Genomic DNA, 144,179 nt, shown 5'->3' with positions numbered 1-144,179 from the left:
GGTCTGAGTGGGACATTTCTCCTGCTCCAACTGGTGTTGACTGGAGTCACTAATGCTCCGAAGTCTTTTCACCTGCCCTTCCAGGCCTAGTCTCTATTTTGCCCTCTCCATGGTAGTTATCTTTGTATGCTTGCTCACCAAATTTTTATAGAATGTCCACTGTGTGCCAGACAGTGCTAAGCATCAGGGAAACCACTGAAAAGTATTTAGTTTTAGACAAAGTGAAATGGTTTTCTAGTTAGAAGGTTATAGGCTTTTATTTTGGGAAGAACCTATCTGGTACCCTCTGAATGTTTTGGAGGCATATTCTTACCTGTCTCATGCATGTCTTTTTTAGGATTTGATCTGATTTAAAAAAAAAAAAAAATTCCTGAAATGTACAAAGAACTGGATCTGCAGAATAAAATAATTTCCTTCTTTTTCCCCTAAAATAAAGTGATGCAGATTATTCAGCATGGAGGTATATTGGGTTGAGTTATTATAGTAAAAATATAAGAAGAATAATTTAGGCAACAAGCCTAAAAAAATATGTCACCCCCAGGGGAAAACTTATGTTGGCCTCAGACTTTCCCATAATTGCACTCTCAGGAGACAGGGAAGCAATGTCTACAAAATTCTGAGAAAAAATTATCTATGGACCCAAGAATCATACATTTAGCCAAGTGTCTGCTGTATGCAGAGACATCAGGCAGAAATTCCTAAGCACACAAGAATTTGGAGAATTCAGCTTTACTGAGTCCTTCTTGAAAAACCTACTTGACAGTAGATTCCAACCAACCAAGACATGGCTCAGAACAGAAGTACTCAGGAATGGAAAAGCTACATGGCAAAAAGAAAAGTGAACAATAAATCTACTTGAACTTAGAATCCAAACTGCAAATCCTGGAGTTACAGAGTTATTCTGAAATCCCAGGGATTGTGAATAAGAATAGAATGGGAAGGTTAAAAATCTTGATGGTGCTTAAAAAAAAGACAAGAACAAATGAAAATTAGAATATGGGAATAAGTGCTACTTTCCTCACCTTTCGTGGCAGACAACTGTCTGAAACTGGACTCTGAAGTAAGCATGTGTAGATGAAAATCATCTCTCACTGTCTTTCACAATATTTCTTTTTTTCTAAAGAGGCTGGGTATAGTGCATAAACAATGAATTTTGGAATGCTGAAAAAAAATTAAATAAGATTTAAAAAAATGAAGAGACTCTTACTAAGTTTCTTTAGAAAATAATATCTCTGGCAGAAGACATACTTAAAGACCAGTAGTTTTTTTGGTTTCATTTTTTTCATTATTAGAATCAAATAAAATATAATGTAATATATTTTACTTCATACATATAATTTATAATTATACATATCATACATATAATTACATATAATTATACATATCATATTATACATATCATATTATACATATTGATGTATAATATTGATCATATTATACATATTATACATATCATATTATAATTATACATATCATACATATAATTACATATATAATACATATAATTACATATATAATTACATATAATGTAATATATATAAATAATATACTTTACTTCAGCACTGTGTTTTCTGTCTTTTGTCTATCCAGCTCCATGTAGGTTCATATGTATACTGGGAGGCATCTGGAATAATGTTCATCTGATATTAATAATTTTTATAAGGTAAAGATTACTTTTGTTTTATTATTTGTGCTTTTCTGTACTGATTGATTTTAAAATAATAAGGAACTTTTTTCATAAAAATAATATTTGATTCCATGGTTGTAGTTTGTTAACTTTATCTCTCTAGGCCTCAGTGTCCTCATCGGTAAATGGGGTGAATAATGAATGTGATGGATAATAGTCCCTGTTTCTAAAGGCTGTTGGGAGGAACAAACAAGAGAATGCCTATGAGGCAGATGGGACAGCATCCAAACCATCATGAACTTAATACACATTAACTTTAAAAAAAGGCCTGAAATCATGTAATGTTAGAACTAGAAGGAACTTCAGTGATTCACTTTTTAAATTTAACTCATGAAAAAACTGAAGCCCCAAGAGGTGTGCCCAAGATCACATGGCTAGTTATGGCAGAAACTTAGTCTTCTGAAGGCCAGCTCTTTGCACATCCCACGCTCTTTATATATCCTATGGGAATGAGAACAGAGATATATATATATATAATATACAGCCACCAGATTCTTGGACCAATATTCACATTACTCTTCAGCATTCTTAGAGCCCACAGCAATAAATATATCATAGGAAGGAGCGCCTATATGCCCATTTGGCTAGCAAGAACATGGTTTGCAATTAAAAATTTGCCCCAGGAAATTCCACAGAGTGTATCATACATGTACGGCTAATTAAGAGGTAACTGCAATGGGGGGTCTTTTATCTCCGTCTGGCAAGAGTTATTCTTGTTTTCTTATTTATCTTCTGCCTTGAGATGAATAGCTATCTTCCAGTTGTTCAATTAATTAAGCTTCTTTTCTGTTGTCACTGTGCGGCAATAAACATGGCTGTCTAGATAAAACCTGTCCCTCAAGTTTTTCCCGAGTTGTTGGGAAACGCCTGTTCCACCATCAACATTCATAACAGGGTAGGCAAAGAAGACCTCCTTGCAGCAATTTCACATGCTGTTATACAAATTAATGAAAATTCGTGATTCTTAGCATGGAGGGGTTTTGCAAATGGTGGGAAAGGAGAGATGGAAAAAATGGAAGAGTGTTCATGAGTAATTTTAATTCAAAAGACGACATCAAGAAGCAGACTCCCAGGGAGAGATATGATTGAGTGTTATTGTGAAATTTGTTGGAAAAAAGAAGAATTCTTGAGTTGCCAGCTTCAAAGCCAGAGTAGCGATGTTATCATTTCCTGGTACATTCTCTATACAATGGAGCAATTAGATGAGTATAAACTGGGCTGGCTAACACAGTATTCAAAGTAATAGGTCCAGACTGTCCAGCTGCCTAAATTGATTAATGATATGCAAATGGAATTTACAGACTAGAGTCATCATTTCCCCTCTTCCATGCTGTCTGTCTTTTCTTAAGTCTACTCCTTGCTTGAGCTAAAAGGAGGAGAAACTATTATGAACATGGGTTAGGCAGTAAATTACTTTCTCTTATTCAGTCTCAGCTTTCTGAGCTATGATTCAAACCATCAAAAGTCTATCTCCAGCCTATAGAGAACTGACATATTCACTGTGGTGTGTCACTCCTCCCAATTCTGCTGCCGTCATTTCAGCTACCCTTAATTTAAAATACTGTCTGCATCAGCTAGAATCCTGAACAAATGGAGCGCCTCATCACCATACTAATTGAAAGAAAAATGTTCCATGATTTAAATACCTATTGCTTCATCATTTCCCAGTCTCTGGCTTCCATTTTGTCAGGCATGAAGTTGATGATTAAACCCAAGGCATAATTATTAGCAACAGAGGAACCGTTGTCTCATCTTGCAGTTTCCTGACCAGGTGCAAGCTCTCCGCTCCTTACTGAGCATGTCTGTCAGTCTTATGAACAATCCCAGCAGAATAAGTGACTGATTTTCTCTTTATAATCACGGAGGCGCTTTACAGCAAATTGTCACACTAGACCTCTACTTCTGAATGGCATAATGAACGTTTCAGTGTGGTGAGAAGTTTATCCATTGAAAAGAGGTGTCACAGTTGGAGCTAGGATGCTGACATCTTTTATCAATATACCTACCATGGCTGCCTCCTACCACATTGGCCTCTGTCACTCTGAAAGTTGTATAAAATGAGGAAGGGATTACAAACCAGGGTGCGGGAGACCTGTTTATCAGTTCTGGCTTTGAGTGAAAGTTAAAAAAAAAAAAACGAAGAAGAAGCTTGCATGGGCCTGAAGGTCTGTGTAAAGGAGTTGTAGTGCAGAGTGATTTATGAGGGAGAAGGAGTACAGGGTGCATTCGGGAGTTGGAAAAAGAATAATTGTTAAAAGCACATTTCAGGGACTAGCAAAATGGGCCTGATTTAGTTCAGTTTTAAGTTATTTGAATTGGCTGCGTCCAAATGGGTGAACCTGTCTATGAAGCTATCAAAGAGAGAAGATTACCTTGTTTGAGTTTGATGAAAGGTTCACTCAAAGTACATGTCTTTCTCTATTTACCAGGAACATTTGAACTTGTTCCTCTAACTTGGCCAGAAATAGAAGCCTTGGGTTTTGAAAGTCTCATGTTTGGAACTAAACCCAGATAACAGCAGACTTATTACAGGATCTGCTTATACATTCTAAATTCTGGTCTTTTGCCCATGACTGGGACGACGTATCTCTTGAAGAGTACTTTCCGTTACATCTTCTTTACTCAGAAGCTTTAGCTTTACTAATATCCACTTATGTTGGAGTTAAACTTAAATTTAGAAGTCTTTTAAAACTCTAATTCGACTAGGCAGACTTTTCCTCTGTGTTTATGTTCCTTTCTTGGACCCATATGGATATCTGTAGATTTTGAGGCTACATTCATGATCCATATCTAAGACATACTATTTTCCTTCTTCTCAGCTGTAAGATTCACAGATAACTCTAGAGTATTTGCAGAAATGGATATAGCGGATATGTATTTATAAATAATAAAACCACATAAAAAGTATTTTGTCTTTTTAACTTACATTTTAGAAATTTAAGTCCTTGGCAGCTTTAATGTGAATAAGTAGCTCTATTCTCTGGTAACTAATTTTTTGTTATTTTAACTATAAACAATTTGTGTCACCCAGAGAAGGGTAGAATGCCCTTAGAAGAATGGATTATCGTTGAGTGGTTTTGAATAAAACCTCCTCCTAAATGAGAATGCGTTGAACTATGGATCTCCACCCCCACCCCCATCCCCCACCAAACATTTAAGATAGTATTTTTAATGTCACATTTATATCCATCCAGACTTTTAAAAACTATTCCTTATGTGTCAAATTCAAAGGCAATGGGTATAAAATGCCAGAAAACTGGGTGGAAAGATAAAAAAGTCCTAATTTAACCACTCACTGGCTGGTGACCTTGAAGAAGTCACTTAACACTTATCAATCATCTGTAGAATGGCGGGGGGGGGGGGGGGTCATGCCTCCAGGGTTCCTTTTGGCTTTGAAAATTCTGTGAACTGACTCTTAGTGCTTTATAGAATGGAGGATATAAGATGCTTGACCTGGATATGCTTAGACTCTGTTTGCTAATCACATGCTGGGAAATATCACCAGGATGAAGAATTACATTAGCACACAAATATTAATTTTGACCTGGAAGTAGCAAGACAATGGCTGATGAATATCCCTCGATACAGAGCAAGTATTTACTATAAGGCAGACTTAAACCAAGGAGAATATTTTGTTCTTAGGTAACAGCGTATGACTTGTATGACTGAGAATAGAGAATCTTCTTTTATTCTAAATGACTGTACTCCTTGTTATGGGAAAAGTGACATTTTCAAAGCTAATCTTAAATTCAGCAGAGTCAGGATGCATTGGACTTCACTGCAAGTTCTCAGAAATTGTTGAAGACAGTGGTCAGTGAATATTAAAGAAAGAAGAAAAGAAGGGAAGGAGGGAGGAAAGAAAACAGTGGCTTACTGAGTGTATTGTAAATAGAGTACATTGTGAATATTTGTGCCTTAAAATGCGCCTAAATAAACTGAGTCACAAGTCTATGACTTTAGAGGTTTTCAAGTCATTTTGAACATGATAACAAATCTTACAAGTTTTGCTGATCTCTGTCCCACTTGTGGTTAAAAAGTCATCCTGTGACATTACATCATGACAGATAATTTGACCCCTGTTTACACTTTGAAAAGGAGATATACTGTCCAGTTGCTGAGGGTGAGGGCTCTCCAAGGAACCATCTCCCCTAATCCATCCATCGACCATCAATAGTATGAGCCAGATATATGGAGAATTTGCCACCTGCCCTTTTGATCTGAGTCAATTCTTTTTTTTTTTTTTTTAACATTTTATTTCTTTATTTGACACAGAGAGAGAGAGAGACAGTGAGAGAAGGAACACTAGCAAGAGGAGTGGGAGAGGGAGAAGCAGGCCTCCTGAAAAGCATGGAGCCTGATGCGGGGCTTGATTCCAGGACTCCGGGATCATGACCTGAGCTGAAGACCGATGCTTAAGGACTGAGCCAACCAGGTACCCCAATTTGAGTCAGTTCTAACTGTTCACTCATGGTAGCATTGGTTTTCAGAGGTTTGCCACAAGAGGAGCCAGGGCAGTGCCTTGGTTCCCCTAAATGAGCAGTTCCCTTTCTCTTCTGCAACTTGAACCTCAGTGTTCCTGTGGGATTCAAGCTTTGTTTACTGTACTATCCTTAGTAGGGCAGACTGGCCAAGCCATCTCTTGCTCCGGTCCTGCCCCCCTCAGGGCAGGTGACATTCAGACACAGGCCCCTGAAATCTCTCCCTCTTCAGTTATCTCCAGAGGTCCTATGGTCTGGACTTGCTGCATTTCGGTGGTTTTCCTGCTCTAAGATTCACAGCAGGGTGGTGTATAGATAAGTCAGAAAATTCAGGTGCAGCTAATACGTAGGATATAAAAACAGGGAGAGACTGCAAAATAGTCCAAGATACAAAACAGCAACAGAAGTTCCAATGTGAAAGAATGAGCGACTGTGCCCAGTGTTTATAGTCTATCATGGCTCTGATTGTTTATATTGAAAGGTAAATGAAAGGTTCTCTGAAAGAGCAAGGATTCATTACCTTGCTTCCATTCCATGTAATAAATCTTTGTGAAACTGACAAGCCTCAAAAGAATGAGGGAGAGAGAGAGAGAGAAAGAGCAGAGGGAAGCCAAGTTCTTAGGCCTAGGAAGTGTGTATAAAAACAGCAAGGAACCTCTCCCCCGCCCCAGCCCAGTCTCTGAATGGGTGAGGGTCCTTTTGTAAAGATTCCTCAGGAACACAGAATTGAGGAATACTAGAACCACCCTAGACAGCAACAACTCCCCACCCTTTGGTTTTCAGATGATGGAACTGAGACCCTGAGAAATTGATTGACATCCTCAGGGTTACCCAGAGAAAAATGGGAACAAGATAAGGCTCTAGACTCTCAAATGATAGTAAGTGATAGTGTCCTTGTGAAACCAGTAAGAACAAGTTTTTGGAATAGAAATAAACTGGTCATGATAGGAATTTACTCATTCATTTATCAAACATTAGCCCCACTCAGTGCCAAGACTCACTTCCGGGTTCTGAGGATATAGCAAAGAAAGAAAAAGTCCTTGTCTCATATTCTACCTTCAACTAAGCAAGTAAAGATAAATGATACTGTTAGGTACTAACATGTGCCAAGACCAAAAATACAGCAGGTCAGGAGGAGAAGGGTCTGTTTTATATGACAGGAGAGCTCTCTCTGAGGAGGTGACATTTGATCAGACACCAGAACAAAGTGAGGAAGCAAGCCACACGAAGATCTGGGAGTGGGATGTGTCAAGCAGAGGCCTCGAGGTAGGACTATTTATGTGTTGAAAACAGCAGGGAAGCCAGCGTGACTGGTAAGAATGGATCAAGGAGAGGGAGGAAGAAGACTGGAGAGTATCCAGGGCCAGATCCTGAAACAGTTTGGAGTTTAAGTGTATTGGGAACTATTGGAAGTTTTTGAGTAAAGCAGTGGTGTTATGTGATTTATTTTTGGAAAGAAAAGCCCTGGTTTTAGTGTTAATAGCTTGTAAAGGGGTAAGGGTGTAAAAAGGAGACTTGGTTAGTAATCCAGGAAAGAAACAACAATGGTTTCATATGACACCCAAAACTTATTTTCATTCTTCTTCCTTTCCTTTGTCCACTAGAGGAGCTAGAAAGCCCAGTGGTTTATTTCCTAGCTGCCTGTGCAGCACAAGGTGACGTAACATGGTTCTGGCCAATGAAATAGAAATGAGGAGCCTTCTCTACTTCTCTACTGAGAAGGGTTTGGGGAAATCACTGCTTTCTTGATAAGAAGGGTGACTCATATTGTTGATCTTAATTCTCCCCACCCCTTTTCTCTTTATGCTCTTCCCTTCTTCCTACGTGGAATGTGATTATGATGCTGGAGATGCAGTAGTCATTTTGTGACCATGAGGCAATACACCAAGAAAGATAAAACAGAAAACTAGACAGAGCCTATATCCATCATGACTTCATGGGGTCACTGCACCAATTGTCCTCTTGTATAAAGGTCTTTATACAAGCCTAATAATAACCCCCTAAGGAAAGGGGTCAACCTATTTTTCTGTAAAGGGCAAGATAATAAATATTTTAGGCTTGATGGACTACATAGTTTCTATCACAACTATTCAATTCTGTTGTTATAGCACAAAAATAGCCATAGACAATATGTAAAAGAATGAGAATGGCTATGCTCCAATAAACCTTTATTTACCAAAATAGGTGGCAGGCTAGATTTGATCCTGGGGGTCTCCTTTGCTGATTGATGATTTAAGCCACTACAGTTGAGTTTTTTTCTTACCTGCAACTCTAGCTATTCTTAATTATCACACATAGATCAAAGTGGTATCTTTGGAGGTGGCAAGAGGTGATTAAATTCAGAATATATTTGTTGTCAAAGATGATACCAAGGTCTGGAGAGTGAAAAATTGGTTGAATGATTGTGCCTTTTACTGAGATGGGAAACACTAGAGAGGATTGGGCTGGGAGAAGAGGGTGGAAAGCAACAATTTTGTTTTAGACATGTTTTAGACAATTTAGACATGTTTTAGACAATTTTGTTTAGACATGTCGGTCCATTTATCTATCTATCTATGAGCCATTATGGAGTAGTTGGAATTAAAGCCAGGGGACAGAATGAGATCACCTAGGGATTGAGCGCAGATAGAAAAGTTCAAGTATTGAGCTCTAATGTAACCTAACATTTAGTGGTTAGGACAAGAAAATGATTCAGCCAAGAGGACTCAGAAGAAATGGTCATATATTTAAGAGGAGAACCAAAGGTCTTCCTAGAATCCAAGTGAAGAAAAGTGTGTGTAGTGTGTTACATGCTTTAGAGAGATTGAGTGAGATGAGGATGAAGAAAGAGCCATACGAGTTGGCAACATGGAAACATTAGGGCTTTGACCAGAGATGTTTTTGGTAGAGTGTTGATAGATTTTTTTGGTAGTTTGTGTGGGTTCAAGACAAATGGGATGTAAGGAATTAGAAGTATCAAGATACAAACTCTTTAGAAGAGTTTTCATGTAAAGAACAGAAAAATATCCAATAGAAGGAATAGCTAAAGACGTTATAAGAGGTTTTCTTTAAGTTGGAGATATTATGGCCTCTTTCTATGCTGATGGAAACAGTTTATTAGAGTTCCAGTCATGATGAACTAGATAACTTGGACCTAATATCCCACTGAGGACAACTAGAAGAACTGGAAAAAAATGTTTTAAGTCAGTTTAAAAGCATCAGAGAGCTAGAATCACCGGACTAATATCCAGGAAAAGACAGAAATCCACGGAAGTTAGTCTGGCATTTGGGGCTGCTTTGACCCTGCTAACATGTGCTGATCTAAGATGTCTGAGTTGAGCAGTGCTTTTGAAAGCCAAATGGTTCTAGAAAACAAGTGGGAGGTCAGCTTGACATCTCCCTTCTCCCACCCTGCAACTTTTGGATTGAGTCTCATGATCTATATCCTACAAGTGAGGGGGGAGTGGAAACAAATCAGCCCTCATATGAATTGTAGTCTGTCTTTGAGACATTTGTGTGACTTAGAAAATATTAATCCCTGGAATGGATGAAGATGACGGGTTACTAATACCTATGGAAGACTGACAGAAGGGAATGAAAATCTTCATTAAAAGAAGATACAATTATCCTAGGATTCAAATAATTTCTCAAACAATTTTTCAAATGGAATGTATGAAACACCATCAGAGAAAACCAAACACGTGAGCAGGCAAAACAACATAGAATGAAAATGAGCACAAGCAACAGATAATGGAAACAGAACAACAGCTCCAGATATCGAAATTATCAAACACAAACTTTAAAAATAATGTACTTACCATGTTTAAGGAGATTAAGTCAAGTCAGAGACGTGGGAACTATTAAAAAAGTAACATAGATTAAAAAAACTAAATAGAAATTCTAAAACTCAAAGCATAATTAAAATGAAAAACTCGGTGAACAAGCTTAGCAGGTTATACATAACTGAAGAGAAAACTGTTACAATAGAATATAGTCAGAAGAAAATATCCAGAGTGAAGCACAGGAGGGCAAAACAATGAAAAAAGCAAGAGAAATTAGCAGCATAGGAATTATGATGAGAATAGCTAACATATATGTAACTGGCATCTCAGAGGAGAGGGTAGAAAGAATTGAGCATAAGCAATCTCTAAAGAGGTACCAAGTAAGAGTTTTCTATAAATCAAGAAATACATTGTGGTGCCTGGGCACCTGCGTGGCTCAGTGGGTTAAAGCCTCTGCCTTCGGCTTAGGTCATGATCCCACGGTCCTGGGATTGAGCCCCGCATCGGGCTTTCTGCTCACTGGGGAGCCTGCTTCCTTTCCTCTCTCTCTGCCCACCTCTCTGCCTACTTGTGATCTCTGCCTGTCAAATAAATAAATAAGATCTTTAAAAAAAAAATCAAGAAATACATCAATACACAATGAACTTTGATCAAGATCTTGATCCTGTATTGATGTATTTCTTTGATATGCATATATGTCATAAAATGTATAATACATATTTTAATGCACATGTAGATAACATAGTGAAATAAAAGAAAACCAAAGAGGGTTCCCCTTTCTCCACATCCCCTCCAACACATGTTGTTTCCTGTCTTGCTAATTTTGGCCATTCTAACTGGTGTAAGGTGATATCTCAATGTGGTTTTAATTTTAATCTTCCTGAGGGCTAGCGATGATGAACATTTTTTCATGCGTCTGATAGCCATTTGTATGTCTTTATTGGAGAAGTGTCTGTCCATATCTTCTGCCCATTTTTTGATGATTGTCTGTTTTGTGTGTGCTAAGTTTAAATGCAAGTTGGTGCAGCCTCTTTGGAAAACAGTGTGGAGATTCCTCAAGAAATTAAAAATAGAGCTTCCCTATGATCCTGCAATTGCACTCCTGGGTATTTACCCCAAAGATACAGATGTCGTGAAAAGAAGAGCCATCTGTACCCCAATGTTTATAGCAACAATGGCCACGGTAGCCAAACTATGGAAAGAACCAAGATGCCCTTCAACGGATAAATGGATAAGGAAAATGTGGTCCATATACACTATGGAGTATTATGCCTCCATCAGAAAGGACGAATATCCAACTTTTGTAGCAACATGGACAGGACTGGAAGAGATTATGCTGAGTGAAATAAGTCAAGCAGAGAGAGTCAATTATCATATGGTTTCACTTATTTGTGGAGCATAACAAATAGCATGGAGGACAAGGGGTGATAGAGAGGAGAAGGGAGTTGGGGTAAATTGGAAGGGGAGGTGAATCATAAGAGACTATGGACTCTGAAAAACAATCTGAGGGGTTTGAAGTGGCGGGGGTGTGGGAGGTTGAGATACCAGGTGGTGGGTATTATAGAGGGCATGGATTGCATGGAGCACTGGGTGTGGTGAAAAAGTAATGAATACTGTTATGCTGAAAATAAATAAATTAATTTAAAAAAAAAAGAAAGAAAACCAAAGACAAAGTCTTAAATCCAACCAGGAAAAAAAAAGACATTATCTGCAAAGGAGCAACAATTATACAGCTGACATCAGAGTGGAAGGAATAGAATCAAGAAAATATTGAAGTGGTATTTTCATTGTGATGACAATCTTAGCAAAATATACCCAGGAAAAAATAACTGTTAAGGATTAAGGTCAAAGATGATACATTCACCCAAAACTCGAGATACATCACCAGCAGACATGTAACAAAGGAAATAATTGAGCATATTTTTCAGGAACACCTGTGTGGCTCAGTGGGTTAATCATCTGCCTTCGGTTAAGGTCATGATCCCAGGGTGCTGGGATAGTCCTGCATCAGGCTCCCTGCTCAGTGGGGAGTCTGCCTCTTCCTCTCCCTCTCCCTCTCCCTCTGCCTCTGCCTGCTGCTCCCGGATTGTGCTCTCTCTCTCTCTGACAAACAAACAAATAAATAAAATCTTTGAAAAACATTTTTTAAAATTAAGCATTTTTTCAGACATAAGGAAAATGATTTCAGACCAAAGTTAGAGATGCAATAAGGAATGGAGTGCAATAAAAGTGATGTTTTGTGGAACTTGACAAACTAATAAAATTTTACATAAATATGCAAAGTGTCAATGAGATAGCTAAGACACTCTTAAATAAGAACAAGATATAAAGCCTGGCTCTAACTGAAAAACTACACATAATTATAGGGTGACAAGAGTTGTCAATTTGGAGTGAGGCACCTCCCAAAGAAGGTGATTTCTAGAGAAGGTGTACTTCTGATAGCTGAGGAAATGAGTTCCTTTGTCCTGAGGAAGGAATCTGGATGACATCACAGTGTTCACTGTATCAGGATAGTGGTTACCTTCAGTGGGCAGGATGAATTAATTCAGCCTCTTAATAGTCTCTTGAAGAATTTGGTTTCTTTCCTTCCTTCTGCTCTGCCACCTCAGTGTGTTAGCTTTTCCTCAGAGGCTGGTTGCTCTTGTGGCCCCAAGATGGCTGCTACCATCCTTGCTTCTGGAAAAGATGATAGGTCGCTGTCTTGTGAACTTTTGTAAAGTGAGAGAAATAGTCTCAGGATCCCCCAAGGCTTCACCTCATATTTCACTGACCAGAATTGTGTCACATGCCATTTCTAAACCAACTCAAGTGAAAGAGAATGGAACTACCCATGCTGGGCTTAGATTAATCAGGATTCTTCCTCTGGGTAAGAGGAGTAGGTGAGTGGTGGGTTAAACCAAGGTTCCTCTGAATTTCTTTAGCAAGGTAGAATGACCCTTGGGTAGACAACCATGGCGTCCACAAAATGATAAAACTAAAGACATTAGACTCGTGTCAGTTGTGTGCAAGATGCAAAAAGAGCAGAAAAGTAGGGCCAGCAGACAAGGCAAGACAATCATGAATGGCTTGTATCTATGTCCTGGACTTTCCAAAGCCTTTGGCTGGGTAATGTTAGGGTGATCAAACTGTCTCTTGACGTTGTGTCTCACCAAAATAGGAGAAGTTTGACTTCAAAAATATGTTTACAGAAACAGATTACTCCTACTGTCTTCAGCATAACATCTTTTCCTGTACTGCTTATTCAACACAATTTTGTACTGGATTTTGCCAGATCAATCTACATTTTAATGCAGAATAAACATCCAATCTAGAAATCAAGTCTGTTCAGAGACCAGGGAAACATGTCCACAGTGTCCTGTTAATGTACCATGCCGTCAGATTTGAAAATATCCTGCTGGAGAACATAATCTATAAATCATGTTTCCCTGTTTTATTTTATTGTATTGGTAAAACTCCATTGGCTATTATTTTCCTGTGTCTGTTTCTAAAACCTGATTTACTGATGTGGAACTGGACTAATCAGTGACCTTTCAAGTACATCCTACATCCCTTCTGAAATAGCAAAGCAATTCAAGGACACACTTATGGTCATTACGTCCAGATCTTTTATTCTCCCTCAGCTTCTTTCAAAACACATATTCTGTTATATCAAACATGCTGGTAAGTACACTCTAAATAGGTTTGAAAATAAGTTAAAATGTACCGCTCTAATGTCACATAATGCATGTGCAATGGGAAAGCCATGCCATTTTGATCATTCTGCACAAATGCTACAGAAATTGACTGATGAGGATTAACTGAGCTCCCACTACATCTGAAGGACCACTTCAGAGCATAGAATTGAGTAGCAGCCCTTACCAACAGGGTGCAATTCTCAGTAAGGGCCAAACAGTAGTATGAACCTCTCAGTCATATAGGGTCTTCTGAGGGATGCAAATATTGTTTCAAGGGAAATCAGGTCAGAAATATGAAGGAAAAAGAAATAAGAGTACCGAATTATTAAGGAGCCATTAAAGCTCCATAAATTCTGATCTTTTCTGTACTAAGCAGACTTTTAAGAATTGCTTAGCAGAAGTTGTATTTTTATGTGTGAGTTTTTTGTTGTTGTTATAGTTGTTGTTTTTTGTGATTGCCAAGATTTCATTTTCAGATTGACCAATATGCTTCCAATTTAGAGGACTATATAATTGAATTAGCATAATGAGCCTCTTTAAGATTAGGAAGTCTTTTGGAAGTCACAGCTGCCCCTGAAAATGATGAACAAATGTACAAGTGATCAGTGAAAGCACGTAAAGAAAGCTTGACATACATCTCATCAGCTTTCTCTGGGCGGGCAAGAAAACCTGTCTTGGGAATCTCTTTGGCAATTTCAGAAAACGTCCACACGTGTCACAGTGGGAATACTTTTCAGTTCCGTTATTCCTTCCTCCGTTCACCAAGCTCTCCTCAGAACCAGTATCTCTGTGGTCAGCCTATGTATGGACAGGGTTATAGAGAGGAAGAATCATCTGAAACCATTTCTCCTTCCAGATCTAGAGAAGATTTTACTAATGATTGATTATGTCATGTCACTCCCCCAACCCCTTATGTTAAGATGAGACCTCAGAATCCTTCTTTGTGATGGGCTCCAAGGGACTGGAGAGTGACTCAAAGACTGCCTGATGATTCTTATTTTTGTCATCCTTATCATTATGAATATTGATATTCATATTGTATAATAATAAGCAAGATGTTTGGGCCTACCTTTTATGCTCTCTTTCCCACCCACTGTTTCATTATACAGTGGTTGTTGCAAAACTTCGTAAAATTCCCACCCTATAATTTTGAATTTGCTGTTGATTTTACATTAAATCATTAACTTTGTTCAGTTAAAAAAAAATCTCTCGTTTTCCCCTTTTGCATCTCTCTGCCCTGCTATCAAATTATCATGGCTTCTTACTGAAATATTTTCATTTGTCCACAAGGAAGCATGTCCACATCCCTGAGCACTGTTCCTCTGCAGAGAGCTCATTTCTCTTCCTTTGGGGTCCCTTTATGGATCTGAGGTTCTCCTTGTCCAAAGACTGAAGCTTCTGGTCCAGAGGAAACTGCACTGCCTGGGAACAGCATGAAAGACTCCACAGAAGAGTTTAATTTGGGTAGAAAGTGACTGGGTAGAGTTTTGCTGGGAATTAAGAGAGGCTAGTGCAAGAGGCATCATGAAAAGGGAAAAGCTTCTCTGTGGCCAACCTGCTATGTGCCCATACAATATTCATTAGGACCCTGCTTTCTTACTGGCAAGCTTAATTTGCTTTTGGGCAGTAATGAGCCCAGCTAAAGCGACATCTTCTACAATCACCTCTGGGGGTCCTGGGATCTTGATGACGTCGCAGAGCGGCAACACAAGCCCCTGGTTGGCATCCTCTATACTACGTACTGTGTGAGACAAAGAAATATCTTAATTATTTAAGTCACTGCAGCACAATTTCTGTTGCTCAGGGTTGAACGCGGTCCTAATGGAGCAGGGTTTCTGATGACCTCAGCATGACTGATACTTTGAATCGAATCTTTGTCCCACAGGGGTTGGGGTTTGTACTGTACACTGTAGGACACTTAGCAGCATCTCTAACCTCTGTCCACTCAATGCCTAGTCATGACAATCAAAGATGTTTCCCAACATTGCTAGATATCCCCAGGCAAGAGAAGGAGCAAAATCACTGTGGTTCCTGGAGAAGAACCTCCAATGGCATGAATGGATGTATGAATCTATGTACCCAAGTGGTTTGAGTTTATGATGCTTTTATTCAAATGTATTGGAGTCTTTTTAGTGCAGGTTCTAGTTTCCTTTTTATAGCATTTTCTCCTTGAATGTATTTGGTTCTTCTGTGGCATTGACAAGCTAAGTACCATCTTTCGAATCTCTGCATTTTCCCTTGTCAATTACTGTTGCCTCTCTTAAATTTAACATAACTTTTTAATGTAACTAAAAAGATTCTGCTTTTCCCTTCCCCTGAGATACTGCTCCATTCATTTTTTATATTTAGTTTGTTAGAGGTTTGGAACTCAATATTTACATCATGAAGAATTATTTCTATTTTGTAAAGAATATTTAATATTTACTTGTGAATGTCCAAAATATCAACTACATAAATTAAAACTGAATAATATCATCTACTAGAAGCTAGCTCCGCCTGGTCCATGCCTTGATTAATTTCCTGACACATTTCCTGTTCCTAATTCTCTCTTTCTATTGTTAGTAATAACAGACACATTTATTATGTGGTGTAAGCAGAAAAAAGGGAAAAGATAAACCTGAGGTTACCTGGATTCTACCTGGGTGGTGGAGTGTTCAGGTGTGTGCCTTGGCAGCAGACGGCACCTTTGGGCATGGGAAGCCGCATACTAGAACACCAGTGAGGTGAGCAGAGTAGAGGCTCAGCCCTACTCTGAGACTGCTCAGCCCCCTCCGCCCACACTGGTACATTAAATGTCCAGCTCAGTCACGTATCAGCTTAGGGAAATAGCACATGATTTGTTGCAAAGGATATTAGAAGCCATTCTGGCTTTTATTAATGCTGAGAAAGAAGTTCCAGAACAACACTCCGCCTGTTGCCCAACAAAATGAGCACATCTGATTAAGATGAGCTCCTATAAGCTGGTTTCCAGAGTTCAGGGGATTAGGCATCAACTGCATCCCAAATTAATATTTTTTAAATTATGGACACAACCTCTAGATATGGGAAGGAATAACCCATCACTTACACATGTCATCATTAGGTTCCTGAGTTTTACTAGATAAAACATCTGAAGTTTCTTTTAATTGCTCCCCAAAGTTATCCTTACCCTCTCCCTGGTCTTTGTAATTGAAAACAGAAATTCCTTCTCAGAGCTGAGAGGTCTCCTTGTTAAATTATACCAAATGGATATACATTTTTGTGGTGAGTGAAGTTAACGAGGGATTTTTCTGTCTTTGGGCTCAGTTCTGATACCCGAAGCCCATGCTAACTAGAATAACTGATAAAATAATACATAATTTTTTTGGAGTGCCATCTGAAACCATTATGATAATACCCTTGGGAAATGGTAACAATCAAAATGTAGTGTGTGAGCCTCTGGTTACTTGTTTCTTATTAAATAGAAAAACAATAGAAATGTCAGAATAATAATAAAGCCAAACCCTTCAAAGTCTCATATCCACAGACTAAGATGAAAAAGCATATTGACAGGATTTGACTGTTCTGGAAAGAGAGAAAGAAAATCTGGTGGATTACAGAAGTCATGGTCTATGGTGTCTTGATTTCAGAAACAAGAGATAAGTAGAAGGAACGGCAACTTTGCAGTAACTCTTTCACTGCAGGGTGTTAAGAACACTGGGGAAGTGGAACTTTCATGACTAGTCATGGTTTTTTTTTACAAGGCAAAGTGGGACCTTTGGGGCCTGGGTTCCTCAGAAGGTGGGTTAGAAACTGCTGTTTAAGTTTTTGTGATTTGTTTCATAAAAGAAGGTTAGAACCATGAACTTGATCAGTCCAAGTCCGAAACAAACTCAGCTCTGTTTGTGCGGAGGTCTAGGGAGTCCGTCAGAAGTATGTAAGCATGAGAGCCAGTGACCCAAGGCAAGGGGGGCCTGTGGCACAGAGTTTCGGGGACCTGTGACACAGAGCCTGGTGACTTGAGTCAGGTTGTTCAACCTCTCCAAATGTCAATTTCCTAACCGTATGGAGGTATTGGTGATGCCTGCCACGTAGGACTGAGGGTGAACAAGAGTGGATCATGTATGTGAAGCACTTAGCAGTGGGACTTGGCACAGAGTAGCCAACACATAGTCAATAAGCTGAAAAACTCATTCTTTCTTTTAGGTTACTGAGACATCTACTGAATCAGAACAACTAGGCAAAGGGTCTAGGAATCTGCATTTTTAAAAAAGGTTTATTTATTTATCTTTGAGACAGAGCCGTACATGTGAGGGCAGGGTGGCGGGGGAGCAGTAAAGGGAGAGGGAGAGAAGCAGACTCCCTGCTGAGCTTGGAGCCCACCCAAGGGCTTCATCTCATGACTCTGAGATCATGATCTGAGCAGAAACCAAGAGTTGGATAGATGCTTGATCCACTGAGCCACCCAGGTGCCCCAAGGAATCTGCATTTTAGTAAGCCCACCGGGCAAGGCTAATGCACTTGAGGTTTTTTTTGTTGTTGTTGTTGTTTTAAGATTTTATTTATTTATTTGACAGACAGAGATCACAAGTAGGCAGAGAGGCAGGCAGAAAGAGAGGTGGAAGCAGGCTCCCTGCTGAGCAGATAGCCCGATTCGGGGCTGGATCCCAGGACCCTGTGATCATGACCTGAGCTGAAGGCAGAGGCTTTATTTAACCCATTGAGCCACCCAGGCACCCCTGCACTTGAGTTTTGAGAGGCATCCATTCCTAGCTACAGCAGCTTAGAACCCTCCTTTGGAATCCATTGACTGTGAGGATTCTCAGTTTGCTCGGACGAATCTGAAAACCTGGAATCTGGAATCTGAAAACAAATCTAGACATGAGATTTTCAAGTAGCTGTGGATGAGGTGGTTTGGGGTAGCAGGTTGCTTCTCACTCATCCTTTGGGGCCCTGGGATGAGGACAAGGAAGGTGAACTTGGCAGCTCACCACCCTGCCTCAGACTTGAAGGTGAGGTCAGGACAGGAAACGGCCAGATCTTCTCTGAGATGTTCTAGAGCTGGATCTGTATTCCAGGGGGACACAGATGATATGGCTTCTCTGACAAGGGATGTCCAGGGAGTGACCTGGAGCCACTCCAGTGCCCAGTCTATCCACTCCTGAGCAGTTAGCTTCTATGTCTATGGAGGCTGGAATGTAGGTTTGTTTGGTCTAATACAAGCCCCGGAGAAGGAAGAAGTTCCTTCCCTGACTCTGCTCTCTCAAGGGAGGCAGGAAAGAATGCAACACATTCTCCTTCCTTACTCAACTTTTCCCTCCCAGCACCTTCCAGAAAGTCTTGTTTTAACTGCAGCAGCTATATTATCCTTTAAAAGACTAATAAGACTATGCCTTCTTAAAAAAAGCAATTCTATCTGCTAGGCGCTGTGCTAGGGACTTCATAAATCTCAGCTCGTTTCATCTAACAACTACCCTGTCAGGCAAATGTCATATTGTCCTTTCAGATACGGCAGCTGAGGCTCAGGCATGTGAGGTGGGAGCTTGCTCCTAAGTGACAGACAGGATACCATCCCAGGTGTGTTTGGTTCCAAAGCTTGTACTTTTTTTTTTTAATTTGACCATTGGTCTAATTATACTTATTTATTGGCCTGCTTATTATTTGCCTCTACCGTGCAAAGAAATGATGTTCTTGTGTGTGCATGTGCAGACATATGCATGTAAAAAATTTAATGTTAGATTGACTCTCTGTGTTATTTAATTATAATATTAACCTTTATTCATACACATTCAGATGATCATCTTGTTTATATATTTTGACATTAAAAATCAGGTTATATTCATCAGCAAAGGAGGTGGTTTTTTTGCCCTTTCTCATTTGTGAACACTTGTATCTGAGGAGACAGCAACAGGGAAGACAATTTGAAACTGAGGCTGCCTCATAAGATCTGGGACAAATAAATAGTTGCTGTCAACTGTCAATATACAAAATATTAAAAGCTTGGTTGTCGGTCATCATGGCTAGTTGCTTCAAAACTACACAAAACACACTTTCTCTCTTCCTTTTGGTCATTTATCTATATATTTTTCCCCTAAAGGAAAGCGTGTATGTGTTTTCTTCCTTAGAAATAAAAGTCAGGAGATGGGGCACCTGGGTGGCTCAGTGGGTTAAAGCCTCTGCCTTCAGCTCAGGTCATGATCCCAGGGTCCTGGGATCAAGCCCCGCATCGGGCTCTTTGCTCAGCAGGGAGCCTGCTTCCTCCTCTCTCTCTGCCTGTCTCTCTGCCTACTTCTCATCTCTCTCTCTGTTAAATAAATAAAATCTTAAAAAAAAAAGAAAAGAAATAAAAGTCAGGAGAAAAAGGACAATGAAACACCATGAGTCAGGGTTGATAAAGACACAAAGAAGCCAAGGACGGCGGGGTGGGGTGGGGGGGGTGCATTTCTCCCAGAACTCTCATCAGAAGGGCAATGCGTCTGCAGAAGCACCAGGATGCTTGGAGGTGACGAATGGCAGGCACCAGGCTAGGAGAACTGCAGACGCAGAAATCAAATGGTTTCCTTATAAAGCAAAAGAGCGAGGAAATTAATGGCTTATGGAAAAACAAAGGCACAATCTGGTGACTGCTTTTAGGAAGGCCTCTCCCCTCAGCCGTGGGCAATCCAGAAAATCCAATAGGAAGTTTTTATCATTTAATAGCAGGAAGGGGCCATTAGCATTCCTTGCGCCCAGAGGTACACCAAACAGAAATATTCCTTGGATTTGTAATTAACTCTTCAAAGTGCTAAGTCTGCTTAAAAAAAGAAAAAGAAATGCGACGGGACAGTTTCAGGGTGGGAGCAGTGCAAGCAGGCGGCTGAGAAATTCTCCAGCCAATTAACATCCTTGGAAACTGCTTTGGTAAAGGAAGGCGAAATGGGCAGTTTAATTACATAGGCGTCTGTGCCCTTATTTCTCTAATTTCTCAATTAATGGGTCTACAAATAGCTTGGAGGAAAATAATTCAGTAACCTAACATCCCAGCAGGAGACTCCAAACCTGTTAGTGCTGACATTTTTTTTCTTCTCTTAAAATAAATGGAAGTTGTGTCTATTGCTTTCCAAGTAGAAAATTATTCCCCCGATACAAATGCGCCTTGAATAGAAAGCTACTGGGAATAGCGCGTTATTTAAAGTGATCTCCATAGGAGGCCGTTTTGGGACTTTACTGAAATTTCAGGGGGGAATATGTGGTCACAGGGGACATTGATGAGTCAGGACCTATGGAATGACAGATTGTGCACACTTTACTAGTGAAGAAGCAGACAAGATCGATCACTTATTTCACTACACAATATGAAGAATATGAGAAATACTGAAGACATATTCTCGTCTTCTCAAGACTGAACGGTTACTTCTTTGGCATGCAGGCATTTACTTGATGATAAGAGATGGCCTTCAAGCGGGGACTCTGCTAGAGATTTTCATAATGCTCTGTTTTTCCTTATAACCCTAAGCTCAAGATCCTGTGCGATCTTGGAAAAATAAACCCTATGATTTCATGCTTTTGTTTCATTGGCAAATTGGAGATCATTTTGTGTGTGAGTGGCAATATGCCATTCTCAATTGTTTTCTTTTTCTTTAATTTCACAATAATTGTGTCACATTTGTCACAACATGCAATCCTGTCAGAGTGTGTTAGGTTCCCCCAATAATGGGTCTGTGATTAAAAGAGTGAGACTGATATAAAGCAAAGATCAAGCAAAGCTTTATTCCACGCCAAGCATAGAGAATCAGACTGAATGTTCGGGGCTGTGCCTCTTACAGAGAGGGTGACCTCTCTCTGCTTCACAGACTAGCTTTTAAGGGCAAAGGCTGTGTGGCACAGGTGGCCAATGAAATTGTAACACACAGAGAAAGCTGCACAGTCATGCTAGGTCACACATAAGTGACCACTTGAATTATAATTTACCCTATAGTAGATATTTGAACTAGCCTATCACCTTGGTCAGAGTTGGCGCCCAAAAGACATCCAGAGGGCGGGGCTCATTCTCCTTGGTAACTAGGGAGACAGTATGCATCCCCACACTGATCAGATATCTCTGCCTGGCCTGACCCTCCCTTGTATTTGGGCTTTGTTACCTGGGGCTGCTTTCTGGGACTTGTTTTTAAGTCAGTCCCCTGGGGGAAGGGGAGCTGGACAGTTTAAGGGTTAAACAACAAGGTTATTGTTTAACGGATGGAAGCGCTCTGGCTAAAATAGGTCCTTACAAGTGTTACAGTTGCCTTTAGGTTGGGTCCAATAACCAGAAGGTTTAGCTTAGTAAGTACTTGCAAAATCCTATCATGGTGTAGAGGAAAGAGAACCCTAGTGCATTATTGGTAGAATGTAAATTGGTGCAACCACTCTGGAAAATAGTATGGCTGTTCCTCAAAAACTTAAAAGTAGAACTACCCTATGATCCTGCAATCCCACTTCTGGGTATGTATCTGAAAGGAATAAAGTCACTATATTGAAGAGACCTTTGCACCCTCAGGTTCACTGCAGCATTATTCACAATAGCCAAGACATGGAAGCAACCCAAGTGTCCATTGATGGGGTGAGTGGATAAAGAAAATGTGAGATGGATATATGTACCCCCTCACTGTGTAATATTATTTGGCCATGAAAAAGAAGGAAATCCTGACACCTGTGACAACATGGGTAGACCTTGAGCACATGATGCTAGACAGAGAAACACAAATATTGTGTGTCTCACTTTCATGTATAATCTTAAAAAAGAAAAAGCCAGGCTCATGAAAAAAGAGAGTGAAGTGGGCTTGCCAGGGGTTGGGGGAGAGATGGAAATCGGGGAGATGCTGGTCAAAGAGTACAAACTTCCAGTTATAAGATGAATAAGTTCTAGGTGTCTAATATACAGCGTGGTGACTACAGTTAACATAACTGTAATATACACTTGAATGTTGTTAAGAGAGTAAATCTTAAATGATCTTACCACACATACACACACACACACACACACACACACAAAATTATGGGAGGTGATGGATGTGTTAACTGACATTATTGTGTAATCATTTTGTAATATATGCATATATCAAATAATCACATTATTCACCTTATACTTCATACAGTGATATTATGTTACATATCAGTTTTTTCTCAATAAAGCTAGAGGGAAAAAAAAGTCCGATCGTGGGATTTATCCCACACTTTATTTTTTTTTTTTTAAGATTTATTTATTTATTTATTTGACACTCAGAGATCACAAGTAGGCAGCGAGGCAGGTAGAGAGAGAGAAGGAAGCAGGCTCCCCGCTGAGCAGAGAGCCGGATGTAGGGCTCGATCCCAGGACCCTGGGATCATGACCTGAGTCGAAGGCAGAGGCTTTAACCTACTGAGCCACTCAGGTGCCCCTATCCCACACTTTAAACTTCCTCCAAATCAATCATTCCCCCGAGTCTAGGTGAACCCTGGTTGAGGTACAGAGCTTCATGTAGGTTTAGTAATAGAGGTCTATCCCTTTTAGCCTCTATTTGGAACACACACTCACAGAAATCTAATGGGGTTTGCAGTTTATTTCAAAAAGGGCCTTGAAAAGTAAAATGTGATTAGTCCAGGGCCACTGGGATATCTGTCTGTTCAGCTTTTCCTGCAGACCTCGGTCATGAAGCTGTAAGTGGAAGCCAACGGGCGAGGCTGAGAGCTAGTGGGCAGCTCAGAGACTTTGGCCACAAGGCACTTCGCAGAGTGTGGCTGTCTCCTTCCAAGTCAAGATTTCCTCCTTTGGCCTAGAGTCCAGGTATCCAGGTACCTAACTAAGCAAGTGGTCAATCGCTAAAGCAGGGGCCTTAGGAGCATCGCGTAAACCACCAGCTTACGAGGATTGGGGGTTTTTAAGCTCACTTGTCAGTCACTAGTAGTCACTTGGCAAACTCACTACACCCCCAGGCCAAACCATGAAAGCTTATTTAAGCTGTGATATAACTAAAGAGCAATATGACAAAACAGAGTTTTTGATTTATCTTAAATCCTTGTGCTTGAGAAATAGTAGCCTACCTAGAAAAGCTAAGAGAGATTCTAAAAAAGGCCTCCTGAGCCCTGCTCCTCCTTATATCTAAGAACATGTCAAAGCATCCAGCTTCCTTTTACTCCAGATTTGTATCTTTTCTCCCAGCAGCTTGTTTGGTATCATTCATTCTAAGAGTTGAGAGTTTCTCCCCCAACGATAAATGGAACAAAGAAAGGGAGAGGAAAGAGAGGAAGAAAGAAGGAAATCAGAAAGGAGATGAAAGAGTGGGTATCTTGAGGTGGAAATAGCTGTGACAGTAGAAAAAAGAAAACTAACTTGCACACCACTGCTGTCTATTATGAGCAGGGCAGGGAGCCAAGTGGTTCCAGAAGGTTGGGAGGAGGGAAAAGTAGAATTCGGGGAGAAGTAAGGGGCTTCTTGGTGGTATTATAGATTTTAACAGTGTAGCAGGTCACAGCCTCTGGAGGTGGCTGGGCAAACACCTTCCAATCCACATGCTCTTTTCCAGCATGGCCTTGCCACTCACCCATTGAGCAGAAGACGTTTAAGCCTCCTCCACTGGAATGCGGCTGGATCTATGCCTCGCTCATCACCCAACAGAGCACAGCTGAAACAAGGCTATTAGTGACTTTGGAGACTAGATCGTAAAAGGTAACGCAGCTTCTGCCTCATCTGCTGGGATGCTCTCTTTTGGAGCCCAGCTGTGATGAGGGTACCACACAGTGAGGAAGCCCAGGCCACCAGGAGAAGACACATAGAGGCACTCTTGTCCACACTATCTTCCAAGGATGGGACATGTGAGCGAAGAAGCCCCGAGATGAGCCCGGCCCTCCATCACTGAGTCACCCCCAGTAGTCAGGTGTACAGCTGAGACCCCAGACATCATGGACCAAACAGAATTGTGGCTGTCTTTCTATCCCATCAAGTTTGGGGTTGTTCACAGCAAAAATAACTGCAACAAAATTCTCCCCGGAAATAATTGCCCTTCCTGCTATCTGAAGTGGTGGTTTCACACCTAGGCTTCTAACCCTCTTGCATCAGAGGAGAATCCAAGTGGGCTCAAGAAAACCCTTCTGAGCCCGGGGAAATGTGACTCACAACCATCTAATGGCAAAGCCCTCTGCGTATCTAAGCTTCTCCATTCCTTAATGAGATCATCTATGCAAGGAAGGCATTTGTGGGTAAGATGAAAGGCCTGGACAGTTCACCAATGGGAAGGACTGTAAGTCAGAGCTGGGGTTCGTAAAGCCTTTGAATCACTCCTGCAGGCCTGCTTGTCAACCACTTCTCAGCTCCAAGTGCATTTACAGCGCATAACCATGTTTGCTGTGGCAGGTGAGCGCTCCCTGCCCTACCGAGAGAGCCGCCTTTAACCTCAGACATTGCAGACTGGGAAAACAAAAGTGGTCCCTGCATGGACCCCAAGCTGTTCACTTATGGTTTTCACACTTTGGGCCTCATATTACTCTAGAAGCCCAACTCTAATCTCTTTATCAAAAAATTTAGTGCAGAACGAATAGAGAACGTTAGAATCCAATTGTTTTGTGCAGACAGCGTTTAACTGTTACAGCAGACTCCCCGATCTCCCCACCATATTTAACCATTATAAAATGGACAATCCAACGGCATCTAGCACATTCACAGTGTTGTGCAATCATCACCTCTATCTGGTTTCAAAACTTGGACTTTTAGACTTACTCTTTCTCTACAGCTTTCTCCATGAAGCTCTTATCTTTTAGAGTTCCCCTTTTCTCCCCAGAGTATGCATTGAGCTCCCACTTCTGGACTCCTCACTTTTTCAAGTTGTGAATTGAGAAGGAACCAGAAGGGCCAGAAGTGCCTGCCCCAGGTGACTGAGTTTGAGCCTTCTAGTCAGAGCCATTTCTTCTCTCCATTCAAAGGGTCAAGTGGGGATGATTACCTTCTTTTTAAAGACTACATACAGGTTATTTTGCATATGTAATAATTTTAGTATCTGAGGTCTATTAAGGTTTGAAGCGGCAAAGAAGTCAAGAAGTTGGGCCAAGATTGGCTCGTGGAATAGCTACAGGTACCTGAGGTAAGATACAAGTTTCTTATCACTCTGTAGCAATGCTGGGAAAACTTTCTGAAGGCCAGAAGGGAGCCCCTGTGGTCCCAAGGAATGATTCAGGAGCAGTGACAATTAAATTTGCCCTAATACAACTTGAAATATTAGAGGAAGAAAAGAACTCAAAAATCCCTTATCCAACCTACTTGTTTTACAAATGAAGAAACTGAGACCCAGAAAAGCAAATTATTCCTAATCCTACCACTAGTTAGTGACAGAGCAAGGACCAGAGATCAAACTAATCTGGAGGTCATGGGGCTTTGGAAGCAGACAGATCTAGAGTCAGTTCTGGTTTTACCACTTATCGGTATAATATCTCTATAGCCCAGTAATCAAATTCTGGCTTTTTAACCAAAACAAATGAAAAAGGCCTGTGCAAAAATGTTTATGGTAACATTATTCAAAGTGCTCCCCAAAGAAAACAATCAAAATAACCATTATCAGGACAGTGGACAGACAAAAACTGTGGTGTAGGCAAACAACAGAATATTGCTCAGAAGAAATTACTGATACAAACAGCAATGTGGATGAATCACGAAGACATTATGTTGAACAAAAGCAGCAAGACAAAAGAGGACATACTGTTCATACTGTGCATACATACATACTGGTCATTCCAGTTCAAGAAGTTCAAGAATAGTCAGCATCTGTTCTAGATTACTGTAGTAATAATACACAAGCAGTGATTGCCTATAAGGGGCACAGATTTATTGCAAGTGGGGCATAGGAAATTTTCTGGGTTGAGGTGGTAGTTATATGTGTCTGTACATTTATCCAAAATGAATGGATTCTGCACTTAATGCATCTCATTCTATACAAATGTTCCCTCAATTTAAAAAGTAGATTTGCTTTCGTGGGGGTAGGGGAACATCTGGGTGGCTGAGTCAGCTAAGCATCTGACTCTTGGTTTCGGCTCAGGTGATGATCTTAGGGTGGGGGATCGAGGCCTATGGTGGCCTCCCTGCTCAGCGGGGAGTCTACTTGAGGTTCTCTCCCTCTTCCTCTACCCCTCCACTGCTGGCTCTCTCTCTCTCTCTCGCTCTCTCTAAAATACAGAAATCTTTAAAAATTAAATAAAGATTATATTTTCTTTTTAAAAACATAGACAAATACAGTAGAGGTTTTTTTTTAAAATTATGAGAAAATACTATGATCAACTCTATGCCAATAAATATGAAAACACAGAGAAATGGTGAGTTTTCTTTTTTCTTTTTTTCTAAGATTTTATTTATTTATTTGTCAGAGAGAAAGAGAGAGTACAAGAAGGGGGAGCAGCAGGCAGAGGGAGAAGCAGGCTCCCTGCTGAGCAAGGAGCCTAATACAGGGCTCGAACCCAGGACCCTGAGATCATGACCTGAGCCAAAGGCAGACCTATAACTGACTGAGCCACCCAGGCAACCCCGAAGTGGTGAGTTTTCTAAAATTTTCAAAATAACCAAAATTATATTAAGAAAAAAAAAAAGGACACTTGAATTAACAAAATACTATGGAGAAAACCTAATCAGTCAAAATCTTCCCTTGCTCTTTCCCAAATACTCAAGGTAAATTTAGAAATGAATTTGACCAAACCATAAGGCAACTATATAAAGTGGTTGGTCCTTGAACAACACAGAGATTGATTAGGGCACTAATCCCCCATGAAGTTGACAACCTAAGAATAACTTTTGACTCCCCGCAAACTTAACAATGAATAACCTACTGGTGAGAAGAAGCCTGGGTAACAGTTGACTGACACATATTTTGTATGTTATATGTGTTATATACTATATATTTTTACAATAAAATAAGCTAGAGAAAAATGTTATTAAGAAAATCGTAAGAGAAAATACATTTACAGTAGTGTACTGTTCATATATATAAAAAAATCCATGTATAAATGGATCTGTACAGTTCAAAACTGTGTTGTACAAGGGCCAACTGTGTATCTGAGAATTTAAAAAGAAGAAATAGTTACCCAACCAATTTTATAAGGTTAATAAACTATGATAAGGAAAGAAAATTACAGACCCAATGTAACTCAACGGAATATATGAAAAATTTCCAGATAAAATAGTAGTTAAATTCAGAAAGGCATTTTAAAAATTATCAACATTGCCACACAGAGGAGAAAACAATGTCCTTGTCAATAGACAAAGCTAGACTAATTTGATGGCGTGGAAAAAAGAAAAGAAACCTTGATTCTTCCATTATTCCTAAAAATCAATTCCAGATGAAGTCAGCATAGTGGTTACCTTTCAAGAGTGCAATTTCTGGAAGTGGTCAGGAGAGACACACCTGGAATGCTAGCATTGTTTTCTCTCTTGATTTCTATTCTCGTTAATTAGGGGTGTTTGCTTTGTAAATAGGCATCATCAGACTTACTCCTAAGATTTGTGCCCTCTTCCATTCATATGGTGTATTATTATTAAAAAATAATTAAAACCTCAGTGTTTTAAAGTGTTTTACTTTGCACTCTCCTTTATGCTTGACAATCTTTATACAAATAATTCTTGTGGGTCCAGATGTGCGAGGCAGCAGAAGGAAAACCAGTGTGGTGGTTTGATGGGATGCTATAGATGGCTTGGGTAATGGGCACATCTGTCCTCTGCAGCCTCTGGAGAGAAAAATCACTTACTTGATTGATATTTCTAAACTCAACATCTGGTCATGTCATCCCTCATTTGTAGGCTTTCCATTGCTTGTGGAAGAAAATTCAAAGCTTCTCTGTAAGATATATGAAAGCATTCATTTTCCAGTAGTCTCACGTTCCAAATGTGTCTGTCTCCTCCAGGGTCAGTCCACTCCTCTCCACCGAATGGGTCAGTCATGTGGAAATGTTCCAAGGTGGGGGGTGGGGGGGCTCTCTCTGCATCTTTGCTATCCCCTGTATGTAATAATCCGCACCTCCCTCTCAGCCCATCAGGCTACGTCAAGGCTTTTACAGACTCAGTTCACATGTCGCTTTTCCTGGGAGGTCTTTCTAGACGCACCCAAGCAGAGCAGAACCTTCCACTCCTTTATACTAATTACCACTTTGCTTTACACTTGCAGCGGTTTGTGTGTTTTTTTAAAATTTAGTTTTATATGCAGATGTATGAGCAGCACAATTAATCCTCTTCTAGAAAAATACTATTTCCTCTTTTTTTTTTTTTTAAAGGATTTTATTTATTTGACAGAATGAGAGAGAGAGAGAGAGAGAAAACAGACAGAGGGAGCAACAGAGGGAGAAGCTGGCTCCCCACTGAGTAGGAATCTAAGCATGGGGCTCCATCCCAGGACCCTGGGATCATGACCTGAGCCAAAGACAGACGCTTAACTGACTGTGCCATCCAGGTGCTCCAAAATAAACTATTTGCACTAAAGTTAAGTCTTCTTTGACCACCACTCCTAATCCATGTTCCCTCTCCTCCCATGTGCCCAGAGGTAACCACCACAGAGTTTGATGTGTCTTTCCTCTAAGACTGTATGTCTTAGAGATCTATGTGTGTTGTAACATGTAGAAGAAGATCCTTCCTATTAATTACTGCATCAAATTCCATGGTATGCCGAAGTTACATTTTATTTAGCAATTATTCTATTGGTCGGCATTTGGGTTGTTTCCAGCTTCTTCTCACCTAACACTACACTGAACATTTTTGTGCCTGTATCTTTGCACTCATATGAGCACTTCTCTTGCTCCTGAAAGTTGGAATTACCGAGTCATAGGGTATGCAATAGTTTTTGAAAAGGTTGCATCTCTGCTAACCGGATTGTGAGCTGTTTTTGTTTTTGTAACCTTAAGCACAAGACCTGTCATACGTTTGCCCCCGGGATGTGGCGATAAGACTCATTGTTCTAGGGGTTCAGTGAACAGGAATGAATCAATGAATGAAAGATGAATAAATCAGTGGATGGCTTTCAAGTGAATGGATTTGGCTTAGCAATAATTAATATGAGAGTTCCTGTCGGAAATGTGAAAAATAACATTGATCAACCGGAGGGGGGAAGATCTCCTGCACCTTAAGTGGAGTGAGCATTAAGTGCATATTAACAAGAGGATTTTCAGGACATGAAATGGTGTGACTATCCCTTTTGGGAGTAACACCCACACCACAGTATCTAACAAAGTAATGATGACAGCACCTGACCTTGGCGAGGACAATGTGTAAAGCACCACGCTGTGGCCGCGGGGCAGGGGCTTCATGTCCTGGTTGTGTACTGGTACCTGGAACACCAGCCCTGTTCTTTGTGGCTCTAATGCTGGTCATGAATTCTGAGAACAAATGGACAGGAGCGGATGTTTTTGCAAATGTTCTAGGATTGTTTGCCCTTCCCAGTTACTTTGTAAACATTTTAAAACATGTTATCCCAGAGGATGCTGATGGAGGCGGCATGTTGCTAATGTCAGAGCTGTCTCTGGGGCTAGAACATGGGGAGAGGGACACCATGCTCCGTGAGCACCGCCAGCTGCATATTTGGTTTTAGTCCCCTGGGGGAGTCGGGATGATAGAAAGGCTCAAGTGCCCCTGGCCTGGGAGTTCGGGGGTCTCAGGTTCAGAGTGGAATCCTCTTTTATTAAGTTGGCAAGATGGACGTTTTGTCCAGGTAATTCTTCATTGTGAGGCTCTGTCCTGTGCCTGTAGGATGTTCAGCAGAATCCCTGGCCTCCTCAGTGGATTCCAGTAACGTTTCCTGAGTTATGACAACCAACATCGTTCCTGGACACCGCTCAGTGTCTCCTGGAGCCAAAAATTGAGAACTACTGCCTTAACTCTACTTTCCTGATTCCTTTTAAGAGAGTCCTTTAAAATCCTTTGAAGATAACTTTACAGCTCTGAAATTCCCATTTTCATGTTAGCCTCGCATATCTGTTTACAAGGTCAGGTTTACGCCGAGCTTCTTAGCCATAGGTTGGAAGGCAAAGACTTTCCCCATGTACCAACAGCAGGCAATGTTTGGGAGACAAGTATGTGCCCAGTGCTGTCCTAAGCGCTTTGCACTTCAGTCACTGAATCCACGAAACAGCCCTTTAGGTAGATACTATTCACACCCTCATTTTTCATATGAGATATTAAGGCACAGAGAGTTTAAGTGGCTTGCCTCGAGCTACACAGGGCTTGTTAGTAGTGGAGTCTGGATGTAAACCCAGAAGTTTTGACTCTAGTGGCCCACTCCAAATGACCACAGGGCACTGTCTTTTCTGTTGTTGGAGAGATTGGCAGATTTTATAGCTAACTAGGGTTGAGTGATATCTCAACTTCTATGTTAGAGGCAATTCTTTAAGAAGATATATATATATATTTATTTATTCATTTATTTATTTATTTGAGAGAGAGAGAGAGTGTGAGTGCCTGGGTGGCCCCTGTGTCCACGTTCAGCTCGCCAGCAGGGCTGCAGGGGGAGAATGGATGGGAGGCACTGAGAACGAGTACAGCCACAAGAACAGGCTCGGGTCGGGCCTGGAGGTGTGGGCGTTGGCCTTGGAAGAAAAGTTGCCAGAGACATCTCTAGGTTCAGTCAAGAGTGAAGCCCGGTTGAAGGTGGGGGCCCAAGGGTCACTGGCATGGAAGGGCCCAAAGATGGAGGAGAGCAAGAGATAGTGAGCAAGAGGAGATCAGAGAAATGGGGTTTTTCTAAAGTCCAGTCAGGATGTAATGCTCAGGAATGGGTTTCCTAAAACTCTGCAGCTCTGAGCTCCTTGTTGGTGATGGATAATCTGGCTCCATTTGTGATTCAAAGTGGCCTGGAAGGAAGCCACATGGATTAGCAGCAACCCACAGCCAGTCCTTGACATGGTGCCTCTTTATTTTTTTTTAGGATTAAAATGGTATTTATAGCACTTGTTCTCTTTAGGTGTGTCTCTCTGCTGCAGTTCTGTTTTCTCTCTTAACTACTGTCCCTTCTCGAATGTTGGTATTTGGAAACTCAGAACCCAAGAATTGACAGCTGTTTTCTCTGCTTTCTGTGATCTCATCCCTAACCTGAGGCAAAGTGTGGAATGTCTGGATGATTGAGCGGAAGAAGGCCAAGAAGTAGAAGAAAATACTGTAGTTCCATGAGAATTCTATTGTCTTTTTTAAAAATTTCCATAAAAAAGACAATGGGAAAAAAAAAAAAGACAATGGGAATTTTGATAGGGATTACACCAAATCTGTAGACTGCCTTGGATAGGTTTGCCATCTTAACAAGTTCGAGTCTTTTGATCCATGAGCACTGGATGGCTTTCATTTTCTTGTGTCTTTTCTTTTCCTTTGGCCAATGTTTAGTACTTTTCAGTGAATCTTTCTTGTCTCCTTTAAGTTTAAAAAAGAAGGGAAAAAAAGTCCTGTGAGCAAAAAACAGAAGTTAATATATGAAGCCACATTTTTATTCTCAGGCTATATTAATAGCAGGGCCACAAAAAATCTTGCTGGGAAAGCATCTTGCCCTAAGCCGCAGTCTGAGCTTTATCCAGCCCCCTCCCACACTGCAGCCAAATCCCATTTCTTCCTCTTCCCACCCCCTCTCCCCTCATCCACACCCCAGTACCGTTGTTTGCAGTATCTACTCTGCTTGGGGTTTCCCTCCCCCATCCCTCCTGCCAGATTCCTGCCCACCCCTCGAGGCCCAGCTACAGTGCTCCTTTATGGGACGCCTTCCTCAGTCACTGCAGTCAATATATTGTGCCTCTGTGACCCCACTCTGTTATCCTTGTGTGATGGTTATTGGTGTGTGTGTCTTCTCTTCCCCATAGGATGTAAACACCCTCAGACTGGAGCACCTCCTACGGCTGGGTTTATCTCTGATGAGGCTTTGGTTCATCAAAGTACCCATTTAAGTCCTGTGGTAGCAAGCAGCAGCAACAGACTCTGGTTAGCATACGTGAAAAGTGAGACTTAGTGGAATAATACTGGAATATGAGAGAATTAGCAGCACCCATGAGCCACCAAGGCTCCAGAAGGGCAGCTCTGGAACCCCCACATAGCAACGGCATTTAGAGGTCTCCTCTCCAGAGCCCCACTGGGAGCATGACCCCATTCCTCTGGCCCCAGGCTGGGTGTCTTTCAGTTGCCAGCTTAATGTTCCTGTGAAGAAAAACTCTCCCTTTTACTTTTTTTAGGCCAAGTGCCCTCCCGGATCATCCACCATGTCGACCGGGGGCAGAGAGTCATGCAACAGAGAGGATGTTGGGACTGCTTCTGTGTACCCGGGGATACAGCCAAGGGGAGAAGGGTTGGGATTTCCAGCCTTCAGCAGCAATTTCTGTAGGCACTAGCTGATTTATAATAGGTAATAGAAATGAATGATAAAACCAGACCCTTTCAGAGTTGGAAAGACCCTCGTCTGGGATCTCACCTGACTTCCTCATTTTATAGAAATAGAGATGGAGGCCAGAGGTCTCCTCTAGTGCCTCCCAGCTCTGTGCCCGCACACGGCCTCAGATCTCCCGCTATCCCCTGATGTCAGCAATGCCTGCCCCGGGTTGGCCTTCACTTCTTTGTGAGCCTCCATGGGCTCTGCCAGTTCCAGGTATGGAGCTAGGAGCAAGTGCTGCTTTGTTGGATTGGAGGAGCTGGGATCAACTTGCTTGACTCTTGTGACTGGTCTGAGAGGACAGTGGATGGACCGCTGTTCGGTAAAGTTGGAGATAGGCCCGCAGTAATCCCATCCGAGGGCTGTGTCCTCTCTAGCTCCTCCACGCCTCATGTCCCCAAAGCCTCTTGTTCTTCCCTGGCTCACCAGCTGCCTCCCACCTACAGCTGTGACCACCCAGACCCCAGCCTCCAGCCCAGCCCCTCTCCTTCTCACCGCAAAATGTGAGAAGCTTGTGTTCCCTGAACTATAGCAAAACATTCTTTAAGAGAAAGATTACCTTTCTAACTCCAAAACCTTCATGAGGTATTAGGTAATGATTTGTTATTGATTATGGACAGTTTTCTATACATTCATCCAGTCTGGGGTGTATGTTTTTTCCCCTTTTATGGTTTGATCACAACCAGAAGATTTTCCTCCCAGCTGACCCTCCTCTTATACAAATGCTGCCTAAAAGGGAATACATACGTATTCTTAAATGATGTTGTTACCTTTCACTCAACGGAAGAAAAATATGTGCCAGAAAGCACTCACTGTTTGTTCTGGGGAAAACTAGGACATTTGATAGCTGACATTTTGATGGTCCCGTGGGGAAGTTTAATCACTTTTTTAAAAGATTTTATTTATTTGACAGAGAGAGAGAGATCACAAGTAGGCAGAGAGGCAGGCAGAGAGAGAATGGGAAGAAGGCTCCCCGCCAAGCAGAAAGCCTGATGCGGGGCTTGATCCCAGGACCCTGAGACCATGACCTGAGCCGAAGGCAGAGGCTTAACCCACTGAGCCACCCAGGTGCCCTAGGGAAGTTAATCATTTAATTTGATTGACTGAGTAGTTTTGTTGGTGATACTTTGTTGTGTTTGGCCTCTATGCCAAAGAGACACATGACAAAAGTTTAAGACTTGAGTTGAACCACCTCTTAAAGCAGGTCTCTTCACCTCTGCACTGTTCACACTTTGGGGAGGATAATTCTTTGCTGTGGGGGCTGCCCTGTGCATCGTGAGATGTTCCCCAGCATCCCTGGCCTTTGTTCACTAGATGCCTGGGGTACCCCCTCCCCACTGTGACAACCCAAACTGTCTCCAGACATTACTAAATACCTCCTCGGGCTAACATCACTCCTGACTGAAAACCACTGCCTCAGGGACATCTAATATGGATTGTTCTGATGCCATATCTTTAAACAACATTCTATTTCATCTCAACCTTTCTTCCGTAGGACTAGCCCTTAATTGAGGGATTGTCAATTATTGGTTATCAGACATGGCTTCTTTAGCTGCATCTAAATTACCCTAAAAATTAATACATAGGTGATCTAGCCTATAGATCTATCTATTGTTATGGTCACTTAGGTGAGTCTCTCTTGCAAAGACTAATACACCCTGAGGTCAAAAAACTTCTTTTGAAGATTTTATGTATTTGTTTGGGAGAGAGCAGGAACAGAGGGAGGGGCAGAGGGAGGGAGAGAGGCAGACACTCTGCTGAACAGGGAGCCCAATGTGGGGCTCATGTGGTGATGTAGGGCTCATGTGATGATGTGGGGCTCACATGGGGATCCAGTGGGGCTCCATCCGGGACTCCAGAATCATGACCTGCACCAAGGCAGAGACTTAACCAACTGAGCCCACTGAGCCCCCTGAGCACCCTCTGAGGTCAAAGTTTCTTTAAAGTGTCTAAATCTGTAAAACTGATAATCAAACCTGCGCTGAGAAGTTTTTGCTAATAAATCTGAAACAGCAGCACAAAATAACTTGGTCTTATACCTTTCCAAGAGGGTCTTGGGGAAAGAGGCCGGAATGATTCCATACTTCTAAGTTAAATGTTGCAGACATTCTGTCCTGACTTGGCATGGGTTTTGATAAACTAATGAGCTCACATGAGATTGCTAAATAGGCAGGGTGACACTGGGCTCTGGAAGCCGTGTTAGTTCCTGTGTGGACTATTCCCAGAGCAGGGGAACCAGAGAGGAGAGGGCCAGTAGAGGTAAAACCATCAACAAAGGAGAGAGCGCTTTGTTCGGCTGTGGGACTAGAAGAGTCCTTTCAGCTCTATAATCTTGTGTTATAACAGAAACACCTAGGGTCACAGGAAAAGAGATTGTGGAGATATATATAGATAGATAGATAGATATAGATATATAGATATATAGATATATATATCTCACACATCTATGTTCCTTCACAAATTAGCCAGTTTACAAATCAAACCATCATTAGAACATGTTTCTAGTTAATTAAAATCAATGACATCTCTTGAAAAATTTTTGTTTTTTGAGCTCAGAGTGAGATGAATATCCTCCCTTTCTTATATTAAATTTTGTTTCTCCCAGTTATTTTTTTTCCCTCTGAGCTGGAACAGATCCCATGAACTATTGTCCTAAACACTGGATAAATCTTAAATAAATCAATTGCTGAGAACTGGCTTCTTACTTGACAAGCTGATTGAGCATGTTCTGGTGTGTCCTGTATGACAGAGCCCCGTGGAGTTAATATGACCTTGCTTCATGAGGTACAGCTTGAAAGACACATGGGGTGACCTTATCGGGCAATTAGAACAGTCAAATACTCAAGGGAGAGGGGAACTGCCAATGATGGTTTCCAGTTCCGGAGCACCGACTACGTGACAGGCACAAAGCTTCTGCAAGTTAACCTTCATTATCCCCATCTTACCGGAACAGAGGCTCAAAAGGAGTAAGTAACTATCCCAAGGAATCTGCACACTAGTTTCCAAGCTCTTAAAGTCATATGCTGCCAATGGATGGTGGAAGGTGTACACACGTGTCTATAGGTATGTGCAATTGATGTGAACAGGGATAAAAGGCTGGAAAAAGCATCAAAGCAGGGAATGGCCCTGCACGTGAACAGGCACAATCATGTCCCCACATGCAGGTCCTGGTAAGCAGGAGTCCTAATGATTGTAGACTTTTCTACTTTCTTTGATCATTTAGGATACATGGGAAATTCAAGGTATCTCTGCCTCTCAGTACATCATGCTTGGTTGACAAGAAAAAGATGAGCCATGTTGCTGTCTGAGCAATTGGTCCAGGAAGCAGGCATCACCGAGGAAATCAGAGCTTTTTTGGGAAAGGTAAGTTCCTGTCTCTTCCCATTACACATATATTATGATGTGGACAGCTCTTTGTATCATAATCGTATCAGTTTTACTAAGCATCATGTTTTTCTAAAATTATGACCCAGGTGGTGACAATGTAGTCCAGATGCTGCCAGGAGTTGAGTGTAGGCATAAGAGGGAAGTTTCAGACAGGTCAATGAGTGCACCTGTATCTCAGATGAAGGGATGGGCGTCTGTGTCAATATTTGGAGAAGTTCTTCCCGGTGCCTAAAACACTGCCCGGAGAGTGAACTCTTGAATCAGCTGACATTCCGTTAACTAGAATTCTCTCCAGACTGTCACTTCTGCGCATCTGTTCCCTAAATGTGATTGATGGTTATGATGAGGATGCTGGAGGATTTCAGGGGAGCCTTATAAATCACTCAAGAATGTTGAAATGAGGTTTACCAACATTTCAGGCTCAATTCACTTTTTTTCTGGGTTTAAATTCTTGAAAATAGGTATTCTGAGGATAAAATATATATGGTGATTTTCTCTAAGCTGCTCATTGGCAGAACAAATCTTTCTATTTGGTGGCTTTATTTTAATTTGCTCAAATGTTCAAAAACAAGTCCCAAAGCTCTGCTATTATAATTACAACCATGAAGATCAAATCATAGAATTGTAATTGTGAAGGAAATATATGATGAATCTTGGTAGGAAAACAGGGGATTCCCTATTGTTCATCTTTACTAAGGGGATAAAAACAAAATACAGGGGTGCCTGGGTGGCTCAGTGGGTTAAAGCCTCTGCCTTCAGCTCAGGTCATGATCCCAGGGTCCTGGGATCAAGTCTCACATCGGGCTTTCTGCTCAACAGGGAACCTGCTTCCCCCTTTCTCTCTCTGCCTGCCTCTCTGCCTACTTGTGATCTCTGTCTGTCAAATAAATAAATTAAAAAAAAAAAAAAAGAAACAACAACAACAAAAAAAACAAAATACAATTGAGGGGCTGGGAGTACACAGCCTACATCATTGTGACAATGTGCGGAATTTAAGGGTCTGACATATGGGCTTGGGTGTCACACATCCCTCTGAGTGATGCCCATTGTTTATGTTGATTTCCACATGATTAAAAGAGAGACACTTGACCAATACTACAAAGATAGGTTAGTAGCAAGGATGATGCTGAAATGATGATGAAATACCGAGTATTAAATCATACCAGGGTGGGGTTGAGAGAGACTGATTAAGTATCCTTGTATCATTGAGGAGCGTAAAGAGAATCAATTTGCGGCCTCAGGGATTTGGAAGCATAATCCTGGCTGATTCCCTTACTTTTTCCTTTTAAAACACTGGAAAAGAAATGTATGCAGTAAGATTGGTTGCATCTGTTCATCTGAGTCCACTTGTTATTTCCAGGCCCAGCCAAATGGACTAGACAGCCAGCAAGGTGGGCCATAGGAACATCCACAGATGATCCATATTTTTCTCCTGTGTCATTTGAATTAGGGGCATAGACTGACACTTAGAGGCTCCAGCCAGGACATCTAGGTTCCAGTATCACAAGTACTGAGCTTAGAAGTTGCTATTTCATCCAGACAGTAAGTGAAAAGCTGAATAGACTGAAATATCAATAATTCTTCTTGTATTTGTAAGAGGGGAAGGATACAGGGCAAAGCCCTGTCCCAAAACTAGGGAAACAGGTGAATACAGGGTGTCACAAAACACAGACTCTCAAGCAGAAATCACCATAGGAGCCAGGGCCCAGGGAAGGAAAACCTGACCTGTAACTGAATAATTGTTGGAGACTCAGTGTGGACAAGTATGAGAGTTCAAAACTCCTGACTCATTCATAGGGGGTCCCTATAATATTCTGAGATTTACCTCCAGGAGCTTGACCAGATTTTCACAACAAATATGGAAGAAAAAAATTCTCCTCAAGGACTTCTGGCAGAGGAAGGGGCAAAAGAAGCTTTGTGAAATGTGGGGCACCTGGGTGGCTCTGTGGGTTAAGCCTCTGCCTTCGGCTCAGGTCATGATCTCGGGGTCCTGGGATCGAGCCCAGCATTGGGCTCTCTGCTCATCAGGGAGCCTGCTTCCACCTCTATCTCTCTTCCTGCCTGTCTGCCTACTTGCAATCTCTGTCAGTCAAATAAAAATTTAGTTAGCCAAAGCCTAACGTGCTGGGGTCTAAGAGTTTCACTGAATTGAGTGAGGGGAAACGCCCACTCTAGCCCTCTCTAGCTCTCCTAGTCTACCTAAGGGCAGGGAGGAAAAGATACTGAGAAACACTTATGAAGTCCACAGTTCAGAAGGCACAGGCTCACTAAAAAACCCGGAGCTAATCATAGAACTCTGGAGCTCTTGCCCTCCCAATACCTGACCACCACATTACCTGAGTCCTATTTACAGAAGCTCCTTTTGCCCCATACATCATGACTGGGTCTCCAGAAAAAAATGACAGGACATACCAAAAGGCCAAAGACACAATTAGAAGAGACAGAAAAAGCATCAAAACTAGACCTGGCAGGGATGTTGGAATTATCAGACACGAAATTTAAACATGATATGGTTAATACACTGAGGGATCTAACGGATAGACACATGCTAGAGCAAATGGAGGATGTAAGTGGAGAGAAAGAAATCCTAAGAAAGAAGCATAAACAAATGCTGGAGATCAAAAAACTGGAACAGGAAAAAAGAATGCCCTTAATGTGCTTGTTAATAAGCTGGTCACAATGAAGGAAAGAATCTCTGAACTAGAGGACTGATCAGTAAAGGTTTCAGCCAAAAGACTTCTCTTGTGAAGGTCTTAGCTTTTTCTTCTTAAGAGCAGTTAGCAATATATTCCTCTCTAACAGAAGAGTTTGGAACAATAATTAATAATAAATCATGCAAAAGCTAAGCACTAATTATGAAAAAGTTTTATCACAGTAACTACTTGCTTTAAGCACCTACTTCTGGCAAATTCTGGCAGAAAAGTTCCATATTTTTATCTTGTTTAAATAATGAAGTTTATGTGTGCTCTGATATTGTGAAATAGAGAATTTCTTTGACAGAAGATTCCTGTAAAAATTCTATTTAAAAAGATTAGCTGGTTTGGAATAAGCAACCTCCCTCATCTTTCTCCCACTGAATGTAGCTATAAAGCCTGGAAAGTACACAATGAGGAGGACTCTGGAAAGCAAGTACTTAGAAGAAAATTTATACCATTAAATTCTTATACAGTTGACCCTTGGGCAACATGGGTCTGAACTGCAAGGTTTGTTTATATCTGGATTTTTATTTTAGTAGTACAGTATAGTACTGTAAATTCTTATGACTTTCTTAATAACATTTTCTTTTCTCTAGCTTTATTGTAAGAACACTGCATATAATACATTTAACATACACAATATGTGTGAACCAACTGTTTATGTTATCAGTAAAGTTTCCAGTCAACAATAGAATATCAGAAGTTAAGTTTTGGGGGAGTCAAAAGTTACATGCAAATTTTGACTGCAACAGAGTTCAGCATGTCTAGTCCCATGTTGTTCAAGTATCAACTGTATTATAGAAGGAAAAAGGCCTTAAATCAATAAACTTTCTCCTTAGGAAACTAGAAAACAAGAGCAAAATTAAAACTAAGCAGAAGGAAGGAAAAAATAAAGTGCAGAAATGAATGAAATTGAAAACAGAAAAAGAAAATCAGTGAAACAAAAGCTTGCCTTTTGAAATAGCAATAAAACTGATAAGGCTCACCTGAAACTAATATAACATTGTGTCAACTATACCTCAATGGAAATAAAATTTAATTTAAAAATTTAAAAATGAATAAGCCTCAAGCAAGAATGGAAAGAAGGAAGAAAGGAAGGAAGAAGGAAAGAAGGAGAAACAAATTACTATTATCAATTTGAAGGAGAGGAAATCATTACAAGCCTCATAGACAGTAAAAGGATAATAAGCAACTTAAAAACATAAATAAAAGGATAAGAAGCAATGCTATAAACAACTCTCACATATAAATTTAACAACTTAGATTAAATGGAATAATTTCTCAAAAAACTTAAACTACCGGAGCGCCTGGGTGGCTCAGTGGGTTGAGCCGCTGCCTTCGGCTCGGGTGGTGATCTCAGGGTCCTGGGATCGAGTCCCGCATCGGGCTCTCTGCTCAGCGGGGAGCCTGCTTCCCTCTCTCTCTCTGCCTGCCTCTCAGTCTACTTGTGATCTCTCTCTGTAAAATGAATAAATAAAATCTTAAAAAAAAAAAAACAAAAAACTTAAACTACCAAAACTCAGCTATGATAAAACAGATAACCTGAGTAGTACTGTATCTGATTTAAAAATAAATTTTTAGTTAAAGGCCTCCTCAAAAAGAAATCTACACAGGGGTACCTCGGTGGCTAAGTCATTAAGCGTCTGCCTTTGGCTCAGGTCATGATCCCAGGGTCCTGAGATCATGCTCCACATCAGGCTCCCTGCTCAGCAGGAAACCTGCTTCTCCTTCTCCCACTCCGCCTGCTTGTGTTCCCTCTCTCCCTGTGTCTCTCTCTATCAAATCAATAAATAAAATCTGAGAAAGAAAAAAAAAAAGAGGAAAGAAAGATATAAATCTACCCAGATGGTTTTATGGCTGAATTCTATAAAATATTTTTTAAAGGCTCCATGCTTCCTCATTTATGTTCAGCAGGAGAGAGGCATTAACCTGCATCCCCCCTTTTTTTAAGAGGGAGAGCATATGCAGGGAGAGAGAGAAAATCTTAAGCTGAGCGTGGTACCTGATTTGGGGCTCCGTTTCACAACCCTGAGATCATGAGCTGAGCCATAATCAAAAGTCAGAAACGTAACTGACTAAGTCACCCAGGTGCCCTTAACCTATCCTTTAACAACGGAATATACTTACTTTTTTCGGGAGACCCTAGAACAGATGGTTACCTCTAAACCAATAATAATTGTCTCAGAAAATAACAGGCTGAATGGCTTGAACTAATCAACAGATGAGAAATGTCCCCACAATTTCTTCATCAATAGATAGATTTTGGAGTCTTCCACACCTGGGTCCTAATTCTGGCTCTCACTTAGCTATTTAAAAGCTGAGAATTTTCTGCTTTAAATATGTTTCTTTAAAAAAGTTGTATGTAAAGCATTTGGTAGCTAGGAAGCACTCAGTTAGTGAAGATGTAATAACTATCCCAAACCAGCTCAGTCGGCTGCCAAGAACAGAAAGCATCACAGTGACGAGAACAAGTGTGAAGGGGAAACAATGCTGTGACATACACAGTGAAACTTAAATGTGAAAAATAAGACATTTCTAATTTGTTATTCTCTAAGGTGAAACATCAGGCAAATATCTTTGGCCCAATTAGTCTCTGAAATTTTTTAGCAACCCCTACTGTACAAAACAGCTTAGGTAAGTTGTTTTGCTTTTGATTTTTTGTATCCATTCATACGCGTAGAGATACCTTAGTAGGGGGATCTTTGAAAGACGAGTGAGTCACAGAAATCTACATAAGTAAGGTCTGAATTTTGTTTCTTGAAACTCAAAGTAAAAATAAAAATGTTCTATAGTAATGGTTGCTGACCTTGGCTGCCCATCTGAATCATCTAGGGAAGCTTTTGAAAGCCCTGAATGCCAGCCACATCCCAGACCAATAATATCAGAATCTCAAAATGGGGGCCAGGTGGTTACCTGTAGACCAAGATTGAAGGCCAGTGCTCTCCAGGTACCTGGTACTTTTCGCCTATCGTTAAAGAGCTTCCATTTTAGTCATGGAGGTGATATATTCTCTGGCTACTGAAGGCTTAAAACCACATCCTACCGGAAACCTCAGAGAAAATATGGCCACATAGAGTTTTCAGGTAATCTTGAGAGAACTGAATGAATATAGTTCTGCTTTGGCTGAATACCTTAATATTTTCTGCCCAGTAGGAGTTCCATTATTTTTTCTATGACTCTTCTCTGCCCGCCCTGTGAATTTCACATCCCCAGAGTTGAATAAAACAGAAAGCCCTATGATTCAAATAAACATCTATAAAGCAAAGAAACAAGTCACTCTAGCAAATTCAGGAGAAAAGGGTGTGGAAAGTAATTAATCATCAATATTTAATCTCAAATTGAGAGCCTCACTCCCTCACTCACTGTTTTCCTGGAGGGAATGTGTGTCTTGATTTAAACATGCCAAGATCATTCAGGTCCCCTTTGTTATTGTGAATTTAAATAACAACAGCTTTAGCTTGTCACCACTAACTTTCTCAGTCACTCCTCAGTCACTTTCTCAGACTGTCCATTTGGAGATTTATCAAATTCATGTCTTTTTAAGTAATTTCTTTTAGTGCATTTTACTCAATGGATCCTTAAACAGTTCTCTTAAATTATGGGACCGGTTTAATAATTATCTGCTACAATGATGATGTATTTTTTTTTAAAGATTTTATTTATTTATTTGACAGAAGAGAGATCACAAGCAGGCAGGGAGGCAGGCAGAGAGAGGAGGAAGCAGGCTCTCCGCAGAGCAGAGAGCCCGATGCGGTGCTCAATCCCAGGACGCTGGGATCATGACCTGAGTTGAAGGCAGAGGCTTTAACCCAGGCATCCCATGATGATGTATTCTGATGAATAAAGTTATTACAGGAGAAATTGCATTTCTGTAAAGTTGCCCAAACCATTCCAAAATGTTTTATCTAAGAAAAGGTGGCTATTATCAGTTTACCTTGAGAAAACACTGTGATACAAGAAAAAACTGAAGAAGCAGCAGAAAGGAATCATCAATGGATGCTAAAGATGAAAATTTGATGGGAAACTGGATATTTAAATATCCTCAAAATACCTTCCCATAAATTCTTTATGAATTCCAAGGAAAAAGCGGCAACATTACAGTGGAGAAAACCTGGGAGACAACACCTAAACTAAGTAATCAAAGATAACACCACCAATAATGGTGCAAATTCAAATCATGTGCCTCCCGATTTGATGTACTGAGAAGAACATGACATCACTTTTGTGGTTTTCCTACCTGGCATGCATAACTGAAATCAAATCATGAGGAAACATCAGGCAGACTCAAATTAAGGGTTATCCTACAAAATAACTAACCAGTACTTACGAAAACTGTTGAGTTCATGAAACATTAAAGGACTCTAAAGAGATATGGACTGAATTTTTTTCTTTTTGCTATAAATGACCTTAGTTGGAAAAAGAGTAAATTTGTGTAAATATTGTAGTCTAGAGAACAGTATAGTATCAATGATAATTTCTTGATTTTGGTAATTTGTACTATGGTTATATAAAAGAATGTCCTTATTTTTAGAAAAACAGATCTTGAACTATTTAGGAATAAAGGGAAAAGCATGTCTAATAACTTAGTTTTGGATGTTCATGAAAACATTCCTCTCTATATAATGGGCATGCATATATATTTATATATGTATACGTCTATATGTGTGTATCTATATACATATATAAAGAGAGAACGATAAAGATATTTTGGTAAATATCAGTATTTGGAGAATCTGGGTGAAGAGTATTGAGATATTCTTTGTAATTTTTTTTTGCTACTTTTAATGACTGCAATTATTTCAAAATAAGAAGTTAAAAAATAATGGAGGCAGAAATCTCCATGCTTAAAGGCAGAAGGATGGGGCAGCAGGGGGGCAAACCCTACAATCCTTAGTCATCTGGCACATCTGCAGAGCGTAGGAAGGTCCTGCTGAGTTGGGAAGGATGGAAAGAGGAAGGCTCCACCAGTACACAACGGAAGCTCATGTGTGTAAATCTTTTGATTTAGGAATCAAGGCTCTGAGATTTTGTGCAATTCCCTGGGCATTTCGGAAATCGAACTTGAGTGGCTGCAGCCGTTTTTATTCCATGCCTCCAACAGCCGTTTTTATTCTATGCCTCCAACATTTTGGGTTAAAAGAAAACATTTGGATTTTTTTTCTAACACATCCTATTTAGATTGTATCGATTGAAATAGGATTTTGACACTGTGAATTATATCAGGTGCTTGGACCTTTAGAAATAATGTCATTTGCTGTTGTAATTACTTGCAAACAACCATGTAAATGAGTACTAGATGCAATCAGTAAAAATGTTTTACTGGCTAGTCATGGTCCATAGAAATACACTCATGAAAAAATGAATGAAATTACTCCTCTCTTCTAAATGTCCAGAATATATTTTTATTCGAGGCAAGTAGTTATTTCATAGCCAGGCTATTTCATAGCCTGAATTATTTTCTAGATGCTTAGGTAAGGTCATGCCATAGAATTGACCCTAAAATCTGTTGGGAGATGTTATCTTCAGCGTGCATTTCTTTCAGTTGCCTTTGTCAGAGCCGGTAGGGACCAGTTTCTGGATAAAATAGGTCTCTATCCAGTAGGAAAGTGATTCAGCTGCTGATAAATTGCACATTGATTACAACACCTGCATGTTCCCTTGACTCTTTATGTATCCGTATTCCCCTATCACATCTTTCTCATCTATTCACAGCTGGCAACATCACGCCAAGCTTCAAACGTGAGAGTCAGATTCATGACTGAGAATATTTTGTTTAATATATATTTGTTGCCTTCTATGAGCTTGGTACTGTGCTAGTTTAGATTAAATGTGTTTATATTAAAAATCATTTAAAATGGAAAAGAAGAAATATCTGTACCTAGAATGGTAAGTTTCATGTGCCAGGTTCAGTAGACAGAAGGGGAAAATATTTGCTGTCCAACATAGCGGTTTCCATCCAATGAATGGAAGGCAAGAGGGGAGTGTGCATTAGGCAGAGAGGGGATATAGAGCGTGTAATCAAATGCTGTCATCAGCCCCAACTCGTGTTGGGTTGGAGGTGGGAATGAAGAAAGAGAAAGGAGAATAGTGCCCCCATGGACAGTAAAGATATAAAAATATATTTTTTTTTGACAAAAGACAAAACTTATTTGACTAAGGATATTTTCAAAGAGTTAAAGTAAGGGAAGCAAGTAGCACATCCAACCCCACAGTCACCAACAGAAGAGAGCAGATAAGTTAGAGAGAATCCTTGGGCCTTTTGCTGAAACTTGAGACTTAAATATTTTGGCGTGGAGAAAGATTCTGATAGTCACCATCTCCCCCTTTCCAAAACCCTGGTATCTAAATTATGGAGGGTGTTGAAGCAGAAACTAGCGACAAATGGGGGCCCCCAACAGCAGACCTTAAAGCCAGGTCATGAGATTAACCATGAGAGTCGCCTCCTCTCAGCTCTGTTGAAACCCTGGCAAGATAAATGAGAAATGCATTCAGAGAAAGAGGGGAATTAATAGCCTTCCTGTTCCTATAACATCAGGCACACAGGCAGTGTACTTTCTGGGTAATGCTTCATGTCCTAAAAACAACAAACAAAGAACTGCTCGGGGCTATTGCGCCATCAGAAAATTATACTTAAACTATGTAATATGTGATTACTGAAAGTACTCATGGCCATGAGCAGAGACTGCGTTCATTTATAGCATTGTCAGTAGTAATACACTTTCCCGTGTTTGTCACAATTTACTGTCGTAGGCACTGCGGTTTTGGTAAAGGTAAACATACTGTTTCGTCCACAAGAAGGCTTTATCAGTGGAGTTAGAATTGCTGAGTAGAACTCTAAAATTACTCATACATAGAACCATTGCATTAGTGTAGCCAGAATGCAAACCCACTCACCCGGAAAACGGAAATTACCTTGGGCGGAAAGTCCTTCTGCCGTGGCAAGGATGCACCTTTTTCTCATTTCAGCTTTCTTTTCCATTTAGCTTTAGTTCCCCTATCTTTGAAAAGCTCTGTTAATTTATTTTTAAATTGCCCAAATATAATGACTTTAAATACTTTTCCCAGAGTTGTTTTGTCCCCAATCCCCTACAATTTCCATATGTATGTACATTTTGTGATGAACAGCTAAAGGCAAACTTCAGTTAGGGGGCAGTCCGTGAGGCTGCAAAGTGAACTTTTTTTTCTTGTTGATAAGGAGTCTGGTGCTTTTCTCTGTGGAAGTGCGGGTGAAGAAGTGCACTGGCTCCATCCAAGCTACCATAAGAGTTCTTCCTGTACGACCTGGGACTCAATATGGCAGAGGGGATATTTTAGGACGGAGGCTCTGATGACATAGCCTCCTGAGAGAAACCCAGGCCCTTGTTAAGAAACTAGCTGACTCTCTCCCTAAAACGTCTATCCTTTATCCTATTGATTACCTGTAAAATATATTTAAATCAAATTCCATGTTTTTTAGTTTGGTTATTGTTTGCTTATTTTTCCCCTCTAGTTTAATTTTTGGTAAATGAAAAAAAATATGCATATCTGCTGCATCCTAAAATCAAAGATGGTTTGGATACATTCCCTCTCCTTTGGCTTAGTATAATAAAATTCTTCCCTCATGATCAAACAAAAACACGAGCACAGGGTGATTTCTTTCCCTCCAGATTAAAACTGTCCTATACATATCACACGGTAACTTGTTTCTTTTGTGTATCAGTATTTCATGTATAGTTTCTAGCTATAGCCGGAGCTCATTTAAAAAAAAATAGCTGCCTAATAGTCTATACTCTATATTATATACCATAATTTAGTCTCCTATTTCTCTTTGGTGGATAATCAGTTTCTACTCTCCTGCCAACACAGTGTTGCTACTAAACATCCTTGTGCATAAATTCCTATATTCTACTTTGTTTCTTTCTGGTAGATTCCCCAAAATGGGATTGCCGAGTCAATAAGAATGAATACTCTATTTTTTTAAAGATGTATTTATTTATTAGAGAGAGAGTGCGAGCAGGAGGGGAGGCAGAGAGAGAGAATCTTCAAGTAGTCTCCCCGCTAAGTGTGGAGCCCAATGCAGGACTTGAACCCACAACTTAGGAGATCATGACCTCAGCCAAAAACAAAGCCCAACTAAGAGGCCCAGATGCTCCTGAATACTTTAAATATTAGTAAATACCTTTTGTTTTCCCCAAAACATAAAAATTCAACTTCAACCAGCAAGGTATGGAAGTATTTGACTTCCCATATCCTTGAAATCATTGGCTCATATTACTATCTAGGTCCGGGGCAGGAAACGTATCAGGTGAGCTTGGAATATCTTTGTGTGCCAAAACACAAGGATGTTTTCAGAGATTGATGGTGTTCTGGCAAAGAGTCACATGAACTGGTCTGAAGGGTTTCCCATCAACGAAATTGGGACAATTTAAACATCAAAAGGAATAATAACTGTAATGGATTGAATAACACCATATTGCAACACATCGTATATAAAATGTGTTTTTTCTTCAATTTCCTCCATCAAAAGACCACCAGGAACACATGTCACTGAATAAATTGAATTTATTTTCCTTACTCATTATAGCAAAGGAGAGTGTATACCATGGGGGAGGGGGTCGCACTGAAGAAGGCATCTCCATAAAAGAGTGTTAGAAGGAATTTATTCTGGGATTTGGTCTTTGGTTGGGTAACTTGTGGGAGAACCTAAGGAAGCAGAAGTTTATTCTAGATTGAGTGTTGTTAGAAAGTGTCAGAAATCATTCTAGATGACTGAATACCTTAGTAAATGTTATCTGTAGGGAGAGCAGAACGGAGCCAAGATAAAGCTGAAATTGCTGAAGAAGCAGAGGTCACTTATATTAGCTGAGAGAAGGGAGTGGCATTTTGTGTGTGGCAAAGTGACTTTGTCTGAAGTGGATGTTCTATGAAATTGTCTGTGTCCAACAGGAGAACAGCATGGCTTAGCTGTAAGCATTAGATCAATCTGTAATAACACTGAAGACCAATTGTAAATGTCAGATTATTCTTGGACATTAGGAATTGCTTATTTTCTAGATAGGTAGGTAGGTGAGTGGGATATGCAAAAAATGCAAAAAGAGAAATCCAATTTGTTTTTTAAAAATGTAAGAAAAGAGGAAGTTATATAGGGAGGTAGTTCCTAGCACTACTTCTTCCTCTGAAAATCGGTTATGAAGCAGAAGGAATTAATTACTTATTCTGCCCTTTCGGTGTGAACTCTATCAGAATTACCCAATAGTTCCTTGATAATGAAGGATAGCTCTTCTTAGAGAGTTAATGCCAGCTATTAAATGTTGAATAAATGATAAAACTAGAAAATTACTATCTTTCAACCCATAATGAAAATAATTCATTCAAACTAAGATTATCAGTGGATGCCAAAGCAATTAGGGGGAAGATGAATATCACCTCACAAATTACATACTGGTCATAACTGGGAAAACACACGGTTACAACATAGCATCAGGTTATTGCTGCCCTGAACCAATGCGTAATCTTAGAACCAGTAATGGTGGACACCAGGTATTATCTGCACAGCGATGTGGTGCATTAGGGCCTGTGCACAGCATCATCTATGAAGATTTCTTCTCTGAAATACAGGGAAAAACATAAGGAAAACTTCAAGGAAGGAACCCAGGAGACTGGACATTATATAGTTCATCTGCCCCAGCCTCTATCAAATCGCTACCATAGACATAAAGGTGGGGGTGGGGATTCCGTTACAGAGTCAAAGAGATTCCCCAGAGACAAAACCACCAAATGTGATCAGTGATCCTCGGCTGAGTTACACTTTGGGTGAACGACCTGTAAAAGACATTTTAGGGTCAACTGGGCAAATTAGAATAGAGGCTGTGTGACAGAGAGCTTGAAGGAATTACTGCTAATTCTGTTGATGGAAATGGCATTGTGGTTATTTCGGAAAATGTTCTTTTTATAAAAGGGATATGCTAAAGTGTTTAGGGAGAAACAGCCTGATATCCTCAATGAAAAATACTTCATCAAAAAACAAAGAAGATTAAGGAATGTGGCAAAATATTAATGATTATTAAATCTAAGCAATGGATATACATGTTCATTATACCATTCCCTCTAACTTTTTTGTAAAAAGTGGGGTGCTTGGGCGGCACAGTTGGTTAAGCATTCGACTCTTTGTTTCAGCTCATGTCATGATCTCAGGGGCCTGGGATCAAGTCCTGCATTGGGCTCCATGCTCAGCGGGGAGTCTGCTTGAGTTTCTCTTTCTCCCTCTTCCTCTGCCCCTTCCCATACTCTCTCTCTCTCTTTCTCTCAAATAAATGAATTAAAAAAAACCTAATTTAAAAAATTTCCAAAAAGTAAAAACAATGAAATTAAATGATTTTAGCACGTTGACATGTGACTTCTTTAATGTGCATTTTGGTGACACTAGTTAAGCTGAATGTATTTCCATGTTTGCCAGTTATTTTCATTTCTCTATTAAATTCTCAAGGATCTTACTTGCTCATTTTTTGAATCATTTAATTGTTAATTTATAAGAGATATTTGGATATTAAAAATATTGAGCTGTCACATATGCTACAACAACTTCTCTCTTTTTTGGGCAAGCTTTTCTAGCCAACTTTCATCTTTACCTTTGTTCTTGATACCTTTGGCCTACAAATTATTCAAATTTCTTTAAGGTCAAGTCTGTCTTTTTCTTTATGTCTTTTGGTTTTTCTGCTTTGCTTTAGGAGCATTTCCCTGTCCCTGCCCCCTGCTTGCTATATGGATTTTCTTCAAAATGCTCTTTTTAATATTTTTATTTTTTAATATGAGATTTATTTAATGTACATTTTATGTTTGTATTACTACTTTTGTCCTATTTTATGATCTCACATGTTTCTGGATCTATTTTTAGATTTTCTGTCCTGTTTCAGTAATTTTTTGTCAGTATCATATTGTTTTGATTTTATTAGCTTTCTATTATCTTTTAGTATTTGGGGAAGAAAGTCCCTCCTCACTATTCTTCCCTTTCAAAAAAGTTTTTGGCCATTCTCTATCATTTATTCCTCCATATGAACTCTTAAATCATTTTTTATATCACCCCAAAAATAATTATTTTGAGATTGTGGTGAAACTATGATAAATTCATTTATTAATTTGGGAAGTATAATATGCCTCTCTGTATGTGCAGAACATATTCTATGTCTCTCATATTTTACTGTTTCTGTCCCTATAGGGACTAGAATTTCTCCCTCATCTTTACTTTTTCATTTCCAACTTATAATTTCTAGGACAGATAATTGCTGTGGATTTAATATATCAACTCATAATCCTTTCTCATTTATGCCCTTAGGAACATTGAGAGAGGCCTAAACATGATTTGAAGTAGAGTATGAAAGAGTGAGAAGTAAAACATTTTGGTGGAAGATGTAGTTAGTAGTATTTTTAACATATTGGTAAAGAAATAAGAGTTGAATCCTGACAGCTAAAAAGAAAAAGTATCCACTAGAAGAAATGAAACAAAATAGCAGACCTTCCAAATTCATTTGGGAAAGAATAATAATGAAAAATAACCCCTGGATGTAAAAGTAAGTTAAAACTAAAATTATATATTATCTGGAAAGAAGGAAAGTATAAATAGTTCATCAAGAAGCCTACCAGCACAGATAAATTTCTCATCAAAGGAAAATTTAGAGCTGCAAATTTTTTTAAAGAAAAAACTAACAGGAAATAATTATTCAACCATCAGGAGTTATAAAAAGAACAACTAAATTAAACAGAGGAAGCTAGGATATGGTGGATAATAAGGATAAAAGCATAAATAAACAAAATGGAAAACAGAAAAAAATAGAAAGGAAAAATCAAAAGTTGGTTCTTTGGGTAGAAGAATAAAATAATCTTCTGTCAAATCTGATTGAGTATTTAAGCTAAAATATACTGTGTGAGAAATGAGAAAGCAGATTGCATCATGGATCCTGAAGAGATTATAGAAATTAAAAAATAATAATAGGTATAAGCATAAGGCAATAAATTTTAAAATCTGGGAGAAATTGATAATTTGTCAGTTTAAAGTAATCTGCTAAAATTGGTTGAAAAAGCAATATAAAAATGTAGACAGAACAATAAAGACTGTCTTTTTAAAAAAAATTTTATTTATTTATTTAACAGACAGAGAACAGAAGCAGGCAGAGAGGCAGGCAGAGAGAGAGGAGGGGAAGCAGGCTTCCTGCTGATCAGAGAGCCTGATGCGGGGCTCAATCCCAGGACGCTAGGATCATGACCTGAGCCAAAGGCAGAGGCCTTAACCCACTGAGCCACCCAGGTGCCCAAGACTGTCTTAAGAAGACAGAATATAAATAGGAAATCATAGAACTATTTTGCTTATGAAAAATATGTAGAATTTCAAAATAGGATATTATCATAGCAAAGAATAATAGTCATGATAAAATAGAATTTATTCTGGAATGTAAGGATAGTACTATGTTGAGTAATTAGTGTAATTCATTATACTAGCAAATTAAAGAAGAAAATGATTAATAGATACTAAAAAGATATTTAATAATTTCAGGAGCCAGTCATAGTTTTTTAAAAAAATGTAAAAAAGAATGAAATAAAGCTACTGTCCTTAAAATTGACAGAGACCATTTACAAAATACAGGCAGCAGACATCATATTAAATGAGAATTTGGGGGCATCACATATAAAGGCAAAAAAGAAAAAGAGAGAGAGAATTTCAAATCAAGACTACAATCGATATCTTTGGTATCACTGCTATTACTCAATATTATTTTTCAAGTTTTAACTAATGCAATAAAATAAGAAGGAAATTATCAGTAAACATACAGGTTAATCCCCAAAATATATTTTCTTCATTAATATGATTCACTAAAAAAACTCTCAGAAAGCCAGAACCTATTAAAATTAATAAGCGAAGTTAGAACTAAGATAATACAAGTCAGATAATTATTTTTAAATCCATAGCAGTCATCTGCTCTAGAAATGATAAATCAGAAATGAAAACGTGGAAGTGAGGGAGAGATCCCGGGCTCCCCTCCTCCTGCTGCCCTCTCTGCTTCCCTTTCTTTTTTTCTGTTCTACCAAGGGTGGTAAACTTGGAAATACCAGGGACTGTTCCCTCACTCTTTTTTCTTTTACAAATGAGCATGGGTATTTAAGGGTACAGATGGAAAGTCAAATTCTCTAGGTCTCAACCCAGGCTCTGCTTTTTGCCGGCTCCGTGAATCTGGAGGAGGATATTTTGAGATGCTCACCCAGGTTTTTTCTCTGCATTTGAATGTGTGGGTATACATGTGTATTGTACTTTTTCACCTTTGCTGCCCTTAGGGGTCGGGTTTTCAGGGACTCATTTGTTCAAAGGTGTTCATGGAGCACTTATCTGTACAAGTGCTGAGTTAAGTGCTAAAGATACAGCAATAAACAAGACAGATTAGACCCCTGCTCTTTTCAAGCTGCTATTCTAGTGGAGGAAAAACAGAGAGTAAATGGGTGGATAGATGATCGATAAAAAGTAAATAGATGATAGATTAGGTAGATATATAGATGGCATATGAGTAATTAAATGAACAAGAAAAATATCAGATAGTGGTAAGTGTTCTACAAGAACTGAAATATTGTGATAGTTTTCTAGTCATCTATTGCTATATAACATACTCTCCTAAAACTTAGTGGCTTAATATAACAACCATTTTATTATCTCGCAATTTTTTTTTAAAGATTTTATTGATTTGTTTGACAGACAGAGATCACAAGTAGGCAGAGAGACAGGCATAGAGAGAGGAAGGGAAGCAGGCTCCCGGCCAAGCAAAGAGCCCGATGTGGGGTCTGATCCCAGGACCCTGGGATCATGACCTGAGCAGAAGGCAGAGGCGTTAACCCACTGAGCCACAGAGGTGCCACAAGTATCTCGCAATTTTGAGGTGAGGAATTTGGGGAAGGCTCAGTTGGGAAAATCTGTTCCCCATGGCGTTACGTGCACAGTATTCAGCTGATGGCTGTTCTTGTTGGGAAGTTTGGTGCCCAGGGGGGATGACTGGAAGGCTGGGATTGTTGGGTTGTTGCCCGGAGCGCCTCCACATGGCCTGCCCGGCATGGTCGTGTTCAAGGTAGCCAGACTTCCTATGGGGCAGCTCAGGGCTCCAAGTGGGAATGTTCTGAGAGGCCCAGGCAGACGTTACAAGGAGCCTAGCTTCAGGAGTCCCAGAGTGTCACTTCTGCTGCATTCTATTAGTCTAGCCAATCAGGAAGGCCAGCCCAGATTCAAGGGGAAGAAGATTATACTCTTCCTCTCAAAGTCAACAGTGACTTGGGTGAACAAGAAGGCTGACTAAGGATATAAGGATAGACCTCATATAAACTGAGATCTGAGTCATATGAAGGAGGGGCCTTTTCAAGGCCCCTCCTTCATATGACTGGAGAAAAGGAGAAAAGAGGAAAGAGGAGGACTGTTGTGAGCTGCCGTTGGCAAAGCCGTGGGGGCCAGATTACATAAGATTTTGTAAACCAGGGTGAGAAATCTGGAATTTATTCTGAGTACTTCTTATGTCAAGAATTACTTATGAAGGTTTCAGTGGAGGCCAATGGAATCTAGATTCTCTACAGAGTTGCTTGTTGAGAAGGAGCTGGGAGCAAAAGCAGGGAGGCTGAGATACACTTTGCAATAGTCCAAGAAGGAAATGACGGTTGTGGACCAGTGTGGTTGTGGGGAAGATGGAGAGAGCTAGGCAGCTCCAGGATCTGCTTCGGAGGTAGAGTCTGCTGGACTTATTAATGGATTAGACGATGGAAAGGTAGGAAAATCAAAGACTCCAGATAATCTGTACCCCAAGATAAATTTTGAGGAATCTAAGAGCAGAAAGCCTCTCAGAGATGCCTGCTCGATCCTCCCCTTCTTTATACTCCATAGACTCCACGCAGTCCACCACTGGCTTCTGTGCCTTGTGCCTTTGGATGTGTCCCAAACCCTCCTGCTTCTTATCAGCTTCACCCCGAGTCCAAGCCCCCAGTCTCTCTCACCTGCATCATTGTAGCAACTTCCTGAGCGGCCTCCTGCTTCTACTCCCTACGGCATTGTCAGCTCACATAAAGTGCTCAGAATGATTTTTTTAAATCTAAATCACATTATCTCGGTCCCTTTTCCAAAATGTTTCCATTTCTACCTCATTTAGAGAATAGCATAAAGCCCTCGCCATGCCCTTCAAGACCCTTCCCTGTTCAGCTCCTGCTGTCTATCAGACTGACTCCCAGTCTCCTCTGCTGACCCTGGCCCTGTGGATCAGATCACTGGGAGGCTGTAGCTGCCTCAGGGCCTTTGTACTTCCTGCCCTTTCTGCCTATAGTGCTTTTCTCTTTCCTCTCTTCATTCAAGTCTCTGTTCAAATATCTCGACCTCAGAGACACCTATTCTGACCTAAACTCCCCACCCTTTACTGTCAAGTGCCATAACCTTCTTTTATAGGTCTTTATTGCTCAAGTTGCCCACCTGAAATTCCATTACGTTGGTCAGTTTTTTGTGCATCTGTTTATTATTTGTTGCATGTTTGTTTGTTGTATATCTCTTCCATGGGAATATAAATGGCAGCCTACTCTGTCATGTTTATTGCTATATACCTAGGGCCCAGAATTGTGTCTGATACAAAGAAGGCACTTAGGTCATGTTTGTGGAAATGAACAAACAAATAAATGTTAGCTGATATTATTATTAATATTAGTATGGGTCAGTTGCTATAGCCTCTTGATTTTTCCTTCAAAATGACTCTTCACTCATCCCTCCTTCTCATACCCACTCCCCCCACCACCCAATCCAGGCCTCTCTGACTCCATGCCAGATGACAGCTGTCACCTTCTTCCTGGGCTCCTTAAATCCAGGCCTGCTCCTCTTCCTTCTCTGTGCCTCTGTTGTGGCACTGCCTGGTCAGTCCTTCTGAAACATTGCTTCATCATTTCCTGACTCCCTTCTGACAGCCTGAAGTCTGTCCTCTGTCCCTCTATTGTCATCTCCCTCCTAGCTGCTCTCTCGGTCTTTCTTTTCCAGCTTCATTTCTCATTACTTCCTTGTGGGAGCCCTTGCCCCTAGCCAAGGTGCTGGATCTGCTCTAACGGGGGTACCTTCCTATGCCTGGGAGTTGACCCCACCACCTTCCCCATCTTTCCCAAACCTCCCTACTATTCCAAGTTGAGCTCAAATCTCACATCCCTAGCGACTGCCTCAGAAGCAAAAACTCGCTCTCCTTCTGAGTAGCCTGGAATTTATTTCCCTTACACCTCATTTGGACCTTGTATTGGCTCAGTCATATTTTAGAGCAATGATACATTTTGTACATGAATATAAAGGTGTTCTATGTCCTGTTTTCACTAATATATAACCAGAAGTTCCAATCAGTCACTTTAGCTTAAGGCTCATGGTTGGATTCCTGCCCTGTCCCTTATTATGTGCACTTGCACAAATTCTTTCTATCTCTCTGAGTTTGTTTCCTTTTCAGTAAAATGAAGATAATAACATTTATCTCATAGTGTTGTCATTAGAATTGGATGAGTGCAAGTACAATGATTAATACACAGCAGACATCAATTAATTGTGATTATTCCTTTTTGTACTGCCCACAGTACCACTTGGTAGTGTGATTGATGGGTTTGCAAATAGGCAGAGAAATATTTGCAATAGGCATGATACCACCAGCTAGCCATATCATGCATATTTCATAAAGACTGCTGCTTTGAAATAAATGTTTATTCTCAGTGCCCCCTCTGTCTGTCTTGCTGTAGGCATTACTGTTTTCACTTGATCAATGACACCAGAGTCCATCTGGGCAGCACTAAATTTTCCCTACATATTCCTACTCCCGTTGGGGCCCCCATCACATCCTTCCTGCGGTGAGGGTATCCATAATGCACGAGAACGGGAATGATGACAGGAATGATCCCTTTGCAACTCGATTTCTGGAAGGTAAGTGATTCAAGCAATGTAGTTCCAGAAATAAGCTTCTCTGAGCAGCAGGACCATTTTCTGGGATTGACTCAGGCACAGATATTCAGAGTTCTCTTCCCAGGAGTCTGATGTTCTAGTAGCCTCATTCCCATAGTACTGAGTGGGCTCTTTCTTGGCCTCGTGCCCCTTTTTTGGTGTTGTTATAATCTATGCCTTTTATTCTTTCTAATGTACCCTCTTTGATCTCAGCGGTCAGAGCTGTTGTTAGAGGTCTCATTCTATTCTTCCCAAGCTGACAAGCTTGCACAGAGAGGAAGATAAGGATACAGAAAACTCTGCATGGTGGTCACTGGGGAGTCATTGGGAGTCAATCCCCGCACAGGGGCTGCATGGCTCCTGCCTACGGGTCACTGGGCAGGTGATGTACTGCTAGTGCCTTCTCTTCAGACCGCAGCATCTATCATGGAGGACAGAGCACCACCTCAGGACTGCTGGGGCAATAGTGTTTTCTCTCGTTTTCCTCCTACGCAATGAGACAAGATGGAGGGGTTTTCATTTGCCGCTGAAATGATGCAGTCAGGTGGATGGGTCAGGACTGCAGCTGTGGACAGCAGCCTCAGATGGGAATCGCGCAGTAGAGGAACTGCTTATCTAGGTGCAGGCAGGGTTCAGGGAAACAAGATCTGGTCCTGCAAGGCCAGTGACAGGGAGGGCTATTACCCATTAGACCAAAGGGAAGCAAAAGGAGGTATTACCAGAACTCTGAGAAAGTACTGTAGCTCAAAGAGGAAACCAACTAATAGATGCCATGCCCTCAGCGGAGGTGTCTGCAGCTCCTGGTTGACTGGGCAGGGAGCAAGGTGGAAGAAATAAAGACCTTGACTTGGAAGAGAAGGTGGATTTGGGAAAGATGGGGAAGGTGTTGTGGATCAACTCCCAGGCCTGGGAAAGTACCAGGTTTGAGCAGGTCCAACAACTTGGCTGGAGGCAAGGGCTCCCACAACCCCAGCTGCAAAGTGAAAAATGCCTGGGCTGAGTGAAGTTGAAAAGAGAGACCAGTGACAGTCACTGCAGAAAATTTCTGAAAATCAGCCATAAACCTCACACCCCCAGATGGGTGTGAGCATCTTTAGTGATAATGTGAGATTCTGGGCAGTTAAATAAGTTGTGGAAGGATTTTAGAGACTGAAGTAGGAGCTGTGTATACAGGCATGGCCTGGGAAAGACTTCTTATATGAAGAATGGAGGCTCTGCCTTTAAGGCAGCCTCTTGGAACATGCTGGGACAAGAGGCAATTAAAAGCTGGTAGATATTACCATTTTGGTGGCTTGATCTCTAGGCTGGTTATTCTCGTGATCCCAGAGAAGCCCTAACTAACTGAAGTGGGGCTTTGTAGTTCTAGTAAGAAAGACTAGACTAGTTTATACCCTTAAGGCACAAGTCACATAGATGCAATGAGAAACAGTTTACTACACAGGTCCTAACTTCCTAATACCCCTCAGTTCTCCCTCCTTAAGTGCTGGGAGGTCCTAACAGATAAGTGGGAGAGAGGAGATAAGGATAATGGGCAGCCTGGTGAGACTTTCTCTCTTGGCCTGGCGTCTGCGAGTCCTCATGGTAACATAGGGGAGATCTGGTTTCATAGCAGACATTTGCAATCCTATGAGAAAAAGAAGAACAGAAGGTTGAAGCCCAATTCCTCCACTGTGTAGATGGGAGAGTAGGGTTCAGAGAGGTGAAGTGATGAGACATTTTAAGATAAATAATACAAGATTAAAATGCAGGTTTTCTGACATCTGATCATTGTGTTCATTCTGTGATTTAGAAAAATTCTAAGCAACCCACAATGACAGGTTACCATCTTGGTCTTCATTGCCCCATCTCTGCAGCAGAAGGGGAAGTGGTAACTGTTATCTCTCACTGATGAACAATAAAAACCAAACCTGGAATGAGTATGACCAAATGCCAGAAGGCACAAGCCTGCTGGGTACACAGTGTAAAGTGGCTCACTTGAGACTCACCCTTCCATGTCTTTCTACCACAGAAGCTGGAAAGCTAAATGTCACCTTGCTAGAGTCCCTTGCAGCGAGAAGACACCACGTGATATCTGGTGGCTAAGACATAAGCTCAAGTTAGTTGGTTCTGCCTCTTCTGTTTCCTTTTTCTTCCCGACCAGAGCTGGAGCTTCATGCTGATGGTAGCTCAGTTATCTTCATGGTCATGAAACAGGAAGAGAGAGAGCCTAGTCCCTTGGTGGCATTTTTGGAGTTGCTGTAGGGGCCCTGATTTGCTTAAACCTAGACTTCTTTTCACAAGGAGTACTTAAGTCCCTTCTTTGTATTAGTCCTGGTTCATCAGGTTTCATGGAACTTGTGTAAAACGTAATCCTAAGTTACATCTCAATGTGTGAATCAAAAATGTCCATAGCATACGGCAAATATATGCTAAAATAAATTTCAGTAGGGTAAATTAACCTGCTAATTGAGCTAACTGAGAAAGTTGGTAGGAGTTAGCAAAGAGGCCCAGCCGAAGAAAGTCAGAAAACTGTCTAACTATGAAATGCTGAGTTTGTTAGGAGTGGTTTTGGAGGCCCAGAATGCGACCTGTGGATGTGCCTTAGTTAGATAACTCTCCAACATTAATTAATTAAGACACCATGATTCAGGGATGTCATTACTATATTTGGGGCCATCTATCCTAGTTTCTGTTCTAAAAATAAAATAAAATGGCCATCAAAGGGTGTTGAAAGGAAATACTGGGGCAAAACATGCTTGCCTGAATACCACACTGCTCAAGGACTATTGTCGCTGTGGGGCCTGAAGGTAGTGTGTGACCTATTGGAAGGGAAGAAGATAAAACACAGGTTTATGATCAAGCCTTAGAACGAGGCTACAGAACTTTATTTCCTGGCTTAATTTCATCCCACTGGAGACAATTACCTTATGAGTTGATGATATTAGCTATAACATTGAAATTTAAGAATAATGTTCTCATGAGTAGGCTGCCATGGGTTTCTGAGAGAGGATCCTCTGAAGATTTGGTAGGAACAGTTGAAGGTACATACAGTGTGTGCCTCATTCAATTATTCCTGGAGGACCTCTCACTTAGTTGGTTTTAAATGATCTCCACCAGTACCCAACAAGGGAAAAAAGAATAATTTGTATTGAAAAAGAGACTTTAAACAATTAAAATAAGTGTTTCCAAATGTAAAATCAAGCAGTATCTTAATTTCTCAAAAAAGCAAAAAGAGCAAGAAAAAATAATTCAGAATATCATGCATTGACATTCCCGGGAAAGACTGCAAATTAATCCATTCTTAAGGTGCTAAAATATATTTATAAGATCTAAGTCTTTACTTCCTAATTATTGTAAAACCTTCAGAATTCCATCAGAGGAAAAGTTGCATTTCAGAATTTGAACTTTAAAGTTTTTTAAGGATAAAAAAAAATTTTCCTTGAGGGGTGCCTGGGTGACTCAGTTGATTGAGCATCCAACTCTTGATTTCAACTCAGGTCATGATCCCAGGGTCCTGGGATCAAGCCCTCCTTGAGCTCGGAACTCCACAGGGAGTCTGCTTCTCTCACCCTCTGCCCTCTGCCACACCCCCCGCATGCATGCTTTCTCTCTCCCCCCCAAAATAAATGAATTAATTAAAAAAAAAAAAAGAAGAAGAAAGAAAACTTTCCTTGAACTAACAGTGAAATAATTAGATCCATCGGTATTTTGAAAAACACTTCCAGGGAGCTCATCAGTTTGGAAAAGAGCTCTGTGAAAACAGCCTTTCCATAACTCTTATCAGCTTCATAGAAACAACAACATTCTCTAGCTTTGTTTGGGGTCCATTCATTAACCTGCTTTGCCTTGTGGCTCAGTTAGTTTTCATTTTCCTTGGGTTCTAATCCTACTATGGAGCATACTACAAAGAGGCCAGTACTTTGGGCACAAACATGGATTTTCAATTTGGAAAGATAATGTCTTTCCTTCTGTCCTGAGGCCAAATGGAGGGACCAAAAATTTAAGCAGGTTTATTCCTCTGCCTAGCCTCAGGTACCTCTGATCCACCATTCAGAAACAACCCCTGAATATCTCTTATGAAAGCACACCCTTCTTTGGGGAAACATACCCTCTCATACATTATAATTGACACATCTCTTGGGAAAGCAATTCGACAAGAGCTATCAACATTTCAAATGCTTGCTTGCTTTGACTGAGAAATTCCATTTCTAGGATTTCAACAGTTACGTTACACACATGAGCAAGGACAGATGTCCAAAGTTACTCATTGTTATAGTTTTTGTTATAGCAGGAGACCAGGGTGGGAGGGCTGTTCATTAAGGGACGTTCATTAAGGAATGACAAAGCAAACAAATTATTGTCTTTGAAAGGATATCAGTATGTTTGGATGCAACCGGAGTTAGGGTAGACATTTAACAATTGTAGGGGCAGCTGCTCCGTAAATCAAAGCCATCAGACCTAGACAGTGGAGTGGACAGTGGAAAGAACCTGGCTCTTGTTGATATAACTGAACCACAGAATTACTTTCAGTAGAGATGCCTTATCTTAGACCTTCTTATTTTGTAAGACGATACATATTCTTTATGATTTTAGACAGCAGAACCTGAGTTGTCTATTATTTTCAGCCAAACATACATCCCAAGAGAGTATCCTTTGAGAAGGAAAGTTTTGAGACATGCTCTGTGATAACATTCCTGTTGGTAAGTCTATCAGAATTGAAGGTGAGACCCCTCGGTAAGCCTAGCAAATAGTCTGTGCTATCACCTCGGGTACAGCTTGCCCTATACAGCGTTTGAGGAAATCAGTATTTTCCTAGAATGTCTGCCTTCAGTGTGGCGAAATATGCTTGTCATTCCCACAATCACGCTTAAGGTTTTTTTCTCAGAGAAGTATTTGGCTTTGTATGGTTCTTGTGACTAGAAGCATAGGACTTGAGCTAATAATAAAAACAATTAAGAAAAAAAACAAAACTGGAACTGGTCAGAAACACAAAGCTAGTCTCAACTCAGCACTATGGGTGCTATTTCAGAATCGTCAGTATGTGCCTGCACATGCAAAATGGAGGAGAGAACAGCTATTATCAGAACACTTTCAAATTTTAAAAAATGATATTTTTCTGTGATTATCTGGATGTTTCAGATACATTTTGGGGTAATTTGGGTCCAAATAATCTTCATAATTGCCCCAGTTCTCTTGCACATGTACTTCTAGACACTACTAAAAATATACAAAAATAGAAGTGATGCTGTCGGTGAACTCTGTTTCAGCCTCACAGAGAAGCTGGCGAAGAACATACGGGATCGAGAGATTTTCTTTTCTCAAATGTAGCAAAATACACACAAAAAATAAGAATGACTTAAAAAAAAAAAAAAGCCACCAAGCCAAGGACGGAGCAGTCTCATAATGCAAGTTTAAAAATACTGTGTACAAAGAGAACATTCTGGAAATTGGTTATAATTTCTACTTGACTCCTTCACAAACAGTAAACAGTACAGTGAACAAAAATGTGAAGACATAAAGTTCTGAATAAACTGATAACCCCAGTTTGGAGGGAAGTAGGCAGGTGATTTGAAGGAAAGAATTTGGAGAGGAAGCTTAGAAGAAGCTTTCCGGGAAGGTCTTTAAACAGTTATTTAGCTCTACGGTGAGAGAGAAATAGCTGTTCATACAATAGAGATAGGAAGAACTGCTAAGAATTGGCATTTTCTCTTTATTTGTTTTACTAGCTGGGAGAAACACAGAATATAAACAGGGACATATGTGATGAACTCCTAGTTTGCCTATTATTTTCATGCCTTTTCCACCTATATCCCAGAGGGGAGCAGGAGAGACGAGCACGAAGGAGAGGTAGTTTATCACCTAAAGCAGCTTGTCTTTCAGAGACCAAGAGGCTTTGGGTTCACCTCAAATCTGTTAAACAACCTGAAATCCAAAGGCTCTTCTCACTGGGTTAGATATACCCTCAATTATTTAAAACAGACTTCAGTACAGAACTTTTAACTAGAGGCACTTGGGTGGCACAGTTGACTAAGTGTCTGACTCTGGTTCTGGCTCAAGTCCTTATCTCAGGGTTGTGAGACTGAGCCCCTCATTGGGCTGCACACTCAGTGGGGAGTCTGCTTGATATTCTCTGTCCCTCTGCCCCTCCCACCTGCTCTCTCTCTCTCAAATAAATCTTAAAACAAACAAAAACTTTCAACTAAACAACAGAGAAAGTCTCCAGGGACAAAATCCCCCAACTGTAATACCCACAGCCCTGGTCCCACCCTTCTTCCTTGACCCTGACTCAGTTCCATCCTCACCACCCTGTCAGACAACAGAAAAGCAGATATAACACAAGCCTTTAATACAATAGTCCTAAGTTAGGCCTAGGAGGAGTCAAGGAAAATGTGTTATGCATAGAAAGATAAATATAAGGCTCAAATTTAGGTTTCCATTATCAAAAAATAAATAATCTGAATAAAAAAGAACAAAATACCAAAAAATAATAAAGGGAAAATGGTAAAGAAAACCAAGATTAGAAGCTGAGTTTGTTAATTAAGAATGTTTTTGACTATAAGTAGCAGAAAACCCAGCTAACAGTGGACTTATACCATTTGGACAACTGTTAATTACTTGAAGAGATATCCAACTGTGGGCAGTCCCAAAATTAGTTTGGCAGTTCACTGATTTCATCAAGGATTTCAGCCCTTTTGATCTATGCATTCTGTTCCCTTCTGTGTATTTGTAATATTGCTCCTCATGAGCAGAAGATGGCTGCCACACCTCTAAGATCCACCTCTGCTCTCAACAGTATTCAAAGGACGAAGAAGTATCATGGCCAAGGATATGTGAAAAGAAATACTTTCCAAAAGGCTCCCAGCTGATTTATCCCAGTAGCTCATTGGCCAGAAACACATCACATGTTCACCCAAAACCAATCACTGACAGAGGTAAGAGAGTAACCGTGATCCAGAATCTTGGCTGGAAATACCTATGTCCAGAACCTAATTGAGGTCTATTAGCAAAAAAAAAAAAAAAAAAAGGGAGGATGGCAGTAGTTGAGTAGCCAAAAAAGCCCCAGCCATTTACAAAATAAGTGAAGGGTTGGATTTGGCCTGCAAGCCGTAGTTTACAACTCCTGAGTCACCGGTGGGTCTTTTAAATTAAGACTCCAAACTCTAGCTACAAAAGAAATGAGAAATACCTTCAACTACAAATTAAAAACCTGTACAAGACAAAAACAACACCTTAAGCAAAGTCAGAAAAAGAAGGATAAACCACATGTAAATATTTGCAACTCTTTTCACAAAGGGACGAAATCCCTGATACATAACACCTAGAACACCCCTTTGATGTGTTTTTTTCTCTTCCCCATGATTCCCTTCAGCAGGCCAACATATTCCTTTCCACCAACCTTGAAAGACCGTTCTCTTTACCCTATTTCTCTCACCAGTCACTGCCCTGTTTTTTCCTATTCCCCTTTGCTGTGAAATTCCCAGGATGACTTGTCTCTAATATCTTTCCTCTCTTTCTCCTTTAAACCTTGCCAGTACAAAAGTGCTCTTGTCAGACCCTCATGTTGCTCAAGACAGGGGTCGGTTTCAGTCTGTGTCTTACTTTACTTTTCCGCAGCAGCGGATGCAAACACTCACTTCCTCTTCCTTGAAGAAGAAATCTGCCTTGGCTTCAAGGACCTGAAACACCAAACTCTTCCTGTTTTCCTCTACCTCTCTTGTCCCTCCATCTCAGGCTACTTTGTTCATCCCTTCTCATCTCCTAATCTCTCAGTGTTGGCCCACTGCAGGACTGAATTGGGGCTCTTCTTATTTCTTCCTTTATTCAGTCCCTTGAAAGTCTGATCTATTGTCACAGAAAACAACTCTTGAATTTATGACTCAAGGCTAGATCTCTCTCCTTAATTCCAGATTCATACATAAATAACTGACACTTCACCTTGAGGTCTAGTAGACAACAAAATTTTAAGGCATCTTCAGTGGAGCTCCCATTGCCAATCCCAAATCTACTCCAGCTGTAGTAATTTGCATTATACTAGGAGGAAACCCCATCCTTTCAGTGCTCAGGCCAAAAATCTGGAATCTTTCTAATCTTCATCCTTTTCTCCCTCTGAGGCACATGCCTGCCCTAGGGCCTTTACATCAGGTTTCCTTGTCCTCTGATGGCTCTAGCCCAGTTTTGTTTTGTTTTCCTTTGACACCACTTATTCCCTCATTTTCTTTAAGTCTTTACTCAATGTCACTTTTTCAATGAGACCTGATCTGACTACGTGTGGCATAATAAATACACTTCATGTTTATTCCTATTTCCTGGTCTAGAGTTCCTAAAACGCTTGTGATTTTTTGAGTGATAAGGGTGCTAGGAGTATCTCTTTTTCTAATATTTGGTCTTTAACCCTGATTGCTGATAAAAGAGCTCCTAAGACCCTTGGAGTGTCTGATGTGAGAAAAAATGTCTTTCTGTTTGCTGACCTGCAGACTGGTGGCTTAGGGACACTAGATAGCTTCAGGATGAGGGATGGTCATCAGAAAGCTAAGGCATCAGAAAGCTAAGGCATGATTGGAACTTGGAACATTTACCTCCATTCCCCCCTCCTCCAAGGAGAAAAGAGCGGCTTAAGATTCAATTAATCATCTTTTAAGGTCTAAATGGGAAGATGTCTAAGATATAGTATTAATAATAAAAAAAAGAAAAATATAAGAACATATATTCACTTTTGCTTTTATTTGCATAAAGAAAGTCAGGAAAGATGCATAAGAAATTAATAAAAATGATTACCTGGCTGAGAGACAGGAAATGGCGCAAATGTTGGCACGGAAGGGATATGAGGAAACTTGGTGGTGATGTATAGTTCACTACCTTGACTGTGGTGATGACTTCACAGAGTATATACATAAGAATACAACCAATGGAATATTTTAAGCATCTGTAGATTAGTATAACTCAGTTGTATCTCAATAAAGCTGCTAATGATACATATACTTATAAATTTAAAAACTTGATTTTGAAACAAAGGAAAGAGATGGTTCAGCAGCTGGAAGGAGATGCTTGTCTGAGTGACTGTCTTTTTGCTTTTGAATGGTTTTTGTTTGGATTTGTTTCTTTCGTGGAGCAAAAACTCACGCAAATTTATTATCTGTAAGTATATATGTATAAGCATAGAAAACTATAGAACAGAGAGGAGGCAATTAATGGTGCAGTCTTGAGAGAAGAGGTGGAATGCTCAGAGCCCAAGGCCAGCAGATGCTGTTGGCACTGGAGGGAAAGGGTAAGGATATAAGGATACACCTCTGGCACTAGGCTCCATGTTTTAGCCTCTAAAGCTGAGCCCTGAGAGTCAGCTCTTGGTTTTGGATACCAGTGGCATAATAGTAAACTAAATTAATCAGATGTTCTCATTCTTCCCCCCACTCAAGAATGGTGCATGTCCTTCGAAGGGATTTCTCCCAAATTCAATGACTCCTTCTAAGGTATAACTGATGTGTATCTGTGATAAACTCTAAAAATAAGATTATTGATTGAAAACTGGACTGAGCTTTTCCTCTTGTGAAGAAAGAGCTCTAAGTGAGAAGTTGGTTTGTTCTAACTTTGCCAGACAGGAGTACACTGGAGCAAATCTGAGAAATTATGCCTGATATTTGTGTCCCTGTCCTATGTTCGTGAAATATGGAAAGAGAAGCATTCACTTAAGTGAAAGGGATGTGATCTTCAAAATTTCTAACACACACACACACACACACACAGGCAGAGAGAGAGAGAAAGAGAGCACCAGAGTGCAGAGCTAGCTATGCAGTAATTGATATTTAATTCAGTGCAGTGGAAACAGTACAAAAAGTCAGTTAAACAGAATCATTTGTGATTTTAACATTCAAATAGTTTATACCTTAAGACTTTAATTTCCTAACGTGCCATGCCATTTTATTTAGAAGAGTTGGAATTCTAGGAGTATTTATTCAGGTAACTTTTAAGATATAAAATCCTGATCCTGTAAAAATGGTTTCTGAATCTTTCATATTCATTCAACAAGTTTAACGTGATGTGCAAATTAATGGTGATTTTTTTTTTTACCTGTTTCATTTCAATCAGAGCCCACATTCTCAATCGGCGTTATTGAGTATTTGTAACTATCCAAGGGAGAAATTCCTGTTCATTTAACTACCCGATAGCTTTGGATCAGAATTTTTCATTCTTTTGCGCTTTAATGGGTGTCCAGACGGTCGCAAGGCCACTCTTCCCCAGCAAAGTGAGGAAGTAGGTTTACCGTGTCCCATTACTGGAGACTTCGGTCAGTCGCCACATTCTTTCTGTCTTGATGGAGCCGGGCTCCCACCGTTTGGGCGAGTACTTGGGGTGGACTGATCTCTCGAAAAAGAAGCTGGGAGAAGGGGCCCAAGCCACAGAAGCCCATTCTAAGACCCTGAGAGGAGGGGGCCATTTGAGAGCCACCAAACTCGGAACCTTGGACAGGCGACCTGGAGCAATTTCCGCGCAGGAGATCTGTGCACCAAGTTGTCTCTGCTCAGGATTTGTGTCCTGCGCTGCTGGCGCGCGAGTCCCGGAGATGCTCCACCAAGTAGAGGATTCATGTATCCCCTCCCCTGGCACCCCTCGAGTTGGTGGTCTGGGTGACAGGCGACACAGTAGCTCTGGGCTGCTCCTGTCTCCAGCAGGACCAGACGGGCTGTGAAGGAAAGCGCGGTTTGGGTACCACGGGAGGGCAGGGACTCCGGCTTCCGCCACGCTCGCACCTCTCCAGGACCCCCCTCCCCCGGCAGGGCCTGGGGTCAAGGAGTGGCTACAGGAGCCGCCACTCGAACGATAGCGGCCCCCTCCTCCGCCCCACCTCCGCCACTCGGGGGCGGGAAGTGGCGGGGTGGGAGTCACCCGAACGTGATTGCCCGAGGCCCCTCCTGCCGCGGCGAGGGAGCGCCATAAAAGCCCTGTTGCGACCTGCTCTCCGCACCCGGTCCGCCGGCACTCACCCCTCGGAGAGGCGCACCTGACTGCAGAGCGCTCGCCGCCCAGCCACACCCGCCCGCTCGCCAGCCACCGTGAGTGCCAAGACCCGCTCGGCTTGGGGCGGGAGCCGGGGGACGGCTCCGGCTCACCCTCGGGGTTGCCCTGGGGCCCCGGGAGGGTCGCGCCTGGCTTTCCAACCCCTGCGCGCCGCGCTCTGTCCTCTCCTGCCTGCCCCGTCGCGCGGCAGCCGCTCTTGGAGGCTAAATTCCACTTGCTCCTCTGGTCGTTTCCGACCGCGCCTCCACCCTGCTCGCGCACCCTCCCGGCTGCGCCGTCCCTCTGGGTGATCTTTTGGAGGATTTGGACGGGGACGCGACCCCCAACCCCGGACAGGTGGCAGTTTCCTCGGAGGTCCCAGTCTGGATGGAGGTTTCCCGGGCAGCGCCCCCTGAGTGAGGGATTCCCGGAGTTTGGAACCTCTCTGCCTCCTTCCCGGATCCTTGGGATCCGAACCGAGACCGACGGCCCGGAGAACAGTTCTCTCCTCCTCCTTCTCCCAAATTGTCACCCCGAAGGAATCTCAGCCACAACTATCTCTTGCAGCAAGACAGACCGCACGTATTAGAGAAGAAACTTCTCCTCCGACGGGGGTTTGGGGAAGAGGTTACGAAAGTTACAATTCCTTAACCCACGGGGAGGAACTTCTACATCTGTTTTGAAAGTATCTACACTGGCGCGGGCGGGCTCTGGTCCCCAGCCCCGCGCCTCTCGTTAAGCGCGGCTCTAGTGTCCGGCAACTTGGACAGAATTTGCGCGGACTTTTCCGGTGGGGCAGACCGGTTGGGGAAGGGCAGGTGATGCCGTTAGTACGTGGAGTGGTGCTCCGCTCCCTCTAAAGGCCTGGGTTGAGCGCGGCTTTTGGGGGGGGGGGGGGCAACACGGGAGGGAGGTTCGAGGCGTGTGTCCTTTCAAACCCCACTCTTCTCCGCTGCGCCTTCTGTGCCCGCAGATGCTGGGTAGCAAGGCACTGGGGCTATCCGGACTGACCCTCGCCCTGTCCCTGCTTGTGTGCCTGGGCGCGCTGGCTGAGGCGTACCCCTCCAAGCCAGACAACCCCGGAGAGGACGCGCCGGCGGAGGACATGGCCAGATACTACTCAGCGCTGCGGCACTACATCAACCTCATCACCAGGCAGAGGTGGGTGGGCTCCTCGGGACCGTCTCCGGGAGCGCTCTGCCTCGCAACCGGAGATCCTGGGGATCTCCGAGTTTTTTTCTTGCTTGCATCCCTGGGCAGCGCAGCATCAGGCACATACTCAGTTCTCAGTGAGTAATTGCGTAGGGCACTGAACACTTTCCCTCTGCAACATTAATTACAAAATCGTGCCGCCCCCCCCCCCTTTAGGTTCCTTAGACTGTGTGGCTGGCCATCTTCTCGCACTCACTCTCTGTTCTTTTTTGTTCTTAGAGCAGTTGGGGGACTGTTTGGAAAACTGGATGGGAAAGGACCCCGCCCCCCCTCCCCACCAAGGGAAAAAGCCAAAAAACAAAAAACAAACCCCCAACAGGTCGGGAGTGCTGGGGGAAGTGCTGTAGGGAGAACAATGAGCTAGCTGAGTGTTAAAAAACTACAACCATCACCACCGACCAGGAAACAGCTGAGTTGCCAAAGATTGCCAGATTTTCCAAGCTGTCCAGAGGAAGATTGAATGACAGTATTTAGGAAAAGACAAATAGAGCTAGTTTCTTTTCTTCTGTACAGTGATTTTTTTTCTTTATTCAGTCTCAGCCTTTTAGTTAAAAATCCTGGCATTAATAGAGATTTAGTATGAAAACAATTGATTTAAAATGCAGACTTTTCCCATCTTCTAGCAGGTGAATTTTGAGAAGGAAGTGCCCACTTAGTGCTTTGTTAATGAGAAACTAGTAGTCACTCTGGGATAAACCCAGGGATTACACGGAATTTGAGAAATCGTAAATTTTATTCTGACTACCCAGAAAGCTAAACTTAAATGCCATGTCTTCACTCTCAACATCCAATATTAAGAAAAAAAAAAAAAAAAGGGAAGAAAGAAAGAAAATCACATCCTAACTATGATATAGGATTTTAAATTTGTTTCCAAAATTCATTCATCTTAGTTCTAAGTTATTCAATATCTCATTTTAATTATTGGGATCAAATGACCTTGATAAGCTAAAAAGGGTGAGCCCTTTAAAAACTTTAATGTTAACATGTCTAAATTATGTTTTATAAAGTGTTATTTTTGTTTTTTTACCATACTTTTTACTGGTTACAAGTCAGGGAATAGTTGAGAAGGATTCAAAGTGGGGAGAATTTATATTCTTAAATAAATATTTTCCCCTGCTTCATCAGAAAGGGGTATAACATACTAAAAAGCTTCTGAAAAAGTGTCAGTTTACACAGACTCAGGAATACATAAAATGCTGGAATTAAATAGTATTGGTTTGTGAACCTTGAAATTGGTTCATTTGAATTAGCAAAAAGCAATAATGTTTTATATCCTAGTAGACTTCTCAGAAAGGGAATTGCTTCCAATTCTTGCTTATGCTATCATATAAACAGAGAAAAGAACTTGTTGAAATTAAAAAATAAATATTTTAATTGTCATTTATCTAGAAAAAGCTTGTTGGTTATTTAGTTTGTCAGTTAGAACAGTAGAACTTATTTCTGCCAAGATGATTGCGATAAAGCTTATCCACTGTATAAAGCTTTAGTGGTTCAGAATGTTTCCCTAGGCGTTATTTCATTCCATCTTCACCTCAAAGCTTTGAAGTGAGTATAATTATCTCCATTTTATAGGTCATGAACATAAGAACATTTTATGAAGGCTTTTCTTTTTAGGGGTGATGAAATTGGAGCACTGCCACTGATTTCCTCACTACCATCAGCATCCGGTGTGATCTCCATCTTCAATGAGGGAAAAATAAAGGGAAGGGGCCTGAGTTTCATGGGAAGAGATTCAGGTTAGGTAGGAATACAGTGATTCTGAACCAGAGACTCCTGTCTCAATTTCACATAAGTTCCTTCTTAGAAACCATCAGAGACTTATCCTCTGTGCCCATTGTCTCCATTCCATACTCTCATTGCCTTCCCATCTCACACACCCAGTCCCCACATGGTTGTATTTTTTGAAAATTGTGAACATGTGTTTCTATGTGGCACAAATGGTAGTCTGATAACATTCTCCTTGTTCTCTTTTTCCACTCAGTTTTTAAGCTCTATGCTCCTGGTCCATTGCTTCTGAAAGCCACACTATTTATTCTAGAGCATAGATCTACCACATTTGGCTTTTACAATTCTCTGTGAAACCAGTCGTTCTAACTGGTGCTGACTTTAGGCTCTAAACATCCTAGGATGCCTAGGACAGCCCCCTACAACAAAGGTTGCCAAGGATAAGAAACCCAGCCCTTGATTAGTCTTTCTCCATCCTGGTCACACACTGGAGTCACCTGGGGAGTTTTAAAATACACTAGTGCTGGGCTGCACCCTGAGACTTTAAATCAGAACTTCAGGGGTAGGACCTGGGCTTTACAGAGGTTTTAAAAGCTTCCCTTATGTAGAATATGGCTTCTTAACGTGAAGCTAGGTTTGAAAATTTTCCCCTAAAGACTTTATCTTTGCCAGTTAAAGCATGGTAGAGAAGAAGGATAATCCAGAATTAAGTAGGAGACGAAGAATAGTGAACATGACTGTCCTGGGTGCCGCTTTAGGACTGCAAATCCTGTTCTTCTAGGTTTAGGTTCTTTACTAATAAATTGGGGAAAACATTAGCCAGTTCTATTCACTGGAGCATGGCGAAGATAAATGAGTTGACGTTGCTTAAGAGTTTGACAGTTAATAAAATCAACTAACGAACAGAGTAAATAGGTGTAAGCAATGATCTATTGTTTGATATCTCAACTCTGGAAAATGTTGAGGAAATCTTACAAACAATGGGGACAGGGAGCATTTTGTTTGTTTTTTGCTTTCTTAAGTCCCAGCAAAGGAGCAATAATAGGAAATCTTTCTTAAAAATTTAGATTTAACTGTACTTGATAATATACCCTCTGGCAGCTTTATTTTGCTGTTTTTTCTGGGAGCTAATCAATCCATCCAGGCTAGTTTTTCATTTGTGAATAATACAGCTTCTGGTATACAAGCCCTTTTCTGAGAAAGGGAAAAATACAGACTTTTCAGACCCTTCCCCAGTGAGAGAAACAAAGACCTTTGTATGCACTCACCTGGAGCAAGTAACCTACACCACCCTTACACGCACATTTTTAGTCTTTCCATAACCGGCTCTAGGAGAGAAAAGACCAGTAAGATTCCATGGTCTTTACAGGATCCATGAGATTCCTTATATTTACGGGGCAAATTAAAAGCAAAGCAGGAGAAAAGGCTTTAGCTTTTGTTACCCCAAATAAATATGGAAAATATGGGACCAAGGTTTGTTGTTTTCTGTAAGAATGAGTGCATTTCAACAGCCATATCTTGCATTTGTGTTTTACTCGGTCACTTTCTAAACATTGTGGCTCGCACTGGATTTCCACAAAGACTCCAATTTAAGCGTGAGTTATGATCTGATTTTTATGAATGAGAAAACTGAGATTTAAAGACACAGGTGGGTCTAGAACTTCTGTCTGCTGATTTTTCTCCCCAGGGTTGTTTCTGAAATATCATCTGGTCTCTTTATTAAGGTTTAAAGTGCTGTATATCATCAGAACTCTAGCCAATTAACTAATTATGGAAACATTTAAAATCATACCGCAATGTACTTTTACTTCCTGTCACTTAGTTATGAAACTCCATCTATGTATTGTTTGTAGTATTAAAAGGCAAGAATTTGACTAGGAGTTTTGATGTGTTTAAATATTCTGCTAAATTATTTAAGCAAAATTATACATATATATAATTCGAAGTCATATTTCTGATAATGTCTGCTTCATAAACCTAGATTACTTGTTAGCAGATGACCATGTGAGACACTATTTTCCTTTTTTTTTTAAATATTTTTCCTCTTTATGAATATTTCAGATTTGCTTTAAGGACTTGACTTTCTTTCTTTCTTTCTTTCTTTCTTCCTTTCTTTCTTTCTTTCCTTTTTTCCTTCTTTCTTTCTTTTCTTTCTTTTAGGTATGGAAAACGATCAAGCCCTGAGACACTGATTTCAGACCTCTTGATGAGAGAAAGCACAGAAAATGTTCCCAGAACTAGGTACGAAGGGCTTGTGTGGGGACATTACTGCAGAGGTCAGGATGGCACAGGAGAGGGAAATCCCAGAGGGCTCCTGGGGTGGGGGTGGGGGGGAGGGAGGGATTGGAATGGATCTTCCAAATCAGGTAGCATTTGGGCAGAAATAGAGATGGGTCACAGGGCAGTGAGGACCTTTGTTTTCACATAATGATTTGCAAATCTCTAAGCTTCTGTGGGGTATTATTTTCTACTCCAGATTATTTGATGCTTCTTTGAAAATTTTTAATATAAGAGACTTTTACCTCAGAAAAGACTCTATATGGAATTTCTAACTGGGTTAGAATTAGGGGAACATAGAGTAAGTCCCCATCTCTACACTGAAATGACTAACAGTCCATCTTTGGCTGGGATAATCTTTAGTTTTCGTATGGTATGTGGAGTGTCTAGATGTCCTGCATATGACTCTCATGGGTCTTGCTCTAGTCTTCCTCATTCTGCATAAAGTTGTAGGTAAATCTTGGTGGCGGGGGGTGGGGGACGTGATGGTAGTGGGGGGCAGCTGTTGTCTACTTTTCAACTTATTTTAAGTTCAGTATCACATAATAATTTATCGCATTCAAGGAATGGATGTTAAGGACATAATATTCTTAGTAACTTGTCTGTGACCGTGGAGGCTTTCTGGGAGTATGGACTCGTCTTGGCAAGAGGTACCTACCAAGAGCCGATGTGAAATATTGTGAACAATGAGCAATGAGTGCTGCTGGAAAGCAGCCAGACCTTCCTCCAATTTCATAACCTCCTGGCTCTAATATCCCATCCCTCCTGCCCCTGCCCTGAACAAGATCACAGGGCGCATATTTCATCCATTTCTGTTGGAGCTCGTGGACCTTAAACCCAGATCTTGACAATGTCAAGAACCAGCTTCCCCAGAAGAGGTCACTAGAACACTTGCTCAGGGAGCATGACTGGCCTGTCACTCTTCACTGAGGTTCTCCCCAAAGAACAAGTTGGGTGACGTGCTGAGTCACTTACTTTCCTTCCCACCATCCCTCTGTTGTCTTGTGAAATGGCCAGCCAGGGCCAACGTACAAGTGTAGAGTTGTCAGGTTTGTTTTCCCTGAAGGAAACAATTTTGTCTCTGGAGGTACCAACCCAGAGGCAAATACCAGGGAAGCAGGTGGAAAGTTCATAAGGGTTTTTTTTAACACTAAACAATAGATGCCTTTAAGCTTTCACTGACATGCATATGATACTTACTGTGATAAAAAGTTTAGCGTAAACCTTATGTACTTTGGTTGAAAAAAAAAAAGAACCATCCAGACTTAACAGCCTTGATGCTACTCTTTGTTCTGTGGCTTAAAGTCTCACAGTCGGCACATGGAATAGAGTTAATTGCAACCTGACGGACAGTCTCAATCATGGGCAGTTAGGAGGGGGCCAAAGTTGACAGCCTTCAAGTTGCTTGTGAATGCTATTTTATTATAAAGAGTTCTTTATAAAAATAGCGTCTTACTACATAAAAAGGCTTGCGGGAAAACAAAAGACGCGTATTCAGAGCTGTGTAACAATAACTTTCTTGTTACCATTTTGTGTGATTCCTGTAGTTTTGATCTTCAGAAATAGTGCAGAGTTCTTTGGCTCCTCTGATAAATACAGAGCCTTTTAAATACTCCCTCTGAGATTTGCCCGAGACTCCCGTGAACATGAGTGGAAGCTACTCAGCTGGGCTGCTGTATGTTATGCCACTGTCTTCTGCTCTGGTGTCCTTCACGACCTCCTATTTAGAATGCCAACAGGGGCCTTTTTCAACAGTTCCTGATCATCTTTTGGTTCAGGACTGAATGTCTCACTTTCGAAAGCCTCCCAGGAAGTTGGGAAGCTTCTCTCACATACTTTCCTTTTTTTTAAAGATTTTATTTATTTATTTGACAGACAGAGATCACAGGTAGGCAGAGAGGCAGAGGACAGAGAGAGGGGGAAGCAGGCTCCGCGCTGAGCAGAGAGCCCGATGTGGGGTTCTATCCCAGGCCCCTGGGATCATGACCTGAGCTGAAGGCAGAGGCTTTAACCCACTGAACAACCCAGGCGCCCCTCACATGCTTTCCTTCTTATGTCTGACAGGCTGGAAGACCCTTCTATGTGGTGATGGGAAATGAAACTTGCTCTCCGGTCTTTACCTATTTTTCAACCCAAATTTCATCCTGTAAAACTAGAGTCTGCCAACCCTCCCCATGCATGCGGCCACTGTGTTCAACTCTGCGGTTTCCCTTTGTCATCCTTGTATATATGTGTGTTTAAATAAAGTACCAAGCATTCAAAAATGTTCTGCTCCTCAATGAAAAACCTGCGGTTGCAATAGTGAGAATTATTTTAAGGTATTCGTTACATCACAATCTCCCTCCAGTAGCAGGTTCAAAGTTTGTTTCACCAATATTAAAGCAGTGATTATGGAAGATATAAAGAAACAATGATTTATGATGATCAAGACTCAGGTGTGTGTGTGTGTGTGTGTGTGTGATAATAAAAGTGTTTGGAAACTTCTAGCAGGGGCATGCTAATTTGGAATAATTATCTGAACTTTCCCCCACATGGGCATGAAATCCTTGTTAACCTTGTTAGCTTATACTATTAGCAGAAAGGATTGCTGGCTAACAACTTTCTGCAAGATATCCTTTCCTCTAATATAGTAGCCACTAGTCGTGTGTTGCTTTTGAGCACGTGCATGTAGCAAGTACAAGGGAGGAGCTGAGTTTTAAATTTTACTGGGTTTTAATTTCAATAGTCACATGTTTCTAACAGCTATCATATCAGACAGCTCAGATCTATACATGGGGGGGGGGGGGTACCACTACACTTAGAATTTGAGTCCTAAACAGAAATACACTGAGTAGGAATGACTACCTTTTCACACATGGGGAATGTTAATTCAACTAAAGGTTATTAAACTTTCCCCCTCCTTCATGTACCTATACATGGGCTTAGCTTAAAATTTATATTATTAGAGTCTTACATGTAATTTCTAAAGCAAGTAAAATGAGTCTCCTCCTATGTTTGTACTTTGAACCACCCTGCAAAAAATATTTTCATGTGCTGTTCTAAAATGGTTTACAAAACCCCTATATACATTCCGTCTTAGAGAATCTTAGAGTATATAAAATCTTCTCTGTATATAATGAATTGTTTCTGCCACTGAAGTCAGTGATACTCCCTTCAATGAAACCACTGCGCAATTTTCCTAAGTGGGTCCTTATTTTTTTTTTCAATTTTTGTTTATTTTTTAAATTTTTCAGTGCTCCAGAATTCATTGTTTATGCACCACACCCTATTCTCCATGCAGTAGGTGCTCTCCACAATTCCCACCACCAGGCTCACTCAACCTCCTATCCCTCTCCCGCTCCAAGACCCTCAGTTAGTTCCTCGGAATCCACAGTGTCTCAAGGTTCATCTCTCCCTCCAATTTTCCCCGATTCCCTTCTCTCCATCTTCCCATGTCCTCCGTGTTATTCCTATGCTCCACAAAAAAGCAAAACCATATGATAATTGATTCTCTATGCTTGACTTATTTCACTCAGCATAATCTCTTCCAATCCTGTCCATGTTGATAGGAAAGTTGGGTATTCATCCTCTCTGATGGAGTTGTGGTACTCCATAGAAGAAATTAAAAATAGCTTCCCTATGATCCTGCAATTGCACTACTGGGTCCTTATTTTTCTTTCTTTGGGCTTTGAACTAAATAGCCTCATCTGCGCTTACGCCTTCCGCAGTTTCAATTGCCTGTGGACAACCGCCATCTGGAAGGAGACGCTCCTCCTGACGAATCGTCAGAAGGTTATAGTAGCCTAGCTTTACATCACAGCGCCCACGTCATTCTCCTCGCTTCCGCTAGTGGGGTAGGCGTTTTATCATCTCACATCTCCCAGGGAGAGTAAGGGTGAGTACAGCTTAGTAAAATATCTGGAGAGAGACCAAATTCACTTTTATTAGAGTCTGTTGTTATCATTGTCCTATTTAATTATTAGCCCTTGTTATTAATCTCTTACTGTGCCTAATTTATAAATTAAACTTCATTGTAGGTATGTATACCTAGGAAAAAAAGAAAAACAGTCTATTTAGGGCTTAGTACTCTCCGCAGTACTCTCCGCAGTTTCAGGCATCCACGGGGGGTCCTAAACATATCCTCCCCCCACCGCAACCTGGATAAGAGTAGGCGAGGGTGTAGGGGACTACCGCCCGATATGTAAAGTGGTTTTGTTTTTTTTTTAATCTTAAAATGTTGAATAAGTCACAGTTTCTTATCACACAACGTCAGAAGTTCTTTACTAACCAGTATGTTTGGAGATTTTCTTTACTGAAGTTAATAGGATGCAAAACAAGTTGACTGGAAGATTCATTTGGCAGCACAGGTGATTTGAATATTCATCACCAATTACAGAGTATTTACTCAGTTCTCAGTTGCTCAGTTACACAGAGCAGAGCAGATAGGAGTGATATATATAAGCCCTTGAAAAATAACCTGGGAATTTCATTTTAAAATAAAAGTTTAAACTTGCCTACCAAATCTAAGTGCCCCAAAGGCTAAATATTAAACCGTCTCTATTTTACCTATAAATCAGGCCTTGCTATCTCACCTCTTCACCTCATCTTACTAGGAAGAGGAGGGACTCTTCATACCATGTGAGCCCTGTGGCCCCGACTCGGTGGCTTCCATGCCATTGGACCTTCAAATTTACTAATTTTCTGAGTTCTCATTTCCTGACACAGGGATTGTAAATCCTACCTGACATTCTACATAGGTTTATGCTGAGATCAGAATTCAAGTTAAGATAATGTTACAAATAAGTAATAGTAGGGGAATGGATAAGGATGAAGTTTTTGATAATTCTTGTGTTGGATTATAACTCCCTTGCTGGAGATTGAATGTTTGTGTTCTTTCATATTTATATGTTGAAATCCTAATCCCTAAAGTGCCAGCACTTGGAGGTAGGGTCTTTAGGTGGGGTTGATTAGGTCCTGAGAGTGAAGCTCTCATGAATGAGATTAGTGTCCTTTTAAAAGGGACCCCAGAGAGCTCCTGTATTCCTTCCATCATGTGAGGACATAGTAAGGATATCGTTGTCTATGAACCAGGAAGCAGGCCCTCAGCAGATACCAGATCTACTGCTGCCTTGATCTTGGCCTTCCCAGCATCCAGAATTGTGAGCAATAAATTTCCGTTTTTAAGGCACTGTCTATGGTAATTTGCTATAGGAGCCCAAACAGACTAAGATATCCCTAATAGAAACGAATTCACTTCAAGCAATACAATAATAGTAAACATTTATAAATTGCAAAACTACATTCCAGGAGATTCCCTAGTAATATTTTTCAAATATTTACAGCCCGCTGACCCTCTTTGGAACAGGAGTAAATATACCAGATCACCCATCTGTCATTACAAGTAATAATAATCCTTATTAGAGTTACAGTAAGAACAACTGAACCTTCATTAAAATGAGATACATTTAAGCAACATCTTCATTATCAAGCAAATCTCCAAGTATTTATTAAGGTCTCTGATGATCCAAACTCAATTCTACATTCTAAGAGGTATAAATTGTGCATAAGGTTTTTGCAGATGCCATTGTATTTTTATTTTGTCACTTACAATGCCTGTGACACACTCAAATGATTATACCCCCATTTTCATAGAGGAGGAAACTGAGGCCTAGGCAAAGGAAGTGACTTTCCTCTCCTAATTCAAGGTAGGGAGACTAGATAACAGTTTCTCTATTCGCAAACTTTGCCCTCCTGATGATGTTTCATGGAAGAAGTCAGTCAACACCCAGGTCTTAGATAGCCTGGTTCAGAACATAACCTTAGCACACTTAAAACAACCTGAGAATAGCAAAGTACTAAATTGTGCCAAAGGCATTTAGAAAAAGAAATGAGTGTGGGCAGAACTAGCTGGAAAAGTCTTAATAGAAAATGAGGATGTTGAGCTGGGTGAACACAGAGGTGGGGCAGCCTGAGCTTATGTAGGGAGTGGTCAGGGGACTACCTGACAGGAACAGAGGCAGAGTGGCCAGGTTTGGGTCAGTGAAGTAGGTCCAAGAATGGTCAAACTCATCCATCCATCCATTCATCCGCTCAACAGTATTTGAGTAACTACTATGTATCAGACATTGTACTGGGGATATAAAGATCAATAATAGTTTTTCAAGGAATTTACCATCTAATGAGGGAGGCAGATATTTACAGTGTATTATTGGAAGTGCAAAGATAGGAGTGTTTGAAGTTTGGGTATAGTGAGGTGCTAGAACCTACTCACTTATGCTTCCCTTTGCAGTTTCCTGACAAAGGAACTGTAGAATCAATGGCTAAGATAGGGAAAAAGTGCCAGATGGGCAAGTATTCAATGAGGCCAAATGCAGGGCTGCCGTAAGCTGAATCAGAGCATCCAGCTAAGGCCTGAGCATCTGCAGTACCTCTGTACCCCATCAGCATCTCAGCATCCTAGTGCAGCATGGCAGGAGTAGTGAGGTCTGTGGGGCAGAGGCTCAGATCCACTTAGCCAAACAGATGCAGAGACAAGAAGAGCCAGTCTGCCACGTCTAACAGTAGATGGAAGAAGGGGCATGAGTAAATGCAAGTTAACTTCAGATACAGTGTCCCTGCCCACAGTGCACTGTGGTTAATGAATCCATCAGATTCCACCAAGCAAAGGGGCATGGGAATGAGAGTAGAGGAAGGGGCCCTTCATAGCTTTTTTTCCCCATTTCAGGGGCAGAGATACCACCTCTCTAACAAGAAGTGTGCAGAAGGTGTTACAGGAGCCATGAAGTGGCTCCTGCCCAAGGCTGGGGACCATGGAGGAAGCAGGCCAAATTTCCTGGAGCTCTTGACGCTTGAGCTGAGGTTCGGAGCAGGAGTGCCCACTGCTAGATGAGGAATGCAAGAGAAGAGTAGAGAACAAGCAGGTATGAGAGAGCAGTATATACAATGCATACTTTGAGTGCTTTTAAATTTTTCTTGATGCTTATCCTTTGAATTTGACCACATGATAGGTCTGGACCACTGGATTACTGTTTTGAAGGGAAGCTTCCATTTGGGATAAAAGCAAGTCCCAGCTCCAGCTTTCTTCTTTCCAGCATTTCTCCCTTCCTCCCCACCCCAAACCCACCTTTCCATACGCTGGCTCCAGGGCAGATTGGCATCTCTGATAATATTCTTCATTCAGCCAAATCAGGACTGGACTTCTCAGCCTAAGTTTCTCAATTATGATCTTATGGACAAATTTGTAAATTCAGAGAATAAATGTTGTAGGGTTGGCTGTACTCCCTAATTCAGGAAGGAAAGGACTTACTATTTCTTTTGCTACATTTTGACTTTCTTAGGATCTACTATCTCTTCCCCCTGTCTAGATAAAAGTCAGGACAGAGGAGCAGATATAAAGGGCAGGAAAAATCAGCACTGGATTGGGACTCCCACACAGTGGTACAGTGCTTTCTGCTGTGAAGATGCCTGATGGACTGTCAGAGCTGGGCCTACATGCAGACTCAGTGGCCTTGCTGATGACAGGAAAGCAAATAGGATGACAATTCATTGTCCCCTCTTTCTTTCCAGTACACATGCATTAATGTTTGTATGGTTACTTATTACTCTGAGGCAACAGAAAATATTTTTTTCTCCTCCTTGTAGAACACTGGAATCAGTTACAACGCTCAGAACTAAATAAATACCTTTTCTATCATTATAAAGGAAAACTGCCTTTTGAATGAGATGGTTCTGTAGAATATTCTTTTATTGTGTTCATGGGTAGAAGGATTATGATATTGTCACAACTAAATGATTGCCTTTTCTTCTGTCTATTAGAAAAATTAGTACAGTGTGAAATCCCACAGCATCTTTTCCTTTTTTAAAAAATTAGAGTGGAATATCATATAACTAATCGTATGTGTCATCTGAGCTCATAGTTTAGTGTGCTAAGTAATAGCTATCAGTTTAAACTTGTTCTAATGCTGCAGGATTGAAACACTTTGCAATTGGGGTGTTAGTGTGCGATGGTACTTAGTAAGTGCTCAGTGAAAGCCAGTTTAGTCTGGAGCTGATGGTGATGCCTGGGAGTGATCCCAGAGGAGCCACAGCAAATGCATTGTTTGGTGAACAATCTCAAAGGATTCCTTGTGATCCTTTCAGGAAGTGCAGGTACCATTCACAGCAGGGCCTTGACAGAAGTACAGGAGTTTATTTAAACACAAATTCTTGGTGCTTTTAAAGGTATTGGTTGAATAGACTCTTCTTTCCCGACATCTCAGAAGTTTGATTCACCTTGGATTACCCTGATTGTCAAGTTCAGAAACTTGACATATTGTAGTACCAGAACTCTCTGAAATACTTTTTGAGTCATGAATAATTTTCCACTGGCTTTGAGCGAATGATAATTTTGGAGCTTTTGCAAATTATTGCCACTTACATTGCTAATGTATTAAAAGATTATTAGTATGTCATATTAGCAGATTATGTGTATTATTAACTCTAATGTATGGTGCATCCTACAACTATTTTTGTCTTTAAGCAATTTTGATATTTAAACTTATAAAGGATTAGGGTGTTTCTTTCCCTATAAAGACACAGATTCCTTTAATTCCCAATCTATACCTAATTTCAGGATTCTTTATTTTCCCAAAAGTTAATTGAATTTGAAACTTGATTTGTTCAGTGTATTTACTTGAAATTTGATTTTACTCATTAGCTTGGCTGCTCTCATATTGTATTATGAGGCAATTTAAAGTTGAAATGAGAGCCTTTGGGTAGAATATAAAAATCACATTTTACCCTTTTTTTCTAAGTAACACCTTACTGTTGGGGTGTTATCTACTGAAGGGAAAAGCATCATTTGAAAGAATTTTCAATGAAAGTTTGCCTAGAAAAATTTGAATTTTACTTATTCTGATTCCTACATTTTTTCTCTCATTGCCAGATCTTTTCAAATCATAGTGACCTACCAAATTAACTGGTCTATAAATTTTAATGCAAGAATAAGCAATGTTGGCAGAACATATTTAATATAATCATTCCTTCTAACAGACTGAATTAGTGACCAAGTCAAAACAGAGCCAGCTGATCTCTAATGAGTTTCTAGAGTCCCAAGGATGTTATCAATTCCTGAAACATTCATCGAATAGTCTCGAATAGTGACAGGTACTCTGCTCCTTCCTGAGAGTGATATAAAGATGAGTGGGATAGTTTCTCTCCTCTTAAAGACCTAACAATTTATGAAGGAGACAGACACATGCTTAAGTGACTCTAATACGAGGCAGATCATGATTGAGGTTTAAATAGGACCAGAAAGTAATTGCTGTGGGAGAACGAGGGAGGCTGAACTCATTTCCACTAGAATGTGCAGGGAGTGGGAGTGTCATTTGAAGTGGACCTGTGAATGGCAGTTATTCAATAGGCTGCTCTTTTGCAGATCTCAAGGTCATTATTAGCTACGTTACACTCCTAGAAGAAAGTCTGTGCAGGTGCTTAAACAAGCTCCAAGTAGAATTCTGAGGTGACTGTCTGGGGACATAGTGAATGGCCATCCATCTCAAACTGGGCATCGATTGTCATCTCAGAGTGACATCAATTATCTGAGTTGATACAAATGGGAGGTAGGTGAGAGTGTAAAGACCAGAGAGGGGATAAGATGGCATCTGATCCTCTCTTAATGCCTCTACCTCCACTCTGAAAACAGGGGACTCATTTTGGGTAGCACTGTGAGAAGGGTAAGTACACAAAACTAAAAGCACCATGTTTTTGGAAGAAGTGATATTCTCGGCATAGAACAGGCTGCATTGGGGTCTAAGTGACAAAGTATAACAGAGAGGAAGCATTTCTTTTGTCTCCCACACACAGACTCTGGAGGAATTTTGGCATCTGGGGCCGCAGGTGACTGTCAGAGATCAAGTGCTGTGCCCACTAACAGGAGAAACTGGCAGTTCATACAGAGCAGGTTCTCAAGAATGGTTCCGGCAACTGTGACTGATGCAGGCAGATCAGTTATAGGGTGCTGGCCTGGTAGGTTGACCAAAAATTCTGGTCCTAGGTTTAGCCCTAAAAGTCCTATATTCTAGGAAGCCCTTCGGTCCCAAGTCAGCCGGGACAGTTGGTCACCCCACTTGGGAAACAGTTAACTGCTTGTGGTCTCATTTTAATAGAAAATATGCTCCAAATGCTGAACTACCTACAAGTGAGCATCTAAACCCACCTTCAGCATTTCCACACCTGCATTTAACTTCAGCTGCACGATATTTTCCTAATCGACCTTACCAAACACAATTCTCTTTAGATAATTGTAAAAAGTAATTTTATAATATTCCCACCATAGAAAAACATCAGCTGTGAAGACATTAAGAAAAGTCTCGTAATTTCTAGACCAGCCACATTGGTTCTGTGAATGCATAAATATTTAATTTCATGGATAATTAACTCTTTATAAGAAAAATGATTTCGATGTGAAATCCTAAATAGCAATTTGCCTTCCGAAGTTATGTTTTTCAGGTTTTGCTTTTTTGTGATAAGAAATAAGGTATGAGGGAACTAGCATTTGTTGAGAAGCTAGTAGAAACTGGCCCTCTATTTCCTTTAATTTTTCTAATTTTCATACAAACCACCAGAGGCAGGTATGGCTGGCCACATTTTTACAGATGAGGACACTGAGGCACAGAAAGGTGAAATGAAATAAAGCAAAAAAGCTGGCAAGTGGTGGCTGGAACTCCATCTCAGGCCAGTTTGACTTCCTGTGGGGATTTAAAATCATCTTTCTGTTAATAGAATTGTCATCGACTGTTTCATTACGTATGTTCACAGTGGTCATGAGGGCCAGGCAGCATGGAGAGCTGCTAAGATAGACTTTGGTGTCAGAAAAGACTTGGTTCTTTTATCATTATGCAGTGACACATCTTTATTCCCCAAATGTGTTTTTTCCTAAAAGTCCAGTGCATCTAATACTAACATAGCTACACTAGCTTTTTAAAAATTGGTATTCTCCTATCTTCTTTGACCCAATTACCTTCAAACTTTCTGAGCCATGAAGTTGTCCAAGCCACTAACTGTACTTCTTATGATAAAACAGTCTTTTTTTTTTTTTTAAAGTAAGCAGTAAGCTCTTTTAACTAGCAAGTTTAGACTATTTGCATTTACCATGATAATAGATATATTTAGATTGACTTCTGCCATCTTCTTTTGTTCTCTTCACAGTGCTTTTTCTTTACTTCTTTTCTGTTTCTTGCCTTCTATGGAATAAATCTAGTTTCCTTTCTCCTCTTTTTTTCCTCTGCTAGTTTGCATATTATATTTTTTACTCTTCTTCTGAACGAAGTAAGGACACTTACTTCATTAGAATGAGTCTAACTACTAACAAAACATTTTCCTCCTTTCATAGATGCATGTTAATTAGCAATGTGAGCAATTTTTCCTACCATCTTTTATTCCCAATAATTTTTTTCAATGTTTGTATAAAATGAATTTAAAGTTCACTTATGATTGCATGTGAACTACAGAGGAGCCCATTTATTAATAAAAAACCTTTTTAAATAGTTAAACGTAGGGGGAAAATAAAAAAAATTGGGAAACATTGTAAAAAAAAAAAAAAGAATGAGTTTAACTCCAATAACCCTCTCTAACCATATTGTTGGTTTGTACTCCCAAGCTAAACATAAATATTTCCATTTCTTTATATGGTCAATGTTTATTGATATTTACCCATATTTGTTCACTTCTGTGACTTTTGATGTATTTTTTTCTTTCTGGGTTCAGTTGATAGGGTCTTGAAAGGATGAATTCTTTTCAGTCTCTTTCTGAAAATGTCTTTATTTCACCTCTAGTCTTGCATGGCACTTTAGCTGGTTATAGTATTCTACACCTTCTATTCTTTATCTGCTTTCTTTGCAACACTCTGAAGCTGGTATTGCATTGACTCAACCTCCATTGTTGATCTTTAGAAGTCCGTGATCACTGAAATTGGTATGCTTCTGTAGGTAATTGATTTTTTTCCCTATCAGTGTTTTTAAGGATTAGTGTTGTTTGAAATTTCCAAATGGTGTGTTAAAATGTAGGATTTTTAAAAATTTTATTCTTTTAAAGATTTATTGGTTTTTTTATTATAAGTTTCAACTTTTTTATTTTTTATTTTTATTGGAGTATAGTTGATACTCAGTGTTACGTTAGTTTCAGGTATACAAAATAGTGATTCAATAAGTCTATATGTTATGGTATGCTCATTGAAAGTGTAGCTACCATCTGTCACCATGTAAGGCTATTACAATACCATTGACTATATTTCCTATGCTGTACCTTTCATCCCCATGACTTAAGTCATTCCATTACTGGAAGCCTGTGTCTCCCACTCCCTTTTACCCATTTTGCCCAGCCCCATCCCCTTCCTTTTGGCAACCATCAGTTTATTCTCTGTATTTACAGGTCTGTTTCTGCTTGTTTGTTTGTTTGTTTGTTTGTTCATTTATTGTTTTTTATTTGACAGACAGAGATCACAAGTAGGCAGAGAGGCAGGCGGAGAGAGAGGAAGGGAAGCAGGCTCCCCGCAGAGCAGAGAGCCCGATGTGGGACTCGATCCCAGGACCCTGGGATCATGACCTGAGCCGTAGGCAGAGGCTTTAACCCACTGAGCCACCCAGGAGCCCCCCATTTATTGTTTTTTAGATTCCACATATAAGTGAAATCAAATGGTATTTGTCCTGTCCTGACTTCTTTCACTTATCATAAGACCCTTTACTTCCATTCATGTTGTTGTAAATGGCAAGTGGAGTAATACTCCATCATGTGGAAGATCATTGTGCCATCATGTGCCACATCATTAATTTCTGATGTAATGTTTCATGATTCATTGTTTGCGTATAACACCCAGTGTGCTCCATGCAATACATACCCTCCTTAATACAGATCACCAGGCTAATCCATCCCCTCCCCTTGTAAACTCTCCGTTTGTTTCCCGGAGTCCATAGTGTCTCATGGTTCACCTCCCACTCAGATTTCTCCACTTTCATTTTTCCCTTCTAATGTCCTCCTATTCCTTATGTTCCACATAAAAGTGAAACCATATGATAATTGACTTTCTCTGACTTATTTCACTTGGCATGATCTCCTCCAGGAATAATATCTCTTTAGGTCCTCTGCCCATTTTTAATCAGATGATGATGATGATGATGATTTGGAATTGAGTTGTATAAGTTCTTCATGTATTTTCGATATTAACCCTTTATCAGATATATCATTTGCAAATATCATCTTGCATTCAGTAGATTGCTCTTTGTGGATGGTTTCCTTCACAGTGTGAAAGATTTTTATTTTGGTGTAGTCTCAATAGTTTATTTTTGCTTTAGTTTCACTTGCCTGAAGAGACATATTAAGACAAATGTCGCTAAGGCTGATGTCAAAGAAATTATTGTCTATATTTTCTTTCAGGAGTTTTATGGTTTCAGGTCTTTAATCCATTTTGAGTTTATTTTTGTGTATGGTGTAAGAAAATGGTCTAGTTTAATTCTTTTGCATGCAGCTGTCCAGTTCTCCCAGCACCATTTATTTAAAAGACTGTCTTTTCCCTATTGTATACTATTGCCTCCTTTGCCATAGATTAATTCACCATATAAGCAAGAATTTATTTCTGGACTCTAGTCTGTTCCATTGATCTATATGTCTATGTTTGTACAGCATCATACTGTTTTAATTACTATGGATTTGTAGTATATCTTGAGATCTGAGATTGCAATACCTCCAGCTTAGTTCTTCTTTGTCAAGATTGCTGTGGCAATTAAGTGTCTTTTGTGGTTCCATACAAATTTTAGGATTATTTGTTCTAGCTCTGTGAAAAATGCTATTGGTATTTTGATAGGGATTGCACTGAATCTGTAGATTACTTTTGGGTAGTGAGAACATTTTCACAGTATTGGTTCTTCAACTCCGTAAGCACAGAATATCTTTCTGTTTGTTTGTGTCATAACTTCTTTCATCAGTATTTTATAGTTTCAGGGTATAGGTCTCTCACTTCGTTGGTTCAGTTTACTTCTAGGTGTATTATTCTTTTTGGTGTAATTGTAAATGGAATTGTTTTCTTAATTTCTCTTTCTTGTACTTCATTATTAGTGTATACAAATGTCACTGATTTTGCTGTATTAATTTTGTATACTGCAACTTTACTGAATTCATTTGTAACTTCTAATCGTTTTTCTGGTAGAGTCTTTGGGATTTTTGTTGTTTTTAAATGTAAGGTTTTTTGTCTTGTATTAACTCATAGACATTCTCTCTTTAAATGTTGTCTCTCCCTTATTTTCTTTTGTTCTTGACGTTTTATTGACTAATCCTTCTCATTTTATGTTCTAAATTTTAAAATTTCTCTCCTATTTCCCATCTATTTATTTATCCATGCTATATTCTGACTATATATCCCTTGGCCTATACAAATATATTTAGACTAGTGTATCAGGGAGGCTGCCATTCAAGTGAATGGAAGGTGCATATAAACTTACACCACAAATAGTTAAGGACACCACAGAGTAGTGAGAAAATCAGCTCCTGCCACAAGAGTATGCAATAAAAGAAAGACTAGGTACTAGGTACTATTGCTATATTCTTGCTCTATCTCTTACTACCTGGGCAAGACATAATCTCTTTCTCGTTAGTTTCGGCTTCTGACACTGAATAAGAATACCAATTGTGACTAACCATTATAATTAAATGAAGGATGCATGAAATACCTGGCAGATAGTGAGTTTCAAGAAATTACAGTTTCCTTCCTCCACCAAGACAAAAGGAATAGGTATATAAAGTCATATCGTAAATGAGAGATGGCTTGACAATAGGGGTTTCAGCAGCTAATTTAGATGCATAACCAATCTGGCCTTCAGAAATCTTGAGTTCCTAAGGATACAATTGGGAAATTTTAAAAAAAGTTAATAAAGATGCAGACCCTAACTTGTCCCTCACTCACGGTCCCCAGCTTGTTGATGATTCACAGTCTCTAAGTCTTAGATTTTGGGATTGCTCTAATGCAGTCGTCTGCCACTGTTTTTGGAAGACCTGAATGGGGTCATTGCTTTAAACTCCTTTTGAATCTTTTTAAAGAGTCATGACTTCCATGTAAAAACCCATGTATAACTGCGTGTGTTTCCCCTTGAGGTGGCCTTGATTCCCCCACCTCTCAGCTGTTAATGGGTGAAGGAAGATGGTACATGGAAAAGACAGCCACTTCCCTGCCTGTTGCTTCGCACTGACAAAAATCACTGTCAGACTTCCACAAGGGTCAAGAGTTAGAAGGGGCTTTAGAAATCATGAACTCATTGGGAATTTTCAAGTCCTGTTCCTAGTATCAGTCCCTGGTGCACCTAACTGGTGGTTTTTCAAAACAATATGGTGAATGGTAACTGCATCCTGAAGGCATACAATGAAGTTGCTGTAGAGAAACTGCTTATACTAGAGAAGTAAAAAGTGATGTTCTACATTGTTAACCTTGTATTTTCTAAGATTGGGATTTGCCAGAATGTGACAGGGATTAGGGGGCTGCTTTTCTCATCTATAGTAAAGACATTTACTTGTGACACATTTTGTGTCTCACATGTATGAAAAAAAAACGGTGGTAACGGTGGGGATTTCTTTATTCCATCCTCCTAGAACTAACTTTCCTTGCAGAGTATCATTCCCATTGATGTGAGTAGTGTTAAACTTGCCAATTAAGTTAACTCAGTCTTTTCCTTATTTTAGGTAGATAATGAATTTAAATTTTGGACTCCATATCTGGATGGTTCTCTCCTTCAAAGGTTCCTCTTCCTCCTTCCAAGAGATAATCTTTTTAAATTTTTTTGAAGATATTATTTACTTAATTGAGAGAGAGAAAGAGAGCACGTGCGTGCACAAGTAGGAAGAGGGGCAGAGGGAGAGGGAGAAGGAGGCTCCCCACTGAGCAGGAAGCCTAATGCTGGGCTTGTTCCCAGGACCCCGGGATCATGACCCTAGCTGAAGGCAGATGCTTAACTAATTGAACCACCCAGGCTCCCCTTCCAGGAAGTAATCCAAGTGCAAGGAGAAGCTTGGTGTTGAAATAAAGACTAAGGACTCTTAGCCCAAATGTTATCCTTCTCTGGGGACTTTTCCTGGCCCCCAAGGAAGCTGTCGTTTATATCCACCAGTGTCCAGGCAGCAGTGGCCTCTGCTCCTACTCCATCCACTGTTGAAGTGTTCTTGGCTGGAATAACTTGTGGTCTTTTCTCTCATGGTGGCCCCAGAATAGTGGGTCTCATCTGACTGAGACTTCACTTGCCCCTCAGTGTCCTGCAGATCTTCTGAGGCCTGGCTGTGAATCCCAGTTGGCAGCTTGGACAGCCTACTTCCAACCCTCTACTAGGGGGACATGGCACCCTTTACTTTAGTATGAGCTGGCATGCTCGGCTGCCTTCCCTGTGGCCTGGGAACTTGCAGATCCCTTCCTTCTCTGCAGGGCTCAGGACATAGGAAAGCAGAGGGGATTTTTTTTATCCCTCTGTCCCCTCAATATCCTGTATCACCACATCTCTTCTACTTCTGGGCACCTGTGCTTGAGGATATTCTACCAACCTTTTTTACTCTTCTGGGCTTCTTATATTCTTACCTCCCTCCTCTCCCCCTGCCATACACACTGAGTTAACCCCAAAGAACAGCAGTGTCTGAACTCCAGAAACCAGTCTCACCTCCTGTGTATTTTGCTCTTTCCCTTGCAGAAGTCCTCTGCTTGCTTGCCCTTCCTGTTTGATGCTCCTATGTCACTACCCTACCCCCCCTTTATCTTCTTTGTTCTGGGAAGTACTCACCCTCCCCTTCCCTAGAGCCATAAAACAGCATTAATGACAGAAGGCACTGCATTTAAAAGATGGATCACTGAGAGGAGAAGTGCCTCAGGAGGTATTTCAGTGAGATCCTTGTCACCTATTCGAGGACAAGCCACAGACAGGGAAGAGCCGGTCACCAGTCTCAGCCGCTGGCAGAAACCGATTCTGCGGTGCAGCTCCAATATACCAGGGGAACTTCCGGGGCCCTGCTGGCCGGTGGTGTGAGATCCGTGGGATAGAGAGTTCTTGGCAGCATCCTTGGACCATCCCCACTGCAAATTTCTCTAGCCACGGTTTTGACAAACTGCCCGAACAGTGAGATTTTTGTGCCATTCATCCCTCGGGTCATCCTGCAAAGTGAAACACCAGTCTTCTCACTTAAGAGCTGGGAAGGTGGAAGCCAGCAAACTTAAGTATCTACCTAAGAACGGGGGCTAAAATCCAGTTCTTCTGACTTAAAGTCCAGTACTCTGTGTGATTTATGCCTCATCAGTGGAGCAGTAAAATAACACGAATGGGGTGGAGTCAGGCAGCTAGAAAGGCCCTGTCCAAAACCTCTTCCTCATTAACCTGTTTCATATTCCAACACGATTTGAAGCTGTTAAAATGCAGATAATACATACCTGGGGTGGGTTTAAAAGGCAGTTTATTCATCATTGATGGGTATTAATAGCTTGGTATGAAATAGTTTATGAGTCCCTTTCCCAGGGACAGCCAGCTAAGAGCAGGTTTTGTTTGTTTGTTTGTTTGTTTTAAGATTTTATTTATTTATTTGATAGAGATCACAAGTAGGCAGAGAGGCAGGCAGAGAGAGAGAGAGGAAGGGAAGCAGGCTCCCTGCTGAGCAGAGAGTCTGATGCAGGGCTCGATCCCAGGACCCTGAGATCATGACCTGAGCCCAAGGCAGAGACTTTAACCCACTCAGCTACCCAGGTTTTAATAAAGATAAATAGAAAAAGGTAAAGCAGGGCACAGGTCCTTCCCAAGAGGGAAGATCCTGGTTGGGGAGTGTGGACACTGTCTGCATCAACAGGAAAGAGCATAGAGCGTGGACCAGGTAAAGGTGGGTTAGAGCTGGAGAGGAGAAGAAAAAGTAGGTGGAGGGGAGGTAGGGGGGCTCTAGGCACAATCAGACTTGCAGCATCCTCTGGCTGAGGCAGGCTCCAGCAGAGGCATGGGCCAACTCACCTCTCTGAGCCAAGTTCTTCATAACAATCCTTGCCTCGCCTGACACTCAGCAAGTTAGTGATATGAAAGCACTTCGTAAATTCTGAAGCACCATACAAATGATGGTCATAATTATTATTGATGCTCTTATTATCAAAGACCACATGAGTAATTTCATAGTCAATTTTTGAGTCGTTATAAAATGTCCTTGTAATCTGTACAGTTTTTTTTTTTAATATATGTTAAAATGTGTCAAGGGAACAGGCCATAATGCTAGTTCATTGACAATGTAAGGTTTTCTTTAAAAAACAAAAATTGAATACTTTTTTCTTACTTATGTGAATGATACAGTTTTGGGGTTGTGGTAAAAACATAAATCTGGCCTGCCTATGACATGAGAGTTTTGTGGGAAAGGTTAAACACCAAAGCTGAGCAGTGCCTCTGAAGGTATTTGAGTTCTCAGCTCATAGAAACCTGAGATATGAGAGGAAAAGTCAGGAATACCCTGTAGCTCTGTAGGGGATGCTGGGCTCTTCTGCCCAGATCCCACCTTTGGGAGGGAGGCACTCAACTTCCTTAGGCGCTGGGGGCTTGGCAGCCATAGGCGCTTGGCTGAGTCTCTTAATGGGGTTTGCCCTCAACTGAGAACTGTTTTGCCCAAGGTCATACCCTCTCTCTGGGGCAGCCCCTGCCCATGACTACTCACTGCTGAGGTGTAAAGACCCAGGCCCCTTGCCCTAATTTGGAACAATTTTGAAGGGCCATTCCAGCTCCAGAGCTCTGGACAGGATCCATGGAGAGGCTTTTTCTGTCACTGATAGGTCAGTTCCTCCCTCTGTCCAGTCACAAGAGCATGCCCAAAGGAACTTCCTGCCTGCAAATCCACATCTCTGAGGCTGCACATGAGGGATTCCAACCCAAGAATCCAACTCCTGCCCTGCCAGTGCGGAGGGTGAACACAAGGGGGCTGGGAAGCTGGGCTAATATTCTATGAGTGTGGGAAAGAAACTGGAATGGGGCTGCATTTGCTGCCCTTTGTGGGCCTTGCCTGTGTGAAGAGGAGTATTTGTAACTTGCTCACTCAGCATGTAGCTGACTAAAAACTGATGTAGACAACAGGAAATGGTGGAGCATTTTGGAACATCAATGTTGAGTCAATAGGGAGGATGTTTGCTGAAGATCTTATTTTTAGGGATCAATGTCTTTGAATTGACCAGTTGTTAAAAATGTTTTCTACAGCATAGAATTCTGGTGAGGTAGTATCGGTGAAGTAGTAAAATCCTGTCTTCCGCTTCTGTCAGTTATAGGGCAATACCTTATCTTAACGTACAGTAAGGAAAAAAAAAAACTGAGGAAAAGTAATAATAAGCTAAAAAACCTGCTTTTATCTATTGTTAGTGATTAGAAGGAAGCACCATTATTTTTTATCAATTGGCACTGGTGAAAAAAATGATAATATTAGATGTAGGTGTGTGAAGCTATGAGGAAATGGTCACCACCCGAGAATATTGTAAACATTTCAATTCTCTTCTAAAATATAGCCCATGAAATACTGCTGATAAACCCCACTGAGATATTTATAAGCAGATTCTAAAATTCATCTAAAGAGAAAACAAAAAAGAAAATAATCTTTTTGAAAAGGGACAAGTAAGGACTTGACTTACCAAATATAAAAACTTAAATTATAAAACTCTAGGGAAAAAATGTATAAACCTAAAGAACTGAAGGAAAAGACCATGCAGGAAAAGACCAACTGGTCAATGAATAGAGACTAAAGGAAACAGCCATGGATGTATGGGAAGTTGTTATATAACAAAGATGGCATTTCACATCAGCGAGGAAAAGAACCATTCACTGAATGGTTTTTATGACAATTGATAAGATAAACTTAATAAAGAAGATAAACTTTCCTTCATAATAACAAAGGATAAAATAAAATACATTCTAGGTATTAATTAGGCAGAGTCAGGTAAATATTTTTGGCTCTACGGGCCATATAATTTCTGTCTCAAGTATTCAACTCTGCCATTGTAGTTCAAAAGCAGTTTTCAACAATTTGTAAATAATTGGTGTAGCTCGGTTCCAATAAAACTTTATTCGCCAAAATAGGCAGCAGGCTGGATTTGGCAGTCATTTGCTGATCCCTGGATTTAAAAAAATTGGGATTTTTAAAAACCACAAAACAGTGGAATAGAAAATGTAGGGAAATTTTTTTTTATAACAGTGGTGTGAGAAAGGCCTTCCTCTAAGCAAGACACAAATTAAAAGAATTATCTGTAAATACCCAGTTTGAGCAAGACTGTGGGGAAAAGGTTTAAATGCATTCCTTTTGGGACATTAATTCCATTATAAGGAATTTATCCTATAGAATGATTGCATCAATACACAACAATGTCTACATCTCAATAAACCTGTGTACAGAGGGGCTCCTGGGTTCAGTAGGTTAAGCGGCTGCCTTTGGCTCAGGTCATGATCCCAGGGTCCTGGCATTGAGCCCCACATCGGGCTCCCTGCACAGTGGAAAGTCTTCTCCTCCTTCTCCCTCTGCCTGCTGCTCTGCCTGCTTGTGCTCTCTCTCTCTCTCTCCATCAAATAAATAAATAAAATCTTTAAAAAAGAAAAAAAGCCGGCGTCTGGCTCCCGCTCTCACAGCCATTGCAGTACATTGAGCTCCATAGAGACAGCGCCGGGGCAAGTGAGAGCCAGACGGGCACTGGGCGACTCTGTGCCTCGCTGAGGAAAATAATTAACCATGGGCAAAGGAGATCCTAAGAAGCCGAGAGGCAAAATGTCATCATATGCATTCTTTGTGCAAACTTGCCGGGAGGAGCACAAGAAGAAGCACCCAGATGCTTCAGTCAACTTCTCAGCTCAGAAAGGTGGAAGACCATGTCTGCTAAAGAGAAAGGAAAATTTGAAGACATGGCAAAGGCTGACAAGGCCCGTTATGAAAGAGAAATGAAAACTTATATTCCCCCTAAAGGGGAAACAAAAAAGAAGTTCAAGGATCCCAATGCACCCAAGAGGCCTCCTTCGGCCTTTTTCTTGTTTTGTTCTGAGTATCGCCCAAAAATCAAAGGAGAACATCCAGGCCTATCCATTGGTGATGTTGCAAAGAAACTGGGAGAAATGTGGAATAACACTGCTGCAGATGACAAGCAGCCTTACGAAAAGAAGGCTGCTAAGCTGAAGGAAAAATATGAAAAGGATATTGCTGCATACCGAGCTAAAGGAAAGCCTGATGCGGCAAAAAAAGGGAGTCGTCAAGGCTGAAAAGAGCAAGAAAAAGAAGGAAGAGGAGGAGGATGAGGAAGATGAAGAGGATGAGGTGGAGGAGGAAGATGAAGAAGATGAAGATGAAGAAGAAGATGATGATGATGAATAAGTTGGTTCTAGCGCAGTTTTTTTTTTTTCTTGTCTATAAAGCATTTAACCCCCCTGTACACAACTCACTCCTTTTAAAGAAAAAAATTGAAATGTAAGGCTGTGTAAGATTTGTTTTTAAACTGTACAGTGTCTTTTTTTGTATAGTTAACACACTACCGAATGTGTCTTTAGATAGCCCTGTCCTGGTGGTATTTTCAATAGCCACTAACCTTGCCTGGTACAGTATGGGGGTTGTAAATTGGCATGGAAACTTAAAGCAGGTTCTTGTTGGTGCACAGCACAAATTAGTTATATATGGGGATGGTAGTTTTTCATCTTCAGTTGTCTCTGATGCAGCTTCTACGAAATAATTGTTGTTCTGTTAACTGAATACCACTCTGTAATTGCAAAAAAAAAAAAAGTTGCAGCTGTTTTGTTGACATTCTGAATGCTTCTAAGTAAATACAATTTTTTTTATTAGTATTGTTGTCCTTTTCATAGGTCTGAAATATTTCTTCTTGAGGGGAAGCTAGTCTTTTGCTTTTGCCCATTTTGGATCACATGGATTATTACAGTGTTTATCTTTTCATATAGTTAGCTGATTAAAAAAAAGCTTTTGTCTGCACCCTGCATACTCATGATGAGGGTAATAAAAGTTGAATTGAGACAGTTTTCATCCATAACTGAAACTCAAATCTTGATCAATTGATACCAGATCTCACATAGCCCAGTCACGTTTATAAAGTGAAGAGTAACCAGTCTAGTCACAGCATGGGATTAGTAGAATCAAACATTTTGAAAAGTCTGTCCTTGAAGGACTAAGAGAAAAGTATGTTCTAATCTTTACTTGAGGACTCTACATTCTTTAACTCCCATTACCATGTAATGGCAGTTATATTTGCAGTTCCCACATTAAAGAAGACCTGAGAATGTATCCCCAAAAGCGTGAGCTTAAAATACAAGACTGCCATATTAAATTTTTTGTTGACATTAGTCCCAGCAAAGGCTCTGGAAAAAAAAAAAGGGCTGGCTGTAAATGTCTTCTCCTATTTATCTGAATATAGATTTCATAGGAAACTTGACTTTCATTAAAGGTATTTTTAATTAATTGGGCCAACTTATAAAATGTATGCCACATTTAAAATCAGGTGTATTTTCCTATATTATAGTTTGCTCCTTTATATAAGTCAAATAGACCTGAAGGAAGAAGACACTTAAAACTTTGTATTTCAGTATGAGTTACCTGATTTGAATTTGATTTCTCTTTACAAAACCCTAACCCATTCATTAGACTCATGTTTATCTACATAGCAGTTTAGGGAACAATTTGGCAATTTTGTGGTTTTTTGAGATTATCGTTCTCTTAAAGTGCCAGTGTTTTAAAATAGCGTTCTTGTAATTTTACACGCTTTTGTGATGGAGTGCTGTTTTGTTATATAATTTTGACTTGGATTCTTTCCATTTGCATTTGTTTATGTAATTTCAGGAGGAATACTGAACATCTGAGTCCTGGATGATACTAATAAACTAATAATTGCAGAGGTTTTAAAAAAAAAAAAAAAAAGCCTGTGTACAGAAAAATTTTAAAGTAAGCCACATGTTCATTAACAGAGGATTAATTAAATTTTGGTACATCTATACTTTGTCTAGCATTGAAAAGAATAAGGTGGTTCTACGTGTACTGGAATGGAATGGTATCCAGGATATATTAAGTTTTTTTAAAAAGCAATTTCATTACAAAGTATATAGTAAAATCCTATTTTTATTATAAATAACGTGTATTATTTTAGAAAGAGAGGCATCAAATTAGTTACCTGTGAGAGTATGGCAGTGGTGGAGTGAGCACTGACTTCCCACAGTGTACTTACACCCTTCCATATTGTATGAAAGCTTTATAGTGAGCACATTTTAGTTAAATATAAAAAAAAGATCTTTTAGAAATGAAATCTTGCCATTTGCGACAACATGGATGGAACTAGAGCGTATCATGCTTAGCGAAATAAGTCAAGCAGAGAAAGACAACTATCATATGATCTCCCTGATATGAGGAAGTGGTGATGCAACATGGGGGCTTAAGTGGGTAGAAAAAGAATCAATGAAACAAGATGGAATTGGGAGGGAGACAAACCATAAGTGACTCTTAATCTCACAAAACAAACTGAGGGTTGCTGGGGGGAGGGGGGTTGGGAGAAGGGGGTGGGATTATGGACATTGGGGAGGGTATGTGCTTTGGTGAGTGCTGTGAAGTGTGTAAACCTGGTGATTCACAGACCTGTACCCCTGGGGATAAAAATATATGTTTATAAAAAATAAAAAATTAAAAAAAAAAAAAAGATCTTCTAAGAGGCTGTATGTAGAACCCTGAGAAATGCAGTATGGAATTAGGGTACTCTGTGGCCATTATCTAGAGACAAATGAGGGAGTATAATTGTCCCGTGGGTTGTGGGGAATCAGGCACCCTACATGCCATCCTTCAGGCCACATCATTGATCTCTGTGGGGAACGGAGGCAGAAACCAACCTGGGGTCGGTATCACATGGATTGGAGATAGGGAGGAGGAAATATACATCTCAGTCTGTAAAAGGCATCCTCCGTATTACATGGCTTCTGACACAGTGCTTAGACTTCAGGCTATGGAAAAGATTTCTGCTGGAATTAAATAAGATAACAGATGTATAACCCAAATAAAATTGTCACCCTCATGGTCCATGTTCAGTGCAGTTTCTCACTCAAACAAACCGTAGCCATCTTGAGAAATATCAGAGATCTTTTACTCTGGTCATCTATAAAGTGACCCCATGAGAGTTTTACAAAAGACTTTCTGGAAATGCATCTTACTTTCTCTCTCACATGGAAGCTGATAAAATCTCATGTCTTCTGTCTTATTCATGTCATCTCCTTATAGACATGTGTTCTCGTATTTTCATCATCCTTCCCCCAACACTCAGCTTACATGCACATGACATATGTCCTTTGCTAAGTCTGCTCTTCTTATGAGCATCATATCCTTATGAAAGGTGGTGAATAAAAATATCCACCTTGTTATATCCCTGGAATCTAACACCCTGTTAGGTATTCGGCAAATATTGTTTGCAAGTACTTTTTCCACATTATAGATTTTAGATTTTCAGTGAGTGAGGATCAATGGGAACAACAGCACAGATCTCATCAGGAGTATAAATTAAACCAACTGTCCTGATTAGGGTGCTCCCTGCCTGGGTTTATTGAATGTTCCTTATTTTATGTACTCAAGTCTGGCATAACATTCAATTTAAAGTATCCAAGTCTTCTTCTTATCTCATTTTTCTGCCTAATGCAACTCTTTCAATTTATAATGAGAGATGCTTATATAATAGAAGGGACAGATACCCTTCTGTTACAGTAAAAAGGGACTCCTTGTTTTTTTTTTCAGGAAGAAGTTGAAACTCAGAAGTAGCTCTGTGATTAGGATTCTGCTTGTACCTCTAGTTTTCTCTCTCCCCTTTTCACACTACTTGAAATTCCCCCAAACTCACCATGCTGATCCCTCTATTTTGAACACACTCCTCCTTCATTTGACCAACTTCTGTTCTTTTGACAGGTCATAGCTTACCTGGCACCTCTTGACATTTATCATACTGCATTAATATTGTCCTTTGTCCCTGTATGTCACCTCACTGGAGAGTGAGTTCTGTGAGAATCAAGGTCATATCTTGATTCACCATTGTATCCCCAAGCAACTAGCACAAAGCCTGGCACATGATAGACCGATGCCAAGTGCTTGTTGAATACTCAAAGCTTGAATAGCTCAGGCAGTCTTTATAGGCCCTTCTTTATACATAAGAATATTCTCATATATCTGCCTTTTCAGCTTCAAATTCAGCCCACGAGTAGATCTGAGCCCATAAATTTTTCTCACAGTGGGAGCCCTCTAATTCAGCCTCTGTGAAAAACTGAAAATGCACTGAATGCCTATCAGTAAAAAAGATTGGATAAAATGTGGAACATTCATGCTTTAGAATATCTTACAACTTCTAAGAAAAAATTTTAAAACTACATGTATTGACTTGAGGGGATGTCCAAGTGAAAAGGGCAGATTGCAAAGCCTTGTGTATATTGGGATTTGAACTTAATTTTGTAGCAACCAAAAGAAAAAGAAAGTGGAAAGAAAGGGGCAAAATCCAAATAGAAATAGAAGTACATATGTTTGTGTATGTGTGAATAAACATAGATTAGTGTGAACGAATTCTGTCACACTGTTAACCTTGGTTACCTCTGACAATTAGGACCAGAGAGGAGGAAATGATGGATTTTACATACCTTTGTAACATTTGATATATAAAAATAAATGCATACTATTTTTTAGTTTTGAATCCAATAACTAAATTCCAGTTGCAAGTACATTAAGGTCACCATAAATGTCCAGATTTTCACAAAAATACTATATATGAATGCTTCACAAACTTTCGTGTGAATGAGGAAATTTGTTAAAAAATGGACTGCCAGGCCCCCGTCCTCAGAGTGTCTGATTCAGCAGATCTGGGGTCAGCCTTGAGAATATGTGTTTTTAACAAATTCAACAAATTCCAAGGAGATGCTGCCGCTGCTGCTACTGTCCACGGTTCTGACTTTTAGTAGTACTACTATATATCTATCTTCCCTAGAGAGGAAGATGTCAAGGGGAGTTTCAAGGGCTCCTTAGAAGGACTGAGACTAGAACAGTTATCAAGTGTGATGCTTGAGTACCATCAGTGATGGGAAGAATGTACTCATTCTGTTCAGTGGTACTTAATGACCTCCTCAGAAGCTGCATTTTGATTCCCAGAGCAGAAGCTCTTGTGTTGCTCTAAGATATATGTGGGTTTCATGTTGGTTATCCATGTTTAGAGCTTTGTCATGTCTTTCCACAACCCTGTGGCTCCATTATAGGTAGTTACTTCCCTGTTCGCTGCTTGAAATGAAGCTTTGTCTTTATGGAAGTTAGAAATACTGTAGATGCACTGGAAGGCAGTAGCATACCTGGGTCCATTTGCCTTGAGGGATAATCAACCATTGGGTGAAGGGTCTATTAGAGCTTCTGTGTGATGAGAGCAAATGGTGTCATGGACAATTAGTTTTTATTCTCATAGATGGCTTGTTTGGTGTGGTAGATAACAGAGCCTTTAAAGTGGAAGACTTAGAATTGGGGTGAGAATTACTAGGAATATTTGGAAGGAGATCAAGGGATTGGCCAGATCATTAGGAATGTATTGAATATACCATGCCTCTCATCATCTCTATGAGGCCAAAGAACCATACAGACAAGTGGTTCAGACTACAAGCTTTGACATTAGATCAACTTGATTTTGAGTCCCAACTCTGACACTGCCTAGGGGTGTGATCCTGAGCAAAGTCCTGAATGTCCTTGAGTGTCAGTTTCCCTGTACAAAAGGGATAATAATAGCTGCCACAGAGTACTGCCATTGACATTAAAGGAGATAATGTCATGTATAAAGATTCTAATATTTTATAGTCATTATTATCATCATTATTATAGTATTTCATTGATTTCATTGATTGTAAGACATAAATGTTAAAAAATTTTAACACCTCTGTAATCAGGAACCATCTAACAATTTCTGTTGGCTAGGTAACTGTTGTGATATGATTGTCATGATCTGTGCATCAAGACTTACAACGTGGGTACCAGCAGCTTTTAAGAAATCCCCAGAAACTATAGTAGAACTCTCATTTAAGAATTGCAACACCACTAATATTCTTGGTGGCTTTGACTCAGTGATAAAATTATGGTGAAAAGCACAGATATTGATGACTAGAAGATGAAAAGTGATTTAGGAGAGTTGAATTCTCAGGTGGTGAAGTTTTAGGAATACCATCACAGAATTATCCAAGATCTAAGCAGGGACCAGGACAGTGAAATTGGGAAATAGAACAGAGTTTAATAAAGGGGAAATTTATAGAGGTATGGGCAGGATTTAGGACAATCAGCAAAATATAGTGGGGGTACCTCTGGACAAGAGGTGCAGGGAGCAGTTACCACTCCATTGCTCGAAGGAGAGAAGGTGGTTATTAGGTCCCTGACAAAGTAGCTGGATGGAGAGGGTGGCTACAGGATCTGGGGCCTTTCATAGAGGGAAGGGAAGGAGCTAGGAGAATAAATACTCCACTGTTACTGGCTTTCCAACTCTCTAATCTCCCTCTGGTTCTTCCATTGGATGAACCAACCAGAATTCAAATTCAAGGAGCCCTTTCATAAAAAGTCCACGTAAGGGGCAACTGGGTGCTCAGTGGGTTAAGCCTCTGCCTTCAGCTCAGGTCATGATCTCAGGATCCTGGGATCGAGCCCCGCATTGGGCTCTCTGCTCAGCAGGAAGTCTGCTTCCCCCACCCCCCTGCCTGCCTCTCTCCCTACTTGTGATCTCTCTGTCAAATAAATTTAAAAAGTCTTAAAAAAAAAAAAAGGTCCATGTAATTCAGCCTCCTGGAGCACAGAGCAGGACTGAAAAGCATAGAAGGTGAATTGGAGGGTCAAGCATATGGTACCTATATACTTGTCAATATATTGTTTACATTTTTCTTTTTAGGAATACAGGAGAGTGATATATGATTTTAAATCTTTCTAAGTATATCTGAAAGATGTCTTTTGATACATACAGAATTAAAATTCTACGTGATAGAAAACAAATTTCTATTTAGTATGGGACCTCCAAAACCTAATAAAGCTTGCAAAATCCCATCTCATTATCACACACTCAAGTAAATTCCAGGTAAATCATACATATAAATGTAAAAGGTAAAATCATACAGCTTTTAGAACCTAACATTGGAAAATATTTTCTTAGTTTTACGTAATCAAAGATTTTCTTAACAGAACACAAGAAGAAATAATAAATGAAAATATTAATAAACTAGACTACATTAAGATTAAGAACTTTGATTTGTCAAAAAGGACTACTGAAAGTGAAAAGAAAAGCCACAGAATGAGAGAAGTTACGTGCAACACATATAACTTCTGTGCAGAATGTAAAGAATCCTTTAAAACAATGGATCAAAGAATGCAATAGAAAAATGGGTAAGTGACACCAATGAGTGGCCAATAAACATATTATACAGTGCCCAACATCCTTAATATTATCAAGAAAATACAAATTAAACTCACAAAAAATAGAACAAACTCACCAGAATAGCCAAAATTAAAAAGATGGGCAACATCAAGTATGATCAAGAGTATGGGGGGGCACCTGGGTGGCTCAGTGGGTTAAAGCTTCTGCCTTCAGCTCGGGTCATGATCCCAGGGTTCTGGAATTGAGCCCCGCATCGGGCTCTCTGCTCAGCGGGAAGCCTGCTTCCCTTCTTCTCTCTCTGCCTGCCTCTCTGCCTACTTGTGATCTCTGTCTGTCAAATAAATAAATAAAAATCCAAAAAAAAAAAGAGTATGGTACTATGAGAACTAATACATTACTGGCAAAGCATGAAGTCTTATAACCATGTTGAAACCTATTTGGCATCATATAGCAATGTTGAATGAATCTAGTAATTCATCTACTAAATATATACCCAACAGTTCATATAGACACAAAAGACATGAGCAGAATTGTCCCTAGCGGGAAGATTCCTAATGCCCAAACTTGAAATAAACCTGGTGCCCAGCAGTAGGAAAATATTATTGAGCAATTAAATGGATGACCTACAACCACACCCAACCACACGGATGAAGAGGTATATATTCAAAATCGGGCAGAATAACCTCTGATGTTACAAGTCAGGATAGCAGTTGTCTTTGGGGAGATGGGAGAGGTGAATAGAAGGGGGCAAGAAGGGAGCTCATGTAGTACTGGCAATGTTTGTTTTGACTTGGGTGATGGTCACACAAGTGTGCTCACTTCAGGTTCATTAACTGAGCTGTGCACTTATCGCTGGCATATCGCCTTTTCTGTTTGTAGATCATAGGTCAATCATAAAGTTTTTAAGAAAAGCTTTATAAAAGCTCATTGGAATTAGATCTAAAAGAACACCAGGTAAAACCTGATCTGGGAAGGAGAAATTCTAGGATTGATGTAAATGACCGAGATTCTATTTTAACCCCCGAAGCGCTGACGGTAATAGATCATCCTGTCCTGCCTTCCAACCCAAATCTGGAAAATCATGTCCTAAAAAGAAATTCTGATAGACTTTAAATTTCACTCTATCATCCCTGCCCCTTTCCAACCAGGCTGAAATTAAAGCTCTATTAAAAAAGTGAATTCATTTAATATAACTTAAATTGACTGGCTTATCTGTTGGAGCCAGAACTACATTTCAGAGCCCTTCACATACCAGCAAGTGAATATATAAACACTTTGTTCTTTGCTGTTCCCAAGGTCTAAAGAGCCTGCACATGAACAAAACAAATCCATAATATAAATTATGACTATAGATAATATAAAATCAATGGACCAAAATTATGTGTTTTAACAATTTCTAAATAATGTTCTATACCTAATAGTATAATTTGAGGAACTCAGCAAAGCGACAAAATCCATTAACATTCTTATTAGTCCAATGCAGTATCCCTTCTTTCAGGACACCTAACATATCTCAACTGAATTTAACAATCACCACAGTGTGAAGGACGAAGAGTCTAATACTCTGGATACCAAACATAGTCATATCAAGATTCAACCGGTCAGAATCTCATGACCTGATAAGAATTTAATCTTCTGATTTTACCTGGATCAGACAACTAATCCACCCAGCACACTCAGACAAACAAGACAGTATGATCCATGAAGATACCGTACACAACTCAGCTCCAACCACTTGGACACTGGGGAATGTGCCCTCTAAACCTGTGGTCCCTGGAAAGTGCCAGTCATTCTCTGGGTCAGTGACCACTTCCTGAGTACCCATGTTATCCAGCACCAAGCTCAACACTGCCATTGCAAAGAAGAAGAGTCAGTGCCTGCCTTGAGAGTTCATGGTCATTCATTTAGTCTAGAAAATTTAGAAATGACATAAAAGCAAACTGAATAAAGCTAAAATCGTCTCTGTTTTGCACCCTAGAGGGAAAATCTTTATAAATATTCTTCCAGTTGCAAATACTGGTATAATTCATGTGTTGAAACCCTAACCCCCAATGGGATGGTTTGGGGAGGAAGGGTATTTGGGATGTGATTAGGTCATGAGGGTGGAAACCTTGTGATGGGATTACTTGCCCTTCTAAAAGGAACTCCAGAGAACTCTCCCTTCTGCCATGTATACATATACACATGTACACCCAGTACAAAGATAGCCATCTACAAACCCAGAATTTGGGCCTCACTAGACACACAATCTGCCACGCAGCTTGTCTTGGGTCAGCCAACATCCAGAACTGTGAAAAATAAATGTCTATTGTTTATAAACCACCCGGTCTGTGATATTTTGTTATAGAAGTCGAATAGACTAAGACAAACACATCCACACAGATTTTCTTTTGCTTTAAAAAACATACTCATACTCTACATGCCAGTTTGTAATCTGCTTTTTTTCACTGAGTATTTTTGAAACATATTTTTACTACCATAGAAGGTGTGTGTGGATGGAACTGTGTCTTTCTTGCTCATTCCTAAATCCCCAGCACCTGAATGAATTCTTCCAGTCAAGTAGCATTCTCTCCAATCTTCTTTTTTCTTTACAAATGCTTCAAAAATTAAATGGGAAAGAATGTATACTTTACTTCTTTTAGGAGAAAACATATTTACAGTTTCTTCCAAAGCTTTCCATTGTTTTAAAGTCTTTTAAAAATGGCCCTTAGGGACAGCTGGCAGTTAAGCAGCTGACTCTTGATTTTGGCTCAGGTCATGATCTCAGGGTTGTTCTGGGTATGGAGCCTGCTTAAGATTCTCTCTCTCTCTTTCAATCTCTGCCCCACCCACCATGTGTGTGCTCACTCTTTCTAAAGTAAAAAAAAAAATTAAAAATTTTTTAAAAGGTCCTTTAATGTTCTCTAAAAATATATATTTTCCTAAATACTTTTTTTTAATTAAAAAAAATAGAAAGTTTTATTTGTCAGTCCTCACTGGCTCAGAGGGCTGTGGCCATGGTTGAGAGCTTGGGTACTGAAGGTACAGACCTGAGCTCCCCTTCCAGCTTTACCCTCATGAGTACTGTGATCCTCCTTTCTACATGTTTTTTGTTGTTGTTGTTTGTTTGTTTTTTAAAGATTTATGTATTTTAGAGAGAGAAAATGAGAGCATGAGAGGGAGGGACAGAGGGAGAGAGAGTCACAAACAGACTCTGAGCTGAGTTCAGAGCCTGACAGGGGGCTTGATCTCACCACCCAATACGGTGACCCCCGCCAAAACCAAGAGTTGGGCACTTAATCCACTCAACCATCCAGGTACCCCGCTCCTTTGTATAGCTTCAAAAGAAGAAGGAGAAGGAGGAAGAGGAGGATCTTGGGTGATCCAAGATCAAGATGAAAGAATGAAAGAAAAAGAAAGAGAAAGAAAGAAAGGAAACTTAAAAAAAGACTAAAAATAGCAAGACCCAAGGAAGAAAGAAAAGAAACTTTAAAAAAGTCTAAAAATAGCAAGACCCAAGGAAGAAAGAAAGAAAGAAAAACTTAAAAAAAAAGACTAAAAATAGCAGCTCCTTCACAGAGCTGTGATAAGATGAAGTCGGCTAATGCTTGCAGTGGATCTAGCAGTGTCTGACAGAGATAGGTACTCAACCCCTACCAGATACATATTTTTCTTTTCTTAGCTGTTCCTTCTACTACTGAAGAGCCTAAAAATCCCTGAGGCAATTTCTGCGCTGAGACTGATATTACACAAAAGTGCTTTGCTCTAACAGCATTTCCTTTTGAGTTATCTCTGTACTTCAGCACTGTTATTAGTGGAACTTGTAGAACTAAGAGTATACACAGTAGGCTCTGGGGTGCGTGCCAGCTGACCACTGAGGAATGGGCTTCTCAGGTGAGGAGGGTCTGTGGAGCTGCGTGCCTCTGCTGGAGAGGGCATTAAGCTAGTCATGGAGCTTCCACCTTGAACCTGCTCACGTTGTGCTTTCATCATTGTGCATACAGTGAGTGACTCCTGTGAAATGTTAAAAATGATGTTAAAAAAAAAAAAAAGAGGTGTGGGGCACTTGGGTGGCTGTGGGTTAAGCCTCTGCCTTTGGCTCAGGTCATGATCTCAGGGTCCTGGGATCGAGCCCCGTGTCAGGCTCTCTGCTCAGCAGGGAGTCTGCTTCCACCTCTCTCTCTGCCTGCCTCTCTGCCTACTTGTGATCTCTGTCTGCCAAATAAATAAATAAAATCTTTTTTTTTTTTAAAGTGGTATATCAGGTATGTGGAAGAATAAAGTGATGTGGATATACAGTATCAGTAAAATATCATTTATTCCTTGACCCCTTTCTGTTAGTAAGAGTGAACTCTGCAAACCGACCATTTTTTGCTTATAATGCTGACTCTGAAATTTCAGAGCCTGGCCTTAAAAATGGAAGTTTTCATCATTAACAAGAGGAGTCACAGGAAGAGATGAAAAAAATCCCCTTTTTCCTTCTGCAGATGGAGATCTTTCCCCCATAAAACCAGTTCCAATAGTCTAATTTGATAAAATGCTAAATTACAAGTAGTCACAAGAATATAATCTTGCTTTTGTCTGTGAATGACTATTGCCAGTGTATTTTCTTCCTTTATCAAAATCTATCCTTGAAAATAATATGAACAAAAGAGTCTTTTTAAGAGCCCTAACACTTACAGATTGTTGCCAATGACCTGTGGAAATAATGGTGCTTGTTATACTCTATGACTCTCCCCAAGACCCATTCTCTCTCTCTCTCTCTGTCTCTCACTCTCACTCTCTCTTTGATGCCTTCCCTGTGCCCCAGGAGGCTAAACCCCATGAATGCACCTTCCAGTCTCCCTTGTGGATGGCCTTGTTGCCTTTGGTCTATCAGAGAGCCAGGATGTGTGATGATGCAAGCAAACAAAGCCTGCAAGGCACAAAATTTAAGGAGACCTTCTCTGCTAGGTATGACCCTCTTCTATGTGAGCCTGAGAATGAGCCCTTGCCTGGCCTGCCTCACCCAAGAGTCAAGGGGGAGGGCATTGACTCCACTTCTCTGCTTTGGGCTGTTTCTTTATGGTGACAGCCCTGCCAGGGTAAGGCTATCAGGAGAGGCTTCTCCAGGGCTCCAGCCCTCTCTGGGCTCACCTGTCCTTCCAGCCCTAGAAATGGAAATGGTTTCCCCTGTTACTGAGCTCTGAGTGCCCCACTGGTTCTCGTAGCCTTACTCCCTTTACAAGTAGTTCCTTCATTAAGTGTCTTGAACCATCTGAATCAGAGATTATTTCCTATAAGAACGCTGTCTAAGCCAATAACCTTTAACAACAAAAAAAAGTAATTCTGATAGTTTATTTTGATAATTTCTTGCTTCTGTAATATAGTGATTGATAGCTCAGTATTCTTAATTAATACAAATATAACTAATACAAAAATAACTAATGCCAAATAAGAAAAAGAATAGCAAACAACTTAAAATCCATGCATTTGCACAATTTTTTATTTTAACTTAAAAGATCCAGAGTTTGGTCTCATTTAAACAAATGGGAAGGAAAAAAAATGAGTGAAAGTGGGAAGTATGGATGGAGGAACTGTTTAGGAAGCAAATATATTTGGGCCTGTACAGAAACTGCCATCTTTGTAATTTGGGCTTTTTTTTTTTTAAAGATTTTTTTTATTTATTTGACAGAGAGAGATTACAAGTAGGCAGAGAGGCAGGCAGAGAGAGAGAGGAGGAAGCAGGCTCCCTGCTGAGCAGAGAGCCCAATGCGGGACTCGATCCCAGGACCCTGAGATCATGACCTGAGCCAAAGGCAGCGGCTTAACCCACTGAGCCACCCAGGCACCCTTGGGCTTTTTTTTTTTTTTTTAAACAAGTCTCTGACTCTTATCTTCTTGATCCTCCAGGGTCTTTTCTATGATAAAGGGATGGAGAGCCATGGCTATGCCTGGAAGTTTAGGGACATGCCTTAAGTTAGTGTTGTGCAAAGCATATTTGGGAAGATGTGTTATCTGCTGCATAGAAATGCCTCATGGCAGGTGGGGGGGCAGGTGAGACGGCAGTGTGGCAATTTCTTCACTAGCACACCTCCCTTTCCTGAAAATTAGAACTACTCAATTGCTTTGCCCTCTGGGGAGCTGCTTAACAAGCTATGACTATCAACCAGAAAAGCACACCAAAATCCAGTGGGTCCCCATTTTGAAAAGTGAGATTTAGTTCTATGCGATTGAAAGGGCAGAAGGTCAGGTGAAGAAACCAGTGCTCTAGCTCAGGGACGGACACCTCTGCCTGGAGGCTTGGCTGCCTGCACACCAGGCTGTCCTTTCACTACCCCATCCAGTACTTGCCAGTATGAAGCAATGGGTATGACGAAGCTCAAATTCATCATTCATCTGGAAGCACACCATTGACCTTTCAAGACACTGTGTTAGATAAAGAGGCTTTCAGAAGCCATTATTTTTATGCATCTCAGTTTTGTTCAGATAGCAACATCCTTGCAAGTTTCCAGTGTGAGTTTCCATAGCTGCAGACAGTGATGTCTTGATTTATACATGTACAGAACTGGATTAGCTGTTGATAAGAAAACGTTAGTTAGTGTTATAACTGCTCCTTAATTTGCATATTCTATTAATTAACTTTCTCCTTGGGAGTGACCAGATTTGGAAAATGAGAGCAAGAGAACTAGGTAACAGAGATACAAAAGATTTTAAAAGTTTTTTCCCCCAAAGACCCTTCTAATACTGAAGCCCCCCCGCACCTTGTCCCTACTACGGGTCTTTCTACTTCTGCCTACACAACTCTAATGACTTCACTGTGGGGAAAATGGGATGGGTATTGGTACTTGATCATTTGCTGAATACTGTGTGCTGGGTATTAGCTCCTTTATTCCCCATAATCACCTTAGCAGATAGGAATTGCTATTTCCATAAATTTTGAAACTGAGATTCAGAGAGTTTAAGAAATTTCTTAAAAACAAGTATGTAGGGGTGCCTGGGTGGCTCGGTGGGTTAAAGCCTCTGCCTTTAGCTCCGGTCATGATCTCGGGGTCCTGGGATCGAGCCCCACATCGGGCTCTCTGCTCAGTGGGAAGCCTGCCTCGCCCTCTCTCTCTGCCTGCTTGTGATCTCTCTCTCTCTCTCTCTCTGTCAAATAAATAAATAAAATCTTAAAACAACAACAAATATGTAGACTTCTGATTTCAACTCCAGCATATAAAAGCTCAAAAGTCATCATTTTTATCCTAACAATAAGAAAAAGCTGAACAAACTGAAAATCAGTTATTTTTCTGGGACTCACATTCGTGGGGCAAACTGGTACCCGCAAGTCTGGAGAGGCAGGTGAATAAAGAGAATACTGCTAAAACCTTACCTGGAGTAGAAGCCACTGGATCCATAAACTGATAAACACTCAAATGATAATTTTGGAAAGTTGCTGGAAGCTGAATGTGGACTAGCATGAGTGTGAGAAACTACTGGGGGAGAGGATCACAATTTTAGTGGGGGCCCCTATTTATGTGAGCTTTATATCCAGGAACCCCACCAGGTTCTCAAGGTAAAGATAAGAGAAAGATATCTTTGTGGATCTACTCAAGGGAAAAAAAGCATAATCATTGTAAAATACACCAAGAACATTCTCCATAATACACTCCAGAGGAAAATACAGAGAATATTGTTGTGCCAGCAGATTTGGTTTCTGGTGAAAACTCACTTCCCAGTTCATAGACCTCCATCTTCTCACTTTGTCCTCACATGGCAGGAGGGGTTGAGGAAGCTCTCTGGGCTGATGTTTATAAGGGCTCTAATTCTATTCATGAGGGCTCGGCCCTCATGGCCTAATAACCTCCCAAAGGCCCCACCGTCAAATACCATCACGTTGGGGAATAGGTTTCAACATATGAATTTATGGGGGTCGAGGGGGACGAAGACATTCATTCTGCAGTAGCAAGAAATGTTAAAAGAAGTTTTTTTACACCAACTTTCTTGTTAAACAGCCAGATTTAACCTGAGCGTCCTTGCCAAACCCACTAAAATCACAGTAAATGGGTTGTTGTAAAGGTGTAAGCCCACAAGGACAGAGAATAGAAGAGGTGATATCAATGAAGTGGACACATGGCATCAAGCTTGGCAGACCTCAGGAAATGAAGGAAAGCCAGTGTGCAATCTGGTATACACTGCACGGTCTCTAGGGGCTCAGGAGTCACTACTGTATGAGATTCTCATCTCCTGAATTTCCTCTGTAGCCAGTTTTCATGAACTGAGGCTAAGAAAATGTATTGACTGCTCACCTTATTCAAAGGATTTATTTATTTGCTTGGGTTTAAAAGTACACAATTCTTATGAGTAGTGTTGCGAACAGAGAAACCAGATACTCCATATTAATGACTGTATACAGTTTCTGGGTACAGATCTGGCTCTATCTTCAGGAGCACGTCTCATGAGAGGGAAATTCATAACTGGCAGGGTAGCTGTTGGCATTGATAGATGAACTATCAGATGATGCAGCCTTGGTTTGTTTGGCATTTTTATCCATGCCTTGGCTGAAAGTTTAGAGGGCACACTGATTTAATTTGTGGATGACAGGAGTCTGGAAAGGATAGCAAATGCATTGGGTGATAGAATGAGAATCCAAAGAGATCATGACAAGCGGGAGAACTGGGATAAATCTAACAAGATGAATTTTAACAGTAATAGATAGGAGATCCTGCACTTTGATACAACAAGCCAGGACTCACAGTACTTCCAGAGAATTTATTGATACAAATCACCAAGTTTGGGATAGTTAAGTACAGGTATGTGGTATGCATGTTGGGGGTGGGGAGGGGATGGTTTAGTAATAGCGGGTATGAAGAAGATTTGAGGATTTGGGTTGAAAGCTAATTTAGGGAGTATGATGTGGCTGCCAAACTCAATCACTGACATCTTTCTGTAAGTAGGAACACTTGGACCAGCCAAGGGTTAAAAGTTCAAAGTGGAATTAGTTAAAAGCTGACCCAGCAGCTTCTGGAAGACCCAGCCATAATTGCCATCTATCCAATTTCTAACCTTTCTCTGTAGTGAATACTGAAGATACTTGTGTGCTGATAACAAAACTGATGATACTAACTGTTCAAACCACAGGGATTTCTTCATTAGCTTGGGCAAATTTCCTAATCAAAAATGTACTTTTATACCATTAAAAGTGAAACTTTGCCTCCAGTCACTATTAACCCTTAAAAACCCTTTAGGAGAGAACCACATTGGAGACCATGTCAGTCTTGGTAAGATCACCAACACCCGTTTCACTTTTCAGCAATGGGAGCAGGTTGCTGTCTCTTTAGCTGAGCATCAGTGAGGTAGCTGGTTCCATTTTTGTGGCCATGATAAAAGAAAAATATCCATCTTTTTTTTTAATTTTATTTATTTATTTGACAGAGAGAAATCACAAGTAGATGGAGAGGCAGGCAGAGAGAAAGAGAGGGAAGCAGGCTCCCTGCTGAGCGGAGAGCCCGATGCGGGACTCGATCCCAGGACCCTGAGATCATGACCTGAGCCGAAGGCAGCGGCTTAACCCACTGAGCCACCCAGGCGCCCCAAATATCCATCTTTTAAGTATAGGAATCACACTCATGTAGCAAGATATTCCCATTATTAGAGAGGGAAGCAAAGGCATTGAGTGACTAGCAGGTTTTCAACCCCTCCTGACACTGGGGCACACATTAAATGAGAGGAATGGCTGGAAGTATACAGTCTCTCTTTCTCTCTGTGCGATTCTCTGGAGTAGAATTTGTTTAAGCTACACATGGATATGATAGCTGTTTGGTATCACCACATTTAGACAAAAATGTCAAGAGTGTGTAGATTTCCAAAGCCTGAGGTCAGAAAGGGTGTTTAGAGGAGGACAGTTCCTCAAAATAAGGTCAGTTGCCTATAATTTGATACCTTAAGGAGATTCATGGCTGCCCATTTTAGCAATAAGGTAAGTGTCCCTGATAATCTAATCTACAGTTTAATTGTTTGTCTGCCTTGGGGAATTATTGGGTATGTAGATCTGTTCTTCATCATTACTATGCATCATTGCTCCTGTGTCTCAAAAGGTCTCAACAGGAAGCTGGGATTTTAGAGTCCTCCCCTCTACACAAACACAATATAAAAAATGCTAAGGAGATGTCATTGTTCTTTCCTTGTCTCTCCTGGCTAGCAACTCTTAGGCAGGAAGAGAACTCACCTTAAGGAAGGAGAGTCCATAGGCTTGTCTTCCGTAACAGGGAGCTGCAAAAAGAAAACCAGGCATGTATTGAAGAATGTGACACTTAGTGACATATAGACATGTTTATCTAATGCACTTGGTAAACTTCTCTGAAAGAGATGTGGGCAACTGTAGAATCCTGGAGCCTGTGAGATTGCAAACCTAATTACCTAATTTCTAGGAGGTTCACAGACCCTGTCATTATGCTTGACCCCAGGAAAGGTAGAGATTGCTGGTCTTTCAGCATACTCATCACCATAGGAAAAGAGTACCATTTCTTTTTTTTAAGATTTTATTTATTTATTTGACAGAGAGAGATCACAAGTAGGCAGAGAAGCAGGCAGAGGAGGAGGAGGAGGCAGGCCCCCTGCTGAACAGAGAGCCCAATGTGGGGCTCCATCCCAGGACCCTGGGGTCCTGACCTGAGCTGAAGGCAGAGGCTTAATCCACTGAGCCACACAGGTGCCCCGAGAGTACCATTTTTAATTCAGGGATCTCTTTGGGTCAGGGCCTGAGCCAAATATCAATGTATAAAACATTGGAGTAGAATTTGTTTAAGGTAGCTGGTTCCTTAAACAGACCTCAGATTCCTGCACAGGTGATGTTCCCAGAGAGAGATTCACCCTACTGAAAAACCGGACTTAATGTGGTCTTTGGCTGCATGGTGCAAGCACTTAGGTGTAGTAATTTACAGAATCAAATAAGTACTCATATTCAAGAGCTTTTAGTAGAAATGGTGCAATTAAATGACCAATGTTTCAGCAAAGCATTTTAAATCTGCATTAAGCAGATAAATTTCATCCTGAAACCAAGGGATAAAGTCACACTTGTGATTTTTCACATGCTAATATTAACTGCTTTCATACATTTTAAGCCATGACAATAGACTTTGTACTGAAATCTAAAATTACATTTTTAAATATACTCAGAGCCTTGTCACTGCGTAGTTTAGTGGTTTCCAGAACTTATTGATCCCATAATGTCGAAACAAATTTCTTTTTTTTTTTCTGCTTTGCTTCAAGGCACTTAATCTTCCATTAGAGGGGATCAGTTATCGAAATTGGCTATAAAGAACCTTAAGGCTGAATTAAAGTTGCACCAAATAAACAATTATGTCATTATATTTGTTAAAGGCAGTCATCACTTGGCTTATCCTGCTTGTGCTTTAGGGACAAAAAAGTTGTAGGGTAATTTTTTAGTGGAAGTTTTTAATCAAACTGTCATCTGTCCAAGCCATCTTGTTGAAACATAACATTTCTGACCCTGGTAGCATCATGGGAATTTGAAAGAGAATATAAATTTGCTTTTTCTGACTTTCCTTATTGGTTCACCAAAAAGAAGAATTAATTTTTTATGTATTCATAGATTAAAATATCAAACTTTAAAAATCTTTGTCCCTAGAAGTGGGAGAGCAAGATGTAAATTACCAAAAATCTCCTGATACTCTTATGCATCTTATTCACCAGTGGAACTCCAACCGAAGGATTATGGCCAACATATACTGAGCAGTTACTTCCCATGCTGGGCTCCATTATTGGTATTATCACTTAATCCAGACACTAACTCTGTGAAGCATGTTTTATTATTACATCCATTTTACAGATGAGGAAACTGAGGCATAGGGCAAATAAGTTATACTTTTTAAAAAAGTTATTACTCTTGGGATGTGTGTGTAGTTCAGTCACTTAAGGGCGTGCCTTCTGCTTATGTCAAGATCCCACATCAGGCTCCTTACTCTGCGGGGAGCCTGCTTCCTCATCTGCCTGCTTCTCCCTCTGCCTGCCACCTCCCTGCTTGTGCCCGCTCTCTTGCTCTCTCTGACAAATAAACAAATAAAATCTTTTTTTAAAAAAAGTTATTACTCTTTTTGGAAATAAAACGTGTTTGTTTTACTTCAAAACAAAACCAAACCCAGAACACCAGACCCTTTACCCCAAAGTGCTCTTGACAAAGCTCTTGGGAAAGGCCTGGCTTCAACCAAGCTGGGGATGTGGGTGCAGAGCTCACTTGAGGCCAGGTGTATGACTACAGCATTTGTGTTCTAACATATTCCTTCTGGAATAATCTACATATGAAATAAGAAAATCCTCACCTAGCCTTTTGACCCAGTGACTATAAAACCCAGGGAATGGACTGGATGAAAATAGTGCATTTTCAAATCCCCAATTCCCTCTTGAGTTCTGTTTCTGTTCCTTACATAGGTTTTGAAGAGACTTTGGCCCAACAAACAAGCTGAGCTGCTCCTGTTTAAAAGAGACTGTTTTTCATGAGTGCTACATGTCGGGAAACAAAAGAGAGGTACCAAATGCAAAGAGCATGTACGCCATCTTCTCTTCTTTTAAAGTGTTTCTAAAACTGACCTAGACTCCTTTATTTATAATGACACTTGGTATAAATGACCTTTGGGTAATTTGGCCTTTGCAATCAGAGGATCTTGGGGCTTTTCCCTTTGGCTTTGCTTTCCCCTCGTTTTCCTCCCTAAAAAGGACATGATAGAATATATTCTCTTTATTCTGAATAAATCTAACTCCATGAACAAGCCATGCTCAAGCTGTGCTGTTGATACTTGGCTTCTGGAACTTTGTCATTTGGCGGAGCAGCTTCTCATTTTATTTGCTGAAGTTAGAAGCATTGGTGGGTGGTTTGCTCAGGGAATCCTTTTACATTCTACTTGGAGAGCAGCTCACAGGTTAAGATGGTTAAACTATTGCACTGGAAATGGTGTAGCCCTTTTTAGCCAGGCAGCTTGACGATGGTGTCGGCAGCAGGCAAATCAGTTTCTAGCCTTGGAAAGGTCATTCTGAAAGAACTGTTTTCTGTGTTTTGTGAAACGTAGTTAGATACTTGGAGTCTTCTCATTTGTTTAAGTTTGCACTTGGGAGCTAGGATGAAGGAAACATTCAAGAGGCTTTATTTTCTGAGTTCTGAGTTTTCTTCAATATTTTTTTTTTTTAAAGCTTAGAAGGAACTTCAGGGCTTATCTAGTCCATCCCTGGACAGAGAAATGAATGCTTTCAAGTGAGAGAGTTTGACCTTCAGCCTTTTCTGGGAGAAGAGGTTTAAGCTCTGTGTACCAGGTTGATCATCAAGAATATACCTTCTCCTGAATTTGTTGTCTCTGCCAATATTTCCTGTGTATTTGCCATGCTCTATGTACTGCTTGGTCCTAGGGATGTGAAGATGATTATGACCCACTTCCTCTGTTCTCTGAGAAAGGAGGTAGTTAGGTGTGATTTAGCTTGGGTTGGACACTAGGACCAGCAGGGTAATTACTGTTAGAACCCAGCCATGCTCATTTGTCTATGTATGTCTATGGCTGCTTTCACAATATAATGAGAGTTGAGTACTTGTGACAGAGACTATATGGTCAGCAAAGCTAAAAATATTTATGATCTGGACCTTGACAAAAGGTTTGCTGACACCTGATTTAATCCCTCTTCCTTTGGGGTTTCATTAACAGCAGTGGTTAGAAACAAGTGGCTTATAGATGAGTTTGCTTTGGCAAACACTGTATTTTATTTTATTATTTATTTTATTTTTTTGTATGTTATGTTAGTCACCATACAGCACATCATTAGTTTTTGATGTACTATTCCATGATTCATTGTTTGTGTGTAAAACCCAGCACTCCATGCAATACATGCCCTCCTTAATATCCACCACCAGGCCAACCCATGCCCTCCCCCCTCCTCTAAAACCCTCAGATTATTTCCCAGAGTCCATAGTCTCTCATGGTTCATCTCCCCCTCCGATTTCCGCTCCCTTCATTTTTCCCTTCCTTCTCCTAATGTCCTCCATGCTATTCTTTATGTTCTACAAGTAAATGAAACCATATGATAATTGAATTCTTCTGCTTGACTTATTTCACTTAGTATAATCCTCTCCAGTTCTGCCCATGTTAACATAAAACTTTGGTATCTGTCCCTTCTGATGGCTGAGTAATATTCCATTGTATATATGGACCACATCTTCTTTATCCACTTATCTATTGAAGGGCATCTTGGCTCCTTCCCATAGTTTAGCCATTGTGGACATTGCTGCTATGAACATTGAGGTGCATGTGGCCCTTCTTTTCACCACATCTGTATCTTTAGGGTGAATACCCAGTAATGCAATTACTGGGTCATAGAGTAGCTCTATTTTTAACTTTCTGAGGAACCTCCACACTGTTTTCCAAAGTGGCTGTACCACATTGCATTCCCACCAATAGTGTAAGAGGAACCCTCTTACACTTTCTCCACAACCTCTCCAACATTTGTTGTTTCTTGCCTTGTTATTTTTTGACATTCTAACTCTTGTAAGGTGGTGTCTCATCAGGATAAGAATGTCGCTGCAGGAGCCTCTGACCCTCCTGTTTTCCTAAGCTGAGCCACCTTCACATTGAGGCTCTCTCTGTGGCTCCTAAGGGCGTTTGAGTTTGAGAGCCTGGATGCAGAGCAAGACCACTTAAGGTGGAGAGAATGAAGAGTGGTCTGTCTTCATACAGCTTCAGGGCTAAGCCTTGACCAAGGGAACCCAGTTTTTTACTATCAGGAACCCTCTCATAACAGAATCTTCAGGCACTGATGGGAGTTACAGAAGGGAGGGAGCGGGCAGTCCGTAGAATGCTCTTAACCCCAGGTGCCGGTATTTCTTGGCCTTTGGAACCTGGAGCAGCGCCAGCACGTAACAGATCCTAAATATTGTTGAATGAATTAGTGCAGAACAGAGCAAATAACTAATGACACTTTTTAATTGGCGACGGAAAAGTTGAAATTACCTCATTGTGTTTTCCATAAATTTTTAAATACTCCTTTTAATGGTATAAAAGCACATTTTTGATTAGGAAATTTGCCCAAGCTAATGAAGAAGTCCCTGTGGTTTGAACAGTTAATATCATCAGTTTTGTTATCAGCACACAAATATCTTCAGTATTCACTACAGGGAAGGGGTAGAAATTGGGTAGATGGCAATTATGGCTGGGTCTTCCAGAAGGCTGCTGGGTCAGCTTTTAACTAACTTTGAACTTTTAACCCTTGGCTGGTCCAAGTGTTCCTACTTATAGAAAGATGTCAGTGATCGAGAGATTACCATTATTATTCACAGGTGATTAAAAAAAAACTCAGCTTTTCATGATATCTAGAGAATATAACTTCATATCACAAAGACGGAATCTGAAGAAGCTATGAAAGATCCCATAGTCACTTCTCTGTTGGGTGGCAGCATTCCCACCTGAGCTATGGTAGACAAAATGAGTTCATTCTATTTAAAATACTACATTTTGTAAATGGTTTAAACCCTTGGCAGGTAACATTTATTGAATGTTTACTATATAGTAGGAACTATGCTAATAAGCTCTTTATGCAGTACTTAATGTAGTCATTGCTACAAACATGAGGAAGATTGGATTATTATTTTCATCTTATACATTTGGAAACTAAGGCAAGTTCAAAAAGGTTAAGTTACCTGAAGTTGTACATGTATTTGTTGGCAAAAACAATCTACTTCTAACTCCAAGCCACTTAGCCACTGAACTGCCAGTCCAATAACTTGTTTCAGTAGTCCATGTTTAATCACATTTGTCACATTTTCAGTACAAAAATTCTAGACATAGGTGCTGTCTGGGCCATATATTGCAGTGGGATTTTCAAAGCAATTCTTAACCTAGGATCCATGATAACTTGCACGTTTATAAGTGCTTTAAGGATACTGCAAAACCCAAATATTTTATGCAAGCCGTGTGTGTGTGTGTGTGTGTGTGTGTGTGTGTGTGTTTTATGTGCATAGGTGAGCATTCTTCCAGGGAATAGCTTTAACTGAAGTCCAGGACCCAACAAAATGTGAAGAACAATGTGCTTTCTTAATAATTCAATTGTTTTTTCATTTCCTCAGGTAAAAATTTCCTGAATATCAACCATGCGGCAGGTAGTATGTAGGGAGAGTTAAGATGAATGATGCATTAAGGTAAAAGCCCTTTCTGTCATTTATTTTGCAATCAACTTAGCAAAAGGAGGCCCTTCATATTTTTCTTCATCCATAGCTCCAGAATCTGACTTATTACATCATGCTTTAGCTGACAGTTTAAATCTCAGTAAAAAATTAATAATGCTGAATATGTTCATTAGTAAATTATGAAACCTTAGAAACTTGATTCCCTACCAAACCAGTAAAAGAAGCCTCTGTATTATCTTTTCATAAATTACGTAATTATTCAATCTTTATTTTAGTCCCTTAGTTTTCTCAGGTCCTCAGTCTTTGAAAAACATAAACAACAACAAAAAATGTTTTTAGCAGGTTTATTTTTCAGGACTCTTTTTGTGTCAAGTGACAGAAACCCAACCTTAAATAACGACAGGAATTTATTTAGTCACACAGGTGAAACACTAAAGCAGATTTCATTTTAGGAATGTTTGAGTCTAGAGTTCATAATGTTAAGCTTCATTTCTCTGTCCATCTTTTGAATAGGCTTTTGCCATATGGTAAGAAACAGCCCCAGGCTCTTATTCTATCAACTTAGCAACCTCAGCAGAAAAATAATCTTCCCCAATCTCTCAGCAGAGAAGTCACAAGCAGTGTTTGGATTGACCTGGATTAGACATACTTAATGCTAAACTAATAAGTCCTATAACTACAGTCAAGAAGCACCCAGGGCCAGGATCATGTATCCACTCATGGAGCTGGCATGGGGGAAAGAAATTGTTCCACTCAAATAACATGGTATCATATAGATCAGAAAACTCATATTACTGTAAGAGAGATGAATGGTGCCTGATGGACCAAAATCACAGATGCCCATCACACCAACATATGTGTTCTCAGAAAACTGCCTATCAGGCTGATAGTCTGTCCTTACTTAATGATAAATGTTCTTTACTATGTACCAGGCATTTTTCTAGGCACTAGAGATACAGGAAAACAAAACAGGCAAAGATCCTGCCTTCATGCAGCTCACATTCTAGTTAGGAGAGAGAATCAATAAAGAAAGAAAATAAGTAAATTGTATAGTAAGGCAGAAGGTAAAAAAGCATTATGGAGAGATAATAGAGAAAGAGTAAGATAAGAAAGAGGTGTGGAGTTTATCAGAGGAGAAAGGGGAATTCAGTGTTAGCATGGTCATGAAGTCTTCACTGGGTGACTCTGAACAAAGTCTTGAGGTCAGTGAGAGATGACCGTATAGATACCAAAGGGTTTAGAGGTCAAGCAAAAAGGAAACAGCATGTGCAAAGGCCCTGAGATAGGAGCATTCATGGCTTATTCAAGGTTTAGCAAAGAGGCCAAGGTTTAGCACCCAAGATTGGGTGAGAAATGGGTAGAATATTAGGAGATGGCATGCCTTGAGAGGACTTTGGTTTTTACTCTGAGGGAAATAAAAAGCCACTGGAAAATTGTAAGCAGTGTTAAACTTTTTGAACAGGAATGTTCTGGATGCTGTGTTGAGAACAGGCAGAGTGGGGGCCAGGGGAGAAGCAGGCAGACCAGTTAAGAGGATTTGGCAATAATCTAAGTGAGAGATGGTGATTGGAGCAGGACAGTATCAGTGTAGGCGATAAGTAATGACCAGATTTTGTAAAATATGTTAAAAATAGAACTTCTAGTCTATCCTATCTGATTTCAGTGTGGGAAAAAGAGAAAGGAAAAAAGTCAACCTCAATTCCAAGATCTTTAAGGATAGCATTGATATTAACTAAGGTGGGGAAGAGTGAAGAAGGAGCAGAGTAAGGAAAAAGGGAAAAATAGGGAAAACTACTGGACTTTATTATATTCAAGCCAAATCTATTTTCAAACCCCCAACATGTTCATTTCTCTCCCCCTCAAGAAAGGTCCTTACACCTACCAACAACTACTTTGTATCTGGTCCTGTGCTAGGTGTTTGGAGTAAAGCCGTAAACCCACAATTTATAGGCTGTTGGAGATGACAAGGATTACTCACAGGGAAATTTAAATAATAGTAGAATATTTGAGTAACCACTTGGACAATGACACAAACTTTGTTGCAATAGGACTAATTCTGCACCAGGATCTTGTAGGAATTCAGAAAAAGAAAGGCTAAATTTTTCTGATCAAAATAAGGAAGGTATAATTGAGGCCGGAGGATTTTGGTTGGCTCCTGAAAGAAAAACTAGATTTGGATAGATGGTTTGTTGCCTCTAACTTGGCTGCCTTTATTCTTTAACGGTCTCCATTGTGGCTACTTGTCAGAATCACCTGGAAAGTTTGCTTTAAAAATGATTCTCTGGGCACATGGGTGGCTTAGTCGTTAAGCATCTGCCTTTGGCTCTGGTCATGGGATCGAGCCCCAGATCGGGCTTCCTGCTTGGTGAGAAGCCAGCTTCTCCCACACTGCCTGCTTGTGTTCCCTCTCTGGCTGTCTCTCTCTGTCAGATAAATAAATAAAATATTTTTTAAAAAAATTATTAAAAAAAATAATTCTCATTTAATTGACATAGGATGAGTCTTGCACATCAAAAGTTTTTAAAGCTTCCCAGTGATTCCAACGGCAGCCAGAGTTGAGACCTACAGTGTAAAGCAGAGGCTGGCAAACTACAGCTACTGGGTCAAATTCAGCTGCTGCCTATCTTTGTATATAAAATTTGACAGGTAAACCCCCATGCCCGTTTGCCTACTCAGTGTCTGTGGCTGTTTTCAAGCCCAAACAGCAATGTTGACTAGTTGTTATCCAGCCCAGAAAAAGTTTGCTAATCCACTGTGTGGTAAGAGGAATATGGACCCTGGTATCACACAAACAAAATCTAAATCCTATTTCTACCAAGTAATAGCAGTGTGACTTAGGGCAAGTTACTTCACTTTTTGAAAGATGGTTACTGCACCTGTAAAATAAAGATAACAGGTAGGTCATGAGGTTAGGGAAGAATAATCTGGTAAAGAAACAAATATAGGACCCGGCTGGAGGAACTTTTCAATGAAGTCGTTTTCCTTTCTTCCTTACTTTCATTTACTGAATGGACCCAACCTCTCAGAACCTTGCCTTTGCAAAAAAAAAAAAAAAAGAACAAAACAAACAACAAAAAAACTGAGTTCTTTTGATTTCTTGAGGAGTTATTATAGCCTTCATGGAATGAAGGCTATATTATATGCCTCTTCATTTCTCAGCTGGTAAACCTTAAGCAGAGCCTTTGGGTGTTTCAGTAACCAGATGCTTTCAAGAGGAGATCAAGATGGACCTGCTTTGTATGTTACTGGGTAATGAAGAGTTTTTAGTGTGTTCTGGTGTATTTAATATGTAATATAATAAAAAGGACTTATGTGTCATGTCAAGGGGTAGAGCATAAATGATAATGACAAGGGAAATGGAAGATCAGATGGTATAACCTCAGTTGACAGCAGAATCAGCATGATTAACGTTCTTAGCTAAAATAGCCAGCTTTCAAAATCGTTGTTCCAGCCTTTCCAAGGAGCTGGGAACATGAGCTGTTTCATAATGAGAAAGGACCTACTTAGTTTCCTGAGTGTCTGAAGGAATAAGGGACAATTCTTAAATTTTCAGAAAGATTTTAGAAGAAAGCTACTTAACTAAGGGAAGTGATAATGGGAACGTGGATTTGTAGAAGACCTTCAGGAAATCACGTGCACACGCATGAATGTCTACACACATACACGCCCACACACCCTGATAGAAGGACAAATAGCTTTATACTTCACTCTGACCGCTGGTTCTATAAACTACTATCTCATGCCATGTCCTTAGTGTCTTAGGCTATCATCATCATGTGTATGATTTATTGTTCAAAGGCTCTTACAACAGTGACAGTCTCAGGGGCTGCATTAAGGCTTTTGCGGGCCCTAGGTACTTTTGTCTTTGTAGGCCCCTTATTTCATTAAAAAATATTCAAAATATTCTTGATTACATGGGTTTAAAGAAAGATACAATCTCAGTTGAATTATATTTATTTTTTCTTTTGACTTGAAAAGAAATTAAAACATTTTCATGGCTCCCTAAAAGTATTATGCCCTCTTGGCACTGTGTGTATTGTACCTAATGGGTAGGTCAGCCACTGACGAACGGATACAAAGGCGATGCACCACATTACTTCAGGAATCAGCAAGTACTTCTAACAAGACACAGTAGTAGCCACTTTTACTATATTCTGAAACTCTGTTCCTGAACATCCAATAACGACTCCCAATGTGTCAGTGGACACCAAAGGTGATTGTAACCATGTATGATATGTTCCTGCCTGATGGATGTTACATTTAGTACTGTGACATAGCCATTGTCCTTTCCCTACAGCTGTCTCCTTGTCACTCATGTACAGCCATCTAGAAATAGTGTCAAGACGGAGGAGTGGACTGAAAATGAAGAAGTTAAAGAAGGTAGTGAGTATAGGATGCTGTGCATTGCCACCTGGGGTTTCCATAGATGGGTTGATGTCCATGAAATATGCCCCTGACACTATATTCTAAACAGCAGTACGAAGACAGCTTCTCACACCATGACTCAGCTAAAGGAGGCAGCAGTCTGAGTGTGATACGGAGTGACTGAGCAGCGCTAATGTGTTTTTCCTGGCATGCGTCCTCTTCCCGGAAAGTCCTACTTTAGTTGGAACAATTGCCGAGAGTGAGGAAATGGGTGCAGGGTGGAGGGCACAGTCACTCACCTAAGTTATAGTCTATGTCATGGGCTCTACCACTTTCGTAGCACTTCAGAAACTGGCACAAAGGAAACTTCCTTGCAGTAGTTTGGGATGACAAGGCCATCGTCAGATCCCAGGCCGGCCGGCCCTAATTTGTATGTTAGAGTAGAATTACATGCATGGGCCTCAGTGTAACTCGTTTGACCACTGCCCTTTGATGTGATCAAAGCAGCAGGGGTTTCACCATAGCCTCTCTGGACCATTCTTTAAGTGGCTTTTGTATGTGTTTGGTATTGGGTGGGCATGCTTTACTTGGAGGAAGGAGGGGGTGTATGGTGAAAAGGTATTACAAATTATGAAAGATGATTAATTCCAAATTAAGTAGAATGCCAAAAAGATTAGCGTATCATAATTCTGGTTTCTTTACCAGAAGCAGACATCTAAAATGATATTTAATATGAAGAGATAAAGAGAAAATACTCCCTTAAGTCATTTATGGAAACATGAGCCAGGGAGAGGGTAAGGGAGGAAACTGTGTCAGATCTAACTCAAAAAGCAGCTACGCAAATCAGTTTATTTCACAGAATAATTTGTGGAGCTATTGTTGAAGGTATTTGTATTTGAATAAGAGCTTGTCTCTCATTATCCTGCTTCTCTCCTCTAGGAGCCTATAGTGAAGGCACAAACTTTTACCTGGGTGATTATAGCTGGTTGTCATGGAAACTGCTAGGAGGCACCCAATTCAGCATTATGACTTCACTGCAGGATCACAAGCAGGAGGAAGAGAGAGTGGGCTTAAATAAGACACTTGCTAATTAATGAAGTGCCAGGGGACAGCTTAAAGAGAAAATCACACAGTAGATAAATCCAGGTCTTCGGGGCTCTCAGAAGGAATGATGGCAGTCCCAAGGGAGCTGTGGGAGTGTTTTCTCTATGATCTGTCCCATTTTGGGTCTTCAGAGGCCAGTGTGCCTGATTCTCTGGAGCAAGGTAAAAAGGGAAACAGCAGTCTTTAACATGCCAGCCAATTGAATTCAAGATATGAAATGGCTCAACTAAGCCCCCAGAAGGTGTTGATGGCTTTCCTAGTCCCAATCCCACCCCTGCCTTGTGTTTGTGTTCAGGTTCTTGGAAGGAGCCATTTTGGGGGAGCAGGCTCTCCTGCCTTCTGCGCTCTCTCTCCTCTCTTCCACTCTCACAAAATACAAATGTGGTGCCTCCTTTTGGCTCCTTCCTCCTTTCCTTGCCTTCTGGCTTACTTGCAAGGCTGTCTCTTGACCAGCTAGCGAAAACGCAAGAGCATCTGGTACAGCAGAGTCTGTGAATAAAATCTGAAAACACCATTGGATGCGTTAGTCCACAACTATCAGCTGCTGGGAGGGGAATGGGAGTATTATTTTCTCACTGGTCATCCCTTTTAAAACACTTCACAAGAAATGAAAGATTGATTTGATCATTTCATTCCACAAACGTTTTCTAAGTTTCATTTACTGAAGTGGGTGCTGTGGAGTTTACCTGATGTACACGTAAATCAGACAGATTCTACCTTTCAGTAAGCCTCCCTTACACAGGAGAAATAAATCTGTGATGCCTGGTGAATGGAATCTAAATAGTACACTCCCCTCCTTCTCTGTGTTGAGAGAAATCACGCCGAGATGAGCCTCAATATCCATACGTTGTGCATTTGTGTTGAACCGATATAGTACATAAATATGTACAGGGCCACTCTGCTAGATGCAAGGTCTGCTGAATGTATGCCAGCACCTACAGATTAGTGTGTGCTGGGTCAGGGGCCAGCCTGGTCTGTAGTCATGGCAGGTGGCTACTCCAGGCCAGCTCCTTGGCAAGGTGGCTAAGCTTTACTAACAATGGCTGACGATGGGTTTGTGGCATATGAGACTGTGATCTTTAGTTCCAACTCAAGGCCTTACTGTGGTCTGGGCACACAGACCAACAGCAGCATGGCCACAGTAGAGGGAAAGCATCCATCAGGCTGCCTGGGACAGGTGTCCCATGAGGATCCCATGTGGGAAAACAAACAGTGACCAAAGTGACCTTTCTCTTGGCACTTGTAAGCAGGGCTAACTCTTCAAACAAAATAAGTCCTCAGTTGTTGAACAATTTGGAATGAAAAGAGGCCTTAAAAAGTGAGATAATAGGCTTTCTGCTAATATAAGCATATGGGTGCTCAATTAATTAATTGGATAAATAAAAGAGTGAAAGTCAGAATTATTTTATCGGTCTCTGGGATATCTCTCTTTCTGTGACCTTATTTCTTGTCAACCTTACCCTGCTCAGGCAAGCCAGCCTCTGCTGCTCCTCAAACATGCTCTCATCTTAAGACCTTCACATTTGTTGATGATCCCTATGCCCCAGACATTCTTCTCCATAAGGTCTTCCCTCATGGCCTTAGAGCGCTCCCTCCTCCCAGCTCTCTTGGTCTTCCTGTCCTCCTTTGCTTTTATCCATGAAAATAATTACTATCTGACTTTACATATTTACCAGTTTCCTCTATTGGCATGTGAGTTCTAAAAAGACAGGGGCTTTACTTTGTTTTCTCCTGTTCTACCAGCACCTAGAATTGTGTTTGGCCCATAATAGGTGCTTAACAACTGTTTGTTTTTGAAGGAGATGGGAATCTATTCGCATCCGAAGTTCCAGGACTGCATTCTTACACATTGTGAAGAAATACTACTAGGAGGTAGGAATTAAACACCATAAGAGTGAGGCAGACCAAGTAGCTTCTGATTCCAGAAGAAGGAGAGGTGATTCCAACAGAGGAAAATCAAGGAACAGTTGGGGAAGGGACCATTTGATGCTTAGAAGATAGGTAGAATTTAGACATTTGAAGGATGGAAGGGAAGTGAAAGTGGAGGACATAACATGAGCAAATGCATAAAGTTATTAAGAAGAGCTCATTTTAAGTTTACACTTTAACCTCGTTATATAAGTCAATGTTTTCAGTGATTCTTGACATGAAGAAAAAATTGAACTCAGCTGGGTGACATCAATGACATAACCCAACTTTAGATTCAAATCTAAAGCAGCCTTTCATTGGAATTGACTGCTAAGCAAAACTATGGTTGCTTTTTATTTTATTGATACACTTGGACTTAATCCAAATAATGAAGATAATATTTTACATAATAAAATTGATAGCAGTAATTTTTCATTTACTACAAACTGGGCACTGTGCTAATCACTTTATATACAGTGTCTAATTTAACCTCTTAAACAGTCCTTTTGGGGAAGCACTAATTTTACTCCCCTTTCACAGATCAGAAAGAGAACTGAAGCATAGAGATAAAACTTGTCAAGTTTCACACAGCTAGTACATGATAAATCCAAATATTTCAACACATGCCTGTCTGATTCCAGAACCTATTTTTATATTACAAGTCAAAAGAATTAATTTTCAATGCAACAAAATAGAGTGAAGGCAAAAAGAAGAGAAAGAAAAAAAGGAAGGAAGGAAGGAAGGAAGGGGAAAAAAAAGAATGGAGCTCTTTTAAACCAGAGCAGGGAAATACAGAAAAGAAAGCAGGAGAAAAGATGGTCTGAAATGTAACTAAACTCAGATTTTGAAGGGCCTTGCTTTCTGGTTGCTCTATTCTCTAGGAAATAACAAAGTCCAATTCCATGAAGCTTGTAATGACACACCAGAGGCTGTTGTGTAAAATAGGTGTAGACACAGAGCCAGTCAGGTAGGACAAAGGGGGAGCAGAAATCCCAACCCACGCACCCACTCTCTGCAAACCCCTAAGGCACTGCTGTGCAGAGTCTGAAAATCACTGTTCTATTAATAGGGAGCTATTAGAGGTATTTGGTCTGAGAGGCTAGATTAGAGCTTTGTTTCAAAAAGATGAATCTGTCAACCAAAAGACAAATCGGAATGGGAAGGAACCAGCTGTAAGAAAACCAGTTATGAAGACTCTTGCCACAGTCTGTGGGAGAGGGAATGGAAGTCATAACTTAGGCAGGCCTGACCATGAATCATTAATTCTTGAGTTAGGACCCTCATAACGTGTGTGGAAAAGGGACTACTGGGAGAAAAATAGGAAGGGCTGGTAGGTTTGGGGAAATCGACTGAGGTGATAAGTATCCAAATGGGCACCATGAGCTCAGGCTTGACTCACACCTGTGCAACATCCCGAGGGAAGATATTAGCCTCCAGCAGTGCTCCAGGTCAGGTCGATGTTCACCTGGTTCTTCCCACCCAGTTAGTTTTCTGCAGGATCCAAGCCTGCAATTTGGAGTATGGGAAACCAAGGAGACAAATTTAAGTGCCAAGGAAAATGTTGGCACCTAAAGGACTAAAGTCTCTAGCTTAACTCCCATTCTCAAACTGCTGAGCCCAGTAGGAGAAAATCAGACAGCTTTTTGTACAGGTACAACTGAAGGGACATCATTGCTTTGTTGAAGCCATGAAGTCCCTCATGGGATTCTCATCAGTCTCCCACCTTCTTGACAAGCTGTTTGAGCCTCTACTCCACTGTTTTTCTGTAGGTGGCCATGTTTGTTTTCTCTGGGCCTGATATATTCCAGTCCAGGGTTTTAAGTGCTATTTTGATGGTCAAGATTCCAGAACCTATGTCTCTTACCATGATTCTTTTCTGTGCCCCAAACCTGAATCTCGTATAGCCATTGAATATCCCATAGACATCCCATAGAGATCTCAAACTTGGCATGGCCTGAACAGAACTTGATTTCTGCCCTCAAATCCATTCCTCCTCATGTCTTTTCCCATTATTGTAAATGGCAACACCATTCACCCAGATGCACTAAGCTTGAAACTTGGAAACCATTCGTGCTTCTAATCCATTGGCAAGTTTTCCCTGTTCTACCTCAGAACACGTCTCTTGCAAATCTATCCTTCCTATTGATTCAATCACCATCTCATCCAAACCCCCATCACCAATACCTAGGTCACAACCATCCCCTAACCAGTCTCTTTGTCAGTCCTCTGCTGCCTGCTACCTTCCCCTCTACTTCCCACACATCCAGAGTTTTCCATTCATAGAAATTTTGTGTGTGTGTGTGGGGGGGGGGGGGGGACCTGGGTGGCTCACTTGTTAAGTATCTGCCTTTGGCTCAGGTCATGATTCCAGAGTACTGGGATCGAGCCCTAAATCTGGCTTCCTGCTCGGCAACCCTGCTTCTCCCTCTCCCTCTGCTTGCTGCTCCCCCTTCTGCACTCTCTTTCTCTCTCTGTCAAATGAATAAATAAGATCTTAAAAAAAAAAAAAAGACAGACATTTTGGGGGGAACACAATTCAGTTGAACCCAAAACTCCTGCTCTTTTCGTTCAGTGTCACCTCTGTGAGAGTGGTCTGCGTTAGTGCATGTAGTATGTTTATTTTTCACTGTTGTATAATAGTTGGTCATATGACCTTACCAATATTCATTTGTTCTCGGGATGCACAATTGAATTGTTTCTGACTTTTTGTTTTAAGAACAGTGCTACTTTGACCATCCTTGTCCATACTCCTGGTAATTATACCTAAGTATATACCTAAACATGAAATTTCTGGATGGTAGGGTGAATGCATCTTTTGTTACACTAAATAATGTCGAATGGAAAATAAATTGCTAAATATCCTATATAGTGTTATGGAAATTTCCTTCAGTTCTCGTTTTTAAAGTTTTCTTTAATCATGATTTTTAAAAATTTTTATTGACTGCTTTTTCTTCTCCTATTAAATTTAACAAAAGCATAGCAGATGTGATGAGTGGAGTGCTGTGTTTAACAGTTACTGACTCATCTGTTGCCATAATCATATTGTATTTCTTGATTCTGTTAATAAGGTGAAGAGCATTAATGGGTTTTATAATGTAAAATTACCCTTGCATTTCTAGAATAAACTCTCCCTAGTCATGATGGATTATTTTTTCATACCTCACTGGGTTTGGTTTGCTAATATTTTACTAAGGATTATTACATCCATGTTCAGAAGGGAGATAGGACTGTAACTTTCTTTTCTCACCTTGTCCTTGTCTGGTTTTCAATATCAAAGTAGTAGTAGACTCTCAGAATGAGACTGGTGAGAATCTGTTTTACTGGGAAGGATTTGTGTAAGATTGGAAATTATGTGATCTATACATTTTGGTAAAACTAATCTGCAAAACTAGTTAGACCTGGTGTTTTCTTAATTGTCTGATAGCTTTTGTTTATGTGGTTAGTATTTTTAAATTTTTATTTATTTAATCATTCCTTATATTAAAGAAATATTAACATTTTTTTGACGATTTTATTTATTTATTTGACAGAGATCACAAGTAGGCAGAGAGGCAGACAGAGAGAGAGAGGAAGGGAAGCAGGCTCCCTGATGAGCAGAGAGCCTGATGCGGGGCTCAATTCCAGGACCCCGGGATCATGACCTGAGCTGAAGGCAGAGGCTTTAACCCACTGAGCCACCCAAGTGCCCCAACATGTTTTTGTATAGTATATTTTCTCTTTAAAAAACCTCATATAGAGTACCAAACCGTAGACACTCTGTAACTTGCTCGTTCATTTTATGTTATGCCTGTGAGAGCTATCCATGTTAATTTTCTGCCAATTTTAATATTTTCGTTCTCTGAGGTCTGATTTTATTTTATTTTTTATTGGTTCTACTTATTTGGCTCCTACAGTCCCATTACCTTGTATTTTTACTGACTTTGCCTCCACTAGAACTTAATATGGGGGAATTCTTTGAGGAGTCGAGAGTGTATTTCTCTTGAAAGCATTTCTGTTGGTTTTCATTGGACACCTGGGGATACACATCCATTTGAACTTCTTACTTTGCAGTTTTTTAACCATACCAGTTGTGTAAATTTGGACCTGAAAACGGCGTGCCAGTCAGCTTACAGTCATACATTCTCAAAGGAGCTTTTTATTTCTTCTTCATCCAAGTCTGGATGAGACAGAAATTTCTCTCTCTCTCTCTTCTTTTGTGTGGTGGAATTTTTCAAGGTTACCTTTTCTCGTGCTTGTAAATCTTCGTGTTTAGGGCTTCGTGAGGGGTCTCTGGTTACATTCCCCACCATGCACAGGCTGGGCTTGGTCTCCTGTCTCCACTGCACATAGTCGATAAAGTGGAAATTCTAGGCCATCAGAGTTGGGCAGATGTCCCCAGAGAGAAACCCATGACATCACATTCCACTTAACTCAGACTTGTGAACTCACTTGATTCCATCCATTGAAAAATCTGTACTTTGTTGTAGCTTAGACTACATTCGAAAGTGGTTTTGAATATTTTATCTAATATTTTCAAATGTTTTATAAAGTTTTCAGGATCTCTAGCCCACCATAGCGTGTGAAACCCAAGTCAGACTCTTTTTTTTTTTTTTTATTTCCAGCATAACAGTATTCATTATTTTTGCACCACACCCCGTGCTCCATGCAATCCGTGCCCTCTATAATACCCACCACCTGGCACCCCAACCACCCACCCCCCGTCCCTTCAAAACCCTCAGATTGTTTTTCAGAGTCCATAGTCTCTCATGGTTCACCTCCCCTTCCAATTTCCCCCAACTCCCTTCTCCACTCTAAGTCCCCATGTCCTCCATGCTATTTGTTATGCTCCACAAATAAGTGAAACCATATGATAATTGACTCTCTCTGCTTGACTTATTTCACTCAGCATAATCTCTTCCAGTCCCGTCCATGTTGCTACAAAAGTTGGGTATTCATCCTTTCTGATGGAGGCATAATACTCTATCCCCAGGGGTACAGGTCTGTGAATCACCAGGTTTACACACTTCACAGCACTCACCAAAGCACATACCCTCCCCAATGTCCATAATCCCACCCCCTTCTCCCAAACCCCCTCCCCCCAGCAACCCTCAGTTTGTTTTGTGAGATTAAAAGTCACTTATGGTTTGTCTCCCTCCCAATCCCATCTTGTTTCATTTATTCTTCTCCTACCCACTTAAGTCCCCATGTTGCATCACCACTTCCTCATATCAAGGAGATCATATGATAGAAGTCAGACTCTTTTTTAACTCAAATTTCATCCAGTTGACAACTTCTGTGACTAACCACTGTCTTCTCTAATTTTCATCATCCTCTATCTCAAAGGTTCTTCTTGGTCATTTGTTTTGGGCTAAAGATGTTTCTTGAATATTTTTGAGAGGAGATCAGTGCAGTTAGGGGATACATCTTCTGAATTTTGCCCCTTTTCTTTTACCCTGAAAGAGGATGCTGTCTTGTGTAGGAATGTGTTCCTTGAGTTTTAGTCCTTTTTACGCAACATGATGTTGATATTATTTCACCATCTTCTAAGATCCTATGTTGCAAATGACAGTCTGATCATTTTTCTTCTGTCATTTGTTTATTACTTTTGGCTAGGAGCTTGTCAAATTTTATTCTATTCCTAGCTCAGGAATTCTACAAATCTGTGCTATACCAGGGGCATTTCTCTCTGAACCTGTGTGGAACCCTGTAAGTGGTTTCAGTCAGCAGGGTTTTCTTTAGAGAAGGCAAACCTCCTTTATCACAGTACAGTATGTACTGTGCCATGGTCCATACCGTTATGTACCATGATATGCACACCCATCTCACTGCTTGGTATGACTGTCCTCATCTGTCCAGGAGTCCCCATCTCAAACAGGAGTGCCCCCAAATTCTGTGCCCTGTGTGGCAGACAGCAGGGGAGAGGCAGAGGTAATGACAAGATTGTCAAGTGGAGAGACTGCAGTCAACCTCACCTCAGGAAGTAGGCCCAGTTTTCTCCTGGTCCAGTGTCCCCAGGTCGGATGGACAAAATGGGCACTGACTAAGTGGATGATGCCAAGAAGGGCTGCTATCAACTGAGATGTCCCAGCCAGCCACAGCCCCCGGACTTGTTCCCACTGACCTTTAAGACCCCACTGATCACATTGCAGTGAAACGTAACTGTACTTTTTTTTCCTCTCTATTTATTTCTCTGCTTTTGTAACCATATCTTAGATTTTCTGGGTCAATTTTCCAACTCTCTTACCTTTACTCAGAGGTATTTTTTTACTCTGTGCTTTGAAATATTACTTCCATGTGTCTTCAGACATTAATTTTCATCCCAAGACTGATTTCTCTTTATTTAATTAATCTACTCAACTATTTATTTGGGAAATCATCTTTTCGCTTCACAAGCTCTTCTATGTAATGCATGCTAATCTTCTTGGGCTCTTCGTTGTTACATTTGTTTTCTCATCCTTCTTCGGCTTGGTTCGTTGAATACGGTTCTCTTTGCTCTGATCAATGCAGTATTCACCTCCGGGCTTCTGCACCCCCAGATGACTTCGTTTTGTTTGTCAGCGCACGGGGGCTCATCAGTAGTTGTTACAGTTCTCCGAGTTATGGCAGTTGTGCAGTGGTAGAAGGAAGTGTTCTCTTCCATGTGAGTTGACAGTGCAGCCAGCACACGGCCCTGATGTGGGCTGGTGGGGCATGGAGTGGAAGCCTTTCTGAGTGAGGGACTCCTCTCATTCTTGGGCTCCAGCATGGGAAGGATTCTGCCAGTACTTTCAGCCCCTCCTTGATGTGCTTTTTGTCAGGGAGTGCCGGCACTGTAGCACATAGCCACAAATACATGGAATTCTGTGTGTTGAGCCCTTTCCAGAAATCAGGCCCAGATAAACTTCTCATCCCTCATTCTGTCGCCTCCTCAGGCTGACACAGCTTGGTCTAAATGCATTCCTAAGCAACTTTGAGAAAATTTAGTAGAGTAAGTAATATCATTTGCTAAGCCTGAAATAAGACAGATATTCTAAAATTGCAATAAGCACTATAAATGGAAATTAGGAGATAATTTCATAAAAGTAAAAAGATTTTAAGGTTTAAAAATTCAACAGAAAGGACTCAAGAATAGCGTGAATATAAATATAAAATCTTCTTGAAGAATACAAACTAAGATTTGAATAAAGGGAAATATATACTATGTTCTTGAATAAGAAAATTAATGTATAAGAATGTCACTTTTAAAAATTAATTTATAAAATTAATATTCTGGTTAGAATTCCAATGATTTTTTATGGGTTGTTTTTGTTTGTTTATTTTGTTTTGGTTTTAGGGACAGGAGTGGGGAATTGAGGAAAAGATGTCAGTGTTTGAATGGAAGGATAAATGCTCAAGAATAGTTATGAGATGTATGAATAACAAGAACATTGATGGGAATCTGCCTCACTAGTTATTAGGACATGCGGTAAAATAGAACAAGATACATTAGAATGTAAAGTCACTGTGATCAAATCAATATACAAGAACATCAGTGGAACATAATGATGTAAAAAAATCAGTGGAACATAATAAAGATTCCAGAAATAGATGTCAGCATATTTGCAAAATTAACATATGGCAAAGATAGTGTGCCCACTAATGGGAAAAATGATGAGTTATTTAATAGCTAGCATTGGTACATCTGATTATTAATCTGGAAGAAACTTAATTCAAAAATAAATTATAGGCGGTTTAAAGATTTAAATGCAATCATAGTGTTACCAAAAAATAAATAGTACTTCATATACAATTGAGGGATTGAAAGAGAACGTCTTAATCAAGACTAAGTCTGGAAGTTAAAAACAACAAATATGTTCAATGACATACAAAATAATATTTTTCTATAGTGAAAGATATACAGTCATTAAAAATGAAAATACCTGAAAAAATATTTATAGTGTAGAGATTAGACAGTTAAATATCTCTACTATGTAAAGCTATCTTTCAGAATGACAAGAAGGGGACAAGTGACATATCAGTAAAATGGGCAAAGGAAAAGTAACTCATAGAAGAGAAAGTCCAAATAGTAAGCAGCTGGATGCAAAGATGCTCACTTAAAAAAAAAACAAAAAACAAAAAACAGAGGGTTTGTGCTATGGTAAGTGCTGTGAAGTGTGTAAACCTGGCGATTCACAGACCTGTACCCCTGGGGATAAAAATACATGATATGTTTATTAAAAAAATAAATAAATAAATTCAAACAGAAAAGATGCTCACTTCATTACAAAGTACCAAATTTTATATACACACACCCATAAACATATATGTATGTATCTATAATTTTAAAATACATATATAAAAATATATATACACATATGTAAGTGTGTGTGTATACATATATACACACATATAAAAATAGATATACACATATATACGTACATACTCATCAGACAGGAGAAAAAGCAACACAGCAAGAATAAGGAGAAAGTGTACTCTCATATATTGCCAGGAGAAATGTTAATGAATAAGAACTTCTAAAAAGAATCTGGAAACATCTTAAAACATACACTTATTATTTGATTAAGAAATTCCACTTCTAAGATGTCTTATAAAAATATCTGCATGAATATGTAAGGATATACATATAAGATGGTTTCAGCATTATCTATCCTAACCAAAAATAGGAAACAGTCATCACAACTTAAAGGAATGTTTAATATATTAGAGATGTTAAAAAGAAAAAAGACAGATACATTAACTGCCATAAGAAACTTTACATGAGGTATTTGTTGAATGAGAAAATCAAGATGAAACAATGGGTATACATGAATTTAGTGATAATATATTTTGAAGACATAGACGAAATATCTTATAAACATATACATAAATGCACGTGTATATAACATATACAGATTATGTATATATATGATATTATATCATAGAGAGAAGCCTGCACACTAGATTAATGACTAGTCTTACCTGGAATGGAATGGAATGGGATGGAATGAGAGCAGTTTGAGATGATCCAGTTTGAGAAGGACAGTCTCATCAAGTCACTTCTGTTTTAAAGAAAAGATATTTAGTGAATACTCATTTAACTTGTACAAAAATACAAAGTCCCAGATGATTTTTATCCCAAAGTATCTCTTTAATCTTGCCTTGCCCACCCTCCCTTCTCCCTTGTTATAGCCACTCTGACCTTCTGAAAGCCTAAAACACGCAAAGGTCCTTCCCACCGCAGGACTTTTTACCTGCTGTTCACTATCCCTAGAAAATTCTTTCCGGATGCTTGGATTTTCGTTCTCTTGATTTCAGCTTGAAAGTTACCACCCAGAGATGCCAACCTTAACCACTCCCTTCTTTATTACAAGGTACTGTAAATTTCCTTCATAGCACTTTCATTAAGTGGTATTTATTTTGTTTTTTTAGTTGTTACTTATATACTTCTCCCTTTCGTATGTAAGCTCCATGAAGGCAAAAAAGTATGTGTGTTTTGCTCACCACTTATGTTCTTGGCACCTAACACAATTAGTAAATGCTGAATGATCCATCTTCACGGACAAAGTAGAACCCATCAAGCAAAATACAATTAACTTTCTGCTCACTCCTTAGCAATATCCATATCCCTTCCTCCTCCTCTGACTGAGGCACTGTTTTCTACCTGTGCCATGTGCCCATGCTTTGTCTCTTCCTTGGAGACCTTACTCCATCAACATTTAGCCTCTTTTCTGTATCTTCAGCTTTTCCTTCCCTTGAGTACATGTACTCAAGACCTTCCCAGTCTAAAAAAAGAGGGGAGAAGAGGGGACAAAATAACTTTACTTCTTTCTGATAAAATATACTTTGTTGAAGAAACTCTATGAATTCTGAACAGATAACTAACAACAAAACAAAAACTACACCTAGACATACAGTGAAACCACAGAACATGAGAGACCAAGAGAAGATCTTGTTTTGTTTTGTTTTGTTTTGTGTTAACAAAGAGGAGATCTTAAAAGCAGCCAGAGAAAGAGAAAAACAGGTTGCCCTACAAAGGAGCCATGATTAGATTGACAGCTTTCTTTTCAATGGCAACAATGGAAGCCAAAATACATAGCAATAATGTACTGAAATAAAATAATTGCCATCTTCGGACTCCATGCCTAGCAAAAATATCTTCCAAGAATGCGGGAGAAAATAAAGACATTTAAACAAACAAATACTGATATTGTTTGTCACCAGCAGAAATTCTAAAGAATTTAATCTAGGTGGATACATAGGGATAGAAGATAGGCCTGAGACATAAGAAGAATGAAGAGCACAAAAGTGATACATATACATGGACGTGACATATGACAGAGGCAATACTACAAATCAGTTATAATCGGCAAAGAAAAGACTGTCTTCTCAAGAAATGGGTGTAGGAAAATTAAGTAATGAAAGAAATTGGACCTTTTCCAAATAACTTATATGTGAAATTGATTCTAAGTAGATTAAAATCCTAAATATGAAAGACAAAACAATAAAACTTTTAGTATATACTATAGAGTTTCATGGCTTTAGAGTAGAAAAGTAATTTTTAAAGAATCTTTAAATGAAAATGGCTGAATTTCAGTATATTAAAACTACAAAATTCTATTCATCAACAGCTACCAGAGCATGAAGACAAGCCACACCTTGGGAAATGGTATTTATAACACTTATGATAAACAAAAGATTAATATCTAAAAATATAAAGAGCACGTACAAATTAATAAAGATGACCACTTATCATAAAAGTGGGCAAATGATTGTATAGACATTTCACAAAGAAGCCTGTGGTCAAAAATATGAGGAAAAGGTAATGCCTCGTAGCAATTGCCCCCAAGATGGGTGTTTTAATGGATAAGAATGAAAGTAGTGCATGAGGTCTTCCAGGTTCTGTTTCCAGCCTTAGCTAAACAGCCCCTGCATTCCAAGGCCAGGTCCTCACTTCTGAAATGTGCTTGAAGTATTATGTTTGGAAGATGAGTTTCAGAAGACGGACCCTGTTCAAGCACTGGCTGACTGGCTCAGTTGGTGGAGCATTCAACTCTTGATCCTGGGGTTGTGAGTATGAACCCTATGTTGGGTTTAGAGATTCCTTAAAATCTTAATACAAAGTAAAAGAAGAGGGACCCCATTCAAGATAAGGAACTATTATAAAATATTGAAAGAAGTTTGCGATTCAACATTGACGATAATTCCTAACAGATTAATGTGATTTTTTTTTCTTAGTGAAAATATGGGGTAAGTTTTATCATCATTGAAATGTACAAGTATAGGATCTCAAATAATAAGTGTTTCCTTTAATGACGGTAGACATGTGTGACTTAATAATCTGATGAAGGTATTATTTCCTTGTTCTCTTCCTCTCACTTTCCCATCTCCTGTCTCATCTTATACTCATTCAGACCACTTCCATCTAACCATGGCTCTGACCTCTCTACATCTCTGCATTTTACAGTATTGTTTGCAATTTTTGATGGCTTTTTATCCAATTCATAATGGATATTATTAGAAGAAAGAATTGACACAAAATAAAACTGACAGTAGTTAAAACTGCACATGACGAAATTTATTATGACTACAAAATGATGAAAATCGTATCCTTGTCAAAGTTCAGATCTGTAAAGTATAAGCTGGATGAATTGGATTCAGTACAAATAGTGGCCTCAAACAGAAACACGTGCAAAAACTATAAAGAGTAAAATCTGATGAATCATATCTTTGCTATAAGAGTTTCTCTTTTAGCAAAGGAATTGATCACACTGAAAATAATACTGGAAACAATAGAGGGGGAAATGGAAACAGCATATCTTCTTCATACAGAAAAACTAATAATTAAATTAGTTCCATATTGTTGGCTCTGAAAAATACTGTATTGTTCTGATTAAAACCTTTTATCCACATTATTCTGGAGGTTAGTAGTTTAGTGAAGTGTGTTTTCCATGGAATCCTGCAACTCGTTTTTGTACATAAAAATAATTTATTACCCAGTATTCTGTGAATTTAAAAATGGTAAATGCTTGCTAATTACCTGATATCGATACTGATATTGATTGATGTGTTGCACATTTTTGCAGTTAGCATTTATTGAGTGCCAGCTGTATGCTCTTCAATGTGCTAAGCACTGGGAATGCAAAAATATGTAAGACAGATTTCTGCCTCAAGAAATTTACATGTACACTGAAATTGAAAATATAAGCCTGAAATTGGTTCATTTTGCTTTACTTTATTTGACTATTTATAAATCTGTCCAATTTTTAAAAAGTGCATGGCTAGAAGATGTCACTTGTAAATTATTTATTCATTGCTCTGCTATAATGTAATCTCTTCAAGGCAGTGTCCTCTCCTGAATTTTCATTTATTTAAACATATGTGCAGACTTAGAAACCAGTACCAAAAACCTCCAAAGCATTACATTCAAAATATGAAGTTGGTATTTTACATTCTGTAACATCCTCCTCTTAATTTAGCCTGTCAGAGTCCGTTTATCCTGTCAGTCCTCCATAAAGTCAAACCGTTAATTTCCTCAACTGTCAGTGTATATATCACTTTCAGGTTAAATCTATCAAATGGAACCTGACATCTCCCAGGCTTTGCCATCATTAGGTGGTGATTAATGTTAAAAACTCCATTTGTCTTAAACACTCCCCTTTCTAGTTCAATAATTGGATCAAAGATAGAGGATGTTGTGTTAATGGGCAGTACAGTCTGGTTTTCCAGGTGGCTCCTTCAGCTCCCGAGATATGGCATCTGAGGCTCCTCTAAACTGTTGCTAGCCTGATGCTTCCATCACAGTCCACCACTGGCCTTCTGCCTCCACAAGATACTGGTACTCTCTACAGAGTACCACTGGTACTCTGGTACTCTGTGGTGATTTTCTATGAATCTTAAAGCCCAGAATGAATGTATTTCAAACTTTGGCCTGCAATGATAAATTAAGCTCCCAGATCTCCATCTTTGAAAACTTTCTCTTACAATGTATTAAACACACACTATTAAAGTATATTAATTACACTGTATCAAAGTGTATTAATATACCATACTAAAGCTAAAAGCTTTATATTAGATTCCCACTGTTGCACTGTTCATAGGAAATAAAATCCCTTCATGATCTGGCTCCTACCCAGTCCTGAAGCTTCTTAACCTCTCTCTCTGTGTCTCTGTTTCTCTAGTCTAGCCTCATGGCTTACTTGCAACCATTTGAGTACCCTGTTCTTCCTTTCCCTGGGTCTTTGCATTTTTCTCTGCCTGGAATGCTTGTTCTCCCATCCTCATCCAGTTCCTTTTTTATTAAGGTTCATTTCCTCTGGGTCACTTGCCCTAACTGTCTCTCCCTCATGACTTATGGTATAATTGTTGTCACTTATTTTCTTGATTATCTGCTTAATGGCTCTTCCCTCTCATTCAGTAGTAGGCTTCATGAGAGCAGGGAAACTTCTGGCTTTTCACCATTTGGTCATTATAGCCTAGTACACGCAAAGACCCCACTCCCACAAAAATGTTCAGTAAATACCAATAAATTGCAGTGGGGTTGTATGCAGGTCCCAGTCTGAGAGGGCTACATTTTTTCTTTGTGAACAGGATTGGGTGTTATGCCCTGTGATATCCTTTCTGAGGACCCGCTGATCACTAGAGCTAGGAAAGGCCTCTACCCAACATATTCAAGTCTTTAGTAGTCCACACTGGTAGGTCCATTCCTAGCTTGCTTGCCGACCTGAAAGTTTGATGAAGAATAAAGATGGGCAGGTGGACCCAGCACAAATAATTATAAGCAAGGTACCTACTGAAATGTCCTGCCAAGAATGTCTAAGACAATTGCAGGCCATAAAATTAGGAATTCCAGTGTTGTTGAAAGCACCAAGCTTAAAAATATAATCTTGACTCTGTTTGTACTCAAAAAATCTTTCCAATGCAGGTTTGGCAGTGTTAACATCAGCAAAATTACCTACTCCCAATCTGCCTTGAACTTGATTGCTTTTATTTATTAGCCAGAGGTGGGCAGGACCATATTAGACTTGGGTTTGCAGAATAATTACTGTTTGTTCTTTGTTCCAGTTTCACTGCATGAGAACTGGAGCCAAAGATTAAGTAACTTTATGCCCAGAAGGCTCTTGTACTTGGCTGGTTGTAGCTGTCTCAACAGGGTACATTCAGATCTGTCCATTTTCTTTGGTGCTATCACTACAACCTTATCTCAGGTCACTATCACTCTCACTTGGTCTATAGTAACAGTCTCTTTTTTTTTTTCCTGTATGCTCTATAATTCATTTTTCACTTTGCAACCAGAAAGGTCTTTAAGTATCAAATAAGATCATGTTTGCCCTAACCCAAATCTGCCAGTGGCTTCCCATTATCTATTCTACCAACTACTGAAAGAAAAATGTTGAGTCTTCCAATTGTTACTATAGATTTATTTATCCCTTTAATTCTTTCAATTTTTCTTCATGTATTTTGAAATTCTGTTATTCTTTGCATACACATTTATAATTTATTATATCTTCTTAATGGATTGATTCTTATTATGAAATATCCCCTTAATCTCTAATAATACTCCTTGACTCAAAGTCTGCTTTGCCTGATATTAATGTACCTATTTCTGCTTTCTTATATACAGTTTACATTGTGTATTTTTTCATTCCTTTATTTTAAATTTATCTGTATCTTTATATTTAAATCCTATATGTTGTAAACAGCCTTTAGCTGAATCTCAGTCATTTATTCAGTCTGATAATATCTACCTTTTTATTGGAGTAATTAGCCCATTTATATTCAGCATAATTGTTAATCCAGTTGAGTTTAAGATTACCATCTTGGGGGGCACCTGGGTGGCTCAGTGGGTTAAAGCCTCTGCCTTTGGCTCGAGTCATGATCCTAGAGTCCTGGGATTGAGCCCCAAATCGGGCTCTCTGCTCACCAGGGAGCCTGCTTCCCCCCCCCCACCCTGCCTGCCTCTCTGCCTACTTGTGATCTGTCTGTCAAATAAATAAATAAAATCTTAAAAAAAAAAAAAAAAAAGATTACCATCTTGGTACTTTTTTCTATCTGTATTATCTGGGTTTGTTCCATTTTTTCATTTTTCTGGTTTTGTTCCATTTTGGGGGTTTATTGTTTTTTATTATTTTACTTTATTCCTTCTATTGACATTTTAGCTATACTTCATTTTTTATTTTTCATTTGTTTTTATTGAGTTCTCAAAGATTATAATAGGTATACTGTATTATACTCAATACAATCTAGCTAAGAAAAATATTACACTATTTACACATAGGAAGTCTACAACACTAGACTTCCACTTACCCCCTTCTGTCCCTGGTACAATTATTATCATACATTTTTACATCTACATATGTTATAAGCTCCATGATATATTTTTTAAATTATTTTGCTTTAAACAATTGTTTCTTAAGAAATTAAGCGAGGGGTGAAGTCTTTTATATTTATTCACACATTTGTAATAAACAGAACTCTTCATTCCTATACATGAGTTTCTGTCTGATATTACTTCCTTCATTTTCCTGAAGGGCATTTTGACTTAGCAATTTGATGAAGGCATTACTGTGATTCTCTTATATTTCCTCTATTTCTCCTTCCCTCATCTCCTGTCTTATCTCATATTTATCCAACTTACTCCTATCTCTCTAAGTCTCCGAATACTCCTTATGTACAGTATGCTGCTGATGACAAATTCTCTCACCTTTTGCTTATCAGGAAATATTTTCATTTTGCCTTCATTTGGTCGGGGAGGATATTTTTGTTGGCTACAGAACTCTAAGTGACTTTTCTCTTTTTTTTTTTTAAAGCAGTTTAGTTTTTTAAATTTTTTTAATTATTATGTTCAATTAGCCAGCATATAGTACATTATATTACTATTTACTATATTATTACTATATTACATATAGGACATTAGTTTTGGAAGTCGTGTTCAACGATTCATTAGTTGCACCACACACACCCTCCTTAGTACCCATCACCTGATTACCTCATCCCCCCAACCCCTCCCTTCTGTAACCCTCAGTTTGGTTCCCAAAGTCTAGAGTATCTCATGGTTTGTCTACCTCTCTGATTTCTTCCTGTTCAGTTTTCCCTCCCTTCCCCTGTGGTCCTCTGTGCTATTCCTTATGTTCCACATATGAGTGAAATCATGGTAATTGCCTTCCTCTGCTTGACTTACTTCTCTTAGCATAATCCCCTCCAGTTCCATCCATGTCAGTGCAAATTGTCGGTATTCATCCTTTCTAATGGATGAGTAATAGTCCTTTGTATATATGGACCACATCTTCTTTATCATTCATCTGTTGAAGGGCATCTTGGCTCCTTCCACAGTTTTGGTTGTCATGGATATTGCTGCTATGACCATTGGGGTGCATGTGCGCCTTCTTTTCACTATGTCTGTATCTTTAGGGTAAATACCTACTAGTGCAATTGCTGGGTCATAGGGTAGCTCTCTTTTTAATATCTTGCCTCGGCAATCAGACAACAGAAAGAAAGAAAAGACATTCAAATTGACAAAGAAGTCAAAACTCTCTTTCTTCACAGATGACATCATACTTTATGTGGAAAACCCAAAAGACTCCACCCCACCCCCAAGTTACTAGAACTCATACAGCAATTCAGCAACATGGCAAGATACAAAATCAATGCACAGAAATCAGTTGCATTTCTATACACTAACAATGTGATTGAAGAAAGTGAAATGAAGGAATTGATTCCATTTATAGTAGCACCCAAAACCATAAGATACCGAGGAGTAAACCTATCCAAAGAAGTAAAGGATCTATACTCTAGAAACTACAGAGCGCTTATGAAAAAAATTGAGGAAGACACAAAGAGATGGAAAAACATTCCATGCTAATGGATTGGAAGAGTAAATATTGTGAAAATGTCTATGCTGCCCAGAGCAATCTATACTTTCAATGCAATCCTATCAAAATATCATTGACATTTTTCACAGAGCTGGAACAAACAATCCTAAAATTTTTATGGAACCAGAAAAGACCCCGAGTTGCCAGGGGATTGTTGAAAAAGAAAACTGAAACTGGGGGCATCACAGTGCCTTACTTCAAACTATATTCCAAAGCTATGATCATCAAGACAGCATGGTATTTGCACAAAAACAGACACATAGATCAATGGATCAGAATAGAGACCCCAGAAATGGACCCTCAACTCTATGGACAACTAATCTTTGACAAATCAGTAAAGAATATTCAATAGAAAGAAGATAGTCTCTTCAATAAATGGTGCAGGGAAAATTAAACAGCCACATGTAGAAGAATGAAATCAAACCATTCTCTTACACCATATACAAAAACACAGAATGGATGAAAGACCTAAATGTCAGATAGGAATTCATCAAAATCCCAGAGGAAAACAGAGTAACCTCTTCTACATTGGCTGTAGTGAATTTTCAAGACATGTCTGTAAAAGCAAGGGAAAGAAAAGCAAAAACAAACCTTTGGGACTTGATCAAGATAAAAAAAACTTCTGCACAACAAGGTAAAAAGTCAACGAAACTAAGAGGCAACCCACTGAATGGGAGAAAATATTTGCAAATGACAGTACGGATAAAGGGCTGTTATGCAAGATCTATAAAGAACTTCTCAAACTCAACACCCCAAAACCAACTAATCCAGTCAATACATGGGCAGACGACATGAACAGATACTTCTCCAAAGAAGACATACAAATGGCTAACAGACACATGAAAAAATGTTCAACATCACTAGCCATCAGGGAAATACAAATCAAAACCACAATGAGATACCACCTTACACCAGCTAGAATGGCAAAAATTAACAAGACAGGAAATAATAAGTACTGGAGAGGATGTGGAGAAAGGGGAACTCTCCTACACTGTTGTTGGGAATGCAAGCTGGTACAGCCACTCTAGGTGACTTTTTTTCTTTTAGCATTTTAAAGATGTTCCATTACCTTTTAGCTTGCCTTGTTTCTTTATGAGAAGACGGTGCTAATTCTTATCATTGTTCCCGTACATGTAGTGTGTACTTGTTTTTGTTTTCTTTTGACTGCTTTTAATATTTTCTCTTTATTTTTGCTTTTTGGCTATTTGACTGTGATGTGCTTGGGTATGATTTTCTTCATGTTTATACTGCTTGTTGATTTTGGAGCTGCTTGGATCTGTGGGTTAATATTTTTTATCAAATTGGGAAATTCTTAGAGTGTTACTTCTTCAAATATTTCTCTTTTCCCACTGGGGCTCCAATTACGCAAGTTAGGCTGCTTGATAATATCCCACACATCACTAAGGCTCTCTTCCTTTTTTTTTTTTCCCCCCAAGGCTTTTTTCTCTCTAAGCTTCAGTTTAACTAGTTTCTAGTTTCTGGTTTTTTTGTTTTTTTTTTCTTTATACAGTCTCCAGTCTGTCCTTTAGGGTACTGTTTGCCCGTTAACATTTCTGTTCAGCTCATAGTTCCGCAATATCTGTTTTCAGCCAGACCTTGTAAGGTCTTACTCTTTGCATGTGTGTCTGAATATTTGACCAAAGACTTAAGAGGACTCCAGTGCAAATTTCTTGAATTCCTTCTTTGCATAGTTCCTGTCTTTCTGGAACTCAGCCTTGTAAATGTCTAGCTGCCCTAGTATCCCTACCCTCTGATCTCTGCCAACTCAGCTCAATGAGATTGCGATGCTCTGTTCATGCTCTAAATCTCTACATTGTATTCCAGAAAGTGTACCCACACAGGAAGCCAAGGTGATCAGGAGACTCACTTCATGAGTTTCTCTTCTCTCAGGGTTTGAAGTTTTACTCTGCCTCTTATTCAATATCTGAAAGTCACTGTTTCATATTTAAATGGTTGTTTACCATTTAAGACTAATCCAGTACCATTAATACAGTTGTTTACTATAATAAAACTAATCCAGTACCAACTACTCTGATTGCCTCATCTCTATTAGAATAAAATTCAAGCTTCTTTTTGGTCTGGTTTATAAAGCCCTACTTAACATGGTCCTACCTACTTCTCTGGCTTCATTAGGTACCACTCACCTCTTTACTCCTCTATACTCTATACTGGGCTCCTTTCCACTCCTCAGACACACCAGCTTCTTCTTACCTTAGGGCCTTTGCACTTTGTTGTTTCTTCTGTCTAGGATGCTCTACCTTCCGATCTTCACATTATGATCTCTTGCTTATTATTCAAGACCGTCCAAATTAAAGTATACAACTAGTCATTGTCAGAGCAATCTGTTTTATGTATTTGTAGAATGCATATCATATTCTGACATTTTTGTTTGTGTATTTTATTAATTTTTCTCTTGGCTTATATTCTGTCTTCTTTCTTTTTTTTTTAATTTTTTTTTTAAAGATTTTATTTATTTATTTGATAGAGAGAAATCACAGGTAGACAGAGAGGCAGGCAGAGAAAGAGACAGGGAAGCAGGCTCCCTGCTGAACAGAGAGCCCGATACGGGACTCGATCCCAGGACCCTGAGATCATGACCTGAGCCGAAGGCAGCGGCTTAACCCACTGAGCCACCCAGGTGCCCCTTCTGTCTTCTTTCAATAGAACAAAGTATCCATGAGGACAAGGACATTCTCTGTCTTTCTTACTGCTGTATCTTCAATGCGAGGACTGTGTCTAACACATGTGAAACACTTGATAAATACTTCTTAAGTGAATGGATAAATTAATAAAACCCATTTTTCTTCTTCATCTTTTCATACCTTCCTCTCAAATTACCACAAACTTCAATGGAAATATTCACTCTCATATAACATACGGATATGAGGAAAAGGATAATAATGGTCATGCCTAATATTCATTGAGCTATTATTACTATGTGCTAGATGCTGAACTAAGTGCTTTGCATTTATTATCTCGCTTAATTTATTACAACCTTACGAGGTATCTGCTGTTATATTGATATTGCAGATAAGGAAGTAGGCACACAGAAGTTGAGTGTCTTTCTGAGTCTCTCATATCTAATCAACTTGCCCAATCCCTAGAGTTTATCATTCTGCCAGATTTTCTAGAGTTGCTATTGTCCAGGCTCTGGTTTTTATTTCCACATGACTGGATCTGGGTTTTGTACTGCCTTTGAGAAACGCCCAGGTCATGCTAGTCTCTAGCACTAAAACATCATGTACCACATCTGTTGTCTATTACTCTTCCTTGCCAAAAAAAAAAAAAAAAAAAAAAAAAACCACCCCTCATATTGTGCTATTGTATCCAACCCTCATGTTTCTACTGTAGCATAAATATGCTTAACCAGCTGTTGCTAACGCTTTGTAATGCTTGTGACAAC

General features: G+C 40.1%; 1 protein-coding gene, 2 long non-coding RNA genes and 1 pseudogene across 4 annotated transcripts; 3 read left to right on the top strand and 1 right to left on the bottom strand.

Annotated features, from left to right (window-relative positions):
* Window positions 1–66,831: 66,831 nt before the first annotated feature.
* Window positions 66,832–74,381, top strand: NPY (neuropeptide Y). Its single transcript, XM_032305070.1, has 4 exons — window positions 66,832–66,959; window positions 67,877–68,064; window positions 72,001–72,081; window positions 74,182–74,381. Exons 2-4 carry the CDS (start codon window positions 67,877–67,879, stop codon window positions 74,204–74,206), a joined length of 294 nt encoding a protein of 97 aa, XP_032160961.1. The 5' UTR covers window positions 66,832–66,959; the 3' UTR covers window positions 74,207–74,381.
* A 1,545-nt stretch (window positions 74,382–75,926) lies between these two features.
* LOC116569129 lies at window positions 75,927–112,990 on the top strand. The gene is made up of 3 exons (XR_004276861.1): window positions 75,927–75,991; window positions 78,821–79,016; window positions 112,865–112,990. It is a non-coding gene; the product is annotated as an uncharacterized LOC116569129 (long non-coding RNA).
* LOC116569127 lies at window positions 92,696–94,995 on the top strand (annotated as a pseudogene).
* On the bottom strand, window positions 106,638–125,784 carry LOC116569128. 2 transcript variants are annotated; one of them, XR_004276860.1, is made up of 3 exons: window positions 125,695–125,784; window positions 110,643–110,686; window positions 106,638–107,009 (listed from the first exon to the last, which is right to left on the bottom strand). It is a non-coding gene; the product is annotated as an uncharacterized LOC116569128 (long non-coding RNA). The 2 variants fall into 2 exon arrangements; XR_004276859.1 differs by lacking the exons at window positions 106,638–107,009; window positions 110,643–110,686 and adding an exon at window positions 122,381–122,565.
* Between the last annotated feature and the right edge of the window lie 18,395 nt (window positions 125,785–144,179).

The sequence above is a fragment of the Mustela erminea genome, chromosome 11 (genome assembly GCF_009829155.1).
Source record: "Mustela erminea isolate mMusErm1 chromosome 11, mMusErm1.Pri, whole genome shotgun sequence".
NCBI classification, from domain to species: Eukaryota; Metazoa; Chordata; class Mammalia; order Carnivora; family Mustelidae; genus Mustela; species Mustela erminea.
Note: the sequence above shows the minus strand (reverse complement) of the source record. Positions and strands in the feature narration are given on the sequence as shown.

Coding starts and splice junctions, on each gene's coding strand:
- NPY (XM_032305070.1), top strand. CDS start 67,877: ATGCTGGGTAGCAAGGCACTGGGGCTATCCGGACTGACCCTCGCCCTG. Junction 68,065..72,000: donor AACCTCATCACCAGGCAGAG/GTGGGTGGGCTC, acceptor TCTTTCTTTTAG/GTATGGAAAACGATCAAGCC. Junction 72,082..74,181: donor GAAAATGTTCCCAGAACTAG/GTACGAAGGGCT, acceptor TATGTCTGACAG/GCTGGAAGACCCTTCTATGT.